General features: G+C 36.8%; 2 protein-coding genes across 3 annotated transcripts; both read left to right on the forward strand.

The window, feature by feature from the left end:
* The first annotated feature begins 11357 nt into the window (after positions 1-11357).
* Positions 11358-70657, forward strand: STAM (signal transducing adaptor molecule). 2 transcript variants are annotated; one of them, XM_019752083.3, is made up of 14 exons: positions 11365-11639; positions 24630-24714; positions 44138-44213; positions 44297-44392; positions 45963-46109; positions 50395-50485; positions 52381-52573; positions 53786-53880; positions 57025-57113; positions 58719-58806; positions 59294-59348; positions 59932-60085; positions 61832-62007; positions 68763-70657. In XM_019752083.3, exons 1-14 carry the CDS (start codon positions 11600-11602, stop codon positions 68995-68997), a joined length of 1620 nt encoding a protein of 539 aa, XP_019607642.1. In that variant the 5' UTR covers positions 11365-11599; the 3' UTR covers positions 68998-70657. The 2 variants fall into 2 exon arrangements, with proteins under 2 accessions (XP_019607643.1, XP_019607642.1); XM_019752084.3 differs by lacking the exon at positions 24630-24714 and having other exon boundaries at positions 11358-11639; positions 68763-70078.
* Positions 70658-96898: 26241 nt separating this feature from the next.
* TMEM236 (transmembrane protein 236) lies at positions 96899-130722 on the forward strand. Its single transcript, XM_019752069.3, has 4 exons — positions 96899-98952; positions 109345-109417; positions 112824-112965; positions 127689-130722. Exons 1-4 carry the CDS (start codon positions 98696-98698, stop codon positions 128270-128272), a joined length of 1056 nt encoding a protein of 351 aa, XP_019607628.3. The 5' UTR covers positions 96899-98695; the 3' UTR covers positions 128273-130722.
* The last annotated feature ends 1592 nt before the right edge of the window (positions 130723-132314 follow it).

The raw sequence follows: 132314 nt of genomic DNA on the forward strand, positions 1-132314 counted from the left end.
TTTCAGCTGAAATAGTTTGTACTGATAATGTGTCATTCATTTTTATCATTTGATTTATGTATTCTGCTTTTACTTATCTTACACTTGTTTATGTTGTTTCCGTGGGAAGAATTGCATATCAGAGATTGTGAACTATATTTTTTAAAATCCTCAAAGTTCAATCAATGTTTTGCAATTTAAATAGTTTTATTGAAATGTAATTGACATACAGGGAAGTGCATGTATTTTAAGTGTATAATTTAATAAGTTTTGACATATGTATCATCTCTGAAACCTTCACACAATCAGAATAGTGAACATATCCATCATCCCAAAAGGTTTCCCTGTGTTCCTTTTTAATCCTCACCTCCTACCCCCCCCCCCACCACACACACACATCCCCACTGATCTGCTTTTCATCACTAGAGATTAGTTTGCATTTTCAATAATATATATATATGAAGTCATACATTACGTACTCTTTTCTGTCTGGCTTAATTCACTCAGGATAATTATTTTAAGCAGGTCCAGCTTCATGGGCATGGGACCTGTGCAGTCTCACTGGATACTGTGCTTAAAGGGGCCCGGCATTTAGCATGATGCTCTAATGTCTTTACTTTGAAATTCTTAATAATTTATGAGTGAGGAAACCCATATTTTCGTTTTTCACTGTGTCCCACGAATTATGTAGCTGGTCCTGAGTTAGAGATTCATCCACGTTATGGTGTGTACCCATAATTCTTTTATTGCTTAGCAGTATTACATTGTATGGATGTACCACCACTTGTTTATCCATTCCTGTTTAGACTTTTGGTTTTTTTTCAAGTTACAAATAAAGCATCTATGAACATTTGTTGACAAGTCTTTGTGTGGTGATATGCTTTCATTTTTCTTAGATAAATAGGAGAGGAATGACTACGTCACATGGTAGGTATGTATCTAATTTTCGAAGGACCTGCCAAAGTGTTTTGAAAGTGGCTATAACATTTTACATTCCTACCAACTAACTATACATGAGAGTTTCATTTGCTCCTCATCCTGGCCAATACCTGGTATGGTCAGTGTTTGAAATTTTACATATTTTTATAGCTGTGCCGTACTATCTCACTGTGGTTTTAACTTGCATTTCCCCAATGACTAATGATGCTGACCTTCTTTTAATATACTTATTTGTCAGTTGGATATTTTCTGTGTTTTAGGGACTGTTGAAATCTCTTGTACATTTTCTCAGTGGTGCGATTGTGTTCTTATTAAGTTTTGAGAGCACATACTTTATGTAACCTGGATACAAGTCCTTTATCAGATAGATGGTTGGCAAATATTTTCTCCCGGTTTGTGGGTTGCTTTTCATACCCTTACTAGTGTTCAAAAAGCAAAAGGTCTTAATTTTAATGCAGTTCTGCTTACCATTTTTTTGTTTGATAGATTGTATTTTTGGTGTCATATCTAAGAATCTTTGCCCAACCCAAGGTCACAGAAGATTTTGTCTAGTTTTCATGTGAAAGATTAATCGTTTGAAGTTCTACACTTAGGCTTGTAACCCATTTTGAGTTATGTTTTGTATATGATGTGAGATATTGGTTAAAGTTTACATAAGTGTTCCAGGACCATTCGTTGAAAACCTATCCTTTCTCCATTGAACCGCCTTTGTACCTTTGTCAAAAGTAGTGTCCATATATGTATAGATGTATCTCTGAATGTCTATTCTGTTCCACTGATTTATTTGTTTATCTTTCTGCCAGTACCATACTATCTTGATTATCATAGCTTTATGATAAATCTTGAAATCAGATAGGGTTAGTGACCTGTGTTAGTGGTAGTGGTAGTGGTAGTGTTTGTGATGTTAGTAATCTGTAACGCATGTTTTTAGCATACGGTGATAAAACTTGACTAGGTTTGGTGTGGTTATTTCAGCAGGATAGGCGCAATAATATCATTACTTGGAAGAGATGTCGTTAAGAGAAAATAATCAATTTTAACTAGTTTTTCTACTTGTAGATAACATAATAAAACAATGAGAGAGAAGAAAGGCTGGTGGATTCAGGAGGAGAGTATTTGTGAAAAGCAGCAGAAGTGAGTAATGGAAGTACAACTAAAAAGCAAAGAGAAAGAAAGAATGAGAACTGAAATGTGAAGAGTGCGAAACCGCTAAACACAGAAGTATTAATCTAGAAAGGGACAAATTGAGCACTGTGATTTGGAAGGAATATTGGAATTAATTTCTTATTGACGTGAAAACAGAGGCCAGTGATATCCTTATCTAGAGCTTATCTAGAGTCTCCTCTTAAACAGAATCAATCGTACAAATTTGGTTCTAGACTGACCATTGAAAGCAAAATCTTCGTAAGTAAAATCCTTCTGATCTATAGACAGATTATTATAAATAAGAACTTTATTCCTGAAGAACCATTTCGTACCTTACAAAATTGGTCATGCAAATGAAACAAAACATACACATATGCTACTGTATTATAAGCATTAATAATGTTAGACTAAAGACAATATACAAAGTAATATTTTAAATGCTCCTTTTGGGAACATTTTCTACATAGGCACAGATACAGTATAGGGAACTTGAGAATGAAGATGTCTTTTTGTCTTTTTTCCTTCTTGTAAATTTTCCTGCAGTCAGCACACGCATTTTTCATTGTGCCTAGAAACTTTGAACTGCCTTCAGAATTGGAGTCATCTGTTTTAAAAATCTGTGGCTTATTTTAATAAGCATGAAAGCCTCTGAAAAGTCTCTGAATGGTAAATGCGAGGGAGGAGCAGATTCCGTGGTGAGGTCTTTATTTTCAAAGATTGATCCTTCAGGATACGCCATTCAGACCTTGTCAGTGGAATCACCACAAACCCTGACCAGCTGGTGACTGGTGCTAATCTTGTTATACAGTCTTTGGCAGTTATTAGGTTAAAGAAAATGTAAGGTCATTATGTTAATAATATAAAAGGGGGCAAAAGTGGAAGTCACAAGTTGAACTAGAATAAATCAAGGGACTTGATGTTTATTAGAAAACTACCATTTGTTGTGAAAAGGCTATCTATAGACCTTGGCATTATACTGATTGGTCCAACTTGCTCAAAAAAAAAAAAAAAAGAAAGAAAGAAAGAAAAAAGATGTTAAATATGTTAGTCAGAGGAACCAGCTCTTCCAGAACAATCTATGTGGAGAGGTTAGGGAGGTGGGGCAATCTGGTTGATGTAGAATGTGCTGAGGCTGTGGTTTTCCGACATATTTACCTTCACTCATAGTTTTAAATGATCTAAGATTTTTCTTCAAAACTATAAATTGTTGCAAATAGAATTTCTGGTGAAATGTTTAATACCTTTATTGAGTTATAATTGACATACAATCATCTGTACATATTAAAATTGTACAATTTGATAAATATTGACATGTGTATGTGTATGTGTGTCTGTCCATGAAACTATCACCACTATCAAAATAATAAAAATAGCCTAGCAAATATCCCTCCCCCCGCACTTTCCTTTTACGCCTTTGTAATCCCAAGAGAATCCATTCAGGCCCGAAGTTAATTGTGTTGAATGTTTTTAACAAGAAATTGCCTTTCTTTAACAGAAATAGAGCTATTCAAGATAACTATTTCTTTTATGAGCTTTCATAGTTTGTGCCTTTGAAAGAATTTGCCATTTCCATTAAGTTATCCAATTTTTAGGGATAGAGTGGTAATAATATTCCCTTATTATCCTTTTCACATCCGTAGCATCTGTAGTGACATCCCTTGTTTCATTCTTGAAATTGGTAATTTGTGTCTTTTCTCTTTCTTACCCATGAGTCTGACTATGGTTTTATCAATTTTATTTATCTCCTCAAAAAAGTAACTTTTAGTTTTGTTAATTTTCCCTGTTGCTTTGCTGTTTTCTTTTTCCTCACTTTCCTCACTGATGTTCCTTATTTCCTATCTTCTGTTTACTGTAGGTTTCACATGCTATTTTTTCTAGATTGTTAAAATGAAAGCTGATATAATTGATTCGAGACCTTTCTTCTTTTTATATATATATGCTATGTATTATAAATATCCCTCTGAACATTGCTTTAATTGCTTCCCACAAATTTTGATATGTTATGTTTTTATTTTTCCTCTCATTCAAAATACTTTCTAATTTCAATTTTTATTTTTATTTTGATCAATGGGTTATTTAGAAGTGTGCTTTCTAAAAGTGTGTTATTTACTTTCCAAATATTTGGGAACTTTTAAATATCCTTCTGCATTAATTTTTATTATAATTCCATTGTAGTCAGACAACATACTTTATATGACTTGAATCCTTTTTAATTTATTGAGACTTGTTTTATGGCCTAGAATATTCTCTACCTTGATAAATACGTCATGTGCACTTAAAAACATTATATATTCATCTTTTATTGCATGTAGTAGTCTATCAATTTGAATTAAGTCAAGTTGGTTGATAGTATTTTTCAAGTCTTCTACAGCCTTAGTGATTTTCTGTCTCTGTTTTCTCACTGTTGAGACAGGGGAGTTGAAATTTCCAACTAATCATGGAGTTGTTGATTTGTCCTTAAAGTTCCATCAGTTTTTGTTTCATTTTCTTTGAAGTTCTGTTATTATATGCAAAACCATATAGATTGTCATGCTCTCTTGATTATTTGACCTCTTTTTCATGATAAAGTGACATTTTGTATCTTGTTAACAATTTTTAACATACATATAGATATAGATAGATATACAGAGGGTGCCAAAAAATGTATACACATTTTAAGAAAGGAAAAAACTATATTACAATTACGCTGATGGTAACCACTTTGAGCACCTCTTGCAATTGCAGAAGTCAAACATGACTGGTATTCATCCTCTGTTATTGGTATATATTGAGTATTACAATTTTAATACAGTGTTTTTCCTTTCTTAAAATGTGTATACAATTTTTGGCACCCTCTGTATATATGGCACTGCAATAAAGATAGGAGTTCATATATTCTTTCAAATTAGTGTTTTGGATTTCTTTGGATAAATATCCAGAAGTGGAACTGCTGGGTCATAAGGTAGTTCTATTTTTAATTTTTTGAGAAACCCCCATACTGTTTTCCAAAGTGTCTGCACCAATTTGCAATCCCACCAACAGTGCACAAGGGTTCCCTTTTCTCCACATCCTCACCAGCACTTGTTTTTTGTTGATTTATTGATGATACCATCCTGACAAGTGTAAGATGATATCTCAGTGTGGTTTTTATTTGCTTTTCTCTGATGGTTGATGACTTTGAGAATCTTTTGATATGTCTATTGGCCATCTGTATGTCCTCTTTGAACAATTGTCTATTCAGGTCCTCTGACCATTTTTCAATTGAATGATTTTTTTTTTTTTTTTTTTTTTTTGGTGTTGAGTTGTATGAGTTTTTTTAAATAAATTCTCGATATTAACCCCTTATTAGATGTATCATTAGCAAATATCTTCTCCCATTCAGTAGGATGTCTTTTTTGTTTTGTCGATGGTTTCCTTTGCTGCAAAAAATTTTTAGTTTGATGTAGTACCATTTGTCTATTTTTTCTCTTGTTTCCCTTGCCCGAGAAGATATATCAATAAAAATATTACTAAGGGTAATGTTGGAGAGTTTACTTCTTATATTTTTTTCTAGGAGTTTTATCGTTTCAGGTCTTACATTTAAGTCTTTAATCCATTTTGAATTTATTCTTGTATATGTGAGAAGGTGGTCCAGTTCCATCTTTTTGCATGTATCTGTCCTGTTTTCTCAGCACCATTTATTAGGTAGACTCTCTTTACCTCAATGTAAATTCTTGCTTCCTTTTGTCACAGGTTAAATGGCCATATAGGCATGGATTTATTTCTGGGCTCTCTATTCTGTTCCATTGATCTCAATGTCTGTTTTTATGCCAATGCCATACTGTTTTGATTACTATAGACTGTAATATACCTAATTTGATGTCAGGTAGTTTGTTAAGAGTTTTTTTCTTTTAGCACAAAGCCTTTTGAATTTTGTCAATTTTTTCTGTACTTGTTGAGATTATTATATGGTTTCCCCCTTACATTCTGTTAATATGGTGAACTGTGTTGATTGATTTTCAAATTGTAAAATAACGTTGAATTCCTGGGATACAGTCTACTTGGTCATGATGTATTCTTTATATATTGCTGTAAATTTCTATTTTAAAGTATTATTATATTTATGTTAATGAGGGATATTGTTTCAAGAGTTCTTATAATGCCTTTCTTTGATTTTGGTATCAGGGTAATGCTGATCTCATAAAATGAATAGGAAATTGTTCCCTCTAGGTATATTTTCTAAAAGATTTTTGTATAGGTTTGATATTATTCCTTCCTTACAAGTTGATAGATTTAACTATTGAATTCATGGGCCAGGAAATTTTTGTGGAGTGTTTTAAACTGAGAATTTGTATTGTTGGTATATTTCTTTTCAGGTTTTCTGCTTTTTCTAAACTGAGTTGTGATCATTTGCATTTTTCAAGGATTGTTTTCCCCATTTCACCTATGTTGTCAAATTTATTGTCATAAACTCTTTAGAAATAATATTCTTTTATGAATGTTTCAGTTTAATGTCATTTAATTCCTGTAATATTTTAACTAAAAGATCTACAATCATATTGCTTGTTTCATTTCTGATGCTGGTAATTTGTGTATTCCTCTTTATCTTTTGATATGGGTAGTATTACCAATTTTATTGATCTTTTAAATTTTGGTTTTATTGATTTTCTCTATTGTTTGTGTTTTATTTCATTGACTTCTGATATTATTTTTATTATTTCCTTTTTCTACTTATTTGTATTATTTTGCTATCTTCTTAAGGTAGAAGCTTAGCTCATTGATCTTTCTTTTCTAATATCTAATTCTTGAAGTATTCCTATAAGCATCACTTTAATTGCACCTCACAAATTTTGATGTTTTCACTTTCATTCAGTTCAAAATATTTTGATTTTTCTTTGACACCTAGGTTATTTAGAACTGTATTGTTTAATCTTTACGTAAGTTGAAAGTTTCTATATATATTTCTATTGTCTTTCTAAGTTAATTCTGTTTGTCAAAGAACAAAATCTGTGTGATTTTATCCTTTAAATATTATTAAGAGTCATTTTAAAGCCGAGACTATTGTCTATTTTTGTTAATAATGTGTCCACTTGACAAGAATGTTTACCTTGCAGTGTTTGGGTGGGCCATGATAAATGTCTGGTAGGTCAAGTTGGTTGACAGAGTTCTTTGAGTCTTGTATATAATTACTGATTTTCTATTTGTACTATCTTTACCTGAGAGTGAAGTGTTAAAATAGCCAACAAAACTATGGATGTATCTATTTCTCCTTTCAGTTTGGTAAATTTTACCTCCAAGTTCTGTCATTAGGTTGATATACATTTAAGATTATTATTGTTCTTGGTGAGTTATCCCCTTTATCATTATGAAATGTCATTCATTGTGCCTGGGAAGTTTCTTGTGTTTTAGTCTCTTTTGTCTGATAATTAATAATAATAAAGCCAGCAGCTTTCTTTAGATTAGTGTTTTCAAAGTATATTTTTCCATCCATTTACTTTTAACCGATTTGTTACTATTTTTAAAACAAGTTTCTAATACACATGCTATAGTTGGGTCTTGCTTTTTAAAAAATCTAGTTTGAGAATCCCTACTTTTAACTGGAATGTTTTGATCCTTTGTCTTTCATGTAGTTTTAATATAGTTATTTAAATCTATCATCTTACTATTTGTTTTCTATTTGTCCATTAATTCTTTTTTCTTTGTCCTTTTTTACTGCTTCTTGAATTATTTGAATTTTTAAAATTTTCGTTTATTTCCACAATTGTCTGTCTATACCCCTTTGTTTGATTTTACTTTTGTGGGGGGTATTGCTGTAAGGCTCACAGTGTGCATTTTTATCAGTTTACTTTAAATAATATTTATACCTCTTTATGTATAATGTAAGAACTCTCCCAACACTACATTTCTTTTTCCTCCTCCCATCTTTTGTTCTATTGTTTTCCTATATTTTACTTCTACCTATGTTATCAGCCCCATAATACACAGTTAATATTTTTGTTTTTAAAGAAATTTAACAATGATCAATACATGATCATTCTGATGCTCTTCAATTTATATCATAGATACCATAGTTCTTTTGCCTGAAGAAGTTACTTTTGTTTGTATGTTTTAACATTTCTCAATATATAAGTCTGCTGTTGATGATATTTTTGTATGTAATACTATATTTCACCTTCATTTTTGAGAGATATTTTTGCTGATAGAGAATTCTAGGTTGACAATTTTTAAGTTCAGGACCTTAAACGTACTAACTGTTCAACTCTTTTGTTTTTCTTTAATCTTGCATGGTTTAATTAGAAGTCTACTCTAATTCTTATTTCTTGTAATCCTCTGTTCATAATGTGTTGTTTTTTTCTGAATGCTTTTAAGATTTTGTTTTTATCCGTGATTTTCAGCAATTTGATCATGCTATCCCTTGATGTCAGTTTTTATTGTTGCTGTTGTTAATTATGGTTAGGGTTAATTATGGTTAGTCATTGTAGAATTTTACATTTTCGAGTGCTGTAATTTTTAATTTTTTTGGTGGGGAGGGAGTATTCCTTTTAAGTTTCATACTTTCTTCTGTCCTTCACATATATTATGTGTTATCCATCTTGATTCTTTCAAGAGGGTTTTTTCTTTTTTGATCAAATCTAGAGGTAGGAAATTTGATCATCAAGGGATAGCATGATCAAATTTTCTCATTTATTTTTCTCCAGGAAATGAGAAAAACATAGTGTGGGACAACTGTAATTTGCATATTGCTATATTTGCATATTTTATTAACTAGAAGAATTTAAAAAAAAAAAGGGATTTGGCATTTTAAAATCAACCAGAGAATTTAGTAAACACATATTACAGACACATTTTAATGTGAAATTGATCTGTAGGCTCTACAATGTTTTAAAAACTATGCTAATACTAAAAGTGAAACTCCTGCAGTTTCAGTGTTTTAAGGGATAATAACGAAAAACTAACCTCAAAATACAAATCCATTTCACTTTTTATATTTTGTTTTTATGTTAAACACAACAATAATGTTAGAAGTTTTATATTTAAAAAATGTTTATTATTTATAGTGTATTAATCATTAAAGGCCCCAAATAGCTAACATCATTCTTCTAGGTCAGAATACATAGACAATGCTATCAGGACTAATAGTTGCTATTCCTTCACTGTTCCCAATGAACACATATTGATCAAGGCTTGAATAATTTGATCAATAGCTTACTGCTGGCAACAGAATAATTCAGTCTAACTACTGAACCACAAAGCACATCCAAATGCAGTTTCATCAACATTTGGCTGTGATACAGGGCGATTATGATAATGTGCCCCTGAGGTTGCTCAGAAACTTGAGGTGAACAAGTTGTCACCTGATTCTGTCAGCCCCATAACTAAGAACTGGTTTTTGAGAGAGACTGCTCTGTTTCACACACTAATAGTGATGTTTTGGAAGAATTTTTTTTACTTGTCGTAATGAAACACAAGCAAGCTTTTGGTACAGGCTCCTCAAAATGTTAAGAAACAGTGGTACAAACATACCACATTTTTCACATTGTTGTGTTTTAATTTTTTTTTTCTGCTTTTGAGAGAAATTTAGGTTCATCATTAAAATATTTGGAAAACGTAAGATACATAAAGAACAAAAAACCATCCAAAATCTTATCACTCAGAGAATCATGTCATAATACTCCCATATATTTCCTTTCGGACTTTAAAAATCTGGGCTATTTTATAATTCTATATGGTTTTGTAACCTGCTTTTAAGAACACATATTTATATATCTATGTATATATAGATCTATATTATCACCTTTAGTAGCTGTGGAGTTTTTGCATCATGTGTGCTACACTGTAATTGAACCAATACTAATTATAACAATTGCTTGCACTTATTTAGTGCTTACTATGTGCTGGGCACCTAAGGGTTCCGATTGTGTTAATCCGTTTGATCCTCACAACCCTATTATTATTCCTGTTTTTTTACAGATGAGGAAACTGAGGCACAAAAGGGTGCAGTAATTTGTCCAATTTCTTAATGTTGGACTTTCAGTGGTTAACATTTTGACAATATAAACAATGTTAGCATAAATATCTTTGTTTATGTTCTTAAAGAATGTCTTTAGGATAAATTCCAAGCAGTAGAATTGGTGGGTCCAAAGGTGTTCATATTTTTAAAAGCTTTTATTACATACTTTCCAATATTTCCTTTAGGGAGACTATGTTAATTTATATTTTATTCAACAATGTGAGTGTATGATTCCCCACACCCCTGATTCTTTCTAATCTTTGTCTGAATGGTAAAAATGCATCTAAATGCTACTTTAATTTGCATTTTTCACTTTTGGAAGTGGGATTTCATTCTTAATGAATGGATTTTTGTTAAGCACGTTGTGTACCGTGATACTGATCCTGTTGTTGACATGTTGCAAATACTTGTTTACATGCTACGTCTGGAAGTGCTCCAATTTGGATATAATTTACAGAATTTCAATTCACGTGCAAGATGCTCTAAGTTTGTTCCAAGTGGGGCACAAACTCTAGTAGATGCTCCTTAAAATGTCTACATGATACAAGGAACATTTTTTATGTGTTAAGTAAACTTGTAAGTAAGATTACTAAAGAAACATTTTAAATAGTTAGGAATCACTAATCAATTTCTAGCCCCATTATTTATTTTTATTATTATTATTATTTTTTTTGCTCGGTTTTGGGGGACATTCTTGGGCTGTGAGACTTATTTTCCGATCAGCACAACTGCTTCGTGACTGCACAGTTAGTCAGGACTAACCAACGCCCAACTCGGAGTGCTTTCCACAGATTCTGAAGCCGGGCGTCAGGGACTCGCGGGAAGGTGCCAGCGTTGCCTCAGCCCTCGCCCGGGCAGCCGCGCTCCGACACTCCCCTCTGTAGGGATTCGAGCCAATCTGTTCAGCTCACATGACTTCATCCCAGCAAGTTTCTTGTCACCCCAGACACCAAATTAAACTCATGGCCTTTTTACTTAGATCACCCCAAATGAAGGCGTTCCCACCCCCTTCCATAGGGACTACAAAGTTCTGACAACCGACACAGGAGGAAAAGAGGGTCTCGCTCAACCCAAACACGGTCCCTTTTCTTTCTCCTCAGGCTCTGATTCACTCCTGGGGGCGCTAGGCGGCTTCAGCGTGCCTGGAGGACCCCGTCCTCCGGACACTGCTGGCCAAGGCAAAAGCGGAAAACGCGGGCATTACTGCCACTCTCCTGCATGACTAATTAAAAGAGGAGTCGGGCGGAGGGGGAGTTTTGGTTGGTTCTATCTTGGTGGGGCAGGTTCTGGGCCGGTTCTGGTCAGGCAGTGCCGAAGTCGCCTAGATTCCCGACTGGCGGCACGCGGGGGCCTCCTCGGCGCTCTCGCTGTTGCCGCCGCTGCCGCCGTCGCTGCCGCCGCCGCTGCCGCGGTTGCAGGGGGGTCGGTGCGACGAGGAGGTGTCGCGGACCCTGTGGAGTCCGTGTCGGTCGCCGTTTTTGCCTGAGGAGCCTGCCTTCCTTGGTCGCACCCTGACTCCCGTGGTGTCGAGGGGGAGTGCCTGCGGCACCTCGGCACGCAGTGGAGATGCCTCTCTTTGCCACCAATCCCTTCGATCAGGATGTTGGTAAGTGCTTTTGCCGCCCTCTGTCCACCCGCCTCCGGACTGCAAGCCCACTCTGCCCGGCCTCTGTGCGCGTTCCGGACCCCCGGGCCAGGGCCGAGCTCTTCCCCTTTTCTGAGGCTCCTTCCTTAAGAGTTTGGAGGCGGTCGCGGGCTTGGCGCATCCTTTTTGAAAGACATGGGACTCAGCCTGTGCGCAATGGGCCTTGAGCTGGGGCTCTGGGTTTGGGAAGAACTGGTTGAAGGGTTGCTGTGGAGAGCCTCGGAGGGACAGCTGGTGTCGCATCTGGTGCTGGGACAGTGCTTCTGGAAGGACAGAGCTGAGGGCGGAGGAGTGTCTCGGCCTGGGGAGGGTTATGAGCCTTAGAATAAAGTGTTTCCGGGGACAGATGTCCGGGACTCACGGGAAGCGCCTGTAACGAGGAGAAGGGTTACGTTAGGTTCCTTAAAGGATTTTGAAATCGTTTTTTTTTTTCCCCTTCTTTTTTAATGACTGTAACTGTAGGAGAAAGCTTCCGTTTAAGGGTAGACTCTCAAAAATGTGGGGAGAGATGAAAGTGGAATACTTGGCTACAGCTGAAACCGAGTCGAGGACTTAGGCACTGGGCTGCCTTCTTTCGAGCCGCCAGCTAAGCTCTCTGCTTGGAGAAGCGGGGCTCGACGAGGACCTGGGATCTGGACATGCTCATTTGCTTTGAATTTGAAATGCTGTGTTTTGTTTTTGTTTGTTTTTTTTTTTGCTTTGTGAATCATTGGTATTGGGTACTGATCATACCAATTCAACAGGTTAGCTTTTGTTTATCTTGTTCTGGCTTACGAGTCATAATTGCAGGCGCTTGCGTTTCCAGGAAGAGAATTTTGGGGTGATTTGAATTCAGGTAGGAAGGACCGTGGCACACAGGTATGGAGTGAAAAAGCAAGCCGAATCCCTTAAGGCAGAGTTTACTGAGGACTGTAGTAAAGACATGTAAGGACAGCCTTGAACGGAGTTGCTTTGTAGATTTTAATTGTGAAAGGTGGGTGTCCAACTCTGCTTTTTTTACTCTTTCTTACAGCACATAGCTGAAGCTTGGAGGTTTGGGTTAAGACTAGAAAAGGGTTCAATCCTATGTCCGCCACTTCTTGGCTGAGTAAAAGCATGGGCAAGTTGCTAAGCTCTTTGAGTCCCAGTATCCTCATCTTGAAAGAGCGAAAAACACATTCTGTTAGTGATTAAATGAAATAATATGTGTAGAAAACCTACTACAGTGCCTTTATGTAATAGGTACCTATTAAATGATAATTTTTTTTTTTTTGGTTGAGTTTAAATGAACGTCCTGAATACAACAGTACATGGAACTTTAGAGACTATCATCAATAATACTTTAATTGGAAAATTTCGTTTAATAACCACTTAGCACACACTATTTACAGGACACTGCTTGGTGACATAAGAGACGTGTGAATAAGAATAAGACATGGTTGCTGCTCTCAAGCAGTTTTACAACTTATTACATTAGTTTTTAGGAGAAATGCTTAAAACAGATTCTTAACACCTGCTGCTTCTGTTTCCAGCACCTTTATCTAGTTTTCATGGTCACATGTAATCTAGCTTCCAGTTACCCAATCACCTTTATATCCCACTGACTTCTCGAATGCACATTTCCATTGTATTCAGATAAATCTCTTATTAATGTCAAATCCTTTCTGGTACTTAAAACACCTGGTTCAAAGCAGGCTCCTTCTTGCCTTTTACTTCTGCTTCTGTTCCTTCTACCATTCTACATGTCCTCATAATTAAAGGCCAACTCAGGATCCGACTCATACCTGAATCATTTCCTGATTACTCTAGCCTAGTGTTTCTCCCTTTGGATTAGATAAATGTCTTTGTTGTTGTGTGTGGGTCTGTCCTGAGCAATGTAAGGTGTTTAGCGACATCCCTGACGTCGACCCACTGGATGCCAGAGGTACCCGCCCCCCCACTCCCTCGTCATGATTTAAAAGATTTCCAGACATTGCCGAATGTCCCCTGGCGGGCAAAGTAGCTCCCAGTTGAGAACCACTGCGTAGCTCACCATAATCTCCACTCTTTTCAAAACTCCTAACACCTTTTGTCTTTACCAAATTATTTAGCATTAAAGATAGTTGTATCCTGTGTTATGCACCTTAGTTATTTTATTGGCTGCTATATAGTAGTAGATGCTTAGTAAATATTTGTTGAATGGAGAATTTGCCAGTTGAGCCTGTTGGATAGTTTCTTGAGTGTGGGAACATTGTTTCACTCTAGAAACGCTTACTTTCCAAAGTCAGTCAGGTTTTGGTATTTGGACCACTTCTCTCCTCATGATGCATGTATCAAAAGATCATGAAAGGTTACCAAAGAAGACCCCTCAGAGACTCCCAGTAAATCATCCTTGGACAGAGTCCAGTAGACTCTCATGCTAATTTTTTTCTAGAATAGCATGTACAATATAGTATGTAGAATACATTTAACAATACGTATTCCTTCTCACTTTGTCCATCAATGAGTATGTCAGTGATATTAAAAAAGTAAAGTACTCCCACTAACTGACTTGATATCATGACTTATCACTTAACGTTAGTATACATTTGCACTTCTTCAAAATGATCTTCAGCTTTAGTCATAAACTGAAACAGTGAATCAAATTCATGAACTGGTTTATGTAATATACGGTAACATTTTATGTAATGAAGCAAAATACTGGTGATAGCTTTTCCCTTGAAGAAGTGCCTGAACGTGTGAGCCCCATGAGGACAGGGATTTTTGTTTGATGTGTTTGTTGCGGTATCCCCAGCATGTAGACCAGTGTCTGGCACCAATAAACATTCAGTCAGTAGTTACTGAATAAATGAATCATTTTGGATGTTATATTTTTTGCTAAGTTCAGCTTTTGAATTATAAAGACCACTCATTCCATCAAGCTTTTATTTCAAAGTCCTAGTGACTTCCATCTTGCCAAATCCAGTTAATTCCTGGTCCATTTCTTTGTTGACCTCCTAGCATTCCTCTTTGACATACTTTATTCACCGGGTTTTCAGTTCACCAAACTTTTTCTGATTATTCTGCTTAGCTCTTTTTTAGTCTTTTTTTGGCTGCTTCTTTTTGGGACTTCCAAATGTTGCTCTGAGTCTGGGGTTCAGATCTAGCACTTCGACATTTTTTTCCCTTGGAGGCTTAGGAGGCAACTTAGCTTAGTGTTAAGAATTCAGACTCTGGAACCATGCTGCCTGAATTCGTTTCCCCGGTTTGCTGCTACCAGCAATGTGACTTTGGTCTAGTTCCTTAGCTACTCTGTGTCTCAGTGTCTTATCTTTGACATGGAATACAGAGATAATAATAGTTGTCAGTTTCTTTCCCCACACCTGCACATTTCTTTGTCGTTACCTATTTCAGTAGATGGCACCATCGGTATTTCCTGTTACTCGTCTCTAGTGTAGGATTCATCACTGATCCTTCTTCACACTCCACATCCATTCAATCAGCAAGAGCTTTTGGCTCTACTTTAAAAATATGTCCAGAATCTCATCCCTTTTCCTTACCTCACCTTACCATAGACTATGGCCAGGGCCTGCTCGCAGGCTTCTTTGCTGCCCACTCTTGCCCTTTATGATCAGTTCTCATCTACAAAGGTCAGTGATCTTTGAAAAATGTCAAAGAATGTCACCTGCTCAGCACTCTTCCCTGTATGTAGCTTCCCGTCCCACATGCAGGGAAACGCAGATTCCTTTTTGTGGCGCACAGTCTGGCTCCGGCTGTGTCTCTGACGCGATTATAATCTCTAAACCCTCCTCCTCATTCTAAGCCTCTTGGGTCTGAACACTCCAAGCTCATTCCTGCGTCTGTATCTATATTGTGCTGTTTTCTTTGCCTGGGATGTTCTTTCAGGCATTTGAAGGTAGCGATGAAGACTGTTCAAGTCAGTTTCTAAGAGAGGCTTTCCCTAATTCCCGTCTGTAAAAGAAAGAAAAAAATCCATCTTTACCTTCTCACTCTTTCCTTGTCCCATTTTATTTTTCTTTGTAGTAGTCAACTGCCTGACATTAATTGATTGATTAATTGACTCTTTGGTGGAATGTTAACTCCACAAGGGTGAGAACTTTTCGTTTCTATCCCTTGTACCTTAGGGACAGTGCCATAGTAAGCACTCGATCAGTATTTATAAAATAGTGAGCTATTGACATTTTTCTAGATCTCCAGGGTTGTGTTTCTAGTTGGTGTTCTATTACCTAAAAACTAATTTATCAAAAAACTGAATTTATCTTTCCCAGTCTGGTCCTTCATGATTTGGTAATTTTATAATGTTCTAGTTATCTTGATTTGAAACCCAAGAGGCATTTTTGAATCATTCCCCTGCCTCTGCTAAATCATCAAATCATTGTTTTTATAATAGTACATTTGCATTCCTAGTTGGACCAATTTGGGTCCTACAGACTTGGACATGTTTTTCATGTGTTTTGCATAGTCCAGTCAACATCATAAACCACAGCCAGATTAATCTTCATAAATGATAATGTTCCATTATTCGCCTGCAATATGGTGTGATGGAAAGACCTTGGGCTTTAGGTTTAAATTGCAGCTGCAGCATTTGCTATTGCTCAGTGGGCAAAGTATGGACTTGGGCAAGTACAGAACCCCTGTGAGTTCACTTTCCGTCTTTGTTAACAGGGATAAAAATATTTACCTCATGGGGTTGCTATGAGGAATACTTACAAAAACACACGACATTCTAATTCTTTACTGGAGTTGAATATGCTTCAAATATTTTAAATGCAGCATGTTCAAAATCATATTCCAACTTTTCTTCTCTAGTGTGTTTTTCCTCTGTTCCCATGACTAGTTCCTCAGTTTGCTTAGTCGCGTGTCAGGAATCTGGGGGTCGGTGCTGACTTCTGTACTTGTAATTCTCTACATTCTAAACTGCAAAAATGTACTGTGTGCTGTGTGCCAGGCACACTGAGTATGTCCTCAAAATCCTGCTGTTGCTGTGCTCCCCCTGTTTCGTCTTCCTCGTAGCTCTTGAATCCGTTCATCTGTCCCTTCATTCGTGCCTCCCATCCTTTCTGTTCTCATTGCCACTGCCAGGGCAGTTCAGGGCACTGCTTCTTAGATTAGTTCAGCGCCTCTAACTGTTAGCCCTGCCTCCAGTCGGGCTCCAGTCATTTCCAGATGGCTAATCATGATATTTCTAAAATACAAATGTAATCATACGGCTCCTCTTATTATAATATTTAGTGAATCTACAACTTTCACAAAAATTGGAACTTCTAGCATTTGGCTCCTTTTTCCCTTGTCAGCCTCACCTTCCACTACTTTGCTTCAAGGCTGTTTCACTCCTTATTGGTTTACCCTCCTGCTTTTTCAGGTGTGGGTCCTCTGGCCTGACTCACCCTTCTCTTCCTTAGTCATCCTTAGGGCTGTTTTCAGGAGCTGTTGCATGCAAAGCACTTAGCACAGCACCTGGCATATAACAAGCAATGGATGCACTTTAGCTCTTCTTGTAATAAATTAGAAATAGTTTGGAGACTACTTAGATTCTACGGGTGGAATTAGTTACTGTCAAAACATACTCAGGAGAGACATGTGGAAATTCAGGATACAGGTATGTTAAGGTCAGATATCCGGAGTGAAGAAATTGTATCCACTGTTTCTTATGTTCCTATTTTACCTCTGCTGTAAACTATTCTTTCTAATGCTTTTAGGCTTTTGATTTCTATTTTGTGCTCTTCTTTGAGATGCTTCCATGCTGTTCCTTTGATGCCTACTTCCCTTTCTGGTTAGTAGAGCCTCAGGTTGCTTTTCTTTGTAGATACAATTTCCAGTGGTCAGGAGGGACGGAATTAGATGAAACATTTTTGAAACGTAGATTCCCATAATCACAAAAAGCAGGTGATATTTTATGCCTCGCTTTCTCCATTGGCCATTTTTGATGAACATCTCCACGCTGATTGAGTGGCAGTCTTTTTCCTGTAGTCTGCCATGGTGGGCTCGCATCCTATCGGCATTTCTCACCTCCCCAAATCTTTGACAGTCAATAAATTTTGAGAAAAATCAATAAAAGCTGCTTATTAGAAAAAAGTTCTCCAATCCATTGAGACTACTGAAAGTCAAATGAGGCTGTGCGTGTTATTTTCTGGGTATTGCTAGGCAAATTTCTCAGTCCCTTTTTGAGTGTTCGTGTAAGAATAATCGGAGGATAAGATGAGATCATGAAGACACTTTGAATTCTTTAGGAGCAAGTCTGTTATTTTTGTTTTCACTTTTCCGTTTCCCACAAACCCGGTTTTTGTCTTAGAAAATAGTTTTGACTGTGCTAGTCACAAAACCATGTTGAAGTGCTACTAGTAGTTAATATTCTTCTGATTTAAAAAATATTTGTTGTTTAATAACTGAGCAGAATTGTGCTACTGCTGTTGTTGATCGTAAAGCAGCATCAACAACTGATGGGAACAGTTTCAGAGTTCTGAAGTACGTTGCACTTCTGATCTGTATGTGTAAGTTTGAGCCAGAAACTGACCCTGTTCATGCATAGGAAAGTAACAGAGGCAGTTTATGAGCGTTCAGCATAATATCTGCTAATGATTATACCAGACACTCCTGGGTATGACTTAACTTAGTAACTGTAAGATCACACTTAGTTATGATAATAGGCAGTTTATATTTGATCAGACATAAGCCTGTCATTTCTAGTTAACTGTTAACTGTTTAAGGTTAAGTTTTAATAAGCATAGCTAGTATGTTTTCAAATAAGGTGATAGGTTTTAAGATATAAGTGTGTTCTTTTATTTATTTATTTTTTTTTAGAAAAAGCACTATGCTTTTAAAAAAGCCTGCTTGGCTACCATTCAGTAGGATGAAACATTAATTATTTAAATGTATCAAATCAAAGTCAGAACTTCATTTCCTTTCCTAAGAAGAAGTAAATGTTAGACTGGAGGACGTACAGGATGACTCAGTCAGTCTCCGCGGGCTTCACAGGGGCTGGGGGTCCATGGTTTAGGGCTATGGGCTCCTCAATTAGAACAATTCCACCTGGATTTCCTTTATGTAGTTTTTTTAAGATAAGATTTTTTTTTTTTTTTTTATAAGAAGAGAGTGTTGAATAATAAAGAATTTGACTGGTATTTAGCCCTGTTTCCTGGGAAGGAGTCTCAAAATCCTTGGGATTTCCTGAGTGACAGGACCAATTTTCTCATTCATGGTGGGCTCCTGGGACTGTAGGGTCACGACAGACTTAGCACTTGGGGTTTTCATTGGGACCTGATTCTGTAGGCACACACTACCTGGCACATATCCAGACTCCAGGCTTTCGGAAGGAAAGCAGGTAATCATAAATCACACTCCTGGTACTGCCAGTTAAGGCGTAGTCACTTTTCTCAGTTCTGAGAATGGTGGGACCCTTCCTGAAATCTGAATGCGCTTTTACCAACTGTGCGCAGGCCATGTAAGTGGTACTGTTATAGCCAGGTCTGCATGTGAACTCTTCTCTGCACAGCAGGTATCAGCATTAGGTAGTTGCTTAAGTCTTTTATTAATTTTTTTTAATAAAATGGACTTTATATTTTAGAGCAGTTTTAGATTCCCAGGAAAACTGAGCAGAAGGTACAGAGATTTCCCGTGTCCCCCCTGCCCCCACACGTGCACAGTCTCCCCCCGCTGTCAGCATTCCGCACCAGATGGGACACTTGTGACAATCCATGAACCTACCTACACCCATCATCGTCACCCAAAGAACATGGCCTACACTAATCCTTATTCTTGGGCTGCACATTCTAAGGGTTTTGTGAAAGGCATAGTGACATGTGTCCCACATTATAATACACAAAGTAGTGTCGCTGTCCTACAGATCTGCTGTGTTCCGCCTCTTCATCTCACCCTCCTAACCCATGGCAACCACTGATCCTTTCACAGGCTTCATAGTTTTGCCTTTTCTAGGGTATCATATAGTTAGAAATATGCTGTAATGTAACCATTTCAGATTGGCTTCTTTCATTTAACAGTATGCATTTAAAGTTTATCCGTGTCTTTTCATGGCTTGATAGCTCATTTCTTTTTAGCACTGAAAAATATTTCATTGTCCTGATGTTACCACAATTTATCCATTTATCTCCTGAAGGACATTTTGGTTTCTCCCAAGATTTGGCAATTATGAATAAAGCTGCTGTAGACATCCCTGTGCAGGCTTTTGTATGGACATATTTTCAGCTCCTTTGAGTAAATACCAAGAAGCACAGTTGCTGGACTGTATGGTAAGAGTACGTGTGTTTAGTTTTGTAAGAAACTGTCAAACTGTCTCCCAAAATGTCTGTACCCTGTTGAGATCCCACCAGCAATGGACGAGAGTGCCTGTTCCTCTTCATCTTTCCCAGCATGTGCTGGTGTCAGTGTTGTGGATTTTGGCTGTTCTAGTAGGTGTGTAACGATATCTTATTGTTGTTTCAGTTTGTAATTCCCTGATGCTGTATGATGTGCAGCTGCTTTTCATATATTTATTTGTTATCTGTAGATCTTCTTTAGTGAGGTGCCTGTTCAGGTCTTTGCACACTTTCTGATTGGATTGTTTTCTTACTGAGTTTCAAGAGTTCTTTGTATTTTTTTGGATGACAGCCCTTTATCAGATATGTGTTTTGTAAATATCTGTGGCTTACTATCTCATTTTCTTTACAGAGTCTTTCAGACATGCAAGGTTTTTTGTTTGTTTGTTTTTGAATTTTAATAAAAATTTATGTAAGCCAAACAGAGCCTGGAAGCAAGAGCTCCACAGACTGAGATAAATGATTCCCAGAAATTTTTAATTTTAATGAAGTCCAGATTATCAATTATTTCTTTCATTGGTCATGTCTTTGATGTTATATCTAAAACGCCGTTGCCACACCCAGGTTATGTAGATTTTATCCTGTGCTGTTTTCGAGGAGTTTTATAAATTGTGTTTTACATTTACATCTATGATCCATTTTGAGTTGGTTTTTGTGAAGGTTGTAAGAGCTGTGTCCAGATTCATTTTTTGCACGTGGATGTCTAGTTATTGCAGTATCATTTGTTGAAAAGGGTGTCTTTGTTCCATTCATTGTCTTGCCTTTGCTCCTTTGTCAAAGATCAGTTGACTATATTGATGTGGGTCTATTTCTGGGCTCTCTGTTCTGTTCCATTGAACTATCTGTAGATCTTTCAGTGATATCATACTCTCTTGATTACTGTAGCTTTATAGTTAAGTCTTGAAGTCTAGAAGTGTTATTCTCCTCTTTTAATTTGTTGGCTATTATGTTGTGTTTTTTTTTTTTTTTTGGACATCCTATAAACTTTAGAGTCAGTTTGTTGATATCCACAAAGTCGCTTGCTGAGATTTTGCCTGGAATTGCATTGAATTTATAGGTTAAGTTGGGAAGAACTGACATCTTGGCAGTATTGAATCTTCTATCTGTGAACGTGGAATAGCTCTCCATTTATTTAGTTCTTTGATTTCTTTCATCAGGGCTTTGCAGCTTTTCTTTTATAGATCTTATATATATTTTGTTAAATGCATACTAAATAAAGTATTTAATTTTTTTGAGTGCTGATGTAATGCTAAATGGTATTGTGTTTTTAATTTAAAATTCCACTATTCATTGCTGGTAACTAGAAAAGCAGTTGACTTTTTTTAATTGAATATATTTGACATAGGTACCATTGTGTAAATTTAAGGTGTAAAGCATGTTAATGTGGTACATTTATATATTGTAATATGATTGACATTGTAGCAATATTTAGTACTTCTTATTACCAAATAAGTAATTTTCAGTGGTTGGAATAATTAAGTTCTAGTCTCTTAGCAAGTTTGATAATTATACTACAACATTGTTGTCTATATTCATTATTCTGTGCATTAGATCTCTATTGCTTATTTACTGTTCATTGCAAGTTTGTTCTCGGAAGCAGCATCTATCTTACTCCCCAGTGATTGACTTTTGTGTATTAACCTTGTATCCTGCAAACTTGCTATACTATAATCACTTATTAGTTCCAGGGGGTGTTGTTTGTTTGTTTGACAATTCTTTTGGATTTCCTGCATAGATGATTATGCTATCTGTGAGTAGACAGTTTTATTTCTTCCTTCTTTATCTACCTTTATATCCTTTCTTGTTTTTTGCATTAGCTAGGACTTCTCTCCGGTATGACGGTGGAAAGTTGTGGTGAGGGGACATCCTTCTTTTTCCTGATCTTAGTGGTAAAGCTCTTAGTGTCTCACCATTAAATATATTGGCTGTAGGTTCTTTGTTGATGTTCTTTATCATGTTGGGGAAGTTCCCCTTTAGGCCTAGTTTGCTGAGTTTTTATTCTCCTTGCTGTCATTCATTTCGCTTATCCAGAAGCACACATGCATACATCTCTGTCATTTTCCTCTCTCTGAAGAACTTTTAACTTTTCTTGCAAGGCCAGTCTACTGGGAACAGATGTCCTGTTTTTCTTTGAGAAAGTCTGTTTCTCTTTTCCTTTTGAAGAATAATTTCACAAGGTACCTAATCCTAGGTTGGTGGTTATTTTCTCTAACACTAGCGATTTCATTCCTTTCTCTCCCTGTATGTACGGTTTCTGAGACATGAGATGTAATTCTTATGTTTACTCCTGTATAGGTAAGGTGTTTTTTCTGCTGTCTTCTTTTTTTATTTTTTCATTATCTTTGATTTTTCTGCAGTTTGAATGTGATATACCTGGGTGTTGTTTTTTTGACTTTTATTCTGGTTGGTGTTCTCAGAGTTTCCAGGACCTGTGGTTTGGGGTCTGACATTAATTTGGGAAAATTCTCAAAGTCATTATTGTTTCAAGTATTTCTTCTGTTTTTTTTTTTTTTTTTTTTTTTTTTTTCCTTTCTTTCTTCTTCTCTGGTATACCAATCATGTCTGTGTTGCTCCTTTTGTAGTTTTCTTCAGTTCCTGGATAATCTGTTCCAATTTTCTGTTAGTCATTTTTTTATCTTGGCTTTTCAGTTCTGGAAGTTTCTGTTGATATAGCCTCAAGCTCAGATTCTTTTCTTAGCCATGCCCATGCTACTGTAGAGCCCATCAAATGGCATTCTTCATTTTATACTGTTTTTGATCTCTAGTATTTCTTTTTTAGAATTTTTATCTAGAAATATTCTTAGTATTTCTTTTACAGAATTTTTATCTCTGTTTACATTGCCTGTTTGCTCTGGCATGCTGTCTCATTTTTTCCCTTAGAACTCTTAGCACATTAACCATAGTTTAAAAAATTCCTGGTCTGATAATTCGAACACCCCTGCCATGTCTGAGTCTGGTTCTGATGTTTGCTCTGTCTCTTTAGACTTTTTTTGTCTTTCAGTGTGCCTTGCTGCACGCTGGACACGATGTATTAGACAGAAGGCACAAGCCTACAGTAGTCATGGTTAAGGTGTCAGTGGAGGAGACACATTCTGGTTCTGTGATTAGGTTTCAGTCTTGTAGTGAGTCTCTGCCTCGAGTGTGAATTTCTCACGTGGTTATCAGTCGCCTCTGCCCCCCTCAGGTGGAACAGGATGGCTAGAGTGGGCTGGAGGTGGGTATTTCCCTTACCTAGGTGGGTTAGTCTCTGGTAAAACCCTAGTTTGTTAGGTGCTGGTAAATAGTTTCTCTTGGGAATAGGCCTTATTAAGAAGAAAATGCTCTGGTGTCTTTCAAAATGGTTATTGTTCCCTTCCCGCTGCTGGAAAACTAAGGAAACTTTTGTCCTGTAAAACTCACAAACATATGGGGGGGCTCCCCTGTGACTGGGCCCCCTTTGGAGTTTTAACTACCAGACTGGCATACACTATATCCAGCAACTTGTCGGTTCCAGTTTAAATTATATCCTGTTACTGGTTTCTGGTGATGTTTCTGCTCATGGGTTTTTGCTCTGTTAAGTGGTGATTCTGGGTGTCCACCTGTCTGTGTTTCTAATTTTGGGGGCAGTGGTTTGCCCTGTGACCTCACTTCTAAGGCATCTAAGAAGAGTTGTTGATTTTTCACTTTTTCAGTGTTTTACTTCTTAGGATGGAGTGATAACTTCTAAGCTTCTTACGTGCTGGACTGGAAACCCAAAGTAATTCCTTATTTTTGATGCCTGTGTCTCAACTATGTTTGGTGTCTACTTGTCTAGAAAAACTTTGCTTTACCTCCAGAAAACAAACCTTCACACGTTTGTTCAGGTGGGGGAGAGGTGCTTGCTAGAGCTCAAATAAGGAAGGGAGCGTAGGGACTAAAGTACCACCTTTCAAACCTATTCCGCCCAACTTGAAGTCCTCTTTATTCTTCACTCTCAATTACAGATTTCCTTTTGCTTCCAGTACTTGAAGTTTTTGAGAATACAGTGGTATAAAACAGGCTGGTTCTTAATGCTTTTTTCTTACTGCCAGTATATGATTCACCTTTCTTGGGTCTCCTGAGTAGGTTACTGTATATCTATATCTATTGCTATGTATCTATTGCTGTATAGCTTTTGAGGTATTGTTTGTGCTGTTGCTTCTCATGGTTTCCCTCTTTTGATATCTTCAGTGTGTCAAGTTATTAATCAAGGGAACATTCAGTCAAAGCTTGGTTTTCTTTTGTTCAGTTTCTTCTACTCAGAAACCTAAATTAACAAAGCAAGGTAATTAGTTAATTTAATTACCTGAAACATTTTATAGGGCTCTGTTACTGCACTGGCAAATAAAGCTGAGAATTATTTGATGATGAAAATATTTCTTACTTTTGTTTTTCTGTATGTAGAAAGGGGTAGACCAGTATATAATATTTTTAATAAAGAAAAATCAATGACTAATTTTTTGCAAGAAGTGCAACCACTGAAATGTGAATGGAGAAAATAGTGATAGGTAGTAGAGGTACCTCTCTCCCCTTTTAAAGATGGACTTGAACATCTCAGTAACCAGACTGCTGGCAATTTATTCTGACTTGCTGATATTTGATTATACTACAATATGAACCTGATTAGTTTCCTCTTAAAGATTTTTCAAACAATGTTTCTGTAATTTCTTTTTATAATATACAGAGAAAGCAACCAGTGAGATGAATACTGCTGAGGATTGGGGCCTCATTTTGGATATTTGTGATAAAGTCGGTCAGTCTCGTACTGGGTAAGTGTTGCAAATTTCAAAGGATTTTTGTTCCTTTTTCCTTTTTATTAATATGACTAAAACAAGGGTAAGAAGGTGAGCATATGAAAATTACAGTTTATTTTAAAAGAGAATGGGATGATCATCAACTCTTTCTTGGAAAAACATTTAGTTTACTGTTTATAACCAGTTAGGTTATATGGTAGAAATGTTGCTACTTTAATTAATCACTCTTTTCCTCCTGAAATCTAGCTTTTTTCACTGATTTTTACAGTTACCGGTGATGTCTCAGTTACAAAGTTTGATGGTTATTTCTGAGTTCTTTTCTTCGTTGTCACATCTGCAACGTTCTACTCAACTGATGAGTGACTATTGAAAGAGAGACAGTTTAAGGAAGGAGATGCTTAAACTTTTTGGCATATGGCTTTTTGGGTAATAACAGAGCTTTGTAAAAAGTGCAGTGAGTGGATTAACTGGTGTATAGGTTAATGGTTTCCTTAATTCCTAGGCTCATAACATCCAGCTATTAGCAGCTTCATTTGCCCCTTCGTGCCACACAAATATTGTCTTATTTATGTACTTTCATGTGAAAAATGTTAGGCATGTTTGATTCTTCTGTGGTGATCTTAACCCTCTGATGTGCCTTCTTTGGCTCTTCTTCCTTCTCTTCTAAATATAAATAGTTCCTTAAACTTTTTTTGATCCATTTTTTTTCCCCGTCACACTCTTTTCGTTTCTAACATTTTTTCTTTTGAAGTTTCACAACTTCCAGATGTCTTTATGTGGGTGACGTGTATTTTCAGCTCTGATTTTTCTTCCTCAAGCACTAGTGCTGTGGACACAGGATTATTTCTGAGTATCATGCTGTATAAGGCTTAATCTCACCATCTGTCAACCTGAACTCGTTGTCTCTTTTTGATTTAAACCTCCTTTCCCTTCTTTGTTCCCTGTTTCTGTTAATGAAACGATTATTCTTTCCTTTGCACTTATAACCTCACAGTGACCTCCACGTTTATTTTGTGACCAAATTCTGTTAGTCTGCTTCCATAATCCCTCAGAATGTCGATGTTATAAAGTCTCCTTTAGTTAAGTTCTTGAACATGGCCACACCAGGCTGGAGCAGTTTGTCTTTAGGGCCTTTCTACCCCTTTGCTTCAGTCCCTAATGTGCTCCCTTTGTCAGGTTCCCTCAAAATGTGGCTTCCGGATATGGCCTCATCCATCCCCTTTGTTGTCTTTACATGGTAGTCCTGTTCTTTCTGACCTTGTTAGTTCCTCAGTTTTATCGAAATCTGAGTAGCTCCCATGTGCTAGATATCTATCCCTTCTTCTTTTTTTCTATCCCATCTCCCCCCTTTACTTGAGACATTCCTTAACCGGGAAGTCTTTCCATTTCCATCTCTTATCTTCAGTTGCCTTATAAAAACTGTGACCATGTTACTCTTCTTCCTTCTGTGCGGAGTTGTCTAACCTCCTTAGGCCTTTGAATCATTTACGTTCCATTAACTTCTCTTATATATACCGTTCTTTTCAACTCAAGGGTTTGAATTGTCAGTGCTTCTCTACCTGAGTTTAGTGCTTTTGGTCATTCTACCCCTCAGTATGGAGCCTTCAGCCATTTCCCAGCTCTGTGTCTCATATCCTTCCCCACCCAATATAGGTGTTATTTCTTCTACAGAGCTGTACTTACCCTTTTTACCCAAAATCATGCTATGGTCCTCAGAATCCTTAAAGCACTATATTAAAACTATTCTTATTTGCTTTGCCTTTTATAATATCAAGTAATTTATATCTGTCTAGTGGACTTAGATTTGTAGAATGAAAGGGCCCTGAAGTTTTGTTGTACTGAGGAAAGAAGCAAATAGCCAAGTAGTTGAGACATGATCTTTGGAATGAAGCTGCCTGGGTTCAAATCCGACCTATTACCACTTAGCTACGTACACTGGGTAAGCAACTTACCTCTAGTTTACTACATAAGAATAAGAATAGTATCTTCTTCATAGGGGGCTTGTTGTGAGTATGAGGTTAGTATATTAGTGCACACACACACACACACACACGCGCGCGTGCGCGCGCACACACACACACACACACACACACACTGCTTGTATTAGTACCTGGCACATGGTTAAATGGGTGCACCTCTGTCTCTTTTTGACTAAAGTCCTGTCTTGTGATAGTTTGTCTGTTGAGGACTGGGTATCAACCTAGCTCCACCCCTGTATATTTTGGAGATAAGACTTTTATCTAGCATTCCAGTTGCAAAGTCTCTTTTCTTCCACTCTTGGTTTTCTCTTTATCTTGGTGTTCTTCATTTTGTAGATATTTTTTATGATAATTTGGTTAGTTGCTTGACATGAAAAGACAACCTCCCTTTCATTACTAGAAATATTGCATATTTTTCTACTTAAAAAATAAAATTGTAATCCATCTGAAATTCTGTATGATGTATAATGAAGAGGAAGAGATCAATTTGTTTTCCTTCATGTTAACGTTATTACACTATAATAGAAACAGTTGTTTGTTACTCTTTTCCCTATTTTTTTCTTGTGATGAGAACTTTTAAAATCTACTCTCTGAGGACTTTCAAATATACAGTAAAGTATTGCATCTATACTCACCATGCTGTACATTATAGCCTCAGCTTATTTATCTCACCGTTTGACCACATCTCCCCCTCCCCCCACCTCTGGCAATCAGCAGTCTATTCTTTTTCTGTGAGTTTTGTTTTATTAATGTGTTTCCCCGAAAATAAAACCGGGTCTTATATTAATTTTTGCTCCAAAAGACACATTAGAACTTATGTTCAGGGGGTGTCATCCTGAAAAATCATGCTAGGGCTTATTTTCCGGTTAGGTCTTATTTTCGGGGAAACATGGTATATCCATATATCAGTGAGTTCATGCAGTATTTGTCTTTGTTGACTTAGTTCACTTAGTATTAATGTCTTCAAGGTCCATCCATGTTGTCCTCATATATTTAAGATGTACTAATATGTAGCTTTAACTATTTTCCATCATTTTTTTTAATCCAGTAATCAAAATACTCATTTTTTATTTTTTATTTATATTTTCAAATTTATTTTTAGACAACATATTCTGTTAGTATTATTACTTAATATTTCAGTTATCCTTTTGGATTTTAATTGACGTGCTAAATCTATGAATTTACTAAGCAAAATTGAAAATACTTCCTAATTTATGTAATGAGGGGTGGTTTTATTTGTCTGTTTAATCAGTGTTTTTTCCCTTCCTCTTTCCTTCTCTTTCTTTTTTTCTTTTCAGTTATTTTCTCTTCCCTTGGCAGTTATTGCTCCTTTAAATCCTCATTAAGTTAATTTCTAAGCATTATTTGTGTAAATGCAATGTTTCTTTATAGCTCTTGTTAATAAAGAATTGTTTGAAAAGGATTAAGTGATAATTGAGATACTATTCTAATATTATTGAGGTTTTAAAAAATGTCAAACCCTCAATATTTGCTCTCGTGTGTGATTTCTCTTCAGAACAGTGTTTTACATATGCATTAGGACCACATTATGACTTTCATAATTAATTTCTAAGCATTGTTTGTGTAAATGCAGTGTTTCTTTATAGCTCTTGTTAATAAAGAATTGTTTGAAAATTGGCACCTTTGCATTCCTGGGTCCCTTTCTCTAAAAAAAAAAAAAAGAACACAAATATTTTATGATTACATTGTTATAAAGGTAAGTGTATTATTATACATTAAAACATTTTCTTTGACCTAAAAGTTCATTTTTTTCCTTTTATTTTAAGAAATTAGGACATTTTTGTTGGCCCTTAAAATTGTGAGCCCTAGTTGTTGTGCCTGCATGCATGTATTACAGAATTGATTCATATTCTCAGGTCAACTTAGTCATTGAAAATCATTAAGGTTCTTTTTAGGAGAGCAGTAAACTCCGAGATACTTACCGAGGCATTCGTAATATGTCATTTGTTTGTGGGTTTTTTGTCATTGTGGTAAAATATACATAACATAAAATTTACCACCTTAAGCATTTTGAATTGTACAGTTCAGGGCATTTGTTATGTTCACATTGTTGTGTTATCATGGCCACTGTCCATCTCTGGAACGTTTTATCATCCCCAACCGCATCTCTGTACTATTAAGCAACTTCCCATTCTCCTCTCCCCCAGCACCTGGAAACCACTTATAGTTTGTTTTTAATCTTTTAAATTATTTTATAATTAGTATCTATGGAAAACTTAGGGAGGTCCATCTAACTCGTGTTGTGTAGGAACCAAGATACAGATGTTTAGGTGTGGGTTGCTGATGGTGGCATAAGCATATAGAACAGTATTGTGCGTCGTCAGCAAGGTAGTCTCGATACCAGGTGTGCGTTTAGAGAAGACTGAGCCGTGTAATTTGTGTGTGTGTTGGGGAAGGGAACGTGAGTTCTCCTAAGACAGAGTTAGATAGGGTAGATTAAAGTAGAGCGGAGTTATGGATTGGAGTGCAGTTCATAAAGTTGCTTGTATACTAGACAACAGTTTAGATTTTTTTAAAGTGTTACCATTTGGTGTTAATCTGTAATTTTATCAAACAGATATACCGGGGGTGCCAAAAAAATGTATACACATTTTAAGAAATGTTAATCTATGCTCAAGCAGTAGTTCACCGTAATCAGAATTGTCTGGATGGGAACCACTTTGAGCACCTCTTGTAATTGCAGAAGTCAAGGGTGACTTGTGTTGCTCTTTTGTTATTGGTATACAGTATTGCAGTTTTAATACAGTTCTTTCCTTTCCTAAAATGGGTGTACATTTTTTTGGCACCCTCTGTATTTAAGAGGGCTGGTTTAGGTATGTTGAAGAGAACTTTAGGAAAAGCATTTCTCTTTCAGTAAGTTTCGTTTTTTTATCAAAATGATTTGTAAACAGCAATATATTATAAAATTATTTACTGAATAAATAAAATAGTTTATATTAATTTAAGCCTTTTTTCCTAAGAAAATAATTTTTAAAAATCTTTGGCCTTTTCTTCTTCTTCTTCTTCTTCTTCATCTTCATCTTCTCCTTCTTGTCCTGCTTTTCCTGCTTGTTCTTCTTTTTTTGTAAGAGTCATCTGTTTTAGAGCTCTGGTAGTTTGGAAAATATTCTCCAGTTTTAAAGGGGAAAAAAAGCTATTATTGTGAAATTTCGTTTGGTCAGAACTATGACCCAGAAGCATGACTTCCAGTGGTGTTTTGAAAATCCCTCCTTAATTCTTCCTCTTTTAAAAAATCTGATTGTTTTGTTCTTTAAATCACATATGCATATGTGTGTGTGTTAATGTTTGTTAATTTAAAGAAATACTTATGCTTATATAAAAACAGACTTTTTTGTTTTAAAAATAGGTATATATTCACATGGCTCAAAAATTAAAATAATTTAAAAAGATGAACATTGACAAATCTAATTCCTATCCCTGTTTCCCTCCCCTGTTCTCTGTAGGTAACCACTTATGTTTCTTTTGCATCTTTCCATTGTTTCTTCACCCAAATATGAATATATTTCCCCCCATTCATAAGCAACAGTCATATTATAAACACTAGTCTACATTTGTAATTAATTAGTTACTTATAAATATATCCTGTCAGCCTTATAAATGTATTTCTTTTAATGTCTATTAGTATTACAGTGGTTGTAAAAATTGACAAGTTAGAAATAATTTTCTAGTTTAGCATTAGTTTTGATTAATGGTGTGTAGAATATTTAACATACTTTAATAATTAAAATTAATATTCAAATTTATCAATTTCAAGAAACTAATAGATGTAATTCCTATTTGCTTCATATAGGTTATGGGTGTGTTTTTTTAAGTCTTAAATGTTTGAATATGCTGCACTTAAACGTTAAAAACATTCTGAATTTTTTTCTGACTTCCTAAGATATTCACATGATTTTTAGTGTGCAGTTCCAGTGTATGAGTAAGTACAAAAAAATTGCCTAGCCAGTGAGGTCATATGATGGATGGACTGAAAAGCCTCTGTTTAGAATCGAGAACTTTCAAGATGATAGTAGCAGTTTTCCTTAACAGGCCTTCACATATAAATAGCTTTTGTCTGTTAGTTTTGATTGATTTGTTTATATTCTTATGTAAAAATTGTGGAGGTAGGTATTGATTATCCACAAAACAAGTTAAAATTAAAGTTCTGTAATTAACAGCCAGATTAATTTGTGCTATTATTTTATATCTTAACTGTCTTTGCTTAGCTTTAGAATAAGATATAGTTGACTGAAGGTGAAAAACATGATACACCTATTTTCTTTACTTGGCTAAGGGATCTATTTAGATAGTAAATCTTTGATTTATTCAAACAGAATTAGAAGGATAAAATAATAGTCATTATTAATATTTTGTGAAAAACACACATCTTTAGAAAGAGTTTGTTAAAAATGGTTTTCATTGGCTCTCTATTGTCCTGTCCTGTACCTGAGCTGTGACTATTTCTGACATTCAACTGGAGGTTGATAGAATACCGGTATTCCTGATTGTTTAAGAGAAAAGTAATCTCTGACCTAGGCATCTTCAAGTTGGAAGGGCAGCATCAGGGAGAGAAATAGTTCTCTTGCAATACATATTTTATTATAATCATTTCCTCAATTTACAGGTCTTAATTTTTCAGTCTTTTAAGTGCTTTTTAAAGAATAATAGCCAACATTTATTGACTGCTTATTATTTGCCAGGTCTTGTTTAAGTGCCTTATAAACATTTTATTTAATCATTACGGTAGCTCTAGGTACTGTAGGTTTTTCCAGTTTACAAATGAGAAAATGATTCATATTTGGAGTTCTTTAATGTAATTTAAACTAGTATAAGAATTCCACCAGGAATAAAATTAAAGGGTTTTTTTTGTAAAGCCTGATCTTGATTTCCCTGTGTCTTTCACTTTCTTAACATGACAGAATTATGGTAGTCAGCTTCATTCTCTATGCATCAGTCATTTTTTTCTTTTATTTGACAAACAGTGAGTACTGGCTGGGCATAATGCTTTTCACATACAGTGCTGAATGAAGCAAGCACAGCTTTTGTCATCAGCTGTGGTAACAGTCTACTAATGGAAGATAGAAATCGATAAGCAGATAATGAGCTAAGAAGATAGTGTGAGCAGAGTGCTTTAGTGGAGAATAGAAGGGGAGACCTACTTATATTTTTTTCAGGAAGGAACTGGTGTGCGGGGATACCATTTATGCTATGATTTTAAAGTTGAGAAGAAGCAAAGAGCTGAAAGGAGAGGTCCCAGGCACAGGAAATAGCACCCACATGAGTGCTGCAAGGTGGGGACACTTGGTGCTTTCTAAGGCCCTGCAAGATACAGTGTAGCTGGAGCAGAGGCGAGTTGCCCTAACAGCACAAAGTTGGGTATAAGAGAGAGTGAATTAGAAAAATGAAAGTTAGTAGTCGGAATGCTTGAAATTGAGATTACAGAGGGGTTTTCAGTGTTTGGTCATGACATGTTCCAGGATGTAGCCATGACAGTTAATAATAGGAAGGTGGCATAGAAGCTGAAAGCCAAGATAAGGGAAGCATCACTTACATTATTATTAACGTCTCTGAGAATTAAGATCGGAGGAATTTTGGAAAGCGTGTCAGTGAACCAGGAGTTAAAATCATTGAGAGTTAAGGGCCTTGGCTGTTGTGGTATTTTTAAATGGGCTGCAACAGGAAGATAGTTTGATAGGATCAGAACTGGACTGTTTTAGGAAAGAGGGAGGGAGAATGATTTGGAAGTAGCAACGGGAGCAAAGAGGACCCATACCTCATTTAGTAGGTACAGGAGCTGTGGAAGGACAAAGCTACCACTCGATGTGGCTGCAGGACAAGTGGTATCCTCCATGGACAGCAGATTTCTGTAGAGCGAAAGGACTAAGGATAGGGGCTTTTGTTGATAGTGTGCTGTGAATTCTAGGGGATTCAGTAGAATGGTTTCAGAAGTTGGGGGGTAACGGCTATGCATAGCTATTTAATGATGGGAAAGCTAGTCTGGAGTTTCTTCTAGGAACTGGTATAAACAAGAATGATAGGCATATGTTCTCAGGTTCTCAGTTACTGGGTAGTAGAGAAAGTTGGGTGCCCAAGACCTCCTCTTAACCTCTGCACATGGAATCTTGGAGGCCTGGGAAGGAGAGGTTGGGGTTCTCTTTTGACCCCCATCCATAAAGGTGAAGAGGCTTGAAGTGGGGTAGTCCTAAATTGAGACAGAGGCTCACTCTTATCCTTTGCTAGGGTGAGTATCTTTTCCTATGTTTAAGAGCTGTTTGTATTTCCTTTTCTGTGAACTGTCTGACCATATCCTTTCTTTGTGTGTGTGTATACATGCGTGCACGCGTGCACATTTCCATTCTTTTGACTCTGCTTTGTTTGTTTTCTGTTTAAAAGTTTTTGGTTTTTATACAGTTGGATTTATCAGTCTTTCCTTATGGTATATAGAATTACACAGGACTTCTCCAAGGTTTTAGTGGAATTATCTCATGTTTCCTTTATGGTTTCATGTTTTGTTTTATAATTAACAGATTTTGTTCTCTTAATATAATTTTAGAATTATAGAAAATTGAGCACATAGTACAAAGAATTCTATATACCTTCTTCACCCCCTCATAGTTTCCCGTATTAACAATCTTGCATTAAGTGTGGTACATACGAGATCTGACAATTAAGTTTGTGAACTCATCCTATAAAAAGTGCTACATACCTCATTGCTGAATATCACTACGGTCACCTTCAAAGTACTCCCCTTGGGAAACTATGCACCAATGCCAGTGCCTAGTCCACCCTTCAAAGCAGTTTTGGAACTCTTTTTCTGGAATGGCCATCAGGGCTGTCGGCATATTACCCTTGATGTCCTGAATGTCATCAAAATGTCTTCTTTTCAATACTTCCTTTAACTTTGGGTAAAGAAAGAAGTCATTGGGGACCAGAGCAGGTGAGTAGGGAGGGTGTTCCAATACAGTTATTTGTTACTGGCTAAAAACTCCCTCGCAGACAGTGCCGTGTGAGTTGGTACATTGTTGTCATGAAAGAGCCATGAATTATTGGCGAAAAGTTCAGGTCGTCTAACTTTTTCATGCAGTCTTTTCAGCACTTCCAGATAGTAAACTTGGTTAACTGTTTGTCCAGTTGGTACAAATTCATAATGGATAATCCCTCTGATAACAAAAAAGGTTAACAACATCGTTGGAACAAGTTTGCGAACTTAATTGGCAGGCCTCGTATGTTACAAGTAATGAACGAATATTGATACGTTATTATTAACTAAGGTTCATAGTTTACATTAAGACTCACTCTGTTGTATAGTTTTATGGGTTTTGACAAATCCTTTATGACATGTTTCTGTCATTACAGTATCACACAGGACAGTTTCACCATCCTAAAAGTGTTCTGTGTTCCACCTATTCATTGCTGTTTCCCCTCCCTCTGAACTTTTGGCAACCACTAACTTCTTGTTTTGTTTGTTTTTTTGCCTTTTTCAACATGTCATATGATTGGGATCCTATAGTATGTAGCCTTTTAGACTGGCTTCTTTTACTTAGCAAAATGTATTTAAGCTTCATCTATATCTTTTTATGGTTCAATAACTCTTTTCTTTTTATTTCTGAATAAATATTTCATTATATAAATGTACCATAGTTTATTCACGTATTGAAGAACATCTTGATTGCTTCCAGATTTAAGTGATTGGGAATAAAGCTGCTATAAAATACATTCGTGTACAGTCTTTTTGTGTGTGGGCATAGATTTTCGACTAAATTGGGTAAATGCCTAGGAGCATGGTTGCTGGATCATATGGTAACACTGTGTTTATCTTTGTAAGACATCACCAAAGTGTCTTTCAAAGTCTTTGTACTTGTGGTTTCAATTTTACATTTAAGTATTTGATCTAGTTGGAATTTATCTCGTTATGTAGAATGAAGTATGTCTTTATGCTTTTCTGTTTGACTACCCCCAAAATTTAAATATCATTTCATGAATAGTCAGTCTTTTTTCTTTCTGATTTAAAATACCACTTTTACATGTTACGTTCCCATTGTGTTTGGATCTTCCTCTTTTGACCCATTGGTATATGTCTATTCATGTGCTGCTACTACGTTGTTTTAATTATTAAAGCCTTGTAATACATTTTAATATTTGGCAGAGCTATTTTTTCTCAATTTTTCCCTAGACATTTTCTAGATAATTCTTGCCCCTCCCTACTGTCCCCAGATAAACTTCGGGATTGACTAGTGTACAAACCTGTTTCCTTTTATATGCCTGAGTTTTAACTTAACAGATTGTCTTTATGATATTAAATCTTTCTCTCCAAGAACATAACATATCTTCTGCTTATTTCTTTTAGTAGTGTTGTAAAGTTTTCCTCTAAATCTTGTACATATTTGGTAAAGTTTCTTATAAGGTATTTTGGCCTTTTTGCTGCGATTTAAATGGAATTTGGTTGTTTGCTGGGAATTTTCTTTTTTGCAAAGATAAATTGTATTATAACATCTGTGTGTGCTGAAGAGAAAGGGGGGAGGTGAGATGATTCAGGAGGAAGTGCGGATAGTAGCAGGAGCCACGTCCTCCTCTAGGCAGTAGGGGGTGGATCTCATTAGATTCGATTTTTCCCTCTTTACTTGCCGGAGACAATGGTTTTACTTTCGTGTCTTATTATGATTTTCTAAACACCATGTATTTTAAAGAATGGGACCTATAGAATTCTAGTGACTGTAGAGATCTTTTCATGGATGAGGAAACTAAAGCTCTCTGAGATTTTAATGCCACTTGTCCAAAAGTAGTAGCAGAGGCAAAATTTTTACCGTGTTGCCCCGAAAATAAGACCTAGCCGGACAGTCAGCTCTAATGCATCTTTTGGAGCAAAAATTAATATAACACCTGGTCTTGTTTTACTATAAGATCTGGTATAATATAATATAATATACTGGGTCTTATATTAATTTTTGCTCCAAAAGATGCATTAGAGCTGATTGTCCGGCTAGGTCTTATTTTCGGGGAAACAGGGTAGTTAGGTTTTTACTCCCAATTTTATGTGTTTTTCATTTTTCTGTGTCCTTAAGTGCTTATAATGAACGGTTATTTCAAAGTTGAAATCATGAATAAAGACATACTGATTTTATATTGAAGCTTTTAGTGATTCTTTTCTCTCTTATACATTACACTGCATTGTGTTTTCTTTGACTAAACTATACCTCAGTGTTACATACTCTGGGAAATTCAAAATATCATCATACTGAATTTAAGTATGTGGTGACTGTTATCTACCCTTCCATTAATCATTAATATTTAGTAGAGAGAAATTTAGTTTACCTCCTTTTGTGATGAAGTCCTTTGGGATCATGAACTTGTTCTTTAAATAGCCCAATAGCATTATTTGTCTACAATATTCGTGTTCCGTCAATCATCTCATGAAATATGCACACTTTACAAGCTCAAAATCAAGAATTTGATATATGTACTCAGTGTTGTGCTCTTCTTCCCCTTGTGTTATGTAGACAGTTTTATGTAACATGTATTACAAATCAAATATGCATTTTGAATATGCCATTGAACATATAGTTATTGTTCATTCCAGTTCTGATTTTTTAAATATTTTATATTAGAATTCCCTTACAGTTAGTGTAATGCCTTTAAACTTTGGAAAGGCATTTTCTAAATTAGACTCCCCTCAGTATTTAAGGAAGGTTTACGTGTGTGCTCTTTATTCAGCAAAGATTTGAGTTCCCATATCATTTTAGTGTGTGCCTGCTAGATACTAAGACCTATAAAAACTGTGCATAGACATATACCCTCCACAGTACAGATACACACACAGGGTGGCAAAAAAATGTATACACATTTTAAGAAAGGAAAACTGTATTAAAATTGTAATACTCAATGTATACCGATAACAAAGATAAATACAGGTCACGTTTGACTTCTGCAATTACAAGAGGTGCTCAAAGTGGTTTCCATCAGCATCCAGGCACTTCTGTTTACTGCGAACTACTGCTTGAGCAATGTCGACCAAAGCGTCCACTTGTATATATTCCCCCCCCCCCCGCCCCGCCCCATATCCTTGAATGGTTACTTTGTAGTAAAGTCCTTTGTATAGCATGTCAGATGAAAAGTAACCTTGAATGGTTACTTTGCAGTAAAGCACTTTTTATAGCATGTCAGGTAAAATAGCTTTGAAAACTAACGTCGTAAAAGTAGCATGATAGAGAAGTAAGACATGTTTGTGCTCTAGAGGAACTGATATTGTTGAGTGTCTCTAAGTCCCTGGCACGATTCTAGTATTGTAGTAACATACTGATAAGGAATCATTAGAATTACAGATGAGGTCTGTCAAGCTACAAATCTTTTTCTCCTGTATCACAGTGCTGCTTTTGTCTAGCAGTGGTTCTCAGCCTGTGTGGTCTTGCGCTAGTCGGGATGGTTTGGGCTGTCACAGTGACAGAGGGTTACTTACTGCTGACTTTGATTAGGCGGGGACCAGGGATGTGACATGCCAGATAGCCTTTCTCTGCAAATCATTTTTCTGCCCGAACTCCCAGGTGTGCTCCTGTTTATTAGGTTGGTGCCAAAGTAATTGCGATTTTTGCAGATATTTTTAGCCTTTTAAACCGCAATTGCTTTTGCACCAACCTAACAGAGACATACTGCTAGTAGCTTTGTATTTTTTCAGTTCTACGTCACAGGTGATTAGAAGTTAACACTATAAGGCGGCTGGTTTGCTCAGTTGGTTAGAACGTGGTGCTGGTTGCACTAAGGTTGCCGGTTCGATCCCCCGTGGGCCACTGTGAGCTGCACCCTCTTTAAAAAAAAAAAAAAAAAGTTAACTATGCAAGCACATTCATTAACTGATCTTAATAATATTATTACTATTAATATACATTTACTCTTTTTGTTTTTTTTTAATATTTGCAATACTTTAAGGAAAATGTCCTGTGATTCTTCTTTAAGGCCCCATAAAGGAGATAATAAAGAAGTGATACCATCATTTTGAAAAGTTGATGATTTAATATTATTGATTTAGTAGATACAATTATAATTTAAATTTGCTGTCTTTTCAATGTAATAATTTCCTTAAGGTATAAGTGTAAAGATATAAAATAACCTTTTTGTCACAGCTTAACCTGTTACTTTTATGATACAAAAGTACTTTTCAAATGAGGTGTAGAGATGAGACATTTGAAATAAGACTTTAAAAAAGTTTTGTAACGCATAAGATGTCACAAATCTTGACTTCTTTATCCAGCAAAATCGTTAGGTGTTTTTGACTTTCTCCTTACATATTAATGGAAAGACCATTTCATGTCATCTCTCTAACTGGTGGCTGTAGCCTAATGTTGAGCTGTTTATCTGTCATAACTGTGCAACCACATAGCTGTAAGTAGGTAGGCATTCATAAATGTGACAGCTTTGGAAATTTACTTGGGGCTATTCAAAGAGACTTGAAATTTCATTATTCTTTCAAAAGACAATGGTAGGAATGCAAAATTAGTTTTAATTTTTGTTGATCCTCTGACCTTCGACTTGAGCTGTATCATGTGCATGTTTAATTTATTGAATTTGACTTCTCTTTTGTAGCCCCCTTAAATTTTGCTTTGCCTAGAAACTTGTCCCTGCTGTCCATTTAGCGAGCTTATATGTATGTGCTCTCACAATGACTGTTCCTGTTGCTCAGTGCCCTGAAGGTGGTGCTTCCTCAGAGTATGTGTATTTTAAACAACCTGGTACTATGTGCAAGTCAACGTCTGTAACTGGTGCTCAGAGTAATGTTTTGCTTTAATAACTGAGGAAGAGTTGGCTATATTGAGCATATATGAAAGATAGTAGAGTATGTTCTCCAATAGGAATCTCCCGAAACAATAAAAATTGATTAACTGCAATTTTTACCTTATACCTGGACTTTGCAGACAAGCCCCAGGGAAGAGTCCCATTCTGTTGCATTTTGCAAGGGTGTGATTTGTGCTGTGGTCATTTATCACATGGTAAGTTAAGAGAAACACTTATTTGGGGGTTGGAAGATGGAGAGGTGAAAAATAATTCTTTCCCTGTTTTTGTGCCTATCCCTGACCTCTGTCTTCTTGTTTTCCTGTCTCAAGATAAAGAAAAGAGGACATGTCTTACAAAGAGTTTTAAAATATCAAAATAGGGTTTTGACAGAGGTGAGGTTTTGACAACCCTTTACAAAGGCAGACGATGGAAACCATTGCTAGATTCCAAGTGCACATGGAAATTTTATGTTAGAGTGTATTTTTACAAAGTATTTCATTTGTGTGTATTACCGTCAGTCTCGTTCCTCACCTCCTGTGCTTTTCCCATCACCACTTTCCTTTTTTTCCCTTATCATAGTCTTATTACAATTCTAAGAAAGAAATGTTATGAAAGTATGTACATTTTTCACGCAGAACACCACCTCAGTCAGGGGAAGACATACAGAAATCAGTAACAAATAGAGCTTTATAAGGAAGATTATTCAGTTCTAGATACGAATTACTGTGCAGCAGTGAAAAGTAGTATTTTCTGTATTTAGCTCAGTGACTTTTTATTGAGCATTGGCCACGTTGAAGGCACTATTCTAGGCAGTGTGCAGAGTGAAAATGCTTTACTTTCCATCACTGGAGAACAGCAGTAGTTGCTAAATAATTCCTATTTTTGTTCTCTCAGATTTCACTTGAGAATTTACTGTGTGCAATGGCTGGGGTGTAGGGAGCCAAGCAATGTAGCCCTGGACCCTTTCTTCAGGAATCCTCAAGATGGGGAGATAAACAGTTAAGGAAATTTTATTATTAAAAAAAGAAGAAAAGAAAACCCAAACAGTTCTAAATAATGCAAGTTAATACTGTTTAAAGCTGACAGCTATCAGTACAATTTGCGAGATACAATGCTAGTTATCTGTTGATACGTAGCAAACTGTCTTAAGACATAGTGGCTTAAACGAGCTATTATTGTCATTGTCTTCATGGGTCTGTGGGTTAACAGGTCTGTGGGTTAACGGTTCTGTGGGTGGGTGGGTTAACCACCAGGCACTTCTTGCTTGAGGTCTGTTATGAAGTTGCAGTCAGATAGTGGCTGGGCCTGGGGTCATGTGAATACCTGACTGGGATGAAAGCTCAGTATGGCTGGTAGTCGATGGCTGGCTGTCAGGTAGGACCTCAGCTGGGGACATCAATTTGAAACGCTGACTGAGGCTTCTGCATTGGCTTAAGTTTCTCACAGAAAGGTAGCTGGATTCCCAGACGCAGCATCTTAAGAGCAAATGTTCTAAGAGACCGAGGTGTACTCTGCATGGCTTCTTATGAACTCTGAGTCTCAGAACGCCACTTCGCATATTTTATTGGTCAAGCGGGTCACTGGGTTCAGCCCAGACTCAAGGGGAGGGTTATTAGACGTTACCTCTTGATGGGACGTAGCCAGGTCACAAACACATAGAGGAACGTGTGGGAAGGGAGTTACTGTGGTTATCTTTGGAATACGTAATTTCCCACAGAGGCCTCTTATTTTTATAAAGGTTGAGTCAGAACTTAAACTAGATAACAAAATAATGAAATATATTCTTAGACTAAAACAATGGATTTTAGTAAACAACATAGTAAATTCTGATTGTGATACTTGAGAGACACAATCCTTAAGAACTTGAATGGCAAAATGTGATGTAAGGGTTCCTTTATTATTTTTTTCACTTAACACTTACTTGTGACTTCTTACATAGAAAACAAACTATTCTGTGTTGAGAGAGATCTGCGCATTTATAGATATTTATACGAAATAGGAGCAGCTAGCAGATGAAGTCTTAACTGATGTGATAGTCATGAAGACTTTTCATGATGACCTTTCATGGTTTTGTTTTATGCACGTGACCTGTAGTACCTTTAGTTTATGAAAATTCATGAAAGCCAAAGTGAAGATGATGGCATGAACTCCAGTTAGTGAAAGAGGTCTACCAACAGAATTATTTGCTGCCTGTTGAATATTTTTGTCATAGTGTCATTTCAATTTGTATGGAGAAGGTGATTTACTCTGACGTATTCCTGACCAAACTGGATTAATCATAAGGGTTTCATTTAGCACTGATATAAACATACAGCACTATATGTGGAGGAATCTCACTTTCTGAATAGTTTTCCAATAAAATGAATGAGCAAGAATGAGATTTTCTTAATTGTTAGATCACAGGAGTGACTGTTGATGCAATTTATTTAAAGAATATATCCTTTCCAGGTTTCCATTCAGAGCTTTGAGTTGTGCAGATCTGTGTTTTGTGTGGGAAACTGGAAGAGTCTGAATTGCAAAAGAAAGCACGGTAGCATGCCTCTGTGGTATATATGTCTGAAGATTAAGCAGGGCTCACATCTTAATTTTTCATTTACCTCGAAGCAATAGGTAGCTTAGTTTTAGTAGCTGTGACTTTACATGGAAACTGAATGACTGAGATTGGTATGACAGGAGGGGAGTGTGAAAAGAGGGGATTCAGCCTCCTCTTAGAGTTCTGTTTTCTTTGAAGCTGGCCATACAGTTTGTTGAGGTGGAATGAAGTAAGTTGAAGTACAGTTTGTTGGGGTGAATAATGAGTAAGTGAACTTGACATTGATCTTTGACTTTCATCAGACTGACATGATCCAAGGCCGCTACGTACATTCTTGCAAAGTGTGTCTACAGTTTGAGTAGAAGACATTAGAAGCCAGAACTACCTGAAAGTACAGTTTATGTCTGCTGTTCCCGTACTGTGCCCAGTTGGTACCCCCTTTCTCTCTCAGAAGGGTACTTGCATAGATGTTAAATTATACAGACACTGTGTTTGTGGTCAACTTTCTTTGGTATTGAGAGGATAACAGCTACAGTATACCTACTTTATATTTGCTTATAAATCTTAAGCCTTTTGAAAAACAGTATTTTAATTGTAATTTCTCATTAAGTCGCAAGATTTAATAAAAAAACACATATTTCAGTTGTACTTATTGTCTTGTAGAAATATTGAAAAACTGACATGACAAAAATGCATGGAGCAGAATAAGGTAGTTAATACTAGGTTTTTATGGGTCACGTCTGTTGTTGAATAGGGCCAGTTTTGTACACAATTCTGGTGCTTTTTATTTTTAACTTATGTTTTAAAAGATACTGCTGCGTTGGCATGCATAGTGTTCATCAGCATTTCTAAGCATTCTGATTGGCTTTGCAATGCTATTGTTTTTTGGTGCAGTAGCCAACTTTGTTTAGGTGCCAGAGATATCTTTGCCTTGGTTTTAGAAATTGGCTGTGGTAAAACATTCAAACTATAGAAGTGAATAAAATAAAAAGTAAAAGTTTCATTTCACATCCCCTTTCCCCCACTCCTCTTTTCAGAAGTCACCACAAGTTTAGATTTCATACTTTAAAAAAAAAAGAAAGTGGTTTATAACCAATACACCAGAAATTTCCTTTAAAAATTTGGTGGTAAAGCAAGTATAGAGGATTATTTTCTAAAATGTTCATTCAATGAGCTGAATCATCATTGGATTGTTAATTTTTAATGGTTTTAATTTTAGTATTCAGATAATCCTTTTAATGTATGGCCTTTACCAATGCTTTGAAATGATAATTTTGCATTTTTATTTCAGCGTGGTTTTCACAACTGCAGAAATTAATGTGGTGTCATAGATTCTGGTTCCTAAAAGAAGTCCAACTGTGAAAAAGGCAAAATCTAAATAATGGTGTTATAGTGTATTATTTTTTTCAGTAAGACTGCTATCAAATACTTTTAATATCACCTAAAATCAGTGGAGAAAGCGCTTTAGAATCCGTAGAAGTTGAGTGCTTGACACATAATAGGTATTCAAGAAACATTACTTTTGTTTATTATTTTCCTCTTTTCCCTATGTGCTTTAAGTTGAAACATCCAAACAAGGAATGAAACAGCCTTAGAAATAGAAATCCTGTTTTTTAATTCTCATTTTTCCCCGTTAAGAAGGACTTTTTCCCTCTTTCTGAAGTGCTTGGTAGTTGTTTTTTCAATTCTTAAAGAAATTTTGTAGGATAATTATTCTTACTGGCCAATTTTTCCTGGGCTCATTGGAGTTCAAATCACTTGATAAGGTTTTTTTCTTTTGTGGTTGTATTTATATTTACGTATTTATTTCACATACCATAGAACTCACCATTTTAAGTATGCCTTTCATTGGTTTTTAGTATATTCAGATGTTTGTGCAACTGTTACCACTGTTTAATTCCAGAATATTCATCACCCCAAAAAGAAACCCTGAACCCATTGGCAGTTTCTCCCATCACCACATCTCCTCAGCCCCAGAAATCAGTAATTTACTTTCTATCAGTATGGATTTACCTATTCTAGATATTTCCTATAAATGGAATCATACAATATGTGGTTTTTGTAACCAGTTTCTTTCACTTACATGTTTTCAAGGTTCATCTACGTGGTAGTATATAGCAGTACTTCATTCCTTTTTAAAAATTTTTATTTATTGTGGCAAAATATAAGTAACATAAAATTTACTATTTTAATCATTTTTAAGTGTATAATTCAGTGGCATTCAGTACATTTACCATGTTGTGCAACCACTACCACTATTCATTTCCAAACTTTTTCATCGTCCCAAACTCTGTGTGTATTAATAAGGACTCTGTTCCCCGCTCCTATACACTGGTGATTTCTGTTCTACTTTTGGTCTCTATACATTTGCCTGTTTTAGGTACTGTTCTTTTGTGTCTGCCATTTCAGCATGTAGCTCTCAGTCACTTTTTGCCCAACTGTGTGGAGTTTTTACCTGTGTATGCTTGGCTTTTTCCACAGCAGACCTAAGTGGACCTCTGTGCAAGTATCTAGAACTCTTCATATAGCTCCTTCTAGTCTGTCCTGCAAATTCTAGCTCCCTCAGCCTTTCTGAATTCTGATTTCTGTTTCCTCAACACAATGAGATAATGGTTCTCTTCGTGGGACTACCTCCTCTGCACTGAGATCCCGAAACTGCCATTAGGCTGAAAGCCTGTGCTGGTCGTATCTGGAAAGTGCATCTAGGTAGAAAGCTGAGCCAACTGTCCGACTGATTTGATTTGTATTCCTTTTTCGAGATCATTCAACATTGCCCAGGGTTTTGTGTCCTAAACAGTTACCTCAATATATATTTTAAATATATTTTTCCAGTTTTGTAATTGTTTATAGCAGGAGTATAAGTCTGGTGTCAGTTCCTCCATCATGACTGAAATGGAAGTCTTGGTCTACCATTTTATTTTCAAAACTTTTTTTCACCCCGAATTAGCCAGATAGTCTATGCTTGCTAAGGAAGAGAGCCTGTTAATTTTGTTTGAAAAATTTAAAGGGACTTGTTAGTGTACAGTTTTTCAATTGTGTCATTAATAAAAACAACTACTCTACCATAGTCTCCCCTTTGTATATAGTAGGCTATTGCCTATTATAGTTAAGGGGGAAAAACTGGATGTACTACTAACTGATTGCTATACTTCTCATTTTTTAGACCTAAAGATTGTCTTCGGTCTATTATGAGGAGGGTGAACCATAAAGATCCTCATGTTGCCATGCAAGCTCTGACTGTGAGTGATTTCAGTTTAAGTTCTACCACAAAACGATCTGCTGAAATTGAGCCCTTTTAACTTCTGATTTTTTTGTGCTTTAGCTTCTAGGAGCATGTGTATCAAACTGTGGCAAAATTTTTCATTTGGAAGTATGTTCAAGAGATTTCGCTAGTGAAGTAAGCAATGTATTAAACAAGGTAAAGAACATTGTTTCCGGACCTTTTATTGTTCAGTTCTTCACATTTTAAATCACAAAGGACTAGTGTGTGCTGCTCTTTTTTTTTTTTTTTTTTTTTTTTAACTCTTTCTAGGCTTTGTCTATCCAATATATAAGTAAATGTTGTGTTTTGCTGAAGAGACTACAAGTTTATATAACTTCATGCCTTGACTTTTTTCAAGCTAAATTAGAATATATTTAACCTCTTTATCATTCCTTTCATCTGATAAGTATGTGAATTTCTTTATGATTAAATAATACTATTGATTTTAGGCAGTTTTTGTAGCCACAGAGGTATTTTCCCGAGGTAGAAGTGTTCAGAAATATTGCCAAAATATGGCACTGTCGAGTTTTATCTTGACATGAAAAAGGCCACTACCCGACCATCATAGGATTTTAGTACTATACTACTATGTAATAACTGAATGTGGAATAAAGAATTCAAATCCTGCAATTCAAGGACTTAAAAAAATCTAAGTTACTAAGTAATATGTGAGTTTTCTCAGTAAAAATTTATGCATTCTATAGGTAATTATTACGGGCTTTGGGGGGGTGGAGCTGAGAGAGGGGTGTAATATAAAGAAAAATTTTTTTAATGTTAAAAGAGAAAATGCCCTTTTTTGGAGAAAATGAGTATTTCCAGGTTTTAGTGGAAAACAGTACAGAAATGAGATAAGAATTTAAAATTTTGTACTTCTTTTCAAACATTATGATTACATCCTAATTTTTTTTTCCTATTCTACTTTTATTCAGTTATATTTAGGTATTTTCTACTAATTAATAACCATTCTTTTAATGTCCTGAATGGTCATCAAAATGTACCACTGTTTATGAAGAGATTCTATTGCAATGTTTTCTCTAATTTAATTGAAGATGTGGTACTCAAACTTGTACTTAGTAGCATGAACAACTATTTTTGAAAAGCAAATAGCTACATATAGGAGAGAGCACTTCTCTGTATTTTCCAAATATTTTACAATGAATGTACTGGTTTTATACTTAAGAGAGAGACATTATTTTAAAGAAATAAAGTTTCCAGGGATATTGACATGCAGTAGATCTCAAACCAGGATTTAAATAATTAAGCAACTTGGGAAAAACATACAGTCATACACATTAAAAGTCAGGAATTAGAAATAAAGGAACTATACCATTTATTCTCTGTTTCCACCTTATTTTTTTATTTGTCTACAAAAAACAAAACAAAACCACTTTGTTTTCCTGCTGTACATATTTTGCTTAATTATAAAATGCTTTGCAAAGTCTTGTCTTTCTGACTTCCAAAATAAGTTATTACATATTTAATCCGTTTTAATTTGATGTGAGGTGTGTATGATTATATCTTCTCTTGTTTCTTCATAGTGTGAAAATAAAATTAGTTTCCTTTTCTAATAACCAACGATGTTTTCTTACGGATTGTCTATAGCTAGGGTAATTTGTGATTCAAACGAGATCTGTAACACTTTATAATTTTTATATTTAAGATATCTATATTAAATCATTAGCCTGGAAATTAGTACCTTTTTATTAATTTTTTTCTCTGTTTTTAGGGTCATCCTAAAGTGTGTGAAAAATTAAAGGCTCTCATGGTTGAGTGGACAGATGAATTTAAGAATGATCCACAGCTTAGTCTAATATCAGCAATGATTAAGAACCTTAAGGAACAAGGAGTTACGTTTCCAGCTATTGGCTCTCAGGTATTTTGTAAAGTTCTGTGATTGTTACAGTTTGTTTCTCTAAAGTAGCCATGTTTATCTGAATTTTGCTTTCTCTCCTCCAAACGCAGGCAGTTTTTACTATTCTGGAGAAATTTTTGTTAATGATCTTGGATTTAGAAGTGTCAAAAAAATATGGTGATATATTAATATGTTCTAATTTCCACTTTCCCACTGTTTCTCCTTTTTCCTTTATAAATGAGTTGGTTTAACATTTTGCAATTTTTTAATTTTTTAATTTTAATGGTGTAGACGAAATTGCTTTATTATATCAGGTAACACTGACAATCTTGTAAATGCTCTTACTGTGATACTTTTATCTGCAAACAATGACAACTCAGAAATCAGGATAGCCTTAAAATTTAAGGATGGATTTAGAGATTCGTTTTATTTTTATGAAATGTATGAATACTTGTATTAAAAAAGGAAGGAGATACAAGATGGTCAATGAGCAGAGAAGCACATGAAATATCTTTTCTCTTAATAACAGCTGACCAGTGCATACGTCTTCTTCCTTCCTCCTAATAAAGGCTTAACTTTTGATTGAAAGGCTTAACTTGCTTTTTCCGGAAAAAAAAATAAAAACAAGTGTTTATGTAATTAGACCAATCTCTAATTAATGTCATATGAAAAAAAAAAAGAAAGGATATCTATTTTTATTGTTTTTCTATCTTGTGTAACCATCCTTTAGGCTACCCAACTAATCAAGGGGGCTTAAAATGTGTGGTACTTTACTATATTGTATTTCCCCACTGTATGGATTGGGGTAGAATATAGCAAGTGGTGTGAAAGCATAAGTAGAAAGCTGTCAGCTGTGGAGGGCTCAAGTTTGGGGTTTTGACCACTTTAGGGAATCATGAAATGATTCATCCAGACTTACGTAGACTTTCTTCCCAAGGTGCTTTTAGTTTATCTGTATACTCCTAAGCTGTGAAGACCCAGAAATATACTTGGGAGATGAAGGAAGGAAAAGATATTTTTCTTATTTGAAAAAATTTGACTTATGAATAGTTTTACAATGATAAATTGTATCTTTGAGAAGTATTAATATTCATTCATAATTGATAGCTGGCTTTTACTACTCATAATTTCTAAAATCTATGTAAGTAAGGAATAATTTTATGTAGAAAATTCAAGATTATCTTATAATAAATTCTATGACAACAGAAGCAATGTTTAATTATCAAAGAGTAGATTCACTACGGAGAACTAAAGAGTGCAAAGAGTGTACATGCTTAGTGGAATTTTAATTTCTGTACCCTGGGTACCTGTTCTAGGGTTTGTTACTCAAAATACAGTTCATTGACCATCATTATCATTACCTGGAAGCTTAGTAGAATTGCAGCATCTCACCTGCCACTCCAGACCCATGGATTCATTATCTTCTTTTAATAAGATCCCCCGAGGATTCTGTGTGCACATTAAAGTTTGAGAAGCACTGCTCTAAAGTACAGTTTTTAGTGCGAGTGAAAACTGCATTTCCCTCCACAGACGAACTTGTTCCTATAAGAGAAGGAAGAAGAATTAATGATCTGTTTGATAATGTAACATTGTTTGGTTAACCTACAATCTCAGATAGTTGTGGGAACAACTTTAGGGATTCTCTAATCTAATCCCCTCATTTTACAGATGAGGAAACTGAGACCCAGAATGGTTAAGTGACTTGCCCAGGGTCACAGCTAGTAGTTGACAGAGCTGGAACTAGAACACAGGCCTCCTGACTCTCAGTCCAGTGTTCTTTCCACTACACGATCCTGCCTTCCGTTTGACATAGAGGTTAGTGGATATGTGTCTGTCCGGATGAGGCTTCAAAGGACAAGACGTGGAGTGAACACTGGCAAGAGTATATAGTGATTGGTTGGCATAAAAGTTAGGCGACTTTCAGGACCTAAATCAGCAAGAATAAAGTGAAGAGTTACCTTTCTTCTTTTCATCTAGATGTTATAAAATACGTGAAAACTAATTTTGTTATAGTTGCTATCTTTCAGCCACAAGAAATATATAAAATGCATACAAAGTAAAAGATAAGGTAGAATGCTGGTTTTCTTACGGTAGTTTCTGAGAAGCATATTGAAAAGCCTGTTTAATGAAAAAATGTTATCCCCTAGGACCAACTGTAGAAGTCCCTCTAGATTCACTTAGTTGTTGCTTAAGTCGTGACTACATTGAGTCAGACTAGATCTTTGTTAGCATACTTAACGAAAGCCTTTGAAAATATAAGGATTTTTAAAGTACATTTATTTCATCCGAGTACAGAAGAAAATGATATAAAACTATTAAGAAAAGTCATACTTTAGTCACCTAACTTATGCTGCTGCAGTTCTTTCAGCACTAACTTGAGACATGAAGATAAAAATAATGCTACACTGCTGCTGTAATTGACTAGGTAATAAGAGAAGCGTCATGGCTGCACGTAGAACCTGATGATAGAAAGGAACTCTGAAAAGCCTGCAGTTCCGGAATGTTGGGCTTGATGTAGCTTCTTCTGCACTTCCTTCTTGACCGATAGAGATTTCTTCACAGACCACAAAAGATCAGTATGTCTGTTTTGTGAAATTCACCAAATTGTGAAAAAATTTTCATACATAATGAAAAAGGTTGCCGATGGCTAAGAGTACCTTCAATTTTCAGAGTTGCATAATGATTAAAACATTGCAAGAGAAGGATCAGAATTGAAAGTGCTTAAAGTTATATTCAGTGAACTATAAAAAGCTTTTTTCTAATCAGCTTTTCTAAAAACAAATGCCTTGTTCATTTGTTCTACATTATAAAATATACTAAGCGAAGAATATCGAACTGTATTTTAGCATAATGTTGAATATTTTGCCTTTCATTTACTCAACAATCATTTTAAATTATAATTCCAGTTTTTAATTGGTTGCTTGGGAATTACAAAATACATTTGTAACTTTTCGCACTCTAGTTTGAGTTAATATGGTATTTCATATAAAATGTAGAAACCTTGCAACTCTATGGGGTTCATTTACTCCTCACTTCAGCATCTTTTATGCTATAGTCATATGTCTGACATACGTTTCTCTACATATATTATAAATCCCAGGAGACAATGCTGTCATTTTGTTTTAAACTCCAAATGGCCTGCATCTTATCTAATTTTGGAAGGTACATGTGTTAATTTAATCCTCTTAAAAGCCTGTGATGTGTAGGTGTTATCACTGTCCTTGTTTTGTAGATGAGGAACTTGAGGCACAAAGAGGTCAGGGTACCCAAGGTCATACCTTAGAAGGTGGCAGATCTGACATTGGATCCCATGTTTGCCTGACTCCACAAGTTACATTCTTACTACCCATATCATTGTACCTTGTTTAAAAGTGTTTCAAAGAGGAGCACAAAGGAGGGAATGCTTAACTAAGGGGTTTAGAGGTGTTTCACGTAGAAAGTGATGTGTTAGCTGTTTATGGACTGGTGAGTTGAAACTCAACAGAGAAACATGTGGGTGGAGTAAAAGGAGCCAGAAGGGAGGAGGACATTAGAAGTAGAAGCAAGTGTGTGTCAAAGATGTGTGTGTGTGTGTGTGTGTGTGTGTGTGTGTGTGTGTGTGGTAGCAGTTTCTGGTAACCAATAGAATGGTTGAGAATAAGGTTGGTAAGATAAGCTGGAGTCAGTTTGATTTGCCTTGATTGCCGTGGAAAAATTTAGTGGCCGTTGAGGCTTAGATTGTTATAATTCCGTGTGAATCAATTTATGTATTTATTTACTAGTATTTACAAAATGTGTTTAGATGGACAGTAATATAGTCCCAGAATTAACTACTTGTATTTTGGTTTACAAAATATTATAATTTTATGAGCATTTATATTGTTATATACAAACCTGGGTTCCTAAAGATATATACCCTGTCTTTTATCTGGAAGGAAACAATAAAGTGTAACTCTCAAATACATATTTAAAACTTTTAAAAGCTCCTCATTTTTAAAATAGACATCTTCTTCGCTCTCTCAACCCCTTTTCTGGTTTTAGAATTTTTCTAAAAATTTAAAAATTTCCTCTAATCTTTCTTCTGATTTGCATGCTGTCTGCTTTAGTTTCACCTCTTTACACAAATCTACGAGAGTCATTAGGCTGTTGGCTCTCAGGCTGTTTGCCCCATTTCTAACTCTTCTCCTTCTCAGGCTGCTCCAGTTTGGATTTCTTCTTCAGAAGTCTGTGGTAGACTGATGAGAAGGGTCTTGCAAGTTTGTAAATTAGGTGGGGTAGGAAAATTTGAGGACAACCCTCAAATATCGTGTTCCTTTTTGTATGTTAGGCTGCAGAACAAGCAAAAGCAAGCCCAGCTCTGGTAGCCAAGGATCCTGGTACTGTGGCTAACAAAAAAGAAGAAGAAGATTTAGCAAAAGGTATGTTTTAATTCCTTGATGATGGAAAGAAGATAGGTCTCTCAATATTTATTCCCCTGAGATATTTAAAAATGAAAGAAATGGGACTTTATAGCTAAAAGCTGAAATCTACTTTATTTCCTTCCTCAGTATCATTTGTTTCTTCTCTCCCAAGGCAACTGCTATCACATGTCCTTTCGGCCTATATTTTTATAATATTTTTACTACACTGTATATCCATAAACAGTAGACATCATCTACAACTTTTTTCATGCAAAAGTGTGTTTGAGATCTAATCATGATGAGACATGTAAATTTCAAACAGTTCGTTTGTTTAAACTGCTGTATAATAGTCCAGTGTACTAGTAAATAGATACTGTAATTTGTTTCTCTTGATTGACATTTTGGTTTTCCGATGTATTTATTTTTATTATAACAAGTATGCTGCCTTGAGTATCCTTTACATGTTCTCTGTGTACACACTCACACACACATACCCACACACATGTACACACATACATAACTATTTTGTGTGACTGAATGTGGTATTGTTAGCTCATGGGATAGGTACATCTTCAACTTTGCTAAATAGTTGTATTATTTCCTCTTCTATCAGAAATGAATGAAAGCTATTATTACTGTTTTTAATATCGTGACATTTGGTACTGTCAGAGTTTAATTTTTGTGAATCCCCCTAGGTTTGAAGTAATGTCCAATTATTTTAATTTTAATTTCTTTGATTACTAGTGAGGTTGAGGCCTTTTTTGTATGTTTATTAGCTGTTCTGATTGTCTCTCTTTTTCTATTGAGTCTTTTTTAAATTAATGGTATGTAGAAAATTTTATTTTTTTTGTGAATTTTATTAAATTTATTGGGGTGACGTTGGTTAAGAAAATTATATGGGTTTCAAATGTACAATTCTCTAATACATCATCAGTATATTGCATTGTGTGTTTACCATCCAAAATCAAATTTCCTTCCATCACTATATACTTGACCTCCTTTATTTACCCTTAGAAACTTTTACTTTCCATGCTAATCTTTTGATTATTATATCTGTTGTAGGTACCTACTCTTGGTTTTTGGTTTATACTGTAAATTTTATAATGGTGTGTTTTATCAAACAAGTTTTAACTTTTGATGTCAAAATTTTTGCTTTTCTACTATTTTTGTTTTTTTGTCTTAAGATATTTTTCCTTACCCCAAGATCCTACAAGATATTTTCCTACGTTTTCTTATGGTAGTTATAAAGTTTTGGGTTGAGTTAAAAGCAGGGCAGTCAGTCTGTTAAGATTACATGGCAGAACCTGAGTGACATGTGGCGTTGGCCTACACAGGAGGAGATAGAGGATACAAATTTGAATTCTATTTGGGGGGATTTGTTAGGTGAGACTTTACTGTAGTTATTTCTAAAATCCAGTTCTGAGACTGATTACATAAGAATTACCTTTGGAGCAATAACATGCAGGTTCTCAAACACTGCCTTGGAGGCTCTGATTTAGTAAGTCCTCCAAGAGGCTTAGCACTCTGACTTTCCAAGTGATTTTGATTATCATTTTGGGAACTTAAGTTATAGAAGTACATTGAAAAGATAAAAGAAAATACATCTGCAGCTAAACTTCAAAAAATGGATCTAAGAGTTTATTCTTTTTATTACTCAGAATACTATAAATTGTTCAGTAAAAATAGTCATCATGCTGTTCAGTATTTTTGTTTATTTTTTAAACTGTTAGTTGTGAATTAATGCATAAAATTGGTGAAGTGACTTTTGTTCAGTATATTATATGAGGATATGTTCTTAGTTTTCAGCTGTACTGTGGAAAGAATACTTTTTTACCGTCAGTTTTCTTTTTGTACTTCTTTGGATTGTTGGCTATATTAACATTTGGGGTCTTTTTAAACCCATTATTTTCCAGCCATTGAGTTGTCCCTGAAGGAACAAAGGCAGCAGTCAACCACCCTTTCCGCTTTGTATCCAAGCACATCTAATCTCTTAACTAACCACCAACACGAAGGCCGAAAAGTTCGTGCTATATATGACTTTGAAGCTGCTGAAGATAATGAACTTACTTTTAAAGCTGGAGAAATTATTACAGTTCTTGATGACAGGTGATGGTTAATATTAAATTGAGCATTTATATGAACATATATAACATGTTACTTTTGTGTTTCACGTTATTCCTGTTGGATGCCACCACCAGGTGTAATAAAAAACATTGATGTAGATATTTTCTTTGTATGACAGTTGCTTTGGTTGTGTCAGACTAGCTAGATTCTTATTTTGTAGTTTAATTTTTTTCTCATCTATTATTTAGTTTTTGGGTTTATTTGGAGGCCTAGTTTAATTTATTCATTTTTGGTTCCATCTAATAATGAAAATTGTTAAGTTACTTAAAAAGTTAAAATTTTAGAGAACACAGCAAGTATGTATATGTATTTATGGAATTTGTAAGAAATACATAATATATGGAATTTATTTATCATTTAGTATATTTGTGTGGAACAAATTCACCTTACATTGCATTACACATTTACATTATCATAGGGGAGGTGATACATGTTTTATGTGATACTACAGCTTTATGTTTACTTGAAAATTGCTACTGATAATGAAGTACTAAACTTTACAAGGGGTTTTTAAAAATAAATTCAAGTACATTTAAGGTTATTCCTGTAATATCACACTATAATGCGTTTTCCTGAGTGGAAGAAAATGAAGTTAAGTTTGAGCTGGTTCACTGGAAATTGCACAAAACCTTGATCATTCATTCAAACAATATTTATTTTTTTGCTAGCTTTTCTTATACTTGACACTGAGGATATGGAGAGAACATGGGGATGCACCTGGGAGTATGCTCCTTGGGAACGTTTTATGCAATAAAGTGTCATCTGTCATACGTATGTGTTCTCTTGTGGGGAAACATTTGCTAATATGTACTAGACAGCACTGAATGAAATCTGGATTAAGAGCCTACCCCACATCTTACTACAAAGGATTCTTACTCTGGAGCCCATGAACCACTGGAAGTTGACAATTTTTAATTGTGGCGACCTCTTTTTGGGGAGAGAATTAAGAGCCTTGTATTAGATCCCCAAAGCATTCACCAGCCTTCCAAAAGATAAAGGAATATCTGTTTAATTGCATCTTATTTTCTCTGAGACCTCATCTCTTATTTGTAATAATTATACATTCATTTCCTCCACTGGACTGTTGTGGGATTCAAATCTGGTAATAATGTGAGCTAAACACTACTAAAGGTAAAATATTTGTAGAAATAAAAATCTTTATTATACTAAAGCATTCTTTTTTGTTCCCCACAGTGATCCCAACTGGTGGAAAGGTGAAACCCATCAAGGCATAGGGTTATTTCCTTCTAATTTTGTGACTGCAGATCTCACTGCTGAACCAGAAATGAGTGAGTATTTTCCACCTGTCAGTGGATGATAATTTATAATCCACTTCTTAAGTTGAGTAAAGTTGAACTTTCTACGACAGGCACTCTCAAATGTTAGTGCCTCTAAGGTGTTTTGTTTAAAAATGTAGCTTCCTGGTCAGTAGATTATTTACCAGAAATCATCTAAGAATTGCAGTCATCTGTCTACCAAGATTATCTTTAGACAGATAATGGACTTTCTTAAAAACAAAGACACACACACACCGCACTGTAAAAATGCACGCTAAGAACTGTTAATGGAATTTATGCATTATGTTTTTTCATTATCATCAGTTGATAAAAGTGTGCATTGTAACCTCGTAGAGAATTCTTCCCATTCAAAGATTGAGACTATTTCTCTAGTGTTCTAGCTTCAAACTTGGGAGCTGTGGTCACTAAGCAACAATAATGGCTTTCCTAGCCTCTATGTCATATTCAGAAGGAGCCATAACTAATCAGTTTGATTTCCAAATCTTTGCTGACTAGGAAAAATAAACTAGAAAGTGGGGCCAACGAGGAAAAGTGATATCACTGACAGGCATAATAGTTGCAGGAGATGTAATAGCCGGTATCCTATCAAAACTTTGGTAGACAGTTGACTATATTTCTTCATAATACTGCACTTTTAATGACTCTTCATAATGATGAGTTTGAGTCATCAAGATTAAGTCATAACCTTCCTCTGTTTAAGGAAACAGATATGTTCTAGTCTAGAAAGATTTCTGTTAGTGATTGAAATATTTAAAATTTAAAAGTTTTTTTATATAAGTCAGTAAGCTACAGTTATCTGGCGGAATATCTCAGCTCATCTCATCTTTCTATAATGCTAGGTGGAAGGAATCAAAATTATAAACCACAAGAGGCTTAGGTTGTTTTTTAGTTTACAAGAATTTTAAGAAAGGATCTGTCTTAGTCATCTTTTTATTTCCAACAGTACCTAGTACTGAATCTTATCCAGAATACAGACTATGTAAATAAATATTTATACAATAAATGATACAAAAGTGCATGTATATGTAAATATATATGTTAACAATAAAGAGATACTTTTTTAAAAAACATAAGAACACTTCTCTTTCAAGAGAAGGCTTTAGTAAACCAGATATTACAGATCTTTAATAGAACGATGCCCTCTCATAGTTATTGCGTGGTTGTCTTGTGTAACTTTCATAGAGAAAGATTCCTGACACCCAATCCTTTAATGGAGTTCTTTTTTCATGAGAAGCCAAAAAACATTGTTGCAGAATCTTATTTAAATGGCAGTGCATACTGTGCCAGCTTTTTAACATGGGCTGCTGATGGTGGTGATTTTTGGGGGCTTGGGAGTTTTTGTTTCTTTTTCTCCTGAATCAATTGTTGGAAAGAGTAGAATTATCTTGGACTTTTGTTCAAGATGAGATCCAAGATCTCATGTGTATAGATCATGTAGCCATATCATGTTTCCCCCATCATATAGCATTGCAGCTTTAAAATGAGTTTTCTAGCTTATCTCAGATATTTCACTCTGGACCACCGACAAGGGAAACAGGTGCATCAGAGCTTAGGTAATGGAGTTATAGTTCTCAAGCTTGGAAAACAAGTGCTAGCATGATCCTCGTAGCATCATTCTTTATGAGGAAACAAGCCCACTTCACTTGTATCAAGTAGAAATGCCTGCCCTGCTTAGCTTCTTTTGTTTTGGAGATGCATTAAGGTTCATTTACATATGTAAAGATAATGTTATATACACACAATATACACATATTGTGTACACAGTAATAGTTCCTAGGGACAAAAACACTGCAAACTTGTGCATGTCAGCTGGTAGGACGTGAAGTCTACCATGTATGTTATGGGTTTCAGCCAATACAGTGCTATCCTGGCTTTCTACTTGTTAATAGTTCGAGATATAAAAAGCATAAACATATATAGTAGATGTCTCTTTTCCCTCATGGGAAAATGAAATCAGCTGAAACTTTTTTGAATGTAGAATTTTGCTTTGTATTGACTTGAATGGGATGAATATATTCCTTATGTTGGAAATTAAACTATTTCTATTTTATATGGAATCTATGAATGTAGAATACATAAGTGGTATAAAAACTTCTTGTTCTCAGAATAATATCACAGGCCAAATTCCAGTGGTGGGGGCAAGTAGAGCCAGGCAGATTGGCATTCAAATCCAGGTTTTGCCATTCATTAGTTTTCACCTGTGCAAGAGTTTATATAATCTTTCCAAGTCACTGTTAACCTCATTTATGAAATGGGTATATCTCATAGGATTGTACTGTAGAATCTTTGGAGGAAATGTAGTATATATTCCACTAAACACATTCAATAGTTTAATGGATATTATTTCCCTTCCTTAATTCTGCCCTTGTCCCACCCCCCTTTTCATCTTTATATTTTTTATGAGTACTGATTGACCACATTGGTACAAGGATGAAAATCTTATATGTACTAGTTAATGGTTACAGTGACTAGATTTTTAAAGATTGCTTTATTGAGCAAGAAAATATGTGTTTCTGGCCAACGATTTGAGATTTGTTTTCTTCATTGCAAAAAATAATGTAACTAAACAATATAGGCTGATTTAGTGGAAAATTCAGATCCCTGCCAAGGCCGTTTGTAAAGTTCTCCACTGGCTTGGTTACATTCTCTTAGTAAAGAGTCTGAGTGGCATGCTGAAGAACATACAGCTAACTTTCCAATTTGTTACCCTGAAATAGCGTGGTCTAACAAATGAGATTTTTCTTTGAACGGATGGGTTATTTAAAAAGAGAATTTATTTTAAGTTGCAGAGTCCATTTATGCTATTTTAGACCTTTGCTTTTTGTTCCCTCTTAATATACTAAACTCTCTTGTGTAGTAGGTGATTGATTAATTTTTGTTTTAGAGATATACTTCTTATGTTTGATAAAGTATCTTTTATCAAAAATGAAAAACCTTTTAGAAAATTAAGAAATATTGACATGAAGTTATGTTCTGTCGTTATTGTTTAAATCTGCAACCTAATTATTTCTTAAATTGAGTATATCAGCTTAATGGGAATATAAGAAAAACTGAAATTCTCTCTTGGGACTTAAATTGCTTTCAGATAGAATTTTAAATTTTACAAGGAAAAGATGAATGTTACATGTTTTACAGTTAAAACGGAGAAGAAGACGGTACAATTTAGTGATGATGTTCAGGTAGAAACAATAGAGCCAGAGCCGGAACAAGCCTTTATTGATGAAGTAAGTGATTTTCTCCATGAGAGGAGTTCATACTTGGTATTGAAGCTGAAACGTTTTTCTTACCTTCTTTAAAAAAAAATTACTTGATTAATGCATGTATTTTGTTATAAAAATTCAAACAGTATAGACAAAGCAAAGATTCCCCTTGAATGTCAGTATTTAATATTCTGGAAATTATGTTCTTTGTAACATTTTAAACTTATGATGAAAAATGAGATGTCATCTTTAAAATATGTGAAGGGATTTACAGGATTTTAGCCTTTCTTTAGGGGAGCCAGGAGCAGAAAGTTTGATGGAGAGTGTTGTTTTAGAGAAGTAAATGGTAGAGGACTGTGCTGGGCTCCAAGGCATCCAACTGGGTCAGGTAGATGTGTGGGCCGATGCATCACGTAAGAAGATGCAAGTAGGGTCAGACTGGTGGTCTATCTAGAAACCTTATTTTTCTGCTAGATTATTTCAAATAGGATGTAGTATTTTATAAAGAAACAAGACAATAATTATCCACTTGTTGATTCTTACCTCAGTTTAGCACCACCACCACCCTTTTTTGCTGTAGGCAAACTTTTCTGACATGTGCTTTCTTTTTTAGACTACTTAAAATAAAAATTGTTAATCTTTTACATTGAAAAATAGTATCCATTTCAAAATACAAAACTCTTTGCCTTCAGAAGCGTTTTTTATATACTTGTGTCACTTTCACTGTCTAGAAATTAATTCATCTATTAAACTGTTCTATACAAAATACAAAGTTTTTGTTTTGGTTTAAATAGTTACTTTGCTTTGAATTGGTAGCCTTTACATTATTTACCTAATGTACCTATGGTTAATAATATAACCATGTAAAAACCATGCGTGGAGAAAAGTCTGTAATTATTATAGTAATAATCTTTGGTACATGAGATCTATATTTTGATTTTTTTAAACCTACATGTAAATACATATGTACTTATATAATGTATAGATGTATTTGTGTTATGATGATTTCATTAGTCCCGCTGGTCCTTAAAAGATTCTGAACTAGATCTAAGTCATTGCTTTGAGATACTTTCCAGCCTTTCCCACATAGGAGAGTAGAGATACCACAAACTGAAACATTGGTGGGAAGAAAATGTAGACTAAGTCTTTACAGCCCTACTTAGAAAGAGAACAGCTGTAACATAGCTGAGCTATGCCTTACTAAAACAGCTGCTGTATTCACCATGGGGGAGAAGTAATAACTGAGTTGTTAGTCATAAGTAATGCCATCTTGAGAGAGAGGTTACACCTGTCAGCATGGCAGGGCTACAGCTGCTTCAAAACAGTGAAACCCACTAGCATGACATAAGAGATTGAAGAACTCACACATTGTAAGTTTGAATGTGGCTGTTTCTTCTCCTTTAAGAGAATCTCTTAGCAATTTCAACAATAAGTAGGTAGAGCTTTCAAGGCTCTTGACTTCACAGGATACTAAAGAGAGTACGCAGATCCTAAATACATAAAAGCAAAATTGGAATCTCCATAGCTGCGAATTCCAGAAGTTCTCTATCCATTATCTAATTGGGAAGTGAGAACATATTGTTGCATAATAATGTGTTACTTTTTATTTTAACTGTTTCATTTCTGTAGGATAAAATGGACCAGTTGCTACAGATGTTGCAAAGTACAGATCCCAGTGATGATCAACCAGATCTTCCAGAGTTACTGCATCTTGAAGGTAAAACTTGTTTTCCAGTTACCTGCAAATAAAGAATAATTAGAGGTTATATCTAGTGTTTTGTTAACAGAATGGTTTATATGTAAATAAAATTGAGAATGATACAAAAGTAGTAATATATCACAATGTATATACATGTGACCCAGTTTCACATGTATATACAATTTAAACCTTTGGTAGAATTCAAATTCTTACACTTTCCTATCCAAATTAAATATTTTATTCAAAATATCCAAATATTTTATTAAACGTTTTAGAATGTTGTAAAAAAAATTGGTATTTTAATATTTTTGAGATCAGTACAATAAATCTAAAGTATTGATTTTCTAAATACCCAGATAAATCAGTCTTGCATCCTGTGGGCTGTTAATTAATGTAATTTTTATTACTCCAAATTAGGTCTTGTATTTCTTAAATTATATGACTATCCTTTAGAGATTTGCTTTCTTTTCCTGCATTTATATTTCTTCAAATCTTGTCATCTTAGCAATGTGTCACCAGATGGGACCTCTCATTGATGAAAAGCTGGAAGATATTGACAGGTAAAAGAAGAGGCAGGTGTGCTGCCTCTGTATTGTGTACCGTTCTTCCCCAAAGCTCTCTATAAACTGCACACTGGGGTGGAGCTGCCAGTTTATTGTATTTTATTATTTATTTTTGTTTTTACTTGTATTTGTATTTGCCAGAGGACCCAGTTCTTATTTACTTGTTTTCTACTAGATGTGGGAATTAGAATTAGACTTGTCTCTCCCTTTTTATTTTAAAAAAGGGAGGATTTATTTGACTGTATTAGTCTTTTTTTAAAAAAACAAAGGTTAACTATTATAATCATGTTTGCAATAAGTGGCATTACTAGAGCCCAAATGAGCCATCTGTTATTAACTAGGGAAACCTAGATATTTGGAAGTAAAGTCAAGTATGATAAGCTAGAGTTATCCCAGCACAGTACCTAAAATTTAAATAGTTTTGGTTGCCTAGGGACTAAGATACAGGATATTGTCTTTCAGAAGGTTACATTTTTAATAATATCTACTTATACCACTTTTTTGCTATTTTAATATATTATCATTTAGAACATTGTATTATTCAAATAATAATGTTTCAAATTATTGTATGCTATTTCAGAAAACATTCAGAACTCTCAGAACTTAATGTTAAAGTGATGGAGGCACTTTCACTGTATACCAAGTTAATGAATGAAGACCCAGTATATTCCATGTATGCAAAATTACAGAATCAGCAGTATTATATGCAGTCATCTGGTGTTTCTGCTTCTCAGGTAAGCTTTTAAAAACTCAAGTATACAAGTATGTCATTTTAGATTCTCTAATGTAGATGAGATTATTTGGAATAGCTAGCTATGTTTTTGTAAAATGTGAAACTTTCTAAAAGTAATTTTTAGAATAAAAATAAAGTTTAAAAGAATTTTTTACTTGACAAATACGATTTATAATATATAAATAGTTCTTTTATTATTATTATTATTATTGTTTTTTCTGCAGGGGTGCCATCAAGCTTTTTTTTAAAAAAATACAGATGCATTTTGGCCCTTCCTCCGACCTATTGAATCAGAATCTTCAGGCGCAAGGCCCAAACATCTGTGTATTTTTAAAGCTTCGCATGTAATTATCTGGTTAACTGCAGTTTTTATCTGAGTAAAATTTCTAAATTAGTACTGAATTCTTCTGCATATCTGTAATTTTCAGTTTTACAGTGAGCTGCTTTAGTCTGGATTTTTCCTCCGTCATTACATGAAAACACATGTAGTACAATACAAAGCCCTTTCCTTGTATCTACCCCAAGCAACTATTTGAAAAAACCTCTTTTCCACAAACTGAGTAAGTTAAGGGTATAGGGAGTAATGAGCCAAGGACTCCATTTTTCCATGCATTGTGGCACAGGGTAATTTTTTTCTTTTTTTTTTTAATGTGGTCCATTTCCACTGAAATAAGGGGCCAGAACCCTGAAAATAAGCAGGCAGGCCTGAGTAACGTGGGACTAGATGACACCCACTCACTTGAGCCAAAAAAACAAAAACACCTTCACGTTCAATTTGCAAAGTAGGGGGAAAAAAAGCATTTATGAGGACTAGAATAGCCGCCTTTATAATACAGACCTTTTGGATTCTGATGCCTGCTGAGTCTCTCAGGACTTCACACAAGTGCTAAGATGCTTGTGTTGTCTCCTGATGCTTGTGTTACTATCTTAATAGCTGGTAAGAGTCTGACTGCATAGACAGTGGAGTTCTGTTTTCAAACATGAAATGGAAGGATCTAATGAATATTACCGAAACTTATGTGTGTTTAAGATTTTGAGGCATTTAAGACTTCAGTCTCTAGATTAAAACAAGTATAGTTTTAGATGCAGGAGTAGGCATTCAGTGGCCCAAGGGACAAATCCAGCCTCCCATCTGTTTTTTCAAATAAACTTTTACTGTAACACAGCCATTCTCATTCGTTTATACACTCATTGTTTCTGGCTGTTTTCTCTATGAGTTGACTTCTATGTGACAAAGATGGTATGGCCCACAATGCCTAAAATATTTACTATGTGGACTTTTACAAAACAGTTTGCTGGTCCGTGCTTTAGAAAGTAAGCTAACTCTATATTCAGTCAACTGTAATTTAGGAAATATAAATTATATCTATAAGCAAGTGTAGTCTCTTGATAGAAAGCAATTCAAAGACACTTCTTAAACATCCTTTGGAATTCCTTTTAGGGAAGTACTTAAAATATCAATATGGAAAAAGATTATATTAGTATAAAGTTTCAAGATAAGTTCCTTCACTGCTTCTGTGTGGAAGCACAAGTTTAGCTAATGTTTACCTAAGAAAAATCATCAGAAGCCAGCTTCACTGAAAAGTTTTGTTTTTTTTTAAATGCCTGTCAACAGAAATAATTTAACAAAAAGATTTCTGAGATGTAAGTGTTGTTCTTTTTGTAACTGAATGCCTCTACAAAGAAAGTTTGACATGCCTATTAAAATCTTAGGAAATCTAATGTGTGCTATCATGAACTGTTCTAGGTGTATCCAGGGCCCCCTCAAAGTGGTGCTTACCTGGTGGCAGGGAATGCCCAGATGAGCCATCTCCAGAGCTACAGTCTTCCGCCAGAGCAGCTGTCTTCTCTCAGCCAAGGAGCGGTGCCACCGTCTGCAAACCCAGCCCTTCCTAGTCAGCCGACCCAGGCTCCTTACCCAAAGTAATTTGATTATTGACTATTGTTTGGAGTTAGTGTTGTTAAAACTCTTCAGTGCCCCCGGTCATCTGTCACCATGAGAACCGGACAAGAAAAATCCAGGGTAGACGGCATCACGGATACCGTATGATCAGCCCTCTCTGGGGTCCTGAGCAGGTTCCCACAGACCCCTGCAGTATTGCAGTGTAGTCAGCAAGCCAGTCAGTCCTCTTACTGACGCATTGAACTGCAGGAGTCTGGTTTTAATTCTGCCGTAATTTGTTTTTGTTTTTATTTGAATCTATGATGATATTTGCTAAAGACTTTGATGACTTAGATTTGATGACTATAATTTATAATTTTCCACAAATTTCATATAAAATCTAACTTTTTGTTGTTGCCTCAGAATTTATGGTTGAAGGCTGTCTCTTTAAGAAAACTATTTCCTTCTTTTTTCCCTGTATTGGAATTTAGTGTATATCACAGCAAGATAAACCATTTGAAAAGAGACGGTGCAAAAGCCATTTGTCCCTGTGTTTCAAGGAGCGAATATCTGAATATAAAATGATAGGCTCATTGTTTTGGTCATTTACGTATACTGCCCTCTACCATGTAGTGAAAGGATTATATATCTTGTAATTCATAATTATATAAATGCCTTTTCTTCTAAGCTGAAGTCTTTCCCTTGAAACCAATGAAAGATAGGCTTTAAGAGTTCACAGTGTGGAATTCTAGAAGTCATGGTGTTCTGACACATGATAGAAGTTCCTTGGTGGCACAGGCACAGTTTCTAGAAACCTTTCCTTAAGTATTGGAGTTGCCCAGGGATGTTTCTGTACTGCCCTTACTGTTATATTATTCGCCCTCAAAAGAGTCTTGCTCCAGAGATGCTTGGGGATTTGCAGATATTATTTTGTGGTCACCTCTGGTATTCTGAGGTGACCTTAAGAAGGACGATAATGAGGAGGCTGGTCACAGCCTCTCTACTGCCTTAGGGAGCTCAGGGAACATGGTAGGTATGACTCTTTCTGTCCCAGGACTTTTTATTTTTTTAATTGAAATGTGATGAAAATGAATACACTTACATGGAAAATAAGTAAACAGGTAGGGAGCAGCTATGGAGAGAAGAGAAGCGTGCTGCCTTATGGATTGTCGAGAAATCAGCCGGTGTGTGTGAGTTACGTAGGAACCTCTTAGAAGTTTTTGTGTCATCCGGAAATGCTACCTCCTTCTCAGCAGGTCCTCTGAAATTACGTCTGCCTACCTTGTTCCTGGAGATTACTTGGGCCCTTGTTTAGTTCAGGGCCTTGAGAAATTTCCTTGTAAATGAGAGAATCTGTTGGTGGGTGCTCTAATCATGTCGTGCTATCGAGCAGTGACACTTGTGGCTGTTCTCTGGGGGTGGCTCCGTCTGCTCCCACAGTTGGGCTGTGACAGGTGGCGCAGGGCCTGTGCTGTATTCCAGAATCTGACTCTGCCGACACACCGTCGCTGTCACTGTCACCGCTCAAGAAACACATGCATTTGAACAGGTGCTCTGTGTAGAGCATTTCCTGGAAACCTTTAGTGCTCTTTGCTTGGCTAATTCCTATTTATTTGTTCATTCTTAGCTGCGTCTTTACTAGAATGCCTTCCCACCTCTCCAACACTGTTCCTCCTCACTGTCACAGACCCCAGCACAATGAGTACTGTCTTGTAATCGCCTTTAGACTTGTCTGTGTCCTCGCTGAGTTACCGTATTTTGAGACCTGGAGCTGAGTCTCTTTCACCTTTACATCCACACTGTGTAGCACGGACTTTTACACCTGGTAGCAACTCAGTAAATATTGGATAAATAAATGTTTAAGTGTTGATGGGACACTTTCAATGGCTGCATTAAGCCAGTAAGATATATTTTTAAATTCTCTGCAAGGGCTTTACAAAGGCTTTGAGTGAAGTCTCAAAAGGATATATAAGTGTATAAAATATATAATTTATAAAATATATTTATAAATATGTAAGAATAATTTGTGTGTGTGTCTGTGTTTAAATGAGGGAATTGATGGCAAAGCAAATGTAGGATAACAAAATTAGAAGGAAGAGAATTGGGGTTGGAAGTATACTTGATAGAAGGTCTACTGCACATTTGACTCAAGCTTTCTAATTGCAAGTCAAGGTCAAGGAGGAAATTGTTTTTTCCATTTTTGGTAGGCAGGTGTTTTAGTTGCCCTAGTTCATGTCGAGGAGGCAGTTTCTTATTGTTTTACATATAATTTTGGTTCTAGGGTTATATCTTTGCCACACTTACGTGTCACTGGTGGTATGGATGGAGTTTCCTAAACCTGCCTGTCGTAATGGTGGCGATGATAGTATTGCGGCAACAAAGCCATGTACTTATTGGTCTATTATTTGTTTACTTCTGTTAAACAAATATTTATTGCACATTTATTCTGCCGGATACTATGCTAGACACTTGACATACAAGTGTGATTTAGTCCCCACCCCCAGCTTTATTGAGATAATTGACATATAACATTGTGTAAGTTTAAGGTGTACGATGTGATGATACATTTATGTGTTGCAGATTGATTACTGTACTATTAGCTGACACCTCCATCCCCTCACAGTTACCATGTCTTTCTTGTGGTGAGAACATTTCAGGTTTATTCTGTTAGTAGCTTTCATGTGGATGATACAGTATTGTAAGGTAAAATCACCATCCTCTACATTAGATCTCTAAACTGGTTTACCTTGTAACTGGAAGTCTGTACTCTTTGTCCCCATTTCCCTTACTCCCCAACCGCCAGTCACCATCACTCTGCTGTGTCTTAGTTTGACTTTTTTAGATTCCACATGTAAGTGAGGTCATAATAGTATTTATCTTTCTCTTGCTTATTTTACTTAGCATAGTACCTTTAAATCTCATCCAACTTGTCACAAACAGCAGGATTTTCTTCTTTCACATGGCTGAGTAATATTCCGTAGTGTGTGCACGTGTGTGTGCACGTGTGTGTGCGCCACACACACACCACATCTTCATCCATTCATCAGTTTGTGGATGCTTGGGTTGTTTCCATATCTTGGCTGTTTTGAATAATGCTGCGATGAACATGGGGATGCAGATACCGCTACAAGATTCTGATTGCAGTTCTTTTAGATATATACTCAGCAGTGGGACTGCTGGATCATATGATAGTTCAATTTTTAATGTTTTGAGGAACCACCATACTGTTTTCCATAGTGGTTGCACCAGTTTACATTCCCAGCAACAGTGTATGAGGGTTCCCTTTTCTCTACATCCTCGCCAACATTTGTGTCCTATCTTTATGGTGATAGCCATTCTAACAGGTGTGAGGTATTGTCTCATTTTGGTTTTGATTTCATTTTCCTGATGATTAATATTGAGCAACTTTTCATGTACCTGTTGGCCATTTGTGCGTCTTCTTTGGAAAACTGTATTCAGTTCCTCTGCCCATTTTAAATCTGATTGTTAGTTTCTTTGCTATTGAGTTGCCTGAGTTCTTTATATACTTTGGATATTAACTCCTCAGTAGATATATGATTTGCAGATATTTTCTCTGTTGAGACCACTGTCAAGGAACCTTTTCCCTGTGTTTTCTTCTAGGAGTTTTATGGTTTCAGGTCTTAAATTTAAGTCTTGAGTCCATTTCCAGTGCATTTTTGTGAGTGGTGTAAGACAGGGCCCCAGTCCCATTCTCCTGCATGTGGCTGTGCAGTTCTCCCAACACCATTCAGGAAAGAGACTGTCCTTTCTCTGTTGAGTATTTTTGGCTCCCTGGTTTATTAGTCGGCCACTGATTTAGAGTTCCTTAGTGTCAGTGTGCTTACCGGCTAGTAGAGGCAAACACACAAAAAATATGCAGTTACAACATAAATCACAGATGAAGGTACATGCAGGGTGCTTTAGGAGCCTCAGGGCTCAGGAAGGTTTCCATGTTCAAGCTGAGTTATTCTTAGCCTAGAGGAAGAAAGTAAGAAAGATTTTTCTATCACGAGCAAATATATAGTGGTGTGAAGTAGCTTGGTCCCCATGGAATGAGTAAAATGGAGCATTGTGAAAACACGTGTTCCATGTTGGACATGGCCAGCAGTACAGTGTTACTAAAGGATTGGTCTCTGGTGGGAGATGTAGGAGAGACACTGGAGTTAGTGACAAAGATAATGAATGGTTCTTGATACCACGTTAAGGAGCTTGGCTCTTACCTGGGAAAGCCCATGCAGGGCTTTAAATGGCAGTAGGATAGGGGAACTCGTAGTACCTAGGTTAAAAGCCTAGCTACTATGCATATTAGATAAGAAATGAGTGTCTAACTGCTGGATACAGTGATAGAGATGGGAAAAGTTACTTAGGAGATTAGCAAGTGGTTGCATGTGGGTGACAAGGTGGGGAAGATAGTGCAGAGCAGATATAAGAGAGAAAGTATTAGGGAATTGCTGGAGTTTGCCGTTGGGCAAGTGGGTGGGTGGATGGTGGGACTGTGAGGTGAGATGAGGAACGTAGTACAAAGTGCGAAAATTACAGTAATGACTAACATTTATGGGATGTTTAAAGTGTCAGGTGCTATGCTATATTTTCTACATGGACTAATGCACTTATCTAATAATATATGAAATAGTACACTATTAGCCCCATTTTATAGATGAGGAAACTGAGGCATGGAGGGAGGAGTAAGGTCCCACTTAGCTAAGATACAAAACCAGGCATGTTGGCTCCAGAGCTTAGCACTTAGTCTCAACATTCTACTATAGCATGGATGTAAATCAGCATGAAATCTGACTTCTTGTAATACTTTTTATCTCAGAAAGTAATACATATGGAAAGATAATGGGTGAGGCTTTTGAAGCATTACTCAGTGGTTATATTGGTTGGTGGAAGGTATCCACAAAAGACCATCAATTATAATAATGAATTCGTTTAACTTGTTCAAAGTAGAAGAGCATTGAATTGACCCGCAATTGATTTATAAACAACCTAGCAGTAGAAGTTTAGAAATAGGGAATATTTTAAAATTTTGGGCCATTGCCCGTTGTATAGTTTGTTTTACATTTTTAATAGACATGTGGGAGAAAAGTCTCTGTTGAAGCTGTTCGTATTTCTCTTTATATAGCTAAACTAGATAGTGTCTTACGTATAGTAGAAACTCAGATATAAAGCTGGGGATGGGAAGAGAAGAGGCAGAGACAGTGAATAAAAACAACTCTGAAGGAAGTTTTTTGGTGCAATGGATGCCTTGGAGGGGAGCAGTGACGGCAGATGAGTTACAGGAGGGAAGGTAGAGCATACGAATGGGTGTAGGTGCAGTTGATAAACGGTGGTGGCGGTGGTGGGAGTAGATGGAAGGGCTTCTATTTGCGTCTGTGTTTTCAGGGAAATAAAAGAGGTTGTCAAGATTTCATCTCCCCCCATCCACCAGGACTGGTGCGTTCCCTATTGCTGGATGGAAATGGTCACTTCTTTTTGAAATACTTTCTTCACTTGACCATGCCCATTCTCTCTTCGTTTTCCTTCCACCTTATTGTCCCTCCGCAGGCTTCTTCGCCTACTGCCTCTGTCTTCCTGACTTGGAGATCGAGGGCCCAGAACGTGGACTGCTTTTTTCTCTGTATCATTCCCGAGGGGACCTCATTCAGATCCCTGACTCTGAACCGTGGGTGTGTGCTCATGCCTCCCGTATGTGTATTTCTAGTCCTAACGCTCCACTCGCCTCCAGGTTGAATAGCTGACCACTTATTCACCATCTTTTCTTGTGAACCTCACAGGTACCTCACTTGATTCTCCTTCCCCAAATTTACTTTAGTCCTTATCTTTCATGTGTGATGTTTTTTTGTGTGTTTGTTTTTGTTTTGTTTTTTAGTGAATGGCCAGTCTACCAGTTATTTCGACCAGTTAGTTATTCATGTCTAAAACCTCAGGCATTCTTGACCACCCTGCCCACTAGCCAATTTTGACAGCGATACCTTCAAAATCTGACCCTTTCCTCTCCTTGCCACCATGGCTCGACCCACCTGTCAGCTCTCACCTGGACAATTGTAATAGCCTCCAGTCAGGTCTCCTTGCTTCTGTCCTTGGCCCACGGTGAGCTTGTTAAAACCTAAGTCAAATCGCACCAGTTTTCTGTCCAAAACCAACCAGTGTCTTTCTACCTCACTGAAATATAAGCCAGAATCCTTGCTGTGGTCCGTAAGGCACTATATGTTCTAAGGCTCCTCTTCCCTTTAATTCTATCACTTTATCTTATGCTGCCTTCCTCTCTGCTCACTCTGCTTCAGCTCTCGTGGCCTCTTTTCTGGTCTTTGAATATGCCTGGCATTTTCTCTTCTCAAAGGCTTCTGTGTTTGCCATTCTTTTTGCCTGATAAGCTTTTTTTTCTAGATAATCGATAGGACTCCCTCTTACTTTTTTCGGGTCTCTGCTTAAAAATGTTGCCTTATCTGAGACATCTTTTTCTTCTACCACCCTGAATAAGCCAGAATCTCTTGTCTTAGGAACTCTTGGTACTCCTATATTTTTTTTCATACCAGTTATCACCACTTGACGTATTATAAAGTTATTTGTTACTTTTTTTCTCCTACTACAATGTAAGCTCCATGATGGTTGGGACTTTTTCTTCTTCTTTTTTTTGATGATATCCCAGTGCCTAAAATAACAATGTTTGGCACCTCATGGGTATATAATAAATATTTATTCAGTGAATGTGTAATGAGTAGCTTTCCTGTTTATCTCTAAATGGGTAGGTAATCAATACTGATCTAACTGACTGTTCTTTTCCCTTCCACAGTGCAATGGTCAATTCTGTTCAAGGAAACGCGTATCCCAACCAAGCCTCAGTGTACAGCCCACCTCCTGCTGCTGCTGCTACTGCTACTGCGGACGTCACGATATACCAGAACGCAGGAACTAATATGTCCCATGTGCCAAACTATAATTTAACGTCATCACCGCTGCCTCAACCAGGAGGCAGTCAACAACCACCTCAGCCACAGCAACCATATTCTCAGAAGGCTCTGCTATAGGATTTGGGATTCTGGTTTGTGGCAAATACCTGCTAAATGCCGCTGACAATGTTACGAGAGTCTTTGATATCTTAAGGGTTGTTTATCCTCAGCTGGTAGGAATCTGTCGTGGTCAACAAGTTCAAATATTCAATAAAGTAGAACTCTTCAATTTGCACTGACTTTTGAGAGGTTCTCCCCGCCCCCTCCCCCAGAGGAATGAAACTACTTACGACATTTAAATTCCTTTCATGATATGAAAGAATTGATACAAGGTTATTTGTCTCATAAAAATACCTGGTCTGCAAAAAGTCAAAAACTTACAAAAACTGCTGTGGCAACTGTTATGTACATATATTGCTGTGTAACTTCATTAGTGGCCATTTTGAATCACGACGGTGATCATGTGAATATATTTAACACTTAAATTAATTTACATCGCTGTTGTATTTTAATCATGAACAACTACCATGCTTCATAATGTTTTGTGTAAATTTAAGATAATTACACTATCCTTTTCAACTGCAAGAGAACAAAGCTGTAGAATATTTACATGAAGGCATTGTGTTGTCGAGGTTTCAGTTTCACATTAAACTGAACCTTCCTTTGACTAATTGTGAGCTAAACACTTGTATCTTTTGTCTTTCTGTAGCCTCTGCATACTACTAGCTGTCATCATACCAGCATACAGTAGCTAAATTTTTGGTGCGGTTATAGCAAATGATGTTCCCTTTTAAACTTTTACATTTCGGCATGACATTTGAGAATATTGTGGGACCATGAGACAAAATTAGGTAGGGTCATGTTCTTTATATCTTATTTTGAAAGACAATGTTGATTTATTTTTTCCTAGTTGAAAATAGTTAATTAGGTTTATAAGCTGTATACTGTGTTCATTGGTGGCAGTGACACCAAAGATAGAGGCAATGGATAGAAATTTTTAAACTGGAAAGAAACCATGAATAACACTACATTTTCAAAGTCTCTTGTAATTATTTAGGATATAAAAAAATTGATTCATCTGTCTTATCCCACTACTAATCTGCTCATTGTATCCTTTAATTCTTCATTAAAATGGATATAAGTAGATGTTTCAAAGTAATCAGTATTGCCGGCTTTGCTTAACAGTTTGAATATTTATTCTTATCTTTCAAATTGGATGATGGGGCTGCTCATTCTCTCTCGTTTAAAGTTCTAATGGAATTATGTTGGCTTCCTATTTGGGAGTATTTTTGAATGAATGCTTTTCTTTTAATCCATATGAAATGTTTTCCACTGACATTTTAATCTTAAATATTTATAATTTTCCTGGTTGTGCTATATAATTATTTAACTCTATTATTTAAATAACTGAAAAATTGAGTTGAGCATCATATTAAATGAATTGATGTAACAGGTTTCATACCATAAATGAAAATTTAATTTGTATTTTCTAAGACTATTGTAGTCAGGTAACAATAACTTGTTTGCTTTCTCTTTTGACAAACGAGTCCATCTTTGGCAAGGAATCTTAATGGTGACCAATGTTATAGGTTCAAGTTTAAAGCACCATCTTCAATGTAAGTGTTTTCCCTTGTATTGTGTTTTCCTGACTTTAGAGTATGTTGCCCTCAAATAGTAATTTTTAAAATTGAATTCAAACTTTACATTAAAACGATTTAATCTGTTGCTTTTTGATAAATATTGTCAGATTGTAATCTTCATTCCAATTTGAATATTCTAGTTTAACTGATACACTTTTCCCCAAGTCATATTGCATTTTTTTCTTTGTCTTTTGATAAATTCCTATTTACCAATGACACATGTATTATTTTCCCATTTTATTTTGATATCCTTCATGCTGCAAAATCAGTTACATATTTCTTAGTTGCTTTTGCCCTGTGAAAGTCAAAGAATAGAAAATGAAAAAGCTCCCCTTACTACAGTGCATATACATTTTTTATCTATTACGTTAGTATGCTTATAAATGATAAATACTTAAAACTGATACTATATTAGTCTGTGCTTTTTATTTGTTAGATACAAAAATACCAGATGGAACAATTCCAACGAAAAGGAACCACTGGTTTTTCTATCTTTCAGATGACATGGCGAGGACAGAAATAGGAAAAGACCAGTTAGGAGCATAGTGATTTTGTTCTGAGACCAGTGTATGTGTTGTACTTTCAAGAAAAATCTGTCTTTAAAATTTAACTGTCCTTTTTTAAAGGAATAGAATTATTTATAAAATGAACTAACTATAATGTGAATTTCTGTGAAGCAGATTTTCTCAATTTATTTCTTTGATAAAGTTTGAGTTTGTATCCCAAAACGAGCAACATTTAATTGGAAAAATTCAGTTCAGTTACCGTCTAGCATAAATAGCCAACAGACCCCATGGCTGATTGGGTGTGATAATAAATCAGTGCCCTAAACCTCCTAGGAGCACTGTGGAGTACGTACGTACTTACTGTGGCTTTACAACATTTCTAACTCTGTGGTTGTCCTTCCCTGTCACGGGTCCCTTCCACTGAGTGAAGGACCTTTTTATGTACCTGTAGATTCCCTTCTTCATATTAGCTACTTCTGCGGCTTTGTGCCTATACCTATTTTGTATTGAAAATGCTTCTTAGACCACTAATATTCTTTTCTATGCTAATACAGTTTTCATATATGACATGTATAATTCAGCTTGAAAATATCTTTAGTCCAAACCTCCAAGATTATATAAGACAGATTAGGGCCCTGTATGATAATCTATGCAGCTACAAAAACTGTATAAATTACTTTCTAAAATTAGGTCCATGGCTATATTTGGTCAAATTTTTTTCCATTTAATACATGAAGATCAGTTTTCTTTATTCATATTTCCTTGGTTTGTTTACCAATTATACTAATAATTATGGCTTCCTGTTATCTCACTTTTTAAATATTTAAGAATTATAGTTTAAAATTTTCACTCTTACATCATTTTCTTTTTTTTTTTTTTTTTGATTTTTTTGTTGTGGTTGTTGTTAACTGTTTGTACCCCTTAGAATAAAATACTTAGAAGAAACTTATGTAAACATTTTCTCAAAGGCCTTATATTTAGTTTTATTTTAGAATCATGGTTCGATTAAGTGTTCTTGTCAAGTACCTAGATTATTTTCTGTATTATTTATAATGATCTGCACCCCCTGGTTTCTAAGCAAAGCTTTCTGAGTTTTTTGTTTCTTTTTTAGTATGATCTTCCTTTGAAATTGTAAAACTTAGGAATTTTTTTTCTGTAGTTTTCCTAGCTTCACCATATTTTTTCCTTGTGGAGTTCCAGAGTTGTTTTTAAAAATCAGTATTTAAAAATCTTAGATTTCCTTGCTGAACAAAATTTAACAGTGTTTTGGTGATGACTTGTGTTTATACTGAACTTTGATGATTTTCTGACTGCAGTTTATGCTAATACTGCCCACTGCCATCATTGTCTGTGTGCTGCTGCTTATAGACTCACAGAATTTCTGAGGAGGATTATGTATTAAATGATAAGAGTCAGCAGGCCCTGGATAAAAACAAAAGGTAGTGGTTTTAATGATCTTTTGGTGATCAGAGACTTTAAGAAAATTTTTCATCTGTTTTAAAAAAGTAGTACCCAAGTTTTTTCTTCTGATACCCTCATCAATAACAAATATTTTTGAGTATGTAGTGCCAAAGTATGTATGTATGTATATGTGTATATATATACACGTATATATATGTATTTATAAATTGCAGAAGTTCTGTATATGAGTAAATATATATTGTACGTTATAAAACACATCAAAAATTAGAAATCTTAAGAGGGTGAGTGAAAAAATTATTAGTAGAAATTCTAATATTTTCTTCCCGTATCTCTGGTTCTTTTAATCAGTGCCCTAAGTGTATATACGTGCTTTGGAGACCACTGTTCTAGAGGTTAAGAGATTAAACAGAGAGAGGGAGTGGGATATTGCTCAGTTGTCCCATGAAGTAAGTATCTGATACTGTAAGTGGTGCTTTTCCTAGCAACTTTACAAGTATGTTGAGAATTTTCAGACCTACAGAAAGATTGAAAGAATAATACATTGAATACCCAAATAACTCTTCATCTGGATTCATTAATCATTAACATGTTGTCACATTTGCTTTTATTTCTTTATGTATGTTTATATATACGTGTGTGTGTACATGTTCATGTGTGTTGGTGTGTATGTGTACGTATACCTTCTTTACTCTGTGAATAGACAAGCTATAGACATTGCAAACTGCTCCTAAGTATTTCATCATATATCCTATAAAGGTAAGTACACCCATCTAGGAAAATTAGCAGTAATTCTGTAATATATCTGTTATCAAATGCCCCCCAAACTTTTTTATACATTTCAAAAAAAATCTAGGAACATATAACACATTTATTTTATGTCTCTTTATTCTCTGTTAATCTAGATTAATCTCTTTGTCTTTTTTCTCTCCACGACATTGACTTTTTAAAGGTCTATACCAGTTGTCTTGTAGAATGTCCCACATTCTGGATTTATCTCTTCTTTATTTAACTTGGTGCTCTATTCTCATTATAATCTATTATGACTTAATCCTAAAAGAATTACAATCAGAACCATATGGGTTATGGTTAAAAGTGATGAATCTAAAATTTTCCGGCTCAGATCAAATAAGTGTACATATAAATTGATACTCTTAACCGTAACGTGTAGTTACTCTGTATAACAGACGATATCTCAGGTCATTGGCTCTACCATGTAGCTCAGTACAATTTTGTGTTCTTCTCTTCGAATTGCACTCAGTCACGGAAGAAAAATTGTGCTTTAAAAAAAACCCAAAAGATAGCCTCCCTTTTCTCCCATTCAAACGCAAAGCAGCTTTTTTCAAGCTTATTTGTCTACCTGATTCACTCTGGATGGCTTTTAGGTATTTTAAGAAATGTCATCAATGACAGGGCTTTGGTTTTAGATGCATACATTTTAGCATGTTTGTTTTAAAAGCCCTCTCGTTACCTTATAGTCATACCTTCTGTTAAAATATTGAAATCACTAGAGAGGAAGGAAAGTCCTTTCTTTTAAAAAGTTCTAATTATTATTTTCCTCAAGTTGGTTACCAAATGGAATCAGGCTGAGTAAAATATATATAACCACTGTCGTTAGAAACACATGCAAGTGATAATAATGTCCACTATCAGGTTATTAAATAGCTGGTTTAGGACCTTACATTATTTCAGTTGGTTAATGGCTTAAAAAAAAAAGAATAAATGTTTGTAATCCACTGTTTCGGTGGCAGGATATATGAAGTTTCTTGATCATTACATATCTTGTTACTTTAAAAAGAGATGGTACATACATAGTTGAGAATGTTTTCACTTAATTATGTGTAATATTATCTGTTACCCAGTTAAAATGCCAAGTATTATGAAACATCCATATGATTTGGTTATTTTACTCAGAACCAAAAAAGACCTGAAAACTATGTACTGTTGGAATTTGTTTCTCTTCTCTCAGAAAAAAGAACTTTTCAATATAAGTATCTTTGATATTTTATATTTTAAAATACAATAACACATTCTAAAAGAGTTGCAAAAAATGACCGAAGGAGTTATAATCAAGAATACAGGTAAATTCACTTCATATTTACCAGAGAGGCTTCATTATAACAGGTCCATTTCTATAAATGGTGGCTGGTACTTGATAAAAGGGATTCACCAATTTGCATTGTAAATTTTATCAGTTTGTGACCACATGGGTTTCTTCTAAAGGAAGTAGTGGTACTTTGGGTTGAAGAGTAAGAACTAAATTTTACATTGTAGGGGTTTACTGGAGTTCTATTCCGTGAAGTAGAAATTTCTGTCTATTGTCTTATGAATTCAGAGAACTGGATTTTAACCTAGATATCTTTTGTGGAAAGAATATCTTGTGAGATATATGATCTTGCGCAGTTCTGTGAATCTCTCTGGGTCTTCTGGGTACTTATTAACTGTCATGTTAGTGTAACTGCCTGATCCTTTGAAGCTTGCAGAAATTCTGTGCTTCAGATCTTTTACCTCTGTGTGCCTTTAAATATCCCTGCCATTCAGCCTGAATAACTCACTGATGCCACTGAAATTACCCTCCTGTAGTTTAGAGGAGGAAAAGAGATGGGAATGGGCTTGAGGAGTGTAGTACTGAAACTTGGAAACATGATTTCTAGCACAAGATCCTAACAGTATACTTCCTGAAAGTAACCTTGAGAATACTTTATCTCCATTAGTAAACTCGAGCCTTTTGTTGGTTAAGTTACCCCTCCATGACCTTCCGCACTCTAGGTACAATTGCTTTCATTTGATAGTACTTTCACTTTCATGGTGCTGGTTTGGGGGAGAAAGTCAAATTACAGCTCTGAAGTATATACTGTTTTTGTATATTGCTTCAAACTAAAGGAGATGTGTAGCATCACACTATATGAAATTTTACTTTTTTGGATGTTCTTCTAGGGAAAGTAGTACCTTTGGTCTTACTGACCTGAAAATGTTAATGGAGGCAAAGTACTACAATCATAGTTCAGCTGTTTTGTTTACTAAGTGAGCAGATTGCCTGAGATGTTAGAAAACTGAAAACTAGCCATTTCTTTCTGTGGTGCTGGCTGAGAGAGTATTTTTCTAATATTCCAAAACCAATAAGGTGCAAAATCAGCATTGACATTTCCATCCCAAATATTTGGACTAGAAAAATTACATTATATATTGTTTAGTTATATATTACTAATATAAATAAACATTAGCCAGCTAAAGAAAGATTAGTTTTTTCTAATCAACTTTTCTTGTGTGTCAGTTAACATGTATCCATTATTTTACATAGTTATATAAAAGTTCTCAGAATAAAATATATATGTTTTTAATTTCCCTGCACTTTAGAAATTTAGATACCATGCTGGCACTAAAGAAAGAAAAAATTCTAAATTAGTTTATTATGTAATGGAATCTTATCAAGAAGGCTTATATCAGATGTTGAGTAAAGTAGATAAGCTTTCTTGTAGAGGGGGAAAGACAAATTGTTTTCCAATTGTTTATCACTAGTTGTGTTATATTCTCCCATTGTAAGGAATAGTCACTACCTTTTAAGATTCTTTTTTTGCTGTCTCATAATTTTTTCAAGAATAATCCCAGAAGTGGGATTATTATGTCATAGTAATGACCTAATTTGTGCTTCTACAGTTAATTTTTTAAAATTCTTTTTAAAAGATTACTTAGATGCTAATTGCTCTTAGTAGAATGCTTTAATATCAAAGCATCAGTACACTTTCATTCATGTGGTTGCCAAATATTAATTTACTGGCGTGGGGCATGGGTGAATGGATTTTCTTCAGGTTAAGTTAAATGTGGATTTGAAATAGGAAGACTTCTAGTATCTGGAATGAAAGCTGCGAGTTAAATTATTGTGCTTTTGCTTATACCATCAAACTAAGGAGTGTTCTCTGCATGTAGGTCATGTATCTAAAAGAGAATAATTTCCTTAAGGTTTTTAGCATAGTAGGAGCAAAATTTTGTTTTTAACTCTTTCATCCAGCATTTGTATGTATTTAACCATGCTGACTTTTTGAGATTAAAAACTTTGAAGTGCCATTTCCCATTTTGACCAAGAGGTAAGCATCACTAAATTAAAATTGAATAGCATAATCTAAACTACTATGTTTAATATCTTTTGAAAGTGATATTTTAAGTATTCTTTTTATCTAGTAATTTGTGGCTTATTAGTCAGATGCTGTTGATACATCATTTTTTCTAGATACTTATTTCAAGTTCTGTTTTTTTAGAAAGGTAAGAGTCTATACAGAATTCTTAACATCAGCTTAAGAGAAACGTGATCCTTGGCAGTGGTTCTAGCAGGTAACTCTTGTATATTGTACTTGAGTTACTATAATTTGGATGAACTGGAGCTCATAACAGAATACAGTGAATTGTGCTGTCACACACCCCAGCGTTCTGCATATCACTGTGCTGTACATAATTGCAGAATAAAAAAGCCTTAGGGTTTATGGGGAAAACGGGGTTAGAGGCACAACACCCCAACTTTAGCCACAGCACGGTTAACAATTAAAGGTAGGAACCTAATAAAAACAGCACAGTTTTATACATGGTAAATGGTTTATAAATTCATGAATATTACTATAAGTGTGGCATTTACCTTGAGAAACACTTGAAGTATGTCTTTGGACGTGGGTGTTGGAAGGGTTGTATCTTGTGAGTTATTGTGAAGGTGGAAGAACCGGATGTGGGTGAGTTTGTCAGCCCTGGCAGTGAACTGAGGGTTCTGGTGGTGGTGTGAGCTGGTGTGTGTGTGTGTGTGTGTGTGTGTGTGTGTTTGTGTGTTTGTGTGTGTGCCTGCCTGCATGGCACAGTTCAGCTGGGGGCAGTTTTCTACATTTCACCTAATGTTTCTTCTGGACGAAATCATACATAAACACTGAAATTCGCATTTTGCTCTTTTTGTTCCCTAGTGTATCAGTTTGCTGCAAGAAGTTTGTATTTTCCAAACAATAGTTATATCAAAAATGACTGTAAAAGTTATTTAGAGATGGAGAATGAGAGTCGAGTCAGCATTTATTTCTAACTTCAGAAAAATACCTTTTATACTTTTAAATGATTGATAAGAATAAGGGCATCTAGGATATAAAACTTTCTTCCCCCTTACCAGCTCTAAAGTATCCCAATTGAACATGGGAGCACATTCCGATTAAAAGAATTATGTGTGTTGCTTAAATAGTGTCTATAAGAAACTATACGCCCTACAATCCTGCCCTCTCCCCAGACAGGAGAAAGAGGAAAATTAAGGATAACCATTATTTTCTAAGTTAAGTGGGCACAGCATTTTCATTGATTTTTGAATATGAACGAATGGTTTGTCCTTTCACTTGGTTGACTTCTGCGTATATACCAGGTGTTCAAGGTTTCCTAACTGCTTTCTAAATTTTTGCATGTCATAGCACTAAGTGTGGTAAATATTTATTTAATTATTTAAAGGCCTTTACAAATCAGAAAATGCAGATGCAAGTTATTTACGAGTTCATTTTGATATCAACAGATAAACTTACTAAAACCTGAGCAGTAAAGAAACAGTAATGGGTCGACTCTAGTGTCAAAATGTGTTAACGGTGTATTAGGAGGTCTTTTACATATGTCCTTCCTAATTTGTGTGTTCCCTGAGTTTATTCGTAACCTAGTGCTGGGAAGCCTTTGAGGAACAACGTTAAGCCTGGTGATTAGGATGCCAGGCTAGTATCTAAACCCTCTTAAGTCCATGATGTGACCAAAGTGCAGCGTTGCGTTAACGGTGTACTGAGCTTATGTATCAGGAATGGTTTTGTAGGAAGACACACTCAAGAGTCCATTTCCTAGTTCTGCTTGGTGGATTCTGAGACTTCCGTCTTCCCATAAGCAGCAGGGCTTATCTCATTATTCAACCATTAGAGTACCCAAAATAGACCATTTCGCTCTCCTGTCCTTTTTGAGAGTTCCAGAGATGAATCTACCTGCCTTCTTACATTTTCACAACCTGTAGCTTCAGATCACATTTTCTCTTTACCTGACCCGCTGGAGGACTAAAGAAAGTCTCTGCTCTTCCCTTTCTCTTCCCAAAGCTAATTAACAAAAATTTTTTTTCCAACTACAGTCAGAAGCACCAATCCTGAACTGAAACAGAAGCAGGCTAATTTGATGTCTATCCAACACGATAATACATTTGTTTCCCTTTATTTCACAGAAGCTATAACTTGTGTCTCACCCAGGATTCCAAAGCCCAGTACCCGTCCTTAGAAGGCAGTTTAGCAGCCATCTGCTGCTGTTGGACCTTTGGTAGGGAGGAGGGGAACAGGGGATGAAGGGGGTGATCTTTCTCCTCATCCCCCAAGTACCTTACCAAACCATCTTTCCCTCTAGTGCCCTTTCTGTGGGTTTCAAAGTAAATACAGTTTTTCATCTCCTCATGATTCCAGCAATATCACTGCATGTAAAACCTTAATTCAGCTCTAGGAAGCACCAAGGTAAGGTAGTTCTCATGTTTGCCCTTTCTTGCTTTTCATTCATAGTTGGGGAAAATGGCAAGTGTACAAAGGAATGAAATAAACTTAATCAGAAAAACATACTCTTTTTTTTCTTGACATTTAAGAGTTGGGGAAAGAGTGATGAAAAAGAGGTGATCTCCCCCCTTTCCCTCACAGTATGTCCTGTAGAGACAAGGCAGACGGGATGGGATCTCAAAGGATAGGCTGGATAGGAGAGATTCTTACTGTCCAAGAGAAGCCCTGTGTTCCTGGTTGTGGTCAGTTTTTAGGGACTAAAGTGATCTATTACCCCCTCACCCCCCCCCACTTTGAAAATGAAGAGAATATTATGAGCCCTTGGCAATTCAAACTGAAAAATTAATACGTAATGAACCACAGTAGAAAAATAGGCACCTTAAATAAGTGGGGATTAAAAACAGGTGTCTCAGCCAGATCCAGTCGACATGTTTTACTTTACCTGCATAGAGTTAAAAATCTCTTTTAAAATTGAATATTATCTATGACTAGGTAATTTCCCACGACAAAATACAGATTTTTGGCTTTTGGAAAAAATCAGATGATCAACACGAGAGCTGCATTATTCTCACAGCTGGTCATGCTATCTCTCGTTTGCTGCCAAGCCCTTCGTGTCTTACAACTTTTCATTCTCCCGACTGTCAAAGGGAACGAGAACCAGACACTAGTTAATGGGCATCAGAAACGATTGCAGTAGGGGAAAAGTGACCCCTGCGCTGAATTCTGAATACAGTAAAGACAAGTAGGGATTTGTAGCTGAGGAGCAGCTAGGGGTATCTGTAGATGGAGAATTACTAAGAGGGGACATCAAGGGTAGGGGATTCTTGTGGAGGGTAGGCCAAGGTGACGTACTGAGGAGGGTTGAGTGGGTTCTTAATAAAACTGGGAGAGGTAGGCCCGGCAAGGACAGGCATAGGTTGAGGCCTACTCACGAAGGGGGTTTAGAGAATCCTGACTAAAGTTTTTGGTCAAGCAGAGCATCTTGTCACCACTTGACTCATTTTTGCCTGACCTCTGGAGATACTTAAGGCTTTGATTCCTTCTTTAAAGAACGTGGATCTAAGGCTGCATTGTTCGGTTGGACTGTTGAGCACTTGTAATATTTAAATCTTAATTAAATTTAAAACCCAAAGCAGTGTAAAAATAGTTTTCCTGTTAACATTGCTATCATTGTGGTAAGACTATATTTCATTGCAGCCCTTGCATCACATAAAGTAGTATTGTTGTATATGTTTGTGTACTTTTTTAATGTAGCTCTTAGAAAACAGCATCACGTGCAAGGTCTGATAATTAAGTTCGCAAACTTGATGCAACGCTGTTGTTAACCTTTTTTTTATATCAAAGGGATTGTTCATTATGAATTTGTACTAACTGGACAAATAGTTAACCAAGTTTACTGTTTGGAAGTACTGAAAAGGCTGTGTGAAAAAGAGGACCTTAGCTTTTCGCCCACAATTCATGGCTCTTGCATCGCGACAATGCACCAGCTCACATGGCACTGTCTGTGAGGGAGTTTTTAGCCAGTAAACAAATAACTGTATTGGAACACCCTACTCACCTGACCTGGCCCTAGTGATTTCTTTCTTTACCCGAAGATAAAGGAAATATTGAAAGCAAGACATTTTGATGACATTCAGGACATCAAGGGTAATATAATGACAGTTCTGATGGCCATTCCAGAAAAAGAGTTCCAAAATTGCTTTGAAGGGTGGACTAGGCACTAGCTTCGGTGCATAGCTTCCCAAGGGGAGTACTTCACAGGTGAAGATAATGTTATTCAACAACAAGGTATGTAGCACTTTTTCTAGGAAGAGTTCACGAACTTAATTGTCAGACCTATGTGATTCACATTTTATTCCTGTTGGACATCGCTGATCTGAGGTTTCTAGGTCCTGACCGTAGAATCCTCAAGAACATGTCTGGTGTGATGTGGCAAACAGACTCTAGAGCGGCTTCTGCCATGATCCCTTCCTGCTGATGTTCACGTCTTTGTTGGTTTAATCCCCTCCCTGTAAATGAGGGCAGGACTTGTAACTTGCTAATAACCAACAGGCTATGGAAAAGTGACGGTTGCTCCTGTGATTATGTCATGTTACATAAGACCTCACCTTGCTAGCAGACTGACCTTGGAGGCAGACCCTTCCCGCATCGAGTCTCCAGATGAGAACCAGCTCTGGCCACCACTTGTATGCAGCCTTGAAGACGATCCAGCTAAGCTGTGCCCAGGCTCCTTACCCACAGAAACTGTGAGATGATATGAGTGTTGTCTTAAGCCACTAAATATGTGGTAATTTGTTACTCAGTAATGGAAAACGCAGCCTGGGGTATGGGGGGCAGTGTGGAATTAAAGAAGTCTAGCAAAAGGGGATCCGCAGAGAGTGACTCTTAGCTGGTATATTTTGAATACTCTAGCCCCTTAACTGTTCTCCAGCATAACGCTTTGGTTCAGTTTAGTTTAACTGCCCTTGTTTTGGATTCATGCTCACAGAACAACTCGCTGGTTGTGATTGGCTCCCTGTGTAGGTCTACTTAAGGGAGAGGAATTTCAGGTCCATCTGACTTTTGAAGGTGACCTCTGATGATTTGTGGGATTCGTTTCCCTAGATGGTCCAGGATCCTGGGAGATGGTTGAAATAGTTCTCATCCTGCTGCTGGGGGTCCTGGTGCCTGTGGTTTTAATTGCATGCTGGGTGAGGCAAATTAAATAAACTGATGTCAGCCTCTGTCAGACAGATTGATCAATGATCAACAGAATGGTGTATTCATGAAAATTTGCCAAACATTAAGATGGTGTAGAAGCAAAGAGTAGAAATTGAGAGATGATTCTTCATAGTTCTTTCGTGTTTCTGTACATCTAGCAAGTAGAGGCACTGACGATCTAGACTATCTTTTCAAAGATCTTTGGGTAGTGAACAGTCTTGGAAGATAGAAGTGGTGTCTCCCTTTGGAGCAAAGGGCAGGCAGGCTTACCGATATAAAAGATTGGGGTTCCCTAAACTCAGGGTTCCTCTTTTGTTTTGTGATTCACTGCATGTACAGGTATCACCTGACCCTTTGTTTTTTTTATCTCTCTGTGCTCAGGGAACTGGCACAAGAAAATGCTGATATTCTGGCTACTGCCAATGCTGTAAATAATACAGTTCTTTGGGACCCAGGCATCTTGTGTCTTCTGTCAGCGTTCATGGAACGGTGCAGGCTAACTTGTTAGCTTGTAAGGAAGTTAAAATGTCAGAGCCTTCATGGTGCTGACAGTGGTGTTAGGTAATAAAGTCAAGACATTGTTTCTTTTTTTAATTAAAGTTTATTGGGGTGACAATTGTTATTAAAGTTACATAGGTTTCAGGTGTACAACTGCAATACATCATCTATATATCACATTGTGTGTTCACCACCCAGAGTCAATTCTCCTTCTATCACCATATATTTGATCCCTGAAAAAATGGTCAGCATCACTAATCATCAGAGAAATGCAAATGAAAACCACACCCCAGTCAGAATAGCTATCATCAACAAGACAAATAGTAACAAGTGTTGGAGAGGCTGTGGAGAAAAAGGAACCCTCATACACTGTTGGTGGGAATGCAGACTGGTGCAGCTGTTATGGAAGGCAGTGTGGAGGTTCCTCAGAAAATTAAGAATAGAATTACCATATGACCCAGCAATCCCTCTCCTGGGTATCTACCAAGAAAATCTGAAAAATTTATCTGTAAAGACATGGTTTCTTGTGGAACAGAAGTTAATCTATTCATGAGTAAACTTTTTCCCGAATGGATTGGGTGCCCATATGTTTTTCTACTCCCTGGAAACAGATTTTTATTTGGTTGGATAAAATTACTCCATTTCTTTCTAAAGCTTGCTGTTATGAATGAACGGATCTTCCTAAGAGTGAGGTTATTTGGGGAAGTCATATCTTTTTCACTAGTTTATTGCATTAACTTCTCCTGGGGCTCAGTTATATCATCTACATAATGAAACAATTATATCTCTTAAGGTCTATTCCATCTACAGTATTTCCAGGTGATATTAGAAAACGTCACTTTAATTTTCTTTATTTAACAAGCTCTTATGTTGTTCTGTAGCGTGGACAGGTACCACTCTTGGTACTTTTTAAATAACTCATTTAAACCAGGGTAAGGTTTTTGTAGGTGACAAAACTGAGGCCGAGAGTTTGATAATTTGCTCAAGGGCATTCGGTTAGAAAGTGGCATAGCTGGGGTTCAGGCCCCGGTAAAGTTTGTACTCTCTTCAACAATGCTATGCCGCCCCAGCTTGTCATTGAAAAATTGATTCACTCTCTACAATGTGAGAACTCTGGAAGCCACTTGGGAGAATGAGGCAGGTCCCTGAAATCCAGAATCTTCACACTAAGGGAGAATATTGCACTGTGTGTGTGTGTGTGTGTGTGTGTGTGTGTGTCCCCACAGAAGGACTCCAAGGTAAACATTTGTATGTGAGAATACCTCATTAGAATGTAAAAGTATACATTTTGAGGTTAAGTTATTAGCTCCAGGTTTTTAACTAGCATATGTAAGATTGTTTAAAGAAAACTTGGAGTTTGAATCTAGTGGTGGTGAACTACATGAGACTCAGGGAACTATGGAGATGTAATTGACCAGAAGGCTTTTACCTATTTGATACCTAAGATTAATAAAATTATGTATAGAAATTAAAACAGTTACGTGGAATCATTTTCCTTAAAAGTTTTTGGTCAACTCAAATTTCCTTTATGTATGTTAATATGAGCTTCTTGAGGATAATCATGGAATCTTGTTCATATTTGTATCTGTATTGCTCCTAGAACAATATTTTTTTCACTGTATTCACTTGACAAGTGTTGGTTGAGTGATCAATTCAATTTTAGAGCATGCACGATAAAGCTCCAGACAGCTCTATGAGTATGCGTCCGTCAGGGCCCTGGCAGAAAACAGAATTACACTCAGGAGGTTTACCTAAACAGGCTTTCGTGAAAGAACTACTTACTCTGAAGACAAAGGGAACAAACAACGGATGTTGAAGCATCCTCTACTGTCAGGACTCCTAGGCCAACAGAGGCAACTGGGGTGACAGAGTGACTACGTGGAGCCAGTGGGAGCTGGACTTTATGGAAGAGGGACAGACTGACAGAAGCGTGACTGGCACAGCAGGCGGGAAAGAGGGACAAGGGGATAAATGTCCTGCTGCCCTCTGATCTGCCAATCCTCTCAGTGGATGAACCCAACTGGAATCCCAAATGGTGGGGAGCGTATCTAGGGGTAGGGGGCAAATGGAAAATAGTCAGCATGTTAAAACTGTATCTGGACCTTAGTCCATTGCAGGATGCTGTAACAGAATATCATAGACTTAATGGCTTATAAACAACAGAAAGTTACTTCTCACAGTCCCAGAGGCTGGGAAGTCCAAGATCAAGTTGATGGCAGATCCAGTGTCCGGTGAGAACCTATTTCCCGGTTCATGGAAGGCTGTCTTTTCACTATAACCTCGCGTGGCAGAAGGAAGGGGGTAGACAACACTGGGGCCCCTTTTGTAAGGACCCTGAGCCCATTGGTGAGAATTATACTCATGAGGTTTAACTAAACAGGCTCATGACCTGATCACCTCCCAAAGGCCCCACCTCCTAATACCGTCACATTAGGGGTTAGGATTTCAACATGAATTTTGAGGGGATTCATTCATTCCATAGCAGAATTGACTCATGCATTATCATTTAATGCAATTTGTTTCACCATATGAAAAATATTAAATTTTTCCTCTATAGATTATATTATGCATGTTTTATGGAAAGCCAACATTACCTAGGTGTTGTCCAGTTAATTGTTTAATATTCACGCTGCTAAGAATTTACATAAAGTACTGAATTTAAATTATCAGTAGGTGGTGCTGCTGAGATTAAATCCTGAAAAATCTAAAATAGACATTTAACTGAAGATTATGTAGGATTAAAACAGGTTATTTGGGAAAGACAGAGCAACCAATTTTCTGAAATTTCTTTTTCATGACCTCTGTAAAGTATTGCTCTTTAGAATTTTGATTTACTTAATGGGGGAATATTCTAGATTTGCCCCACAATCAAGGAACAGCAATTGATGTATCTCCACAGCATGTTACGGGAAGGATGAGCATATTAGAGAACACGTTATCGATGATTTTCTGCCATGCTGTACTGGGAAGGTAACTATTGCCTTGTTCTAATTTCCTTTTAGAGGTATAAGCAGTGAGTCATGATGTGTATCAAGATTTTACAAATGATCCCATTTCCTGGAGAACTACATTCGTGAAACTTCACAGCTTCATCTTCTAGCAACAGTGTCTCATGAGACAAATTATAAGCAATGACTTCTGACTTCATGAGGTACCATTTTCCTGTCAGCCCTCAGGAACCAGAGTATCGTAGGCCTTTACCAATAGGCGTAAGCCCATAAAAATCATGGAGCTTTTTTATTATTATTATTATTGGTTTCAGATGTACAGAACAATGCAATAGTTAGACATTTATACCCCTCACAAAGTGATAACCTCCCTCTCCCCAAAATCATAGAGTTTTAAAATGTCTAACCAGCATGGATTGTAATGATGCTAAAGTCTTCTGTTCCCCAAAGTACATCACAGGGATACTTCGTAAAATGCAGATCTCCTGGCCATTTGCCTGGAGATTCCGATTCAGTTGGTCTGGGGTAGGACTGGAACTCTGTAATTTAACAGGTGTCCCAGTGAGCCACATGGTCACACTAGTTTGGGAAACACTGATACTGTGCAACTTGCTTTTGATCTGAGTTTCCTTACACACTTGTCCCAAGGCTGCACGAACATTCTGGGGTGACAATCACTTTGGAAAAGTTGAAGGAAGCTATGGGCCCTTTCCCCAAGAAAAATGCTCCTGCCCCAAGTTTTACATGTAATGGCAGGTGCCTCAGAGGTCCATTAGCTCCTGTCTTATGAACCTGTGTCCTGTAGAATCAGTTTAAAACTCCACAGCCTTGCTTTCAAGGCTTCCCGTACTTGGGGCCCACCCTACTGCCTGAGCCTTTGCCCCGTTATTCCCATCACAATCAGGAGCTGTGAAGATGAGCAGATTTTACCAATTATATTCCTGGACATGTGGAAAAATTCAAATCAGAGGAACTTGGATGGTTTCCTTAAAGCCGATGCGAGTTCTTAAAAAACCACAGAATATAGTCTATTAAGGAAAAGCTCTGTGCAGGATTTCAGTTTGCAGTTATTGGCGTCTTCCAGGAAAAAAGAAAAGAAAAGATAAAGTTGACTGTTGATCTGTCAGGGTATGTGTATCAATTTCTTTTATTCTCAAAGAAGTGCTTGTTCAGAGCGGAATTTGGGGGCCATGTCATGTCACAGTAAAAGTCATTGTGGAAGCACGATGGAACGCACGTCAGATTTCTCCAGATTGTTTTTTACCAAAACATCCTTCAGCACCAGCAGGCCCGGATTCTACCAGCAGTTACAGGCAAGTCACTCAGGTTTTTAATTATTGAGACTAATAGGTTTGTTACCAATCAGACTCAATTTATCAGCAGTCTGATACTGTGGTGTAAGTTCAAAGTATTATTACAGAGGAAGGTCACAGTAGATTCATTTAAACACCTTTGGTCAGATCCTAAATAGATGTTTAAAATAAAAATCACCCGGGCCATTACCTTTGTGGGGATGATTTAACCATTACATTTTGTTTACTCCTATATTTATTCTACCGTGTTTCCCCGAAAATAAGACTGGGTCTTATGTTAGTTTTTGCTCCAAAAGACGCATTAGGGTTGATGTTCAGGGGATGTCCTCCTGAAAAATCATGCTAAGGCTTATTTTCGGGGAAACACAGTAATGATTAGCTAGATGTTTACATGAAATTGGTTTATCTAGGCTTAAGTAATACCAGAAAAACAACATACCTCATATTAAGTAGCAAGATACAGTTTTTAAAAACAACATGCGGTTTTCAGATGTAAACATAATTCTTTATAATGTATGACATTTTCATTTCTGTAATTCCCATTGTCTCATTTTAGCAAAAGCATCAAGTTGAAAGTGGAATTCAGCAGATGTTTGAGCCTAATGGGATGTAATACTGTGTTTCCCTGAAATTAAGACCTAGCCAGACAATCAGCTCTAATGCATCTTTTGGAGCAAAAATTAATATAAAACCTGGTCTTATCTTACTATAATATAAGACTGGGTCTTATATAAGACCAGGTCTTATTTTACTATAAGAACTGGTATAATAATATAATATAATATAATATAATATAATAATATAATATAATATAATATAATATAATATAATATAATATAATATATAATATACTACCAGGTCTTACATTAATTTTTGCTCCAAAAGATGCATTAGAGCTGATTGTCTGGCTAGGTCTTATTTTCAGGGAAACAGGGTAGTGACTACTGTGTTTCCCCGAAAATAACACCAGGTCTTATATTAAGGTTTGCTCCAAAAGGTGCATTAGGGTTTATGCTCAGGGGATGTCATCCAGAAAAATCATGCTAGGGCTTATTTTCCGGTTAGGTCTTATTTTCGGGGAAACACGCAAAGTGGACCGGACAGAGCACTGCCGGCCTGACTGTGGCCTCTTGGAAGTACTGTTTACAAGGCTGGCCCTTGGTTGGCATTTGGGAAGTTGGATTTCGAGAGAGTTCCCACCATTCCCAGGACTGGTAAGAGTGGCTCACTGTGCCCCATCCCTTTGCATAAACAATGTGGTTTATGCTGAACACCTGCTTTCCTCCTGGGAGTCTGCGATTTGGCTGCATGCCAGGCAGAGTGTCTCCATCATCAGCCCCCAGTGAAAGCCCAGGCATTCAGTCCAATGAGCTTTCCTGGTTGGCAACATTTCCCACGTGTTGTCACAACTTGTTGCTAGGGGTATTCAATTCATCCCATGTCACTACTGGAAGACTCTTGGAAGCTTATACCTGGTTTCCCCTGGACTTCACCCCATGTGCCTTCTTCCTTTGCTGGTTTTTGTGTGGTGTCCTTTGGTGTAATAAATCATACCCAGGAGTACAGTATCTGAACGCTGTTGAGTCCTTCCAGTGCACCATATCAGAACTGGGGGTGGTGTAGGGGTCCCTGCAACACAGCCAGATGCTGTCACTGCCTTTAAAGATGTCATAACTGTGTGAGGAAATAAAACATGTATATGTACAAGTGCAGCACAAAGTAGAATTTAGTAATGTATTAAGTAGTATAAGAAGAGATGGGGCTAGTAGTGCTTGTGACTGGGAAGTGACATTTAATCTTTAGTCATTTCAACGTTTGAAGCAATAGTTTTCCCCAGCTTTGTTGAAATAATAATTAGTATATAAAAATTGCACACCATGGGTATAATTTTGTGAGTTTGGACATGTGTACACTTGTGTTACCATTAGCACAATCAAGGTAACAGACATATCGATCACTTCCTGAAGTATTTTTGTGTTTTGTTTTGGTTTTGTGGTAAGAACATCTATCAATAACATGAGATCTATCCTCTTCACAAATTTTAAGTGTGCAATACCTATTGTTTACTATTGACACATTGTTGTACAGCAGATCTCTGGAACTTTTTCAACTTGCATAACTGAAATGGTATACCCACCGAACAACAATTCCTCCTATCTCCCTCCATCCCCTGGGAACCAGCATTGTCTACTTCTATACATATGACAATGTTAGATGCCCCATGTAAGAGGAATATGCAGTATCTGTCCTGTGACTGACTTGTTTCACTTAGCATGTTTTCCAAGTCCACCCATGTTGTTGCAAGCAGTAGGATTTCCTTGTTTTTTTAAGGTTGATTAATATTCCCTTGTATATGCCATGATTTCTATATTCATTCATCTGTTAGTGGACATTTGGGTATTTTCATATCTTGGCTGTCGTGATTAATGCTTTAATGAACGTGGGAGTCAGGTATCTCTTCAACATCTCAATTTCAACTCATTTGGTTGTATACCCAGAATGGGGATGCTAGATCATAAGGTAGCCCTATTTTTAATATTTTGAGGCACTTCAGTACAAGTTTTTCATAGCAGCTGTACCATTTTACATTCCCAGAAGCTGTACAAAGTTTCTAGTTTCTCCATATCCACTCTGACTAATATATATGTACCATATATGTGTGAGTATATACAGAGGGTGCCAAAAAAAAAGTATATGCATTTTAAGAAAGGAAAAAAAACTGTATTAAAATTACATTGATGGTAACCACTTTGAGCACCTCCTGTAATTGCAGAAGTCAAATGTGACTTGTATTCATCTTTTGTTATCGGTATATATTGAGCATTACAACATACACACACACACACACACACACACACACACACACACACACACACACTAACAGGTGTTATCTTGGTTCACATTTTAGGGGTAAATATTTCAGTTTTTCACCATTAAGTAAGATGTTAGCTATGGGCTTTTCATATATGGCCTGTATTGATTTGAAGTAAGTCCCTTCTATACTTTTTTTGGGGGGGTGGGGGCTATCATGAAAAGGTATTGAATTCCGTCAATTTTTTTTTCTGCATCTATTGAAATAATCATGTGATTTTTGTCCTTCATTCTGTTAATGTGATGTGTCACATTGAATGATTTATGTATGCTGAACCGTCCTTGCATTCCAGGAATAAATCCTACTTGGTCATAGGATATGATCCTTTCAATGTGCTATTGAATTAAGTTTGCTAATATTTTGTTGAGGATTTTTATATCCCTGTTCATCAAGGATATTGGCCTGTAGTTTTCTTGTGGTATTTCTGTCTGGTGTTGATATCAGGGTGATGCTGACCTCATAAAATGAGTTTGGAAGAGTTTATGGAGAATTGGTATTAATATTTAAATGTTTCATAGAATTTACCTGTGAGACCTTCTGGTCCTACGCCTTTCTTTGTTGGGAGATTCTTGGTTGAATCTCATTATTTGTTATTGAACTGTTCAGTCTTTCTATTTCTTCTTGATTTAGTCTTGGTAAGTTCTATATTTCTAGGAATTTATCCCTTTTTTTCTAAGCTGTCCAATTTGTTGGTGTATAATTGTTCATAATTGTCCCTTACGATCTTTTTTATTTCTGTGGCATCAGTTGGAATATTTCCTTTATCATTTCTGATTTTCAGTCTTTTCTCTTTTTTTCATTGTAAATCTAGCTAAGAGTTTGCAAGTTTTGTCTTTTATAAAAAACAACTTATTTTTTTGTAAATTTGTAATACTTTCCTGTTCTTTATTTCACCTGTTTCTTCTCTAATCTTTATTATATCCTTTCTTCTGCTAACTTTGGGCTTAATTGTTTTTATTTTACTTGAGGTGTAAAGTCAGGTTGTATGTTTGAGATCTTTCTTCTTTTAATGTAGTTGTTTATCACTAAAAGTGTCCCTCTTATATTGTTTTTGCTGTATCCCATAAGCTTTAGTATGTTGTATTTTTGTTTTTATTTGTCTTAAGACATTTTTAAATTTCCCTTTTCATTTTTGTATTTGAGTATTATATGTCTCTACCTAGACTACTTTCTTGAGCACAGAGAATGTGCCTTTTTCTTTTTTTTTTTTCCAGGAAACTTTACCTGAACCTAAGTTAACTGTATGCTGCTCTTCTTTGCTCCTATAATGACTTGGGCGAACATCTCTCATTGTGCTTCCATTGAAATTACTCATTGAAATGTCTGTCTCTTTAACTAGACTCTAAACCTGTAAGAGCAGAGAACATGTCTTGGTCATTCCCCTCCCCCCAGCCCCAGCATTAGCACAGTAGCTAGCATAGAGCGTCCACTCGGTTCATTTGGGAATTCATTCTGTCACTTGCAAAGTCAGCAAATATTTATTGAGATCTTACTATGTGTCAAGCACTAGTCTAGGTACGAATATATGATGGAAATCAAAATTGGTAAAAATTCCTGCCCTAAAGAAACATATGTTCTAATTGGGGGAGCAGACAATTAATGTACTAAATAAGTCAAATAAACATTACATTATTGTTAAGTAATAAGAGGAAAAAGAAAGCAGGGAGAAGGATAGGAAATTGAGGAGGGGGATATTTTGAAATTTTGGATAAGCAGTCTCACTGAGAAAGTGTGATTACATAAAGACCCAAAGAAAGCAAGGATTTTGGAAATCTGGGGAACAGAACAGTTAGGGTGACGAATGTGAGGTTGAAGAATATTGAAGAGGACACTGAGAGTGAGAGTAAAAGGGTGTTAAGTTGGAGAGAAAGATGGTGAGGAAGAGATTGCAGGGTTTGAAAATTCCTTTTTTTCCTTCTTCCGCCTCCCTCCCCCACTCCTCCAGTTCAAGCCATTGTTTCTCAGTCTAGTTGTGTAGGACACAGCTCCCTGGCCCATGCTGGTATTATGAGCCTTGCACTCCCCCGGGTTGAGGCAGTTGGTCACCTGTCAGCTGCTCACATGGTAGCCAGTGGCAGCTCTCGCCAACCTCCGACTTCATGGCAGCCCAGCTCCAGGGAGAGCCATTGTTCACAATCTTAGCTGTCCAGGGTGCAGCTCACTGGCCCATGAGGGAATCGAACCAGCGACCTCGGCGTTAGGAGAATGGCACTCCAACCACCTGAGGCACTGGGCTGGGCTGGGTTTGAAAATTCTGGTAAAGCCTTGGGTGTTTACTCTAAATGAAATAGGAAGCCACTGGGAGTCTTTTGACAGAAGAGAGAAGTCGACTTATTAAATGTTTGTGAAACTGAATGGGCCAAATATACATAATATTAGAAGACATATTATGTACATTATAATCTAAGTTTTAGAAAGGGTAATTTAGATTAGAAGATTCCAAACCCACAATGTCTTTTAAAATAGCCACTTAAAAACTGTGGTTAAAGGAAAACCTGCACCACCTAGTGGACTTAGGGAGCACTGCATTTGGGTAAATCACTTGGAAATTTTATGTGATCTATTTTATCTACATTAACCAAAATAACTGGATAGTTGTCATTTTTGCATGCTTTGTTAGGATATGGGCATGACTACTAACATTATTTTCAAGTTATTTTACCTTAAGTATGGAAAATAATCTGCAAACATATCAAGTTCTTAACAGTGAAGATTTGGGAAATTCAGGTTAAATCATTTTTGTGAACTTTGGGATGAACCTACACTAATAATTAGGACTGCATCTACATTGAAATAGATTTTATTTCTTTGCTTAAATTGGTTACTTTGGAATACTTAAAGGCCAAGTTAGATTATTGTTGTCTCTTGAAAAATAAAATCTGAGAATTGTTGTAAAGAAGTGACTTCCTCTTTTCTTTAAGATTCTGTTTCTTTTTCTATAAGATTTTTGTTTTTGAGCCAAATTGATTTTTGTTTTGTGCCAGGAAGTAAGATCTGAAATGCTCTCTCTCATATTCTATTTCTAATTCTCAGCTCCCATTCATACATCACTACACACAATTTATGTGATGGCTATGAGGTCGGATGAGAAATCTTTCCTTCCTTCCTTCCGACCTTTCCAAGATCTGGACAATTATAACAGAAAAGCATATTACAAGGGAGCATCATTATTTTTAAAATGTAAGAACATTTTCTACATTTTGTTAATTTCAATAATAGAATCACGAGATAAATGCTGGATATCAAAAGGGTTTCCAAAGTGAAATCTTTGCCCTTACAAAGTTGTTTAATAGCCAGAGAGAGATGAAATTATACTTTCCCATAATACAAATTTAGTATGGACTATGATAACGTAAGATTGGGGAAGGGGGCATATATTAGATAGTGAAGTAATCTTACTGAATTCACGTCAAGTGATTTAATTGGTGACACCTGCTCATGAGAATCGGTCATATATTTTGGAAATACATAAATATTGGACGTGATAAATAATCAGTGCATTAAGCCTAGGGACACACTTTCACCTCTTTCCTAGGCTCTTCAGAGATCCGGCTTGATCGGCTGAGTAGTTTCACTGTCACCAGCCACTGCCTTTTTGCACATCAACCCCATACGATCACAGGAAACAAACCACAGACATGCCAGAACATTCCTAGCAGTTTGTACATTTTGTTTCACAGACTACATTGAAAACAATGAACAAACCTTGAGATTACAAATGATCTTATTAACAGTTTAAGAGACTTTCAATTTTGACTTCCTGCCTCCAGGAAGGAAATGACAGTTGGAAGTGTGGAGAACAGGTGTTGCCCTGGACAGCATGATATCTTCTGCTTACTAAAATAAAAAACATTGCATCAACACTCCTACATGGAAGTGAGTTCTAACCACAAGACTCAGTCTTTCCACCACAGACCCAGCTTCAGAAAACCAAATCTGTTTCCTACCAGGAAGTTGTTAAAGCCAGCATGAAAGAACATACTAAGAGGCATAGTTCTTGGAATCAGTGTTGGATGAATCCACGTAAAGAATTTGGGTGGCTTGAAAATATCCCCCTCCGTGTCGTTCCAATTACTGTAGTACCATTGTGTGGCGGGCTCATCAGGGATTTTAGAAGGCAAAGAATCAGGATTGGCATAAACTTGTCCCAGCTGAAGGGTAGGTGATTTGAAACCCTATCTCATCTCCCTTTGTCTTTTTCTCCAAGTCAGGGGTCTGGTATGTTTTTCCTCCCAGTAGCTTAATGTTGGCACCATGGCAGAACGGCATTCTTTTTCTTTGCCAAGCTTGTGAATTCCAATCTTCCTCGTGAAGGATCCTTCCCGGCCTCCCAATCTATTATGAAAAATGTAGACAAATGACCCTTTAGAAGGACTAAGGACTCTGAAATAATTGAAGGCTCTATGCCTTGTACCAAATACCAGACAGTCCTCTCCAGCCTCTTCCTTTCATGGTTCAGTCCATTCTGGAATATGCCTTTTTGAAGGCACATGGGTTGGAAAAGGTTGAGAAAGGTATTGTAACACTGGGACCTATACAGTATTTGTGAGTGCTTGCAAGGGGGCATAGTCTTTTCTTAACATCCCTGATGAGATGAAGAAACTGCAATCTCGGGGGCTTCATCTTTTCTCCCTTATCTAGAGACCATTCTATGGCGGAAAGAAATGTGGGGCCTGTCAAGGCGACCACGCCAGGAAATTGAAGCTCATGGGCTGAGAGAACAGACTGTATTGGGACAGGTAGTACATGATTTCTCCTGAAAGGTCAGCGTGAGGGGCAGCATTCCTTTGGAATGAAAGATGAGTTAGCCGTTATCAAAGCCTAACACGTCCCCCCTGTGGCCCATGACTTCTTTTCCCCTTCATCTGCTTATGCATTCCTTCTGCAGATATACACTATGTGGTTGGCCCTGTGCTGAGACATGATGATACTGAGATGAAAACAAATGTTCTCTGTCTTCGGGGAGCTTTCGGTGACGCAGTGCACCAACAACAGGGAGGGAAGTGCTGCCATAGAAGTGTGAATGCCTGCAGAGGTGTTTTGACTGCAAAGGAGAAAACACTTCTGCTGGGAAGAGGAGGGGAGGAAAGGTTCACGCAGGGCTTAAACCCGGGGCTGAAGGACGAAGGTTATACTTGTTCACGCTCTCCTGTAAGATCAGGAGAAGGCAGTCAAATCCAACCCAAAATGCCCAGCTAGAAAACAGTTACGGAAGGCTGCTGTTTGCCTCTTGACGATTTCACTGCTCTTTGGTCCTGCCGTCCAAGGGATATGTGGAAGTGGAATTGTGTATTTTGCTTCTGCTGCGAGGTTAGGGAAAACATTAGTGGAGGAAAGATAAAAAAAAAAATCACAAAATTTTTACTAAGCTGGGATTGTTTTGTTTAACTGATTTGTGTTTTCTAATATTTTTGCTTGTGAAATATCACCACATGCAAATATTACCACTATGAAATATTACCACTATGCAAATTTTACTTATTGTTTATTTATTAATAAATAAAAGTGAAAACCCACTCGACCCTACCTCACCCATTCTCCAGGGACAGCACTGTTAGCAGTTTGATGACTGTCTTTCCAGATTTTTAATTTACGTTTAAATCTACAGCTACTGTATTTGAAAACAAAAATGAGATTTTGCCATCCATATTGTTATACATAGCATTGACACCTTGATTTTCTCTCCCACCCATCTCCCCATCTCACTCTGCATCATGACCATTCTTAAAATTGTTCTTCAAAGGAAATATCATTATACAATCTAAAGAAGGTGCTCTGGCAATATATAGATATTGCTTTGAGACAGCAGAAAAAATCAAATAGACCAAAACTCACCTCCTCTGAGATGCCTTCTCTGATCAACTCCACTTGATTTTGTTTTCAGTCCTCTCCTCTGAATCATCCAGTAGTTGTATATATTGTTTCTATATTATATTTAGCCCCTGCTCATAAACATACCCCTTTGTCTTATACTCAAGGCCTTTGGGTGCAAAGAACAAAGACCTCGTTTTGTAAGAATACATGTGAACTGGCAAGATCAACAAGTGAGGGGCTGGTCTTCGTGGTGTGCTGGCGTCTACCTGTTGATTTGTTCCAGTTTTTGGACGCTCTGGATTGGCTTCCTCAATCTACCAACTCTTCTTTACCATTTGGCTTCCATTTGTTCATTCATTTGCTCAGCAAACTGTGAGTGTCAACAACATGCTAAGGGTGGTTCTGGCACATATAGTTTGGATTGCTCTAATTCTGACTCAAAACAATGACCTCCTTTAATTCCACTTATCCAATTCTCCCCATGTTTCTTAGTTCACATTCCTAAGGATGAGAAAGCAATTGGCCCAATTTATGCCCGGCCATACTTCGATGGCTGAACAATGCGGCCAAAGCCTATTCTCCAAACGTGGCTGGAGAAGGGAGATGGAGGACAGAGGGCAGACTAGCCCTTCACAGCCCTAACCTGCCCAGCTCACTCCATGAGTGTTCTCAGGTCTTACCTGGGGTTTGTGTCATGTCCCTAACCAGAGTGTACAAGGTCGGACAATTAAGTTTGTGAACCCCTCCTAGAAAAAGTGCTACATACCTCACTGCTGAATATCACTACGGTCACCTTCGAAGTACTCCCCTTGGGAAGCTATGCACCGATGCCAGCACCTAGTCCACCCTTCAAAGCAACTTTGGAACTCTTTTTCTAGAATGGCCATCAGAGCTGTTGTCATATTACCCTTGATGTCCTGAATGTCATCAAATATCTTCCTTTCAGTATTTCCTTTATCTTCAGGTAAAGAAAGAAGTCACTGGGGGCCAGATCAGGTGAGTAGAGAGGGTGTTCCAATACAGTTATTTGTTTACTGGCTAAAAACGCCCTCACAGACAGTGCCATGTGAGCTGGTGCATTGTCGCGATGCCAGAGCCATGAAATGTTGGCAAAAAGTTCAGGTCGTCTAACTTTTTCACATAGCCTTTTCAGCATTTCCAAATAGTAAACTTGGTTTTACTATTTGTACCAGTTCATACAAATTCATAATGAATAATCCCTCTGATATCAAAAAAGGTTAGCAACATCGTTGCAACAAGTTCACAGACTTAATTGTCAGACCTTGTAAGTCAATATGGACTCTGTCTCTGCCATGACAGCACACAATAGATGTTCAATGAACAGTGCTAACACAGTCCTTCCTTTACATGGAGTTGAGCTCACTGAGGGCAGAGGGAGAGAAGCACAACCTCCATCCACCCAGAGAAAGCGCAGCTAGTTATCACAGCATTCCACGTGGCAGGTTTTGCTCACATTCTCAGTGTTGTCTGGGAAGGTGAAGAGAGATTAGAAACCCCAGGAAAATAACAGGTAAGAAATACAAAGGGAATGTCAGTTTTAAATTCCCATACATGGGGAAAAAAATTGAGCATTTAAAATGGAATTATAGACCTGGGCATGAGTCCTTTGTCCTGAAGCCAGGCTATTTTTATTCAACTACTTTCTTCAAATGCTCAGGTCACAATTCCTATAAATACGCAAAGTTTGTATATGAAGTCGTAATACAACATAGCACTGATGACTTAAGACAGAGGGTTAGGACAGTAAAATATAATTTGTGTCTTTTAAATAGAAATTTTTTATTAAGGATGATATAGAGAATTGATGTCACCTATATGATATTAGAAATAGTTGGTGACAGAACTGCTGCTCAGATGGTTTTCTACCCCATCCTTCCATATTCTTGTCACCGTTCTTCCAAGTCTCTTCTTTCACTGAGAGGACTTTTGCTAAACTTCAGTGAATTCGAAATTCAAGTTCAGATAAAATAACTAGATATCCTGCAGTGGGAGGGCAGGAGGCGTGACTCCCCAAAGCTAGCTGCCCAAAATCCTAGGTGCGTCTGGAGAGCCAGGCAGCATAGGGCCCCTTCCGCAAAGGGCCTTGGGAGAGAGGAGCCTAGAGAACACTGGCTCACGCCAGTCTGACAGCAGGCACAAAGGGAGCCATCTAAAGAGCAAGTACAGGGTAGGCATTCGCACTGGTGTCTGTGGATGCAGTGCTCTCCTCATCGCTCCTGCTCCCTGTGTTTTAGCCGAGGCTCGCATCTCTTGCCCACAATCCTCTGTCACTCCCAGCTGGCTTCCTGCTCCCAGGTTAACGCTGCTTCTGTCCTTCCTCCACACATGCACTCAACTGTCCTTTCCAGATGATCAAGTGACTCCTTTAGTTCAGAAAAAGTTGCTTTTATATTCACACGCACCGCAAATCCATCATGGGACATTTACATTCTGATCCCAGCTGATGTTTACAACCTCTCCCTCCCCTATTTCCGCATGCCCCACCAGACTAACTTGTTGCAGTCTCCTTGCTCCTTTCTACTGCCTAAGAGGTCACTGACACCCAACCCCCTCCATCCCGCCCTCTCTGTCCTATCTTTCCTTCCCCTTCCCAGAGCCTAAACAGGAAGTTCTCTTCTGTGTTACCATAGCATTTGGGTTGTGGTTCTGACTTCAGTTATTTTTCTGTTGCTCATAGGTTTGTTTCCTCCAGTGGACTGTGGACATTTGGAAGGCAGGGACCTTCCGTCACTCGTTCATCCTCACACCCAACACCTAGCACAGGTGCTAAGGAAGGATTTTCATGGAGACAACTGTTGTCTTTTAAGCATTTGATGCACTTTCAGACTAGATGTAGATAGCTCTTAATTTAGTGTTAATCCTCATAACAGGTTTTTAATATGGCCATTAGTTTCCTGACCAGCAAAAGAAAAATAACGTTAATCTGTATTACGTAGCAATGAGTGTGTAAGAACAAATATTTCAAGTACCAGGAAGAAGTCGAGTTAGGGAGTTGGCAAAGCAAATCTAAACTCCGACTTGTCCAGTACTTTGAAGAAAAATGAGGGGCCGTTTTCCAAGACGAAGACTCAGGTTTTGGGTAATTCACGTTGCCTGAATTTGCTTAGATATAAAAAGAGGGGGTTGGGTCCCCCTTTAACTGTAAAATTACATTCTTCTAATGGTCCTACTTAACAAGTGTTAAATATTACACAGACGTTTTATGGGTTCAAATTAGCAATAAAAGCTACGTTAAAAAATATCTTCTTAACAGTGCTTCAAAGCATGTTCCGAAGTTTATTTGACTTCTAATAATGGTTGTGCAAACGCATGAGGTGATCACGTCCACAACTGCTCTGTTTCTTTAAGAGAACTCGGTTGTTAAGTTGGAAGATCATTGAACCATATGAGGGTCAATAAAAGAATAAAAAGTCACTGGTTGGTGATCGGAGTACAAGGAACTTGATCCTCGCTCAGTATCTGTGTGTCCATATGCTGCCTGGTCAGAGGGGGAGCGTCTGGTCCTCAGCAGCACACACTTCCTCGGGATGGCTTCTGGAAGAATAATCAAGCTTGTGGTGTTTGAGCTTCTTCAGTTTGCTGCTTTCTCCATACCCACACTTGTGACTGTGGAACAGTTTGCCGCTGCCTATCAAAGGACAAGGGAAACACCTGAGAAAACGCATTATTGGCTGATTGTTTCCTGTTCGATTGCCTATGTGGCTTCAGTGAGTCTCTTGATTTGGGTTCCCGTAAAAGTTATCTTATACAAGAAGCCGCATCTTTCCAAAAAAATTAAAGGATGGTAAGTAAAAATATTCATTAGCGGGGAATCCCTCAGATGTTTTCAAGGATAGTTCTTCATGTACTATGTGTAAGGATGTTAGCATAGCAGAAATGGACATAATGTAAGATTAAAGAGAAGTAACAATCATGGTTTCTATAAATGTTTCAATATTATGCGATCTTCCATATTTTTGTAGGGTCATAACAAATTCCACTTGTTCATACGATAGGCATTAGTGTGAGTCCATGACACCCTGAGCAGTAAATGTTGGACCTAATTCCTCTGTATACTTAACTGCCTAAAGTTATCACAGTTAGTTTACAGAAATCATAATTGCAAGATTATAATACAGAATTTTACTTTTGTATAAAACTGAAAGTAATGTCTGTTTTAATGTTTTAAAATGTTTCCATTGCGTGTTTTGCAGGTCTAAGGCCTCCTTTGACCATTAAACAACTGAGATTTTTAAGCAACTGGTTCCTTTAATTAGATTTTTAAAAATACTATGTTGGTAAATTCTTTCACCCTGGTGGGGGTGTGTGGAGTACTGCAATAATAATACAAAAATATTTTAAATAAATTAAGACTTAGTGTTGATTTAACGAACAGTTTAGCTAATGTCTATATCAACCCACGTAAAAGTGATGAGAACAGGTAATCTCTAATACTAATAGGTTTTTTATTTTAGATCTTCAGATCTGATTCTTACTCATCTGGGATTTCTTTATTTTCTTTGATAACTTACATTTTCTTTTATCCTGATCTTTTATTTTAAAGTTGAACAACATAGAATGCATTTGAAAAGCAAGGAGTTGGGAATTTGAACATAAGCAAGGGTAGACATGTGAAAATAATAACTCCAGCAATATAGCTAGTAATACTGTTGGGAGGGTGCAGAGGGGGAGAGCTGAAGTGTGGAGTTCATGAAGTGCCCTTTAGATAGTGATACCGATACCGGAATTGGCCTCGAGAACCCTACTTACCAGCAGACTTTCAATTCCCAGTGGGCAGAGCTCCTAAGGGGTTTCGGAAATAAACCATTTGGTTGGCACTGCTTTTATCAGTGAGGTTCGGGGTTTTTGTAAACCTTGACCCAAAGGCTCACGACCTAAGGGGTGGGTTTAGAGCTCTCCACTCCTTACACAACCTGGGAGTTGCTTTGATTGAGCCTTCTGCCTGGTGGAAGGTTCAGATGACCACAGGAGTAAACCAACGAGAAGCTGGTGCCCACCAGCCCGGGATGGGGCTCTTTTATCTTTTTTCTTTTATAGCTCAAATTCCTAGGCCTCTAGGTTCTTCATATCATTGAGGCAGCAAACCTTCCTATGGCATATATCATCATCATCACTATTAAGCTATAATTACTTCTTTGCTGATCACTTACGTGCTAACAGATTTATATATGAATTTCATTTCATCCTGTACCACCTCATGAAGTGAGTATTCTCATAAGTTTATCATTATTATTCGCAAGAGGAAACTGAGGATTAGAGAGCTATGCAAATTTCCCGGTCAGTTAACTAGTGAGTGGAGGGGCCAGACTTCAGACCCAGGTCCCCCTGACTCCATAAGTAGTACTTCGAACCACTACTACTTAATCTCCTGGGGCAATTTAGAGTAAGGAAGAGAGTAGTCCCTTGTTTCTACTCCACAGAACACATATTTCCCTTGTACACTTCCTTGTGCTAAGCTGTCTTGGGCTGTCAGAACAATTACATCTGTCAGTGATTCTTTTCGGGAAATACTCTTCTGGTCTTTCATTTCTGTTTGTGGGTATGGCTAGCCACAAGTGTCCTAACTAGTTTTAGATATGACAGGTTATCTGTAATTTCAGTGAAACTCAAACTATTTCCTCATGGCCTCATTCATAAGTCCTATCATATTGTTATCTCTTCCTGGCACAGGAGAGAAGAAATAGCAACTGAGCACTATTCTAGGACCTTCTTCATTTTGTACTGTTAGATTTGAACTTTACAACCATCTAGTGAGGTTTGTGCCAGTGTTTTCATTTTAGAGATGAAGAAACAGAAACTCGAAGAAATGATTAACCTTGTCAAGTGATAAAGTTTGTAAATGGTGGAGCTAGGATCTGTGAGCCCAGATCAATCTGATTCTGTGTATTATCTCTATTTCATGCAACTTTTTCTTTATTCTTTCTGACTTTGAATGCCAAGTATGTTTCAAGAGAACAAGAGAAATTCAACTCTTTTCATGTCACTAGGATACATTTCCCCAAAAGATGTATATTTGGATATTATATATGATTCCCAAAAGATGAGTATTTGGATATTTTAATATATGTGGCAATATAGAGTGTGTCGTATATCTTAATCGCTAGATGAAGATGATACAAAAATAATTGCTGCTATAGAAAGTAGGTGTTAAAAGTATGAATTATTTTTGAAGAATACTTAAATTGTTGCTTCTGTGAAATTCCATAGATCCTTAGCTTTCACAGATACATTGTGGATGAGCCTGTTGGAGAACCTCCCTGTAGGTCCACATGGGCATCCTGAGTCCAGGAGAGAGTGAGTCATCCAGCTAGTAAGGGATGTGTCCTGGAAACACAGACTGGGACGTCCAGACCTGAGTTCAAATCCCAGCTTTGACATTGACTATGACACCTGTGTGAGTTATTTAAATTCCTTGAATTTTAGTTTTCTCATGAGCATAACAGGGACAACCTAGTTTCTTCCTCGGAGTGTTATTTGAAGAAACTGAATGAGACTATGCACATAAAGTTCCGAGCATAGCCTGGCACCTCAATATTAGTGTGACTACCTCAGGCTGAATTTAGTATTTCCGTGTAAAACATGATCTTGTTTAATCCTTAGAATGACTCTGAGAATTGGTAGGACTGATGATACAATTGATAAAATGGAAGAAAACTATATACTATTTAAGTGATGTCTCACAGATCTCTTTTATTGTTTGAGAATAATTAAGGCCAATATAGTGCTACCATGACTATCTTCTAAAGTATTTTGCATATACACAGTGCTTTTATGTTTTATTTCATTCACTTGACCTGCAGGTCAGTGTTGTAAAGTTGACCACATAGATATAATTCCCATATTATCAGTAAAAAAACAGTGTCAGAGAGCTGAAGACATACGCACTAAATCAACAGTGGAGTCTGAAGTTTGCTCTTGTTAAACACTTCCTCATTCTTTAGAATGATTGTTCTTTTTTGGAGGATGCCTTTCATAACTCATAATTATGAATCATAATTCATAATTACTCTAGACGTGATGTGCCAGGAATCTTGGGCAGTGCCAAGATTGAGAGACTCCACCCTTTGGGACTACATTTTACCTTGCTTAACTCCTTAACATACTCAACAAGATGTTGCTATTTATTTGTTTAAGGCAGGGGTAGTAATAGTAATAGTACTTGTCATTGTAGTAAAATAAGAGCAAATATTTACTGAACAGTTACTATGGACCAAGAATAGTTGTAAACATTGTATTTTAATTAATTCTGTAACCTTTTTATGTAAGAACACTTATAGTGCCCATTTTACAAATAAGGAAATTGGGCACAGAGATGAAAAGACCACACTGCTAGTGAGTACTGGACCCAGCATGTCTGCCTCCAGAGCACCTTACTATTCTTGCTATTCCATGGCAACACACACACAAGTGATGTGCACAGCACCCATAACATCTGGGCATGCCGGACAGATGGGCTAACCTGAAGGAAATAGGGCTCGTGCTTTTCAGCACCTCTGAGAAGGTCATCGATAAACTACTATGAACTAAATAAACACTGGCACTTAACAGAGAGTTACTTCTTCCCAGAACATTCCCTGTTCTCTCAGTGGGTCTGTCATTTTCTGAAATACTCAGAAGGCATAATTGTGTGATGCTTGACTAGGCTTTCTCTGCCTTGGTCACACCCCCATATTCAGAAATCAGCAAAACGACATTTATTTTTGCTTTTTCTCTCCCAGCATATGCACTAACTCACCAGATTCCATTAATGCTTCCTCTTTCATCTCTCTTGCATCAGCTCCTGGTTCTCCATGACTGTTTTCCTCACCCTCGTGAGGCCCTCATTTCCAGGACCTATCCATACACTGGCATGGTTTCCCAAGTTTTCATATGGCCATATCCTGTGTCAGAGCATCGGTCCTGGTTGTTTTGGTCAAGGAAGCATGAAGAGCATTTCATTAACTAATGCTGGGGCTCAGGCACCCTTCACCGCTGGTGTTCTTGCCCTTTTCATCTTCTCTCCACTCTCTCTTTCCCTCGCAGTCCCAGCTGATAGACTAATAATCTTCTTGAAAAGTGTTCTCTGCATATCAGTTCCACCCCCCACAAAAATGTACTCTTCCTCTTACTTGCACAATTCAATGTTGATATGACAGCAGAGAATCGTAAAGCAGGAAGGCACCTTAGCTGCTTTTCTGCGCTATTTCTCACAATACAGATAAACAGTCTGCCTCTGAACTTAAAGAGGATTTACTACCTTTTGTATCTCTAACTATGAGTATAGTCTTCCATATTCCCTTATATGAAAATAAAATCTGCCATCATAGGACTTTCTCCCCATCTGTGTAGACTTCACGTCCTCTGCCCTCCCCTTTTATGCCAGTGAATTTGGCGATGGCCAGGAGCTCTGCCTACCCCCCACCCCGATTTTCCCTCTTCATTGCTCTCCGAGCACCCTCATGGGTTCTGATAATGTAAACTGCCACTTGTATGATGGCGAGTCCCCAAATTGTGTCTTCAGTAGTGGCTTCTCTGTGCTCACTGTACATCTATTAAAGCTTTTCAAATATTTGAAGATAGGCACATCGCTCTTCCAGCGGACCTTATCTCATTCACAGCCTTCTACATCTTTTATGCAGGGTCCAGGTGTCATCAGTTTTTCTTGTCCTGTGATTTCTTGTATTACCCTTTTGGATGTCTCCTTGGGATGCTGGCTGGCTTATTAATGTCTGGATGTGATCTCATGGATACTCTGATGTCCTATTGACTTCAGCTCTTGATGTGATGTATTGACTTCAATTGCAACTGTGTCACTTATTTCATAAGTGAGAGTGTGGTTGACGAAAATTCCTGAAAAATCTTGCTCTCAAGTCTGTTTCCTCATTATGTGCTTAGGCAGCTCCCATGAGCCTGTAAGTGCCTCACAGGGACAGTGCATCTTGCGTGTCTTTCTGTCCTTTGAGCAGAGTGTAGTACACACATTTAACCACAGTGTAGATGAATGGGAGAATGGATGGATCTTGAACTATTTTTTTTTAACCTGAACTCTGTAATTTACTCTTATCCCTGTTAAATACCATTATATTGCTTTTAGCCATAGTATTTTTAATAGGTTGCATTCTTCTCCGTCCTGATTGTGTCACCCAAAATGCTAGTTGTCTCACTTGATTTTGTGTCATCTGCAGATGAGATAAGCGTATCTTCCTTGTCTCCCAGAGTTACTACTAAATGTGTTAGATGGCACAGTTTTAATAGAAATCCTCCAGGTTAACAGTCATCCACGAATCCGCTCTCAGGGTTTGTTGGAATAGCTATGAATTTACCTATTTGAACTTCCTTCCAGTTCCCATTTCTCATTCACTCAGTCCCTCTTTTACTAAACATTTGCTGAGTAGCCATTGACTGCCTGGCAGATCTATGCAATGTGGACGTCGCTATCCTAGTCTCACTATATCCTAGGACTTGCCCCGGCATTCAGGACCGTCCATCCTCCGACTTCTGCTATCTCCATTTCCGGACTGCCTCCCTGCATAGATTCTTCATTCTAATGGGCATTATTCCCTGACTATCATAGGGAGATACCTGACTACACATTAGGTATTGTCTCCTTCTCCAGGGAGCATGTTACTGTGGACACTGCACAGTTCCATGTTAAACCAATTGCATAGTAATAGAAAACACCCAAAATGCTGGTTGTCTCACTTGATTACTAAATCGCTAAATAGTATGTGACTCACCACAGGGTCTTGATAAGCCAAGAGAAGAGTCATCAAAACTTAGTACTGATGGTCGGGAAGGTACCCTTTTTGATTCATTGTTCCTCTCCCTTCCCACCCCATGAGACCACCAATGCCCTGCAGGTGTTCAGTAGATGGGGTTTGTGGACTCAGGCTTATGAAGAGAGCACTGTGCTTTAGAGGAGTTAGGGAGTCCACCAAAGGCAGCTGGATTTGAGCCAAGCTGGGAGCAGGAAGACATTCCAGAGGGAGCGATGAATATGAGTAATGAGCTGACATAGGAATAAGCACGACTTCTGTAAGGGGTGGGAGAAGGCCAACTTGCTGAGAAAGGAGGGAGTAGAGAGAAGTGGACTGGACAGTATTGCAGAATGGATAGGAGTGTGAGTTTTGGAGTCAGAAAGACCTGGATTAGGTAGAACTCATCTGTCACCCAGCTTTGGGGTCTTGGGCAAATGAAACCTTCATCATCACTTTCTTCATCTGTAACCTAGGGCTGATACCCCCACTCAGAAAGTTGTTGTGGGGTTTGAGTAATGTCTGTAAAATGGAGTAGAGCTCCCTGGGCTTAGTGTAGAGGGGGAGGGTTACTGCTGGAGAGTTCAGGCCATATTGTGGGAAGCCTTGAAAGACAGGAAAGGAAATGTTGGCTTAATGATTTAGGTAAAAGAGAACCTTTGTGAGTTTTTGAGCAGAGTGGTTTCCCAAGTTATTATCTGAACTTTCCCCTCTCCACGCTTCCTCTGTGAGAAATCTCAGGGCCAGAATTCTTGTTGCACAAACAGAAATCTTTGACTCACCATGGCTGAGCGCAGGTCTTTCTTTACAGGCCTGCTTGTGGGAGAGTCCTCCGTTTTGACAATTTACTACAGATATCTACAGCGCTCTACTCTGGAAATTATACCATGTCCACAGTTCCTTGTCTTCAGCCAGTCTGCATCGTGATGTTAGCCTCGTATTAGTGTCAGCTTGTGTACACCTTCAAAGGATTGTCTATGATATTTCTAACAGAAATGCTATTACTCATTGGATTAGTTTTCTAGGACTGTTCTTATGAAGTACCGCAAACTTGGTGGTATAAACAACAGAAATTTATTGTATCCCAGTTCTGGAGGCTGGAAGTCTGAGATCAAAGTGTTGGTAGAGCTGGTTGCTTCTGAAGGCCACGAGGTAGAATCTGTTCCAGGCCTCTCTCCCAGATTCTGTTGTTTTGCTGGCACCATTTAGCATTCCTTGGCTTGGAGATGCATCATCCTGACTGATCTGCACCTTCATCTCCACATGGCATCTTCCTGCATTTCTTCACATAATCTTCCCTCTGTACATATCTTTCTCCTAATTTTCCCTTCTTATAAGGACACCGGTCATATTGGATTAGAGCCCACCCTAATGACTTCATCTTAACTTATTACCTCTGTAAAGACCCTGTTTCCAAATAAGGTCACATTATTAGGTACTAGGGTTTGGAATTTCCAACCTATCTTTTGGGGGGACATAATTCAACCCATAACACTCTTTAATAAATTATGAACATATGCTAGCAGTAAGTCAAGGTTTCCAAATACAGATTATCGTTATTTCTGGTTAAATAAAACAGAGACTTGGATTGATATTTATTTAATAACTATTCTATCTGTTCATTTAGTATTTATTGAATTCCTACTATGTGCCAGACACTCTCTGGCATCATGAGGTCCTTGAACTTGGATGAGAAGCACGTTACATTTTTATTTCCACTAACCTCTAATTGAAAACTAACACTTCTTGTCATTTTCAAAGTTGGTAACAAACTACAGTGGTATTAGCAGGACCTCTAACTTTATGACATCTATCTTTTAATAACACATATCTCAGATTTTTCATATCACAATGTACAGTTGCTGCATGTACTTCAGAATATGATTTATGATCTTTGCTACCTTGAAATTATGAATGATTACATTTTCCACTAGATCTTGAGTATTTCAAAGAATATAAGGAGACTGTGTTCATAGGTAGGCATGTTTATTAATATATCAAAATATTTTAAGGTTTTGCATAATTTTTTCAACATAATTGCTTTGTTTTATAAGTCTATGTATTTTATTTTGTGCATTTAAACATTCTATTCTGAGAAGTGTCCATAAGATTCACCAGATTCCCAGAAGTTTCATTGCACAAACAAGTTTGAAAAGTGTTGTTCTAGATGGTGGAAAGAAAGTAGTGAGCAACATAGCTAGGGCCTCTGCTCCCAAGGGGCTCACCTTGGGTGTGGACACAGAGGGATGTGACAAATATGCAAGTAATAAAATAATCAGCAGAATTTCAGGAAGTCATATATAATATATATGCGTCAGAAGTATCTGGATGTTGATGGTAACCACTTTGAGCACCTCTTGTAATTGCAGAAGTCACATATGACTTGTATTCATCTTTTGTTATTGGTGTATGCTGAGTATTACAATTTTAATACAATTTTCCTTTCTTAAAATGTTTATGCATTTCTTTGGCGATATATATATATATATATATATATATATATATATATATATATATATATTTATTTATTTATTATTATTATTTTTTTATGACAACAAGTTGCCAAACATGGAAGATCCAGTAGTAGAGAGTCCCTGGCAGTAGGAATAGCCAGCGTATGACTTGGAGGTGGGGCAAGCTTGGTATAACCAGACGGCCAGTGTGGCCAGACTTAAGTAGGTGTTGGGGGAGATGCAGGTCATTGCAAGTGAGGAGGAAAGTAGGAGAAATAAGAGAAATGCATTATGGGGAGCAGTGTAGGCTAGGGTAATAAGTTTCAATTTTATTCTAATTGTTCATTGTGCTCCTATCACCACGATCCATCCATAGGATTCTTTTCATCTTGCAAAACTGAAACTCTACCCATTCAACAATAACTCCCCAGTCTTTCCATACTCCAGCATTGGAGACTGTGGAGCAGGACAGTGATAAGATGTGTTTTACATTTGAAAATATGACTGTTGACTCTATGGAGAAAGTGTTGCTAGAATAGACGCATGAACAGGAAACCACTTAGAAAACACTGCAGAGGAGAGATGATAGTAGATGAACCCTGGTGTTAGCAGAGCATAGATCCCAAATGTATTTTGGCAGTAAATGAGATAGGATTTGATGATGATCAGAACAGGTATGGAGAAGGATGTGCGTAGGTTCTTCTTTAGGCATGTTAAGTCTGAGTTGCCTTCTAGACATCCAAGTAGAGGTGTCAAGTAGACAGCTGAAGTATAAGTCCAGGGCTCAAGATAGAGGCCAGTCTCTATATATTATAATAGGTTTGGGAGTCATGGGCAAGTGGGTGGTATTTAAAGCCATGGGATTGGCTGAGATAGTCAAGGGAGATCATGAAGACTAAGAAGAGGTGCAGGAGTAGTTCCTGGGATACTCTTCATCTTTTAGAAGTCAAGCTGAGAAGAGGACTCTATGAATGCTGCAGCCAGTCTTAGAGAGTTGAGTGTTGCAAGAACCTGGATCTGGGCTCAGAAAAGGAGGCAAAGTGACTGATTTAAAATCCCATCATGCTTCTGGTTTTAACAGGGCGTGCTGGTTCTGGTTTGTATCTATACCTAGAACATCTGAGATGGGGCTGGAATAGAGGGACACCTGTCAGGACCCAGGAGAAATTCTTTGTCATTTGAAAGACTCCAATACTTTTTGTACTTAGAAACACACTATCCTATAAATGTAATAAATATATTACGTATTTAACTAAGGAAATAGGAGGTAAATATTTCTTTATAGAAAATCTTTAAGTATATTTTGTCTTCCCCTAAATTGATGATGCTAAATGTGTAACTATGTTTAAATTCTCCCTGCCATAAGATAGAATATTGAATACATATTCTATCTCAATAACTGATTGATTGATTGATCTTGCAAGATTTAAGAAATGGTCCAAAAACAAGTTTGAAAAATTATGTGATTTTCATGTATATATGTGTGTGTTTTTTTTTGGGGGGGGGGCAGTTCAAACAAAAGATATCCAAATATTTTCAATCTAAGTCGTCCTTAAGTATCCAAATATCATCTCTAAATGTATTTGTTTGAAAAATCGATTTTACCACATGGGGCATCATATAACTTAAAAAAATTGTGCTGTTCTTTTTTTACCAGTTGGTCATCAGAGCTTGAACTCGGGCAGGATTCTAATTAATGAAATGTAAAACTGTTGCATGTCATGTGTCTTACACTGTGAGCTTTTAGTTGTCTGTGACTTGTTAGTTATTTGGAAATCTGTCCTCCTTTGTTCTAGAAAAGCATTCTGTTTTTTTGGCCTGTGTTCCCCTTTGCCATACTAAAGCATTTGGGAAATGGAAATAGGGAAGCAGTAGCTTCTTAGAAAAACTATTGATGAATGGAACAGGAACTGCAAAATTAGCAAAAACTAACAGGAAGTGTTGATCTTGTACATTGCTGCTTTTGCTTATTCTTTTCTCCTTTGCTAGGAGACCTGTTATGATGATGTGTGTAGTACTCACCACACTCCCCAGCTTCAGCTTTTCTATAGCAGTGACTGAGGTATGGCATTTTGATTTCTTCTACTGCAAGATTTTGAGATTTAAAAATTTCCTCTGTTATTGGGATTGGATAGAGTGGTTACCCAACAAATTCCTTAAAGTTTATTTCATCCAGTCTTCTTCCAAATGTGTGTGTATATATATATATATATATATATATATATATATATATATATATATATATATATAGTATTCAGATGATTGTTACTCCTGAGATTGTGGAGGAAAGTCTAACAGCCAATTAAAAAAAAAAAATTACTGGGTGGCCAGATGGCTCAGTTGGTTAGAACTAGAGCTCTTAACAAGAGGGTTGCCAGTTCGATTCCCACATGGGCCAGTGACCTGCGCCCTCCACAACTAGATTGAAGGACAATGACTTGGAGCTGATGGACCCTGGAAAAGCACACTGTTCCCCAATATTCTCCAATTTTAAAAAAAATTATATATATATATATATATATATAAATTACTTCTGTGTTTGTGTGTGTGACAGGAATGTTATTTCAAAATAATTTTTAAGAGCAAGGAATTTGAAAGTAGGTCCTATATTTGTTTCTTCTAACCTGTCTTTCATGATTGTATTCAGTTCTAAATGGAATAGAACAATATTCCAGTGCATAACCACCACTGATGCTCTAAGACCTTTGATAATATATCCACTGACAAATACTTTGCACATGATACTTCTTTGAAAATAACTTTATGTTTTGACTAAATGCAGCTTCAAAAGGGCTCTAATGGACAGGAGTCTGCAGGACAGGAATATTATAGGCAGAACTTCCAGGCTGTAAGAATTTATTATCCAAGAAGTTCAAAGAAGAATGCCCTCCTAATCTTATCAATTTGCAAGCTGCTGTGAAAGATATAATTTTCACTTCCCCAAAGTGCACAACTTAAATTACTTTGTGATATTTCATTCATATGTTGAGCAGATGATAAGCGTGGTGAGAGAGGTAAGTATGGGGGGTAATTTTTCACTGAAGTGTAACACACAAACAGAAAAGTACACACAACATAAATATACAATATTAACGGGATAACATGAATCAAAACCCTGTGTAAACACTACCCAGTTCAAAAAAATAAAACTTTGCCAGCTGCCTAAAAGCCATCCCATGTTCCTTGAAATGAATCTTTCCCTCCACCCCAAAGGTAGTGTGCCACCTTAACTTCTAATCCACAGATTAGTCTGATTTTAAATATTTTATAAAGGGAAATCAACTGATGTATATTATTTGTCAATCATCTACCATCTATCTAATTTACATCTGGCTTCTTTTATTCAAAAGTGTAGTCCATTCCTGTTTTTGTGTCTAACTGTAGCCTATTGATTTTCATTCCTGTGGAGTCATTTCATAAATATATCACAATTCATGGATCAGTTCTACCCTTGATGGCCATTTCAGTTGTTTCCAGTTTTGCCTGCCATACATAATGCTGCTGTGGACATCCTTTCATTTGTCTTTCGGTGCACATGGGCAAGCATTTCAGTTGGTGAAATATGCAGGAGTAGAACTGATGGGTCATAAGATACCCATCAGTTCCATTGTAAAGGACAATGCTGGTTTTCCAAAGAGATTAGACCAGTTTAGACCTCCACTAGCAGAGAGGGGGCATTTCTGTTGCTCCACACACTTACCAGCACTTGCATTTTAAGTCTTTTTATTTTAGCCATTCTGATGGGTATATTCTTGAATCTCATTGTAGTTTTGCATTTTCCCAATCACTCATGAGACTGAGCATTTTTTTTTTTTTCTTGCCCATTTTTTCCATTGTGTTGCTTATCTTTTAAAAATAGATTTGGATGAATTACATATTCAGATTTCAAGCCCTTTGTGGGTTATGTGTATCACAAATATCTTCCTATTCTGTGACTTAATACTCTTAAAGGTTTCTTTCGATAGAGAGAAGTTCTTAATTTAAAAATAGTCCAATTTATCAATTTATTTCCTTTATGGATAGTGCTTTTAGTAACTTATTTGAGAAGATTTTGTCATATTGTAAATCTGAAAACTGAGATCCTGAAGATATTCTCCTATATTATATTTTGGGCCCTGTATTGTTCTACCATTCTCTTTACAATCCAACTGGAGCTAATTTTTGTACGTGTTATGCCATAGGAGGCAAGTTCTATTTTTCCTGAAGAATATCCCATGGACTGAGCACCATTTATTAAAAAGTCTGTTTTTCCACATTTCTCTGTGGTGCTACCTTTATCATAAATCAGATAAGTATATATATATATATATATGTATATATATATATACACATATACATATATATATGTGTATATATATATATATATATATATATATATATATATATATATATGGTGTATAAGTTAGGTACATATATCTAATATGTGTGTGTGTGTGTGTGTGTGTGTGTGTGTGTGTGTGTGGTCTATTTCTGAGTTTTCTGTTCAGTCCCATTACCTACTTTTCTATTCCTGTGCCAACACCACATTGTCTTAATTCTTGTGGTTTTATAAATGCTCTTTATATCCAGAGGAATAAATCTTAATAATTTTTTTGTTTTCTTCTGGTGTCTTGCCCTTTGTATTTCCATGTAAATTTTAGAATCAGCTTGTTATTTTCTAGGAAAACTTTGATTTTTGATTGAGGTTGCATTGAATTATATCATGGTTTTTGTTTGTTTGTTTGTTTTTTGTAATCTCATTTTCTCTTTGTTATTGGCATGTAGAAATAATTTCTCCATTTGGGGGGATTTTCTTCATATACAATTGTATAGTCTATTAATGATGAAGTTTTGTTTTTCTGTCTTGCCAATGTTTATACTGTTTCTTCTTTCTCTTGTCTATTACACTGGCTAGGACCTCTAGTGCAATGCTGAATAAAAGTGGTCATGGTGGCATTGTCTTGTTCTTGATCTCAGAGGAAAAACTCTCAACATATCACCATTAATATGATGCTCGCCATAGGTTTTTTTTCTTTCTTTTTTTTTTTTTTTTTTTTTTTGTAGATACCTTAATCAGATGAAGCAAGTGCCCCAAAGTCTAGCTGGGGCTCTACCTTCTTGGAATTTCCTAAACTCCAATACTTGTCCCTGTAGCTTTTTGAGCTAGGACTCCAGAAGCTCTGCTTAGCAGCAGGGTTGGAAGAAATTGCCTATTCCACCTCTACCAGAAGCCTGCTATTACATTTTACATGCATTTACTAAGCTGTTTCTTGAACTGAAAGTTCTTCTGTTGATATGAATCCTTATTACATCTTTAGAAATGGTTCAAAATCTTAGGGGGTTGAATACTTGAGAAGCTGAAAACCAAGCTTCTAGTCTTTTAATAAATGTATTTATAATTAATTTAGTACTGTTTTCAGATGATTAAAATAATTTTAAATAATGAAAGCACAAAGATTTAATACTTCTAAATGGTTTTCTGAAAACAGGTTCAAAAGAATGTTAATGGTTCTGCTGTTGTCTTACCTGATACCTTACCTGATGTGCCAGTGTCTCTGGTTCTGACTTCTTTGATCGTGGTTGATATTATTGAAAAACTCAGGACATATTCTCTTAGAGGGAAGCAAAAGAGTAAGTATTTTTTTAATGTAAAATTTTTTAAAGTTAGATATATCATTCACCTCTCTCCCACCTTGTTATCTATTGACATGTTTAATGATAACTTTTCTCAGGGTTAACATTACAGATAGAAGAGTACAAATGAATATAATTTTACAAATGAATAATAATCGGAATGTAATTTTTTAAAAACCTACTTTGATAGCTAGACAGTTATTCTTATTTCTTATTTGCATTTTGACAGCACTGATAAATGAATAAAGTTACCAAATATTTAGTATCAAAAATGTAATGTTTACTCTAGCAAGAAAATTATCTACGTAATTTATTTTTAGGAATTCTCTTAAAACCTGAAGTTTAGATGAATATATAAAGAGTTTAGTTTGGATACCTTTGATACAGGAATTAATAGGACTACTGCACTTATGTCCTAGGGAATTGTTTTTAACAGTGGATTATCAGAAAGCTAAAATTCACACTATAAAAACCAGTATTTGCCACATTCTCTAAAGGAATCAGTCAAAATTAAATATGGGTTGGCCTTTTTTTAGGAAAAAAAAGTATTTTGTTTATTGAATATTCTGTTTGGTGAGTCCTAAATTCTCTTGACTTTGTTTCATGGGGTAGTAGCTGTGTTTAATTCACAGTATTTGTAGGCTGCAATTATTGCATGGCTAAGATTTTTGCATTTGAAATGGGTAGGTTTTATTTAATCACTTCCTGATGGGCTGGACAGGGTAAATTGAGTGACTCATCAGAGAATGCTTTGGAGTAATAGGCATGACTACTACAGCCGGGAAGGAAAAGACCAGACAATCATTTTATGGGTTATGAGCCACCATTCTTCTTGTCACTCTTGCTTCTCAAATTGGCAGCAAAACTGAATTGGAGGCTGACACTCCAGGAAATCTGACACTCTTGACCTTTATATTTTGCACTTTGTCTTGGGTAGGAGGTGATGAACTATTATGTTTAACATGACACAGGTGACAAGGTAGATAAGATGGCAGTCAGTGGCCATGGGTTGAGGAAAAGGTATCAAGTTACATCTGCCCTCCAGAGTCACGTACATTTGTTTTAAACTGAGGAGATTTGGGAGTCGCCAAACTCTTTGCTACTTCTTCAGACTCCTTAACCACGTAAACCTATTTTGAGATCAAACTGTTTTTAATGTTTCTGTTCTCTCCATGTGAATGGGAACGTTTCTGTTCAAGTTTTTAGTGAAAGATCTCTTTTTTTAAAAATGCACATGTATATTTTTGAGAATATTTTATTGGCATTTTATATTTTAAATGATGAGTTGGATTTTTAAAGGGGAATTTTCCCTGTATTCAGAAGTGATGATGATACTGAGACTCAAAATAAGAAAACTCCAGAGAAGAAGTGAGTCTTGGGGAGAAGACGCGAGGACAACTTATACAACTGCCTCTTGTTCATTGAAGAGCCTCCCTCTGGAGCTCTTCTCTGTCCAAACTTAGGAGGGTTCATATTTTCAATTCTCCACAATTTAATAAAATCACCCTTTAATGAACCAGCATTCCCTCAAAATGCCTTTGTAAACATTAATTACATGTACCTTTAATTCCTTTTTGTTTTTTGATTTTTTTGTACACTTAACTTTTTATGCAAACTTTGAACTTGAATAGTCTCGAATACTTATTTTAACATGCATACTAGTGAAATAAATTGTGCGAATTTTGAATCCACGGGGAATTCTCATTTATCCTCTGGAACTTATATCAATACACAAGTTCATAAACATGTAAATTATAATATATGAATCTGAACATAAGGAAGTATGCTATAAATATGGTTTCACTGCATGTAGGATTTCAGAATCAAAGAGGTAGGGAAGGGTGGGTGGCAAACAACATTCAGAATAAGATGGCTCCCTTTAGCCAATGTTGGGAAAGGGAATATATTCTGTTCTGTGCTCTCTCCAGATAGTTTGAAATGCATTTACGTCTGTTGTCTTGCAGCAGTTTTGATGTTATACTAGATGAAACTAAGATAATCTACAATGCTTGGATTTCTGGATGCTCTTGTACTATCCCAACCACCTCAATTCCAAGCTACCAACGTTCGCTCCTTGTGTAGCTTTTCCTTTTCTAATTTTTAAAATAGAAGTTATTCTATATACGAAATATGCTTATGCTTAGAGCAATCTTCACTGATCCAAGGAATCCCTTCTGCTAACTTCCAATTACCAGTTGAAATACCTCAGTATCACGTGATTACTATGTCATAACGTCCAAGTGCCTCATTGCTCAGAGCCTGGGCCTCACGTGGGAATGTTTCCTGCTGCATAGACCTCTGAGGCGTGGCAGAATCACACATGTACCTACGGTAGTACTTAATACAGTAGATCCTCGAATAATGTCGTGTCATTCACCATAAAATTGGTTTCCTTACACGTTATTTCACTTACAGTCATGGAATAATGACATTGAGTAAGGACTTCATTGTAATGTCCAGACCCAGGCAAGTGAACAAATAACAAGAATCCAATATATAGACCATATGTCCCCAGGTCTTACTAGTAAGTGTACAAATGAGCATACCTGAACATTTCCATCTGAATTTTGCTAGTTCACTCTCAACCTGCCAGTGACTAGACCTCCATTTCTCTTCCTCTGCCATCTTGTTTCCGCTCCCATTTTCAAACCAGACCGGAAGTGTCTCCTGTGGTCTCATCTGTTGTCCACACTGTTGGCTACCCCATTTTTCCTGCTTTCTTCTCGGTCGTCATTCTCGTGCACAAAGAATTTGGTGTGCTATTTTCCTTCCACTCCTGCTCTGCTCTGTGCTCCAAACACTCTCAGTACTGCTGAGACTCGCCTCTGGCATGTTTGCTCGATGTTCTGCTGGTGCTTTGCACTGACTTCCTTTTGTCTGCCAGTTGGAATAATGGCTTCCTTCCACTGAGTTCTACTTTTCTAGAGAGGCCCCAAACAGTGTAATGGAATAGCTATTTTAATGAGGAAACATAAGCCTTTATCCCCAGAATGTTTATGTACCAGTAGATGGGCTGGGCTTTAATGATTCCAAATAATAGCCATTCTACTCAGCTGGAAACCACCATTTCCCTCCTATTACTGGATCTTGTGGCTTCTTTTGAGGTAGCTTTATTCCACATAGTTTGTCCTTATTTATATCATCTAAACCCCAAAGCATGGTCACTGTTAGATTTCCTTTCCTGCCCCAACCTAGATTCCTTAACCCCCATATGAACCAGTGAATATAAACATACATAAAGAAGTCCACAGTTAGGGCGCAAATTTTCAGTCCTACCTGCAGGACTCATTTGAATAGCATGAGTTCTGCTCCGATACCTTGTTATTACTGGTATAACAGAGTGTAATAGTTAAAGTACTTTGGGGCCACAGAGAAAGGAAAACTTCATCTTATCTAAGGTGTTAGGTGTACATGAAATAAATAGGCATGCTTGGGTAGTAAGAATAATTTCAGTTGGATGTCACACCCTGAGTCCACAAACCTATTGCTGGAATGGAAGTTGTTTTCTTAACACCAACTACTGTTTGTTTTCAAATTGTCAATTTGGAAGCCTACAAAGCTACTGCAGGAGCTAATCTAAAAATTTCTGGATGTCCCAATTCCTACTGATACCAGATCAACACATTTTTTGTTTGTTTAGGAGTTAGTATGTTATGAAAGATCTCATTTGAAAAAGTGGTACTTCTGCTAATGTCTGAAAACCATTCATCTAGGCCCTCATTTAGAGTCATAACTATCTATTTCTAAGGCAGGACTGTCACTCAGGTGGTGGCCAATTCTCAACCTCTCCAGCCCTGACTCCTTGGGAATAATGACCCTGCACCATCTAGAGACAAAGTGTACCCTCGCCCAAAGTCTTGTGACTGCTGCTGCTATGGGATATAATGCAATACAGTACAATACAATGCAATACAGTACAATACAATGCAATACCATACAGTACAGTGCAGTGTAATGCAGTGCAATGCAATGCAACGCAACACAATACAACACAACACAATACAATGCAATACCACACCCTATCCCACTCTGCCCTCCGTCCCTCACACCCCACCGCACAATACAGTTTCTCAGGTTTGTAGCCCAACACATACAAAAACAACAACAGGTAACTTTTTAAACATTCCATTTTGAATTGTTTTATTTCTAATGTTTTCTGTTTTTCCAAAATAATACATATTCATTTAAAAAGGCTGTCAAATAGACATCAGTCAAAAAGAAGAAAATGGAAATCAACCATACTCCTATACTCTAGAGATTTGTAACTGATAGCATCTTGATGAACATCTTTCATTTAAGAAAACCTATTTTATCACTTCCTTTTTTCTTAACTATATCTTGTGAGTATCGTTCTTATTATTCCATCTTTTTCTGCTGTGTCATTCTTATTGGTTGCATAATATTATATTATATTAATGAACTATGATTTATTAGCTAATAATACAGTTGGTACATGGATGGTGCAGGTGGTCTGTTCAGGGGAGCCTGTGCTGTGTATGAGAGTCAGAAGCCACTCTGCGAGGTGACTAGCCAAGCAGAGGCTGGGGACAGAGAGAGTTATGTTAGCAGTTATGCCACTGGACGACAGCCGAATGATATCAGGATGATGACCACAGAGTGTCCTCAGAAGACCCTGAGCATCTGTACATGCCTGGACTCCATGGAGACAGTGCTTGCCAGAAGAAAGGGACTATTATGGATTGGCTGCACATGCAGACATGTACAGGGAGGGTCGTGGGGGGTTGTACAAAGAGGGTAGCAAGATAGTTTGGCTACATTCGGGATAGCTGCACAGTCAGAGATGACTAGAGGTGAGATCAACAGGCTATTTGAGTAGAAAACATCAGAGCTCTGCAGAGGAGTTGGTTTCCACTATCACATCAGTAAGAGGTGCCAGATATGATGTTGGCAGTGTAAGGTTTTCAAATAAATCTGCTAGCAATGGCCCTAGTCCAGTTCCTTCTGTGTAGTCTCTTTAATATCCAGTGACTTGGACCAAATACTGCTGGCCCTGAATAGCATAGATGATTGTTTCTTTAGGGTAAATGCCTAGATGTACAATTTCTGGCTCAAAGTATCTGCAAAGTTTTCATGTTTTTTTGATATGTGTCGATCAATCAGTGACTCCCGCTAAAGAATGCCCTAATTTACCCTCTAAACAGCAGTGTAAGAAAACACCTGTTTCTCCTCAACCTTGTAACATTAGACAATTTATTCCTTTTCATTTTTGCCAACTTCCTAGGCAAAAATAGTGTCTTATTGTTTTAATAATTTGCTTAAAGAAGTGGCTGTACTGAACATTTTCTCATAGGCTTATTGGCTATTTGTAGATTTTAAAAATCATATAGATATGTCCTTGATCTGTTTTTCTGTTGACATGTCCATTCTTTTCTTTTAACTACCGATTCATGAGTTCTGTAAATAGTAAGGATGTTAAGCTTTGTCTGTCATAAATGTATCATATATTTCTGAGTTATTTGCCCTTTTAATTTCACTATAGTGATTTTTTATAGGAGATTTTAAAATTTTGATATAACACAATCTATCAATATTTTCTTTATGCACTCTGTCTTTGGTGTTATACTTAAAAAGTCTTTTTTTTTTCACTTCAAGACAATATATTTACCAATTGTTTTCTCAAAAAAATTTACATTTAAATGTTTAGTGAAGAAATTGGATTTTCTGTAGGGTACAAACTTGTTAATTTACAGGAAACTAGTAAATATGATAATCAGTATATTTATTTACTTGGTCTGGCAAAGCTTTTAGACCCCTCCTCTACTCTTATTTTTGTCAATTTCTCCTGATATTTCCAACATATGAAAAGCACTTAATAGAGTGCTTTAAAAATATCAGTGCCAATCATTACCACACCAGATAATTGAATCAGAATCTCTGGCGATGGGACTTGTACATGTAGATTTTTAAAAAGAAAACCTCATTGAGTCCTTATTTATATCCCCAATTAAGAGCAGTGGTTCTCACTTTTGGCTGTACAGATAGAATCACCGAAGGGGCTTTAAAATGTTTGACTCCCAGACTGCACCCCCAGATAATTAAATCATAATTTTGGGTGGATGGATGGGATCCAGGCACTAGTAATGTTTAAAGCCGCCCAGGTGATTCACACTTGTAAAATGTGATTGAAATGGATGGGTAGAAAGAAAGCAAGGGCAATTTACACGTGAAAATGCCCCGTGTCTTTGTGAATTAGGAAGCCACGTTATCTGCTGAGACCAATGGTGGTGAAGGAAAGAGAGAGATTCTGTAACAGAATGGGCAAGGTTTGGAGTCCTCGCTGTGGGGAGTAGAAACAGTGGGTCAAAGCCATGGAGAAGCTTAGGGTACAGCCCAGGATGGAAATGAGGAATTTGTCTTGGGTCCGATCAAGATTATGTGATTTTTCTTCAGTGATACTCAGAAATTTGGGTATTGACTATAGCACTGATCCAGGCTGAGAGTTTTGGGAGCAGGAATTGGAAGAAAAGGATCTGTTATTTCTTCTTCTTATTGACTTACCACACATAATTTCTTAAAATGAATGGGAATGATGATTTTTATTGAATGTCTAAGCTATTTCCAGTGAATCACGGGCCACCTGTTATCATATATGCAGAGGGCTCTTACCCACACGTACCCACTAGAACCACCAGAGGGGTCTTTTCAGAGTAGAGAAGCAGAACTCTACCTCCTGATCAGTATATCAGAGGACAGCTGTACCTCAGCATACGTGATTATGTCTTCATGTTAGATGCCTAGATGGGCAATTTCTGGCTCAAAGTGTATGCAAGATTGCACGGAAGGGAGAAGGGAAAAGAAAAAAGGACGCTGGGGTGGCCGGTTAGCTCAGTTGGTTAGAATGTGGTGCTGGTTGTCAATTCGATCCTGCATGGGCATCTGTGAGCTGCGCCCTCCTTAAAAAAACAGAAAAAAGAAAAAGGGACGCTGAAGAAAATGAATGGCATTTTGAGTTCCCCTTTGTTTCTTTTTAAGAAAAAGCTTATTATACAATATGAGCCCAGTGTGTGACCTGGGTCTCCATAATATGTTTTGCAATGTGTTTAGAGAGCATGTATGAGGAACAGTGTGTGTGGAGCCCCCCAAGGAGGGGGGAGTATTTCCTTTCATACCCTCCCTTTGCTGTTTAGAAGAGGGAAGTGTCAGGAAACGATGTCAGTTTAGGATTTTTTTTCTCTTCTCAAGAAATAAGCAGCCATTTACCAGCGTGGGGTGAGAGAAGGCTAGGATTTCTGATTTGCACCTTGTAATGAAGCAGAACTGTCAGGATTAGGTCAGTGTGGAGTGGGCCAGAAACTATATTGCTGTGACCCCACAAGACAGAGGACCTCCCGAGTTATCGAATCATGAAGCAGGGCTCCCTTTGATTAGGGCAGCTTCACATGATTTTAACAATGTGGCGCTTAATTGTCAATTTTTTCCTACATGGGAAAAATTATGAACAATTTTAGTATATAAAGTGAGATTCTTGAGAGTAGCAAGAGATTTTCAAAATAAATATTTCAGAGACTGATAGGAGTAAGGGAACATTAAAAAAAATGCAACATGCATTACTTTATAATATCAAGCCTTGTTCTCCATACCAATATTAACCAACAAAAGTTTATGGCCCCAGTTTGAAATTAAGGGCATAGGTCATTGATTTTCTTTCTTTTTTTTTTTTTTTTTTTAATTAAAATTTATTGGGGTGACAATGGTTCATAAAATTACATAGGTTTCAAGTGTACAATTCTGTAATACTTCATCTACATATATCACATTGTGTGCTTACCACCCAGAGTCAGTTCTCCTTCCATCACCATATATTTGACCCCCTTTACCCTCTTCTACCACCCCTCCCCCCTTACGCTCTGGTAACCACTAAACTATTGCCTGTGTCTGTGAGTTTTTGTTTCTTTATTTGTTTGTCTTGTTCCTTTGTTGCTTTAAGTTTTACATGGTTTTCAGTATCTAGATTTTCTTGTCTAGGACAGAAGAGAGTGAAATCGGTTGGTGAGCTGTTGGTCTGTCCAATGTACAGACATTGTTGGTCTATTTTTTGTTTGTTAGTTTTAAGTGGTGTGTATGTTAACAGTGGGGTCCTATGTATAGGAACATCACTCTGCTTCCACATGCTATAATATGTTAGAACCCCAAACCCCTCTATTTCTGGGTGTGATGGGGTTTTCAAAGGTTGCTTCCTAAGACTCACAAATGCCTTCTTCTGGAAATCACACATGGGCACTTTTGTCCCCTGACTGGTGACTCCTGACACTGCCAGTGTCTGGGAAGCCTTTGACATGCCTTGAATCACGGCTGCTGCTATTGGTGCCATCTCCTGTCGATGTTGCCCAAGCCCTGCTGGGCTATGCCAGTGCCACTCCACACTGGCGTGCTCTGCTGGGCCCAAAGCCATGTGACGTCTTTTCTTACCAGGGAGCTACGCAGGTCCCCAGGCTGCCCTGCCAGGAGCTCCTCATGTCTTCTGGGGCTTGTTAGCCCAGTCAGTCCTGTGGGCTTGCTTAAAGGGCCCTAGGACCTGGGACAAAGGACTGTCTGAGTAGTAGTCTCTGTCAGGACTCCAGAGCCCTGCTTCCTGTTGACTTGGGGGTTGGGGGTGTGTGGAAATGGGGGTGGGGTGTGGTTATTCGGCCTGGTTTTTATGCTTTAGCTTACTTCCCTCCTTGCAGATATTCCCCCGGGATGCCCATTGCTCACTCATGCCACGAGACTCTAGAACAGACATTCCTCCCTTCTTTCATTCAGCAAATCTTCATGGGGAGTCTGTTCCATGCCAGCACTGGGCTCCATGCTGGAGGTACCATGACAACAGGCAGAGCCTCCCTTTCATGGAGCTCACGGTCCAGTGGGCAGAACAGCATGTCAATAAACGACACTAACAAATATGTGTAATTGAAGCTGAGGGAAGTGCTCTAACGGTAGCTTATCAGCTCACTCCTGTGTGTGTCCGTTTTTTTGTCACCCAGCTGGAGTTCATGCTGGGGTTCCTAGCTCTCGTCTGTATCCAAGCACTAACTAGCAGAGACACTTCAAACCATTTCAAAATCTAGAATTATTTATATTTGGAAATAAGACAACTATACACTTTTCAACATTTTCCCTTACAATTTATGTTCTATTTAAATATATTCACTATTATATATATTATTTATATATGTAATCTATTATATCAATATGTATTGTATTGCATATTATCTAGTATTATATTAATCATACATAATAATATTGTGTATGTATAATCATATTGATACATAATTAATATAATTATTAGTTATTATGTTATGTATTTTTATATTTCCAGATATAAATATATAAAATAAATTTTCTATTTGTATGTTGTAAATTAAATCACATTCTCTAGTCTAAGCTAGGTTGTAAGGCCAGACTATTCCTCTCAACTAGGGAGTAAGGCCAGACTATTCCAAATGAAAAGCTGAAGATTAGAAAATGTAGATTAGAAAGTTTTCTCAGACAGTCTTCAAAAATGGAATATTTTAAAATCAATAATATTATCAGTTTTTAGCCATTTGTTCAGTGTTTGATGAGTCTACAATGTCACATTGCCTAAACTCCAGAAAGAATACATTTATTTATTTTCAGATTTAGGCAATGCCAGGCAGGGAACTGAAACTGAATCTTAGGGCTTTTGAATTTACCAGATATCAATATAAGACAGTTCTTAAAGTTGCCACAACTATGTTCCAGCTGGAAATGTACCTCCTGGGCTCTTCCAGAGCTGATGATAGGGTAAATATTTGTCTTGAAGTCCTTAGTAGTATTATTTATCCCGACTTGGTGAAAACACGCATGCAGTTTGGAGCACAGGCAGCAGTGTGCTGCTCAGTGTTTCAACAAGTGTCTCTCTAGAGGAGCAAAAACCCTCATTTGTAGAACTTGCCACTTTTTCTGACGTGAGTTCTCTTACCATGACCAGTTTCAAGCTACCAAGGTGACGTCATTAAACACATGGGACTGGGAAGAGATGCACATGGTAGGCTCTTGTTGGCTGGTGCAAGCTGTCTCTGCCCACACAGGGCATATCTGCATGGAAGCATTTTTCTTTGTGGTGTGAACAGGCAAATACGAGAATTCAACTCATGACTTTCATAAGGCTCTGTAGTGTGTGACACTGTTTCTCAAACTTTTTGACCTCCCCAGATGTATGGGATACTGGGTAACAGAGTAATTGTAACCCAAGTTTAACAAGCTAATCACCCTTACTGGTGACTGCATTCTGGTATTTTCTATTCTATTCGAATTCATTTAAAACAGTAAATTGTTGGGGCGGCCGGATGGCTCAGTTGGTTAGAGCGTGAGCTCTTAACAACAAGTTTGCCAGTTCAATTCCTGCATGGGATGGTGGGCTGCGCCCCCGCAACTAAAGATTGAAGATGGCAACTGGACTTGGAGCTGAGCTGTGCCCTCCACAATTAGATTGAATGATAACAACTTAGAGATGATGGGCCCTGGAAAAACACACTGTTCCCTAATATTCCCCAATAAAAAAAATCAAAACTCAAAAGCCCAGTAAATTATTTAGTGATTTATACTTTTTATGTATATAACATACATATGGCTGTTTCTATGTGTCGGACACTATTTTAAATGCTTTACAAATATTGACTGCATCCATCATCATAACTATCCTGTGAAGTAAGAGCAGTACTCTGCCTTTATTACTTGGTGGCGACATTATTTGCCTTCCAGACCTCAGATATGCTCGTCAAAGGAAGCAAACTCTACATAGCACAGTGATTTTTAATCAATGGATAGTGTCAGAATAGCACGTTTATAATTTGCCCTGGTGTATATTTTAAGATATTACATTTTCCTCTTATTCTTTAAGAGTAGTATAACTAAAAGTGTTTTGTGTGCTTAATATATTTTTTGAAAAAATTTAATAAGGCTTAATTTTCTTTCCCAGATTTTTTTTTCTAGAATGCTCCAAGTCATTAGCATGTCAATTTCTCTGGAACATTTTTCTCTCTGGGAAAATGGATTTTGGGGGCTGTTCATTAAGACTAGCCAGACTTTTTCTGAATATTATAATTTGATCTTCTAGTTGATGTTAAATGAGTAACAATTTCATTTCTCATCGGTCTCAAGAGCCTCTTTGCTGATGTCTCCATGACCTCTCTGTCTCCGGTGCCTTCCATTCTCCTCATCTTCAGCAGCTTTTCAGGGAACTCAGAATAAAGTCCAAAACCTTTACCATGGCCCATAAGGTTCTACATAATCTGACCGTGCCACAGTATGGTCTAGAGGTTAAGGGTTTGAAGTTCATGTTCTGACCTCTTTGCTAGCTGTGTGACGATGACCTAATTCATTCTTACTTATTCTTCATGTCGCTGCTTAATTGTCTCTTCTCAGATGAGCCTTCCAGACCCCCTGTCTAATTCAGACCCTCTGTAATAATCTCTCATCACAGAATTTACCTTCCTTTTAAAGCCCTGCCACGTTTACTCTTCTATATTTATCAGTGTGATACCAGGAGAGAGTGGTGAAGGCGGAGACCCTTCCCACATTATTTGCTATATCATTCTCAATGCCCAGCTGAAGCTTGGTCCAACACTCTAAAATTTGTCTGCTCATATCAGTTGGGAGCCTAAATACTACATTTTTAGTATCAGCTTCATTCCTGTCTTGTTTTCAGGTGCCTTTCCTTGTGATTCTTCATTTTCTGTCTTTTTATTTAAATAACTTTTTTTGCTTTTCCTTTTTGAAGGCGGAATACATGCTCACTCTAGAAAATTCCTCACTACTGATTTGTCATGTTGTACTTACGTTTTCCCTGTAAGCTATCTAAAACTTATGGGGAACAAGTTAGAGATAAAAATACATTAATATACAAAATAACAAAGTAAAATAGGTATGTATTACCTACTTAAACACTTATCAAAATTACATTTCCTTAATTATTTAGCTTGCACAGTGAACACAAAATGTTGTTTTGGCAACTGGCTTCAGATGTGGGGAACTACACAGTGCAGCTGCTATTTTTACTTTTTATAGGGCAACGTGAACTGCTAAGGAAGTGACAAGATCTCTTTCTTCATGCTTATATCTTTTATGGGTTTTGTGCAAATAAACATTGTTTTACCCAAATAGAACACTAACAGCTAACAACAATAACAAAAAGAATTCCAGCTGTAAGTGGAAATTTTAAAAATAATTTAGAGGGAAGCTAATCATGGATCCAAAGGGAATAGTATTAAGTACATGAAAGGTTACATTGCTTGGGGATAAATTTGCTGATCCATTCTAATGACCAAACGATTTTTTTTTCTTTCTTCTAAAAATTAGATTTATTGGGGTGACATGGGTTAATAAGATTGTATAAGTTCCAGGTGTACAATTCTGTATTACATCATCTATAAATCCCATTGTGTGTTCACCACCCAGTATCAGTTCTCTTTTGATCACATATATTTGACTCTCTTTACTCTTTTCAACTTCCCCTCATCCTTCCCCTCTGGTAACCACCATACTGTTGTCTGTGTCTATGAGTTTTTTTTCTTTCTTTGTTTGTTTTAACTATTTCTTGACTTCTTCAACTTTACTTGCCCTCTGAGAGACCTGCAGAGCTTTCCAGTTGATAGTTCTAGTGCTTCTCACTTGGAAAAAGGACAGCAGAGTCCCTGGACCCCCAAACCTAAACTAGTCTCTATTAAACTGTGGAGAGGTTATGAAGCTCCCAGCTCTGATTTCACCAAATACACATGGACTGTTACCTTGCATTTCATTAAAAATGAACTCTAGCGAAGAATGTATTGTACATCCCACAGCTCTTATCTATAGATGTTAAGATTCTTACTGACTGTTTAAAAGTGTTAATGTGTCACTTCTTAGATTGCCACTTCCTGGCATTGCAACAATGCTGATTGGGCAGTTATCTTCAGCAGCCTAAATTATGCGCTGTGTTCTTCATGATGAAAAAGGAATTTGGATTTTCATTCTAACAGCGTTATCTACTAGGAGAGGTGAAAGAGAGTTTTCTAGGACATGCATACTCTAAAAAACATATTTTTATATTGATTTTTTTTTGTAAAATGGGAGATATAATTGATGCCAGTGAGCATCTGGGATGATTTTATGCTTATTAAAATAATAGTAATTAGTATGTAATTTTCTCTCTTACTTGAGTATTGTTTATTAAAATGATACTCATTCATGGCACTCTGATATTAAAGGTTGATAAAGAAGTTTCTAAGGGTCATGGGTCCTTCCATTTGCTTATGAATGATTCATATTGAAGTAAGTAATATTTCATCAAGATTTTAGAGTATGTTTTTAGTTTATTAATATACTCCACTCACACTTAAATTTTTAAAGTAGAAATTAAATTGTATAAACATAAAACTGAGATTTGTCCTCTAAATATCTATTTATAGTAATCAAACATTTTATTAGTCATTAATCATAATAATTTATTTATTTTAAAATAAATAAATTCAGCTCAATATTGTTCAACACATTTTTATTGCTTTTTGTGTCTTTAAGTTTTCCAGTTGTTCAATCTAATGACTCTCTTTAAATTTTGTCTTATCAGGTTATAAACCAGGTCAGCATGTTTACTAAGTAGACTTTGTCAAGGCCTGATAAATTCCTAGCAATAAAAATGGTGCTTAAGTGGATAAATGTTTGAAAAATAATGTGCTATACCTTTTTCATGTATAAAAACCATACCATCAAAATTGTTAGTAAGTCTTGAGATTTGCAGATCTCTCATAATCCCCCAACCTCGACACCCACGTGTGCACAGACACACACACACACACACACACACACACACACACACACACACACATAATGTGAAGTTGATGAGAAAATGCTCTGTTCATTCAGATGACTGGTAGGTTGACCAAGCATAGCCTTGTGGCTACAAATACGTTGCTTTAGTCTAACCAATTGCAGTGACCAGTTCAACAACTTTGGGGAAAGAACAACTTTAAAATATTGGCTTCTGAGTGTCACCCATCACTAAGAAGTTAAATAGATTCCCTCTTAGCACCACACTCCAAGTTGGAGAATTGGATTGTAGTGATTTCTTTGGGCCTCTGGTAAAAGTCACAAGATTGGATCATTGTACTTTCATTTGACTATTGGACTAGATTCATTTGATTTTATGACATTTGTATGCTTTAAAATCAGAACGTGACATATTGCTTCTAGATGAGTAATATGTCAGCACGTGACATATTGCTTCTAGATGAGCCATAAAGTTAAGAGATTGTACTGGGGTCAAACCAGTCTGGGTGTGAATTCCAGCTCTGCCCAGTGCTGTGTATTTGAATTTGGGTGTCATTTTGCCTCTTGGGCACCAGTTTCCATATTTATAAAATGGGATTATTTCTCAACTTTTTCTGAGGATTAAATGAAATAATGTATGAAAGTGCTCAGCCCAATAACCAATAGTGGCTATTACTATGAAATGGTAAAAATGATTTAGGATTGAAAATACGAAGACATAAAGAACCTTCTCTGACTCTGTTTTTTGTTGTTGTGGTTGTTTTTTTTTTCAATTTGCTATGCATCGTTATCTTGATGTTCCATGTGTAAAACAGACCTTAAATAAGAAAACGCTTACAATGTTATTTTTTAATTTTAAACTTAAATGAAATTTTAAAAATATAAAAATTAAAATTTTTTTCAATTTAAATAAAATTTTAAAAATTTAATTTAAATAAGTCAATTTATTGCAGGTAATGAAGATAGGCACATCCGTATCACCACTTTGCCACAAATAAAAACTGTGACAGATCAAGGGAGGGAAAATGAAGGAAACTCTGCTACTCCCCAGCCAGCCATCAGGACGGGGGCATCACAGCCACCAGTAGCCACTACACAGAGCCCTGCTCCGGAGCTGGCAGGACCCCAGGAACCCTCCTTCCAGTTGGGAATCCTGAGAATGATGTCCCAGCGGGACGTTCGTGCGGAGATCTTCCTGTGGAGCTTTCTGCTGTGGTCTGACACCATAGAAATGGTTCGTGTGGCTGGCCACCAAGCCGTGTACAGGTCAGGCTGGCTCTACCCAGTCTACATATTCAGTTTTATTTCTCTCCTCCGAATTATATTCACTCCCCAGAACCCTCTTCTGAATTCCCTGGGCATCCTGCTCCAGGATTTACCCTTTATTTTTGTTCGACTTAGTTTAATTATTGCCTTGGGAACTATCACACCCATATTGGGCCTTTGTAAAAATGTGCTGGTGACTCTCTCTTATGTTTACTTCAATCACTTAACCAGATACAGGATTTTCTCTACCTTTGAATTGTCTTCATTTTAAAAAGAAAATGTAATATTGTGAAACTTCTTTATTATGCGTGTGTACACATTTGTAATCTTTTATTTTTTTGAGGCATAGGTTTTTGCACTACATAAAGAAATGAAGACTAAATTGTAGAGACTAAACTATTTTTAATACCTGTAGCAGCAGTTTTTTTTTAATGTGTATAAATGGTGCTAAATTTAAGCAAAGCTGTATTCTTATAAATGGCTCCCCTGTATCTCTAAAAAGTAGTAATGGTTAGTTTTAGATAGTTACGTGTACTGTACCATTCTTAAACCACTCTTCAATAAAGCCTATAAAAAAATGAGGACATGTTTTCACCACCAACTCCAAGAATGAGATTTTTATCATTTATATTAAATTAAATCATAGTGTATTAAATTAAGAAGTATTATAAGAATTAAAGAGTTTAAATTAATATTTAGGAAATACATCTGGATTGTTTTTTTGGATTATACTTTTAAAAAAATCTGAATTATAGTTTTAGCATCTCCTTCTAACATGGAATTCTGATCTTCATTCCACTGTGGTAAGTGACTTTTATGTGATTGATGGATTTCAGCATAAAAAGCCATTCAGTTTAACAGATACGTGTCTCAGTTTAAGGCTTAGCTAGGACTGAAGTAGTAACATGAAGATTGTCTAATATAATGAAGTCAAGGAACATCAGTAATCCCTAGATAAAATTTTATAATAGGGAGCCATAAATTGAAGATGTAGATTTCACAGTGAAAGAATATTTTGTGGAATTTGATACCATCATAAAAATAATTACATACAAACTCTGTTTAAAATTAGAAGTTCAGCTTAGAAATATAACAGCAAATGCACTAATGTCTTATGTGATCAGATGTAATGAATATCTTGATGTTAAATAATTAGATACGTAATTATGTAATTAGCCTTCACTATGTTCGAACACTCTCGGATATTCATAGCAGGGCTTCTTCATTTTATATAAATTTCCGATGAGAATGATTTGTGAGAGACTTATGTGTGCAGAGTCATATTTAACAGTGCCAGCCTCTTCACTGATCTGTGGGAAAAAATAGCTTCAGAGTAGATAACTGAACTTGCTTGCCATCCTACTCTCCATCAACCCCCCCTCCCCCACACTTGCTCCCTGTGCTTTATGGTTTTTCCCTCACACTGTCGGAGATGGTCTGTTATTAAAAGCTTAGCTTCTGGCTTTATGACTACGGGCAAGTTCTTTGACCAGTGTAAGCCGATTTCCACATCTAAAAGACGAGCATAATAATAGTACATTAATAGGCTTAAATGGTCCTTTAATAGGGTTGAGAGGATTAAATGAGGGAGGGAATATTCTCATCACATTGTCTGGCAAACAATAATGACTCGATAAATGCTAAGCTATTTTAATTGTACCATATCAAAGAAACAAGTAGCTAAATGCATTGTTTTAATTTTCCTGTTTTACTCTCTTCTGTGTCCCTGTTTACCTTCTAGGAATAAAATAATATCTAAAATCTTAACTTTACCTCAAACTATAATATTTCATCAAGTAGTATTATGTTCAGAAGTGAGAAATCTACTGAATATACAGATTAAAGTTGATGTGAGTATTCTTTCATCAGGCATTTGAGTGTCCCACTTATAAGTTCTCATAGAACCCTAATTATAGCACTTTATTAAGACTTTCATTATGTCTTTATTTTTCTGAGTTCCTCATTAATCTTTAAATTATTTAAAGGAAGGACTGAGGGTATCTTGTTTAACAATGTACCTTTATCTACATCCAACAATAATTTATAACACTTATAACTCTGAAAAATTTTAATGCACTTAATTTATTTTAAATTGTGACATGATAATCTTTTTATTAATATCCTAAAACCGAGTCGTTTATTTGTAATATTCCTAAATGTGAAAATATATTACATAAATTTATATTTATCTTTATATCGAAATATATAGAGTGAACAGTGCTCAGATAAACTGAAAAGTATTACTTATTGTGAGGTTAGACTGCATTTGTATCTCATATTTGAATATGGATGTGCCTGATATTTGGGGAAGTTGCAACACTTTATAGAAATAATGAAGGCATGTGCAATAGATTACATGTAGGAAAAAAATTCTTCTGTACCTAATTTAATTTAATATTTTATTTTAAGAGTATATACATGTTTATAAAGTTCCAGTGTATGGTATGTACTAGAAATTGCAGCTAATTATGCTAATTAAACATTGATAATTCTATACTGTGTGATGAAAAGTTATGTTATTAACATTATGTTATAATTCTCATAGCGTTAATGGTTGTTGGTACTAAGGCCCATATAGCTTTTGTGTGCTTATAAAAAGTTTTCTGCTGTATGAAAGGATACATGCAACAGTAGCAGGCTTATGGTATTTTATTCCAAGTGAAATTTGGAGCCCAGCTGATAATTATGTCTTATTTAATGTCAGCCTCAAATAAAGTTAATTGTAGGAAAGATACATTTTCAAAAGTTCATTTACGATCAGACTATTATTGCAAAGTAATATTTTTTTTTATCAACTTCTAAAATACGTTTAATAGACTAATGCCTTTTTCTTCTAAACGTTAATATTTGAAATTAAAATGTGTGAATGTTAACAGTCTTGTTTTTCTTATTATGGCCCCATTTCACTGAATGACAATTGTAAATAGTCATAAGGAAAGAAAGAAAGAAAGAGGAAACAGTTTGTCAGATACTATGTGCCAGGCAGTATGTGTTTGCCTAACGAATGATAATCTTGTACAGCGGAACTTTCAGCAGGACTTTACTTCGTGAATGTATCGATAGTGTTTGCTCTTTATAAACATTAAAAATATATTGAATTAAATTTATTAAAAGAACAACACACTACTTAGACGCTATAGTACTTAAAACAGCTACTTGAACTCCACAGAGAAAGATGTAGTAAATAACAATGAAAAAAAATATTAAGTTTATATACAGCTGAATCCATTTTATTTTACAAACTGGTTATTTTTTCTTGTTAAAAAAATGCTGTGTTGAAGTGTATCTTTTGTTGTGATGCCTTTATCACTATGGCAAGATGTGTTTACTCACTTTACAGCTCCTGGCTGTGAGTCCTTCAACCAGCTTCCTGGGTCTTCAGTAATCTGGTTGAAACACACAAACTGCAGAATCAAGAGGTGAACAAACAGAGAAACACAAAGACATGCACACTTGCACACACAGAAATATCCAAAACCAAACCCACCTGCATTAGAAAGGTGTTTCAGTGCCTCACGAAGAAGTCAATGCAAGAGCTCTAGCGACATCGTGCTGCTCCCTATATTTATCACGACTGCCATCGATGATCGTGGTAGCCTAAGGGAAGGGCACCCCTTCAGGGTGAGCAGTGTGCAACCTGCACACCTTTATGCAGTGGCCCTGAGAAAACGAAACCAAAGTACCTGTGGTTAATAGTTTTACTAACACCTAAGATTTGTAAATAATGGTTTACAAGAGCTTTTATATATACTCCCATATTTATTCTGAAGGTTTTTTAAAACATTGCATCCTTTCATTCATTCAACAAATTTGAGAACCTATTATATGGTTTTTATGATTAAGTAACCCACACAAAGAAGGTTTGGTAAAACTGAAAATTACTTTAGTGACTAGTTTAGGCTACTTCTGGTTTTCAGTTTTGCATACAAGGAGCTTGGAAGTTGCCACTCTGTCCTAACAACAAATAAAAAGCTAAACAGACTGAAAAATCAACTTTTCTGGGATTCATAAGAAAGGCAAGGACATAGGGAAAACTGCTGCCCCAAAGATTGGAGATACAGGTGAATACAGAGAGTCACAACTTCCAGGAGCAGAGACCAGCTGGAACCAGCACACAGATAGGAAAAACCTCAACTGTAGCTAATGAATTGCTAGAGGCTCTGTTAAAAACTCCAGAGGGAGCCAGTCATAGGGATCCCCCACAATATTGTGAGATCTCCATAAAGAAAGGAAGAGAATCAGAAAATGAATAAGTGAAGGTAAAATAAACCCTTTTTCTTATTCTTAATTAATCTAACAGATAACAGTTCATT

The sequence above is a fragment of the Rhinolophus sinicus genome, chromosome 1 (assembly GCF_057876585.1).
Source record: "Rhinolophus sinicus isolate RSI-liver-muscle chromosome 1, RSI-T2T, whole genome shotgun sequence".
Lineage (NCBI taxonomy): Eukaryota > Metazoa > Chordata > Mammalia > Chiroptera > Rhinolophidae > Rhinolophus > Rhinolophus sinicus.

Coding starts and splice junctions, on each gene's coding strand:
- TMEM236 (XM_019752069.3), top strand. CDS start 98,696: ATGGCTTCTGGAAGAATAATCAAGCTTGTGGTGTTTGAGCTTCTTCAG. Junction 98,953..109,344: donor TCCAAAAAAATTAAAGGATG/GTAAGTAAAAAT, acceptor CTCCTTTGCTAG/GAGACCTGTTATGATGATGT. Junction 109,418..112,823: donor TTTCTATAGCAGTGACTGAG/GTATGGCATTTT, acceptor TTCTGAAAACAG/GTTCAAAAGAATGTTAATGG.
- STAM (XM_019752083.3), top strand. CDS start 11,600: ATGCCTCTCTTTGCCACCAATCCCTTCGATCAGGATGTTG. Junction 24,715..44,137: donor GTCGGTCAGTCTCGTACTGG/GTAAGTGTTGCA, acceptor CTCATTTTTTAG/ACCTAAAGATTGTCTTCGGT. Junction 50,486..52,380: donor AGAAGAAGATTTAGCAAAAG/GTATGTTTTAAT, acceptor ATTATTTTCCAG/CCATTGAGTTGTCCCTGAAG.